We start from the raw sequence: 144,179 nt of genomic DNA on the forward strand, positions 1-144,179 counted from the left end.
GATTTTTAATAAATCGCTGAGCAAAAATTGTAACAATTTATCAAAATGCAATTATAACTTGGAATTGATAATTAAAGTTAGCATTAATAATTTCATTGCATGCTGAATTATAGTACAAAATGTGAATAATTGAGCTTTTATTCGGCCGTTTTTTCCCTTTCTGTACTGTTTCATTTTACTACAATTTACGAATTTGCTAAAAAAGGGAGAGATAGAGATGATATAACTAATGTCTATTGGAAATTAAAGGCATAATTTCTAAGCTGATTATATGGAATCACAATTTAGAAAAATTAATAATAAAACTGGCATCAGTGTTATAAGTATCCCATATATTGTTCGCTTCAAGATCCCAAGACTAGCACTTTTCAACGCTTCTATTTCTCTAAGCTGTGATAGAGTGAAATATGAGAATAGGAGGTTATTACACCTCCTAATTCAAAATAATCAAAAATCACCTTATCGATAAATAGAAATGTCTCCTCCAGTCATCTTTACTCTTTCATTTTTTTAACGAAATAAACGGCTCCTGATGCATGCTCAAAAGCGTGGAGGATTTGAAAATCCAAAAAGGGACATAAACTTTTTTTTTTTTACTTGAACAGTGAAATGCTCTCTCATACGACATGTGAAGACTTTTTTTATGAAGTAGTTCAGTGTTTAACTCAATAGGATCTCTGTTTTCTGCCTGATTTGTTTTGAATACATTGAGAACACCTCATAGAAGATACTGATTAGGAAAAGAAATGCATCTCTTTTGGATTACATACAAAGACAATTGAGGGTTTTTTTTTTTTTGCCTTACTTGTTAAGACAAAAATCGTATTTTTTCTACTCCTCATCCATAAGAAGCGTAGCTGGATTTCAAATATATTTTTAACGATTATGAAAATATGATACGAGAAATGGGAACAAAACAAATGCAATTTATAATTCTCGATTCCCCTTTACCTAAAAATCATTATCTTACATACTTATACAAATATTAGTAAAAATAAATCATGCGCATTTGATTTGTATTCAAATAATCACAACTACAAATTTCTACATTTCTTATTCATGCAATATAGAAGCATAAAAATGCAACCTCCTCCTTTGTGTTTGAGATTTATTTTTGAAATCTTCTGTTTGTAGAGGAGAGAGGGGGGTGGGGTAGAACGAAATCTAGCCTATCTTCTAGTCCGCATAAAAATGCATGTATTCTGCATGCATTTTTAACCCGTTGGGAGCTTTCCATCGACCATAATAGAGGAAAAAAAGAAAAAGGAGAAGAAAAAAAAAAAGAGTTCCTTTTTTACCTTAAAAATGAACTAACGCTAAAATAGGAAGAAAAAAAACCATGGGCAGCATGTATCGGAACAACAAAGGAGGTTATGATTTTTTTCCATAAAATATTTACCATAGAATACAGGGTAAGATCCGAGGAGTAAAAAGTAAAAAAAAAAAAAAAAAAGAGAAGAAACTTGCTTGTACAAGCTTTTATTTCCCATTTTTTTTTCTTTGCATTCGTTGCAAGAACGTTGCAGGAGCGTTGCGTGATCGCACGCCATTCCCATCCACGCTCGTAGGGCCTAAAAGCAGGGATGGGAGGGAGGGGAGAGAGCCTTGCCTAGGACAAGTCCTCTGCCTAATGCAAACACAGGGCTCTCTCTTGCGAATCCTCCTCAATTGGATGCAGGGACGAGCTGCACATTGAAGTACCATAAATAATACAACTCGGTTTGAACATCAGTGTTTAGCAGTTTGTAGTTTTGAAAAAAATCCTTTACAAATGTAAAGCTTATTGATTAAAGTTCATTTAAGCAATACAATATGTAATTCAAAAATATAATGTAGTTTTAACAATGTTTACATTAATTTTCTGAAATTATATTATTTTTTACAGAAACCTTTAAAATTGCGATACTTAGCTATTTTAGTTTAACTAAGTAATGCTATACATAATTCAAAAATATAATGTATTTTTAACAATGTTTACATTAATTTTCTCAAAATGTACCATTTTATTTAATTACTAAACGCTGCAATAAGCTGCAAATAATAGTATTCCTATTTCAATATTAATATGTTTAAATTCAAATTGTATAACATAAAACTGCAGTATCATGTGAAAACTACAGGCCTGGAACAAATGGTTACTCGGCTACATTGCTCTAAAATTCTTTTCCCGAATGCATATCAATTCTGAATGCCTTGATAGGTCTATTTTCCTATCTTCTGTATAGTTGTGGTGAGTATGTCACTTGAGTTCTTGATATAGTTTAAACGAAGAACTTATAAGGTTAATAAAACATAAATCTCTTTCTGAAGTAAAACAATGAGAGAGAAGAATAAAACAATGGTTTAAAAATGCTTATTTATCCAGATAATACCTTCAATTATATGAACTTCAGTTATTCGGATTGCTAATCACCCAGATCACTTCAAAAAAAAAATCCCCCAAAAATTTTTTAACCAAAAAAAAAACAAAAAGAGTAAAAATAGCGAAGCAATTGACTGATATCTGCAGGAAATAATATTGTAATTCAAAATATAAAAACAAAAACAAATATAAATACTATTGTTCCCGCAGTCATTATGAATGCATCAAAAATAACTTTTTTTCCCCTTAAGAAAGATTATTAATCTGAATACTTGGAGTTAAAATTTCAAAATTCATGTCATTTTTATTGATTTATACTTTGAATGAAGCTTTTACAAAACAACATGAAAATAAATATATATAATTTCGTTAAAATTAAATTCTGTCTTCTATTTTTTTTTAATAGCTGAACGATGAGAAACATGTTGATGTTTATAAACTTGCACACGCTGATTCTGTTTCTTCAATTGCACCTGCTGGGGAAACTGGTTTAAAAAGCACATTGAGCTTTGAATTCACATCTCTCTCTGTAAATCTTGTTTTTCCTGCTACATGTTTTTATTGCAGAGAAACAATTTGCCTTTTTTTTTAATCAAAATCTGTTTGTTCCATAAGTTTTTTTTTTTTTTTTTTTTTTTTTTTTTATCATGATCTCTTTTTACACAATCCAGTTTCTATCCTGATCTGTTTGCTCCAGAAAATGCAAAATGAATTTTAGTAGACAAATTTTTTTTAACAGCGTTAATTAAAAAAAATTATAACTTGTTGAAGAAATGCATTTGTTCGAATGCAATCTAAAGAGCAATGTGATTGATCAAAAGGCAAAAAAGAGGAAATCCAAAAAGTGACAATGTGCGAAGAAAATACATGCGAAAAATTTGAATTAAATAGTCAATCGGCCGAAAAATTAGCAAAACTACAGCTCAATTTGCTTTTTTATTCATTTGAAAATATTTATAAAAGTAACAAATCAATATAATTTTCCCGAAGACACCCTAGAAATCATAGAAAAGAAGTACAATGTACAGAATATATAGAATATACAGAATAAATTTAAATGTATATAGTACAACGAATATGAGAGGAAACTCAGTACTTTATCGTGGATCTTTATAATACTATATATAAATGTTCATTAACAAAATTGAGAAATTCAATTACTAGGAAATAAAAATAGGCTGTAAAGAAATTCTGTAAAATTTATAAAACAGAAAAAGTATCTCTATAAATTTTGGTGAAATTTCAATGGTCTTTCGCCATCAAAATTTTAAAAAATTAGAACTATATAAGGCTAAAATATTCTGTAGCCCTTAGATAAATCAATAAAGACCACTTCCACCAAATTTGTTTGCACAAATATGAAAACTATAAATACTGTTTAATATTATTAATTGATTGCAATTGTTGAAATACCTTTTAATCCAATAAAATTGATTCTGACGATTATTTCAGTTACTTGGCAACTATTTTTTACAAGTTTCTTGAATAAATACAGAAGTTCGAAAACAAGTTCTCGCAAAATAGTCAGTAATTTTGTAAGAAACCTCAATTAAATATTTTATAAAAATAGCTTCTATGTTATTTAATTACATTATTATTATTTTTTAATTTATGTTTATCTATCTCTCTATCTATGAATATGGTAACTCAAAAGTGCTCAAGATGTATGGTAGCTCAAGATATATGAAACTTGATTTGAGAACTTCAAATTAAAATTGTGGACCGACATCATTTGTTGAAAACAATCAGTGAACAGTGAACTGGCCAAAATGTATATTAAACTTTATTCGTTGTACTTCGAAGACAAACACAAATTGTGTTGTAATATTAAACTATATGTGTTGTGATAATGTAATGTTATATTTAAATATTAAATCGATTCTGAGAACTTTTTTGGTACCATATTTATTTTCCATATTCGAAAACTTTTATTGATTTATTATTTTAACAAACTTTTTAATAAGAAATAATTTTTTAATGTTTTCTTATTTGATTATTTTCGTTTTATATCGATAAAAGTTCACTGATAGCGAAAAAAATTTATCTATTTTTCGGAATTTTAATCTGACATATTTTATTTTTTTCACTTAGAATAATAATTTTAATTTAAAGAAAAGTTTTAAAAAAACTTAAATGTCAATAATCTTGAATAGATTAAAAGTATGTATCATCACTGATCTAACATCAAAATATGAATGACTTTGTTCATCAAGACGAAAATTAGAAAATTTCGGCTGGTACCCCATCAATCAAATTTTTTAAATTTTATTTTTACTGATATCCTTAATTTTTAAGATGGTATTCCTACCACTGTATTTTTCTAACCATTTCTAAATACGAAAATGTTCCTATTAATAGCAGCAAAGGAGTTGATTGGTTTAAAAGTCAAACAATTTGAATTAACTTAAAGATATTAATGGCATTTATTTTTTAATTTTACCTTTTTTTTCTGTTTTATCAAAAATCTAACGATTTGAAATAGCCTAAATGCATTTGTAAGATTTCTTTTTGGATTTAAGTTTTATTTCTTCTTTTTACAGTAGTATTATCCCAAAATCAAAACAAATGGAAACAGCACTGAAATACTTTAACTTATGATGACAGTTAACAATTGTTATCATGTATGTTTTTAGTTATTAATGATTTCAAAAATAACATTTAAACAGAAACTTTTGAGATTATCCTGGATTACCATAAATGAAATATTGTTCCAATGCCCCATTTTAAAAATAACACTATTTCTATTTTGGAAAGAATCTCGTCATTTTGAAACACGATCAGACGACGAGAATTCGACCTGAACTAGTGCTCACGTCTGTGATTCCTCATTGTGAGGACATTTGACCCCGAAGAATTTATACCAAATTCTTCATTCGAATCTGTTTCGAACCTAGAACATTCTTTTTTCCAAAGCTGAGATCTTATTACTTGGCTTCGCTAAGTGAAAAAATAAATGCAAAAAGAATAGTACCGTCTTAATAAAGCTACGTCTCTTAGAAAATTATAAACAACTTAGCATAATAGTGAGATGTGATTAAACGTGAACGGACCTACTGAAAATCAATCATGAAATAATTCTAAGTATTAATCTATTGCTTCCTTTTATTTATTCTCGAATGGACGTTGGGAGCTACGGTTTTTACTTTCGGTATGGAGTTAGCGAAACAAAATTCAATTATTTATTTTTAATCTCTTATCTTTTATGAATACTTTCATTAATGAGATTAATTTCGCATACACCTAACTGGTTTAATATGTAACTCAGGGAGCGTACCATAAGTTGGAATCTGTGACAACGACAAAGGGGATTCCTTTTACAATATTCTCTTGATTTCTTTTTCTTTTTCTCGAACAGACATTGGGAGTTACGTTTTTGCCTTCTATATGGAGATAGGGTAACAAAATTCTGATATATTTTTTTATTACTTCCATTAGCAAGATTAATTTCGCATACATCTAACTGATCTACTATGTAACCTAAGGGGCGTACCACAGTTAGGTACCTCTGCTTTACAGCAACGACAAAGAGGATTCCTTTTACCAAAATCCAGTTCCCTTTTCACTTTGTATACGTGTCCTCTGCATTCGACGCAACGCCGATGAGGGGGTGGTTCGCATTTTCTGATCCCCGCCGACACAGGACAAAACAGGGAGGGTGGGCGATGCCCTAAAAGCTTTCGTTGGGGCGCCCACGCCCAGAAAACAGGGTGGATTCGGTAGAAAAATCCACACTCGTTCCTTTCCCGCATGTAGGAAACACGGAAGTGCATTTCGGAAAAGATCCTGAGTGGGCGAGACAGCCACCAAAATTTGTCAATAAATGTTACCATCCTTTTTTCGAGGAAAGAATTGGTTCTCCGTTCTCCTGGTAGAGATTGTGGGCGAGGTTGCTGGGAAAAGTTTCCTGCATTCGAGGAAATTATAGATTTTAAGCCTGTTCGAGGAATGTGAGTTTGTTTCATAAAGGAAATTGTTTTTGGAATTCTCGGGACCGTTATTAAGTGATGTCAGTTGTATTTTTGTTAAAATAAATCTTTTTTCCCAAACGAGATGTTCTTTCTATCATTGTATAATACAAAATGGTTAGAAATAAAGTACTCGTATTAAGAATACTGTAAATAAAAGTTAATAGCCGTAAAAGGCATTATAGAATATAAGGTAATTTATATGTTAATTATTTTTGTATGAAAAAAGAGCCTGATTTTGGCTATGTGCGCTAAAAAAAATAGATTATGTGCAAAAAGATAAAAAAAAAAATATTATTAATTCACTAATGCTAATATTTTATTTGAGGAATGAACATCTGTCTGAATACTTATCAGTAATATTAAAAAATTACATTAATTTATTCTTCGATTCCCACAGAAATCAAATTAATAAAGAATAAAATCACTGAATTTGCTTTTTAATTTTTTCATAATATTTAATCGGTTTTTGAGATTGCATAATTGTATAATTTGCGCATTTATTGAATTGTCATGGAATTTTTATTATTGTATAATTCTATAAAAACATTTTTTCCCCTTATTTTAAGGCAGTTAGAGGTCCTTTCCAAGTCAATATGGTATTATTGAAATCGATCACTTTAACCCTTTAAAGGACCATTTTTTTCTAGTCATATTATGTTAAAATATTTTTAGGCTTGAAATTAAAATAAAAAAAAGGTATTCATTTAGCTTATTAGATAAATTTAATTTGATTCATTAATTAATTTGGTTAATTAATAATGAAGTAACAAATCAAGAAGCATCATTTTGTGTGAGATAAAGAACTGAAGCATCTAAGTTTCTGTCTTTCTAAAAAAATGTGTCAGAACTTACGCCAACCTACATAATTTCATACAAATATTGATAAATTTGGTGGGAGGCATACTTCCCACGGCCCTAGAAAGGGTTAAGACTGATAATATTCTTGTGGCAGCTTTTACAGATATAGAAAAGAAGTAGTACTGAAGAATTTGAATAAAATTTCATTTCATACTACACCTGAAATGTTTGCCAGCTTTAAACTATCATAAAAATTTTTATCGTTTAGTAAAAGATTCATATTTATTACCTGCAACGAATCGAATCTGATTTTTTTTTTCTTTAACTTTGCATTTAGTATCAAAGAAGGATCATAGAAGTGTTTTATTTCTCTGTGATATGAGGTTTCTTAAATATAATAATAACATTTGAAAGAAGAGGTCTCAAATTTCTACAGTATTTTACAAGCGAATACATATATTTTTAATGACTCATTCTCCTCATTTTTGGAAGCATCTTCCGATTGGGGGGGGGGGCTCACTTCAAAACTGAGGATGAGAAGCTTCCGGTATGGTATTTGGTTTACTTCCCATTGATGAAGGGACGTACTTCCCTTAGGAAGGGTTGTGCCGTGGTCGGTGATGGTCCTTGGGACTCAAACACAGTTTTCGTGTTGCTCTCACTGTGGTCCGGTTATTCAGTTTTATCCGTGGGCCTGGTTGGAGTAATCATTTAATGGTTATGTTTTGGAAGCAGCTATAATCTGGTAGAAGACTTCTTTTTAGAATTGAAAGTTGCATGTTGATATATGTTTCCGCAGTAGATCGCAGAATGTCCGGATTTGAGATTTGTTAAATTTTTTGAGATAAAATGTCTTTCAGTTAGCATGGTCAATAAATTTGAAAAGGTAATGTCAGCTGAAGTGTGAGCCTCTTTAACTGGTCCTTAACTAGTTAGTCAAATCAAAATCGACTTAGAGTAGCTTGAAAAACGAGAGAATGTCATTAAACAATTGATGTTCTAAATTGTTTTTCTTACTTATATTTATATTCATAAGTTTGACATTTAAGATTTTAAACCATAATCCCAAGTTAATATCTCAAAATGATTTACTAATTAGTTAATGTCTCAAGTATTTTATCTTATATGAATTACATTCATGAATTTTTGCTCAATATTTGAAAATTTAATCCATATTTTCACCGTTCATGCCACAAAATGTCTCACTAAACATTTGGTGTTTCAAAATCTCTCGCCAAATAATTGATGTTTCAAAATATCTTACTAAATAATTGATATTTCAAAATATCCCAGTAAGCAGTTAATATCTCAAATACTTTGTCTTTTAGGAATTATAATCATAAGTTTTAGTTTTATACTTAAGAGTATATTCTAAGTTATTTTTATGCTATTATGCCATTACAGTTTTTAATCTCGTGAAATTTTAATTTCATTTTCTGACCAAAATTATTTAAAAGAATAAACCAGATAATTTAATCATAAGATAACATCATAATTATTCATAAAATGCCTAAAAATTATTAAAAATAATGAGATTAGATAAGAAAAACCACAGCAATATTGAAAAAAAAAAACTAAATAATCATAAGAATCTTTTTTTTCCCCTAAAAGCTATCAGAAAGTTGATGGATTTATCTGGAGATTTTTCCGCCGTATATTAAATAAAAACTAATATTTTAATGGAATTCATCGCGCTGTATTTTAGATTAAGGCTTAAAGAGGAAAGAAAAAAAAACTGGAAGGTTTTATTTTCAATTTTTTTCATAAACATCCACCTCTCGATTCTTCCGTGAAAATGATCCTCGTAATTATGTTCCAGACAATCGATGGCGGTATGACACGCCTGAGTATGTTCCAGGGGAGATAAGTTGCTATCAACAAATCAAGGTCACGAGGTCTGCCAACACACGATACGATAATTACGCTGTGTTGTTGCCATTCCTCGCCCCGAATAATAGCTGATAAATAACAAATTAATTGATCAATAGGCCTTAAATTTCAAACATTTTTTTCCCCCTTTCTTCCTCTTTACTCTTTTAGAAGAAGAGTTAGAGTGGGTGAAAAAATTATGCTATCGCACTTTGTTGAGCATAATTACGCGACTTTTTTTTTTTCTTACAGTACCCCAAATAACGCGAAGTTTCCGCTTGATAAGAAGAGGGTGGTCGTCCTCTTTTGTTTCTGTTTTTAATGTGGAGGGTGGTTTTTATGCTAGCAGAAAGAAATCCAGTTAATCATCTCAGCTGAAGGGAAGGAACTGTCATCTCTCCTGTCTTCGAGGGATATCAATATTTTATTAACGGTGTCTTGTGGATATTAGGAAAGGCGTTTGAAGGTCGTAAGGTGCTCGATGACAAAATATTTTATCATGAGAACCATTTTTAATTTGTCTTTTTAGTTTGACATGATTAGAGAACTATCAATTTTATTCTATCGCTCGATGAAACAGAAAATTCAAAAGTCTGAAAAAAACCTTTAAAAAATTCAGAAAAAATGATGTTTGAATAAAAGAGAGGAAAATTAATTCGATTTTTTTCTTATCACAAAACTTGGATTTATTGTAGAGCTATATACTGGAAGCAAATTTCTACAACACAAATACGCTCAGTCATTGGATTTAATTGAATTACATTGAATGACATTTATTGAATTGAATTACATTGAATGACATTCATTGAACTGAATTGCATTGAATGGCATTCATCGACTTAAATTACATTGAATGGCATTCATTTCATTCGATGACAAAATATATAGGTAAATTACGTAGAATTCATCTCGCTAGACAATATTGAAGTTTACTGGCATAAATGCCTATTCTGGCCCTGGTGTGCAAATAAAGATGAATGCACAATCTCATCAAAGCATATAAAATAATGGCAAAAATTCTTAATTCTTTATCTGCTACTCGTTTTAGCTCTAAAAATGGCTAAAATCAAGTACGCGACAAAATCAATGATATGTATTGTACAAAACCAATTGAGTACAGAAAACAGAAAATATTAGGATAGGAATTTTCATCCTCTACATCTTTTAGAAATAAAATTGTGACTTTAAAACACTGGTAGATATTGAAAATTCAATATTCAATTGTATTATGAATGACTGAATATGACATGAAACACAAATGGGTGCAATTTCACTGTAACGTAAATGTTTATGAAAAAAGTATGCCTTTCCAATACTGATATGAATCAATAGGAGATCCTTTCACCCAACAGAAGCATCAAAACCATCTATTAAGCATGGCTTTTAAGGAATTAAATCTGAGATTTTTCTGCAATACCAAATGTTCTTGTGAAACTTCATAAAATATACCTTTTGATTTCATTAGTCCTTAAATATCTCATAAATGGATTAAATATGTTTAGCGATCACACCATAAAGAAATTTGCGGCTGAATACCAACACCCAATCTAGAAGGCACATGAAACCGTTTCTGCTTACGCAACTTACGCAAAATATTATCTTCCCCACTCAGCAAACTATCGCCCTATGAACGATTTTTATGTACTTTTTACCTTTTCAAAGAATTTAGCTTTAGCAACTGCTCGGGACTTCTCAAGGTCAATAGAATTTCATCATCCAATACGACTTTGAAATGGTCACCAATGAAATGATTCTTCTTTTTTTTTCCCTTCTTTTTTATATTTCTTTTTCTAAACAAATGCACTCATTATCTGTAAGGTTAGCAAGATAATTAGCTGTGATAATGCACATTTGTTATAAAGAGTAATTTGTAATTTAAACCACTAGATGTTATTGGTGAATTGGTGTTATTGGTGCGTTTACATGGGATAAAATATGAAACAATTAATGGCTTATAAATATTTTTATTTTCTGATAATAGTATATGACCAACTGAAACAATACCTAAAACTGATGGAAGTATGATTCATTTTCTACCTGCTGTGCACTCAATTTCAAAAGCTATAATGATACATTGAATACTTTTATTACACAGCTCTGTGTTTTTTCCTATACAACATGCCACTCCAACAAGCCAGAACAATGGAAAATATAAAATCATCTTCTATTTTAAATTGTAAACCATGCTACCAATAAATAATTCTGGTGAAAAGAAAAGATGCGAATTAGTTGGAAAGGAAGAGATCGATGGATGGATAGATAGAGGTGTAGACATAGGAATAGGTATAACTATAGACATAGATATAAGAATAGGTATACGTATGATATAGGTATAAGTGTAGGTACAAAACTGCTAAATCACGTTGCCACATTAGTATAACTATTCAATTTCAAAGCTGGTATTTCTCACAAAACTGCAGAATGCGCCAACAGCAATACAAGCTTCATATCAACGCAATAATCCATATCAAAGCTGCCAGGTATTTCTCAAAAACATAGTCTCAATATTGCATCCACTAACACTAATACAAGCTTGGAAGCGTCAATGAAGCATTTAAATCCGAATACAAAAGCTCAATAACACATAGTATCAAACATCAAATATAAACTCAACTAAATAATACGTTTTCTCAATAATACATAGTCTCATTATTGTGTCCACCAATACTTGGAAGCATCAATGAAGCAATTCAACTTGATTTCAAAAGCTACCATGATTTCTCAAAAACACAGTATCAATATTGCATCCAGAAATACTTGGAAGTATCAATGAAGCAATTCAGCTTGATTTCAAAAACTACCATGATTTCTCAAAAACACAGTAATCAATATTGCATCCACCAATACTAATACAGTCTTGAAAACGTCAATGAAGCAATTCAATTCGATATCAAAAGTTATTAGACATTTCTCACACACTTACAAAATCAACAGTTGGATGACATACTCCACTATGAAATGCCTCTAAACTGAATGCCAAGCACTCTACTGCCGTTTCTATAATTGTATTACTGTTGTTGGACTCAGTTTTAAATCACTATTTTAAGTACAAGCAATAATTATTTTCTAAACAATATTGTAAAATAAAAATTCAGATTTAATTTTGTCTTTTCTTGAATTTATACCACAATACATCACTTTCGACCACGCATACCTATAAAAAGTGCTTATTTTAATAATCTGTACCGCCCCTAAAAGTTTGCCCTATATTAAAAGACTATGAATAACTTCCAATTTAATTTACTATGCTGATATCCCGACCTTGAATTTTCAACAAGTTTCTTTAAAAAGACCTCATGACATCCACACTGCTGATCCAACAGATAATAATTTTTATTATTTACCTGCAGCCGATCTACATTTGCTGACTACAGAACGATAACAACTGAGGTAACAAACAGTAAAATCTCAGCCAGCAAACACCGTACAATCCTGAATATGCGACTTCCTGCAGGCCCCAAAGCCACACGACAACGATCTGCAAATCTAACATTATTTTCCAAATGCTCATGCATTCACCTTTGCACCTGTTTGGGCAGATTAAACAGAGAAATGCAGGAAATGTTATGCGTTGATGAAAATCGATACATTATTTAGTCGCAGTTGGGAGCGAAAGAGACGTTGCAAGTGAGCATTAGGACGGAGATTAGAATGGCGGGGGAAGTGTAATTAGTGTTATCAGGGAGACAGCGCATATCTCGCCTGCATTCCTCGTCCTGCTAATTACAGGTGACGTGTTAATTATGACGAAATTAGAAGGATCAGCTACCGCACGTCTCTTTCAGCGCAAACCCCTTTTGGTACACAGTGTTCTTCAAGCAATTTCTAGGTCTGTATCAACAATACTAGTGGAGCTACAAATAAACTCGGAAATGAACCAAATGCAACAAATCGATATGTAATCGAATGCATTCGATTATTTCAATAGTTAGAATCAAATGAATAATCTATAATAAGAATAAAAATCTTTAAATATTTTTATGCTTTCAAATGTTTGATCATTTCTTTATGAGTTTTGTATACCAGAACATATTTTTAGAATCACAAAGCATACCAGTAGGTACCACATCTTCTAAAGAACAAATCCTCCTGACTGCTGGAATGAGTCATCCAAAGAAGTCTCAACAGCCTAACGGGAAAGCGATGTAGTTTCATGCTTCCTCTATAGTAAACACATCGTTTAATTGTTATAAAATACTGGTTCAATTAAATATATAGCATTTTTATCTTTATAGTATTTTTTTAATTCAAATCAGATTTTTAAAATTTTATTCTAGCAGTCATGTTATGAAATATCTATAAAATGCATCATTTGAAAGTATCTATAAGACTCTAATTTAAAAGTATTCGGAAGAATTAATATATATTATTTCTCGATTTAAAAAAAATGAGCATGCATAAGATAATTTAAACATTTTATTTAAAAACATTTTTGCATGGGATAAGTAAGCTCTCACAAGAAGAAAAACTCAAATTAAAGGATATTCTGGAGTGCAATATCCATATAACTTCTCTCATAAATCTTAAAAGAAATTATCATGAATAAGAAAATTTAAACCATTTTATTTAAAAACATTTTTAAATAAAGTATACAAGCTCTCACAAGAAGAAAAATTCAAATCAAAAGATATTCTGGACTGCAATATCTATATAATTTCTCTCATAAATCTTAAATAGTCACAACAGTTTAATAAATAAAACAGTTTAAACCATTTTATTTAAAAACCTTTTTTAATAAAGTATGAAAGCTCTAACATGATGCAAAACTAATTAAAAGATATTCTGGAATGTATTTATTACAATTTCTTATAAATTTTATAGAAAAGATCCTGAATAAGAGAATTTATTTGAAAAGATTTTTACATGATAAAAGCAAGTCAAGGCTTTCTAAATTTCTGAATGAACTTCAACTGTATCAATAAAATTATTTTATGCAAAGTTAGAAATATATATACAGAAAGGATATAGCAAACACACGTTTTATTACAAGATGCACACAACATCATTAATTAACTTTATTATATATACTTTACAACATACTACATAAAAATACATTATCAGAATACAGCCACTTTCTACGAAAATATTTCGTATTTCTTATAACGTCTTCCTCTCTTAAATGCAGTTCACGGACCTAGGAAGGTATGGAAGATAAATTAGAATTAACTAACGATGAAATTTTAAATAAATATTTTTAATATGTAGATAAATGTCCACAAATTAAAAAATTACTGCATCATAATTTTGTTTTCTTTAACGTATGTTTTCAAAATTTATGAATTTAGATATTGCATTTATCATGTTTATACATATATTTACTTTATGGTTGATTTAATAACTGCAGTTAAAATTATAGGATATTGAGTTAAAGATAAATAAAATTTAAATTCTTATTAAAAAGGATTGAAAGTTTCATTTTAAACATATAAAATTAACTTGCAACGAAATAAAATATTAAAATATAGTTAAAATTATACTTTAGGAATGCATTATATTGTTGCTAAACATGTATGTCTATAGTTATGTGGTGATATTCAAGATTATTATTGAACGAATCTTTCAATTTATTAATAAGTTAAAAACAAATTCTATAAATTTAAACTTAAACAAAGAGAAAATAAAAAAAGCCATTCAAACTGTTATTAATGACATTATTCACTGTTGGAAGCTAAAAATAGAGCGCATTTATACATTCAAATTGAAAATTATGTGAATATTTATGAATATTATCTTTTTAAGAAAATTATTGAATATCTGTTCTTACTCTTGAGCTTTCGCTGGTAGGTACCGCTAAGTACCCTATATTGTATCATTTTCCAGCCCTGTTTAAATATTTTTATGCTTTCAAGTGTTTGATCATTTTTTATGAGTTTTGTACATCAAAAGAATAGAATCAAGAGCTGTAGGTAGCACTAAGAACCCTATGTTGTATCCCTTGCTTGTCCTGTTGTCTAAGATATACAGCGACTAATTGCTGTCAATCGAGTGTTAGAATAGAATAAAAGAATAAAATAAAAATGCATAGTACAAGGAACTAGAGGTCTTTTTCCGCATTCACATAAAAAAAAGGGTCTTCCTTTTTCCTACTTAAAGATTACCGTTATAAAAGGCTGTCAAAAGATTTCGTCAAACCAAAATATAAAGATTTAATACCTGCCGATCAATGAGCCTAATGCATGAAAACTCTATGATATAAACTATAAGAGACTCTGAATATTGTCCGCATTTACAAATATATGTTTGTTGCCCTAAAAATATGTTAAATTAAAAAATCAGTTTAAAGGATTAAGAAATTTAGAATCATAGAGCTTACCAGTAGGTAGCACTAAGTACTTCCTATCTCCCTATTGTATCCCTTGTCTCTCCTGTTGCCTAAGATATGCAACGAGTAAATGTTGTCGGTTGAATGTTCAAAGAATGGAATAAAAATGCATAGTACAAGGAACTAGAAGTCTTTTACCACATTCACTTGAAAGGATTTCCTTTTTTCTAGTTAAAGATTACCATTATAAAAGAAAAACTCGAGATTTCTTCAAGTCAAAATATAAAGATTTAATTCTTGCCGATCAATGAGTCTAGTGTATTAAGTCACAATGAGAAAAACTACGATAGATTGGAAATATTGTCCGCCATCACAAATCTGTTTGTTTCCTCAAAAAATATTAAAATAGAAAATCAGTTCAAAAGATTAAGAAACTGGGTATGATAATGAAGACTGAGGTACCCCGCAAATAAGAAAGTATCAAATTCCATACTGATATGCTTATGCTATTGTAGCTAATTAACAATTCCATCATCGATGAAAGGACGTACGCCATTTATGGAGGAATTCGTGAGTTGTTTATAATGTGGTCTATTCAGCTTGCCACTAGTTCTGTTATCTGTAGTGATTCGGCCATTCGGTTTTTGCGTATGACTTAAGGCTGGATCGAGATATTTCTTTTGATTGCAGGAATTAGACATGTTGTTATGCTGTTGAGAAGTTATTCTTAGATTAGCAGTGTAAAAAATTTAATTATTCAGGAATTTAATTATTCAGGAATATATTTTATTATTTGTATTAGTGAGTATTTATTCTAAATACCTGAACAAAACTTTTCCACTTTATGCATTTATATTGAAGTAATAAATTTATGTTAATTTCTTATCCCCCATAAATATACCAGCTTCCTGGTATCTGCTTCCAAATTAAATAGATGCTTAAGCAGATAACTTAGAGATATATAAATCCTCATTCTTGTGAAATTACTATACAGTTCTGACAATCTTATGTACAAACAGTTTCTGGTATCAATATTGATATCTGTTAAGTTCTAGATTTGTGTTAATAAATGTTCTTTGTAGCAAAGAGTTAGCCATTGGTATTATTGTTAGTTATCTTGTTTATCTAGTGATTGCATCTAGATATTTTTGAAAATGGACTCTTCCGATAGAGAATCGTGCATTATACAGCAAATTGGAATAACTTCAAATTAAAGAATAACTTCGGATGAACAACTCTATGCAAAAAAAAAAAACCAACGTTAAATGCTTTAATCAATCGACAATTAAAAAATGAATATATGAGTTTTAATGTTTGATATTAATGCTATTTTAAAGAACTAAATGGATTGATTTAGTACATTTAAACTAATTATAAGATGATAACATATTTAACTTAATTAACAATCAATGTTCATAACAATAATAACAATGTTCAAACAATAACAATGTTAAAAATCAGTGTTCAATATCCTAAATTTGCTTTTGATTGTATCAGCTTCGATTTGTCTTTGACTATCCTTGGTATAAGCAATTAAAACAGTAAAAATATTCTTCCTGAACTTTGTCATATACAAGTAGTTATCAAAATAATGGAAAAAACCTTAGATATACAAAGAATCCTTTATTGGTATGATCTAGGACCGCCTTTGGCATGTATACAGCTTGGATTCGCCTTGGAATCAATTCATACAAGTGTTGAATAGTGTTTAGAGGAATATTGTACCATTCTTCCTGGAGATATTGTGAAAGTTCTGGGAGAGGTGCCAGTGAAAGATATCGATTCCGTATTGAAGTCTCTAAAATAGTCCATAACAGTTCAATTATATTGAAGTCGGGTGACTGTGTGGATCTAGGAAGATGTTTAACTTCATCCTTGTGTTCATCAAACTATGATTGGACAAGTCCCGTTACATGGATTGAGGTGCATTATCAACCTGGAAAATTCCCTCTCTTGCAGGAAACAAAGTTTGCATCATAGGATGGACCTGGTCAGCTAAATTTTCTCTATTTTTCTTCCTAGAGATCCGTTCTTTCAGGTTACGATTGGTCCAGCAGAAAACCACGACATGGCTGCCCATATCATGACAAATCCACCTCCATGCTTGGCAGTTGGAAAGAGACAATCATGATCGTATGCTTGTGCAGTTGTCCTCCAAACGTGCACCAGTCCTTTTGTAGGGAAAAGTGTTAAACACGATTCGTCAAACCATATTACTTTCTTCCACTTATCAAGCGACCAGATTTTGTGAGTGTGACACCACTGTGGACGACGTTTACCATTAACATCCATGACAAATGGCTTGGGAATTATTGCTCTGCCATGAATGTTCTGTTTATGAAGGTGCCTTCTGTAATTATAGACACTGAAGAATCCAGACGGGTATTGAGCTCTGCAGTCACTTTTACTGCAGTTATTTACTTTTTAGACATTATAATCCGCTTCAATACCCGTCGGTCTCTTTCACTGAGCTTCTCGTTCCACCCACTGTTTTGCTTTGTCGAACTTGTCTTGTCGAGCTGTGTGTTTGCTGTCATGACACCATACCTCTAAAAATTCCTAAAAGTTGGGATGTTCTTTTGTTGATGTTGGGAAAGCTCCTATTATTTGGCCTCTTTGCAAATCTGAGAGGTCCGATCTTTTACGCTTTTGAAAAAATTCCGAGAATTCAGAACTTTAATAAAGCTAACCCATACTACCAAAATATATACATTGCTGTTTAAAAAAAATTGGTGGCTATTATTATATTTTAAGGCTTACAAACCGCATTCAAAAATGTCTATTTTATTCACAGGTGTTCCCATTATTTTGGATAACCACCTGTATTTACACAATATGATATACTTAGCATCCATCTTTGTCATACAGAGAGCAGAATAATATATGTATTGTGGATCTCTGGATATTCAATACATATCTTCAATACATGCTATCATGTCATGACCATATGCAAAATGTAACTGATTTTGCATCTCATGCCCTTGAGCTATCGTTGTTGTCTCATGCTCGTTTCACACTGAAGCGTTGAGTTATCATTGTTCGCTCATGATCGTTGCACACTGAAGCGTTGAATTATTGTAGATGAGGACTTCACACTTCTTGCCTAAGGAATAAAAAATATATATCCACCTACAGTGAACTGTATAAACTGTATATGAACTGCATTAAATAGTGAGCTCTAATAATCAATTATATTCACATACTCACATATAAACAATTAAAAATTTTACACCAAGCATGTAAAGTTCATGACCTACATCGAATCTTACTGAGGCCTAGGAAAGGTAACAGAATAAAATAAATTACTTGATAAAAATTTCGTTAATTAGTTTTTAACTATTCAATATTAATAACGGCCATAATTCTTAATTGGTCGATTACTAATCCTCTTTTTCGAAATAAAATTATGTTTCTAAAAATAAAACTTGTCTTTGCATTTTTTTATTCGGACAAATCCTTGTTGATTTGAATTGTTACGTTATTCATATTATACAGTATCGTATTATCAAAAATTTATTTGAGCCATAAACCACTTTTTTACTTCATTACCTTTGAGTTTGATATGCTTAGTGCTCGACTCACCTGATTTGTCCAAAATTAGATACAAATTTACTATCTTGAAATAAAGAAAGTAAACTATAAATCATCACCCTAGCTTGTAGCGATTTTGAAATAATGCGTTTATTTTCATGCGAAGAGATGGATTAATAAACAGTTCCTTTTGGTGGATTTGATTCAAAACTTAATACTGAGAAATTATCATAAGGTCATTTGAAAAATTTTACCTAATTATGTTTTTGAATTATCATATTCATATGAAGATAAATATAATTATTAAAATGTGTGTGTGTGTGTGTGTGTGTGTGTGTGTGTGTGTGTGTGTGTGTGTGTGTGTGTGTGTGTGTGTGTGTGTGTGTGTGTGTGTGTGTTGACAAAATGAAATTTAAAAATTGATGTTTATCGAAACTTTGCGGTCATACTTTGCCAAAATCAAAAAAATAAAATCTTTCATTACATATTTCATATAAGAAAATAAAAATAAAAGCCTCACTTGGGAAATAACAATAGAAATGTCACCCAGAAAATAATAATAAAAACATCAATCAAGTTGTATAAATGATGTTAGCATAGAATTATTTAACATTGTGATTTTATGCCTGTTTCTTAGATTACAGAACAATTAATTTGTAAAATGTTAAAAAAAAATATATTCAATAACAAGTTTTGAACGCTAGCCTCTACAATCTGTGCTCAGGTTCTTTACTTTCTTCCCCCCCCCTTTCTTTGGCTTTGAAAAGAGGCTGTCACTTTGTGATGGATGCGAGGGATTGTTACATCTGAAGCAAGATGGATAGGATTTGTCTTCCAGAACAGCTGCTTAGTAAGTAGCGCATTGCAGGAAACATAAAGCTAAATGTTTCTGGCAATAAAAAAAAATTATGGTTGTCGACTTTTTCCGACATTTTGCAAGATAAAAATATAGTTTTTCGACCAATTTCAATTATGAAATAAGTTCTATTATCACTTATATCACTATCATCAAGTAAAAAAAAAAGTTACTTGCTTCAACCGTGTTATTAAAACGTTCTAATTAAAAAAAAAAAAAAAACTCAGTGGGAGTATCTACCCAAAATTTTTTCGCATACTCGCTAATAAACCGATAACACCAGAGAATGCCTTGCATGTCATTGGCGCGCAAAAGATACGAAACATTTTTTAGCATGAATTTAGCATTTTTACTGAATCTATCGTGTCATGCTTGTGAGTTATATGGAGATTCATTCCTGGCATACCTTAATAGAACCCAAAAATCAAATTTGCATTGTAAACATGTTTTTCCCAATCGATTGAAATAAAAATTTGACACTAAACTGCCTTTGCAGTAAAAAAACAAAAAAAAAATCCCTTACCAAATTAGTTATTGCTTTTTTGAATTATCGCCTTTACATGTTTCTGAAAACAAAGACCGACAGACAGTCAACCAGTAGTTCAATTTGGTTCAAAATTTGACAGGTGCTTACACTATCAATGTTAAATCTGTGCACCGAATTTTATCTATCTTACTCTTTCCGTTTTGTGATTATTGTGTTAATTTATATTCTAAAAGCCAAACACATGGACACCCTCTGAACAGATTTTATTCAAAATTTGAAAATATTCTGAAATTTTGGTGTAAAGATAGCATAACAAATTTCAACCATCTAGCTCAAAGCGTTTTTGAGTAATTTTTATCACAAGTAGAAAGATGGATATTTTCCAAAATGGTGTTTTTCGAACTCAGATAGGTCAATTGCTTGCATATATATATATATATATATATATATATATATGTTTGAAATTTATACAAATTCACATCCTTTTATGGATACCATCAAAGTTTATTTGGTAAACAAGTCCTCTATAATTTAATCAATTTTATAAAATTAATTTAAACACCTATTATAGTAATGTTTTTTAGTTGAAATATTAAACCTATTTTAAAGTTTAATTACATCTATCACTCGTATGTTTTGTTGCCAATGTTGAAATAATTTCTTCAAACTTTTTACTTTGGCTTTTATCAAGAAATTTCTTTAATTATTTGACCTAATTTTGTTTTATATTTTAGTAATTTTAAAATTTTAATGGGCCTAATTGGCATATAATAAATCTTTTTTTAACTGGCCACTGACCTGAGTATTTAAAAGAATTCTATTTAAAAATAAATAAAAACATTAAAATATTTTCAATATATAGGATTACTTAAAAGTACGATGGCATACTCAAAGCTCATATTGCATCTCATTCCTTGAAAATTAAAATCTCAGGTTTTCAAATTTTTGTAATGGGTGGAATTTTGCCTTAGTAGCGAATAAATTTAAAATACATAATTATTGCAAGTAAAGATTTAATTGTTACAACCTTGCTCTTATAGAAATCATTCTTTTAATTCCATTGTGGCTGAATCTTTAGCAATTCGTCAAGCCACTGATGACCTCACTTCCAGAAGAAAAAAATACTGTTGTAGATAGGCCTCAGTTATTTAAGCCTTGAATAACTGAGAAACTGCTTCGACACAAAGAGAGTAATTCAACAGAATAACTAAAATTATCTAAATTAGATCAAAATTAAACCAAAAAGTCATACTGGATTGAACACTAGGTCATTCAATACTTCTTGGAATGAATCACAAATACTTGCACAAAAATGGTCACAGCTTGGAACACGGACTTTGTAAAGATTGCAGGTGAAGTTATTATCATATATTAGCGGGTCGAAATATATATCAATCTTAACAAAACAACAAGTATCAGAAACTGCAGGAGATTTTTTTTTTCGATTTCCTTATTTAACTTATATAACAAACCTACGGAATAAACTTAATGACAAATTGATATCGTCGGTCGAAATTTCTCTCCAAAAAATAGTTTCTAATAAGAGCCATCTGCAAATTCTTCGATTATTCAAGAATTAAGACGTACAATAATTTTGATTTCTTGTTATTAGAGAATAACGCTTTTTTTTTTTTGCATAAGATTTTAATCAGTACAGCTTAAAAGAAAGAGAGAGAAAGTATTAAGTACTTGAACCAAAACGTCTTGTCACACATCAACTAAAACATCGTGTATAACATCAATCCAAATCTTCATTTTGGAGTAGTCGCTACGTAATTTATTTCATAAAAATGAAATCTTATTTACTTTATTATGATTTTTCATGAAAAATTTACTATGCAACCATTTTTATTGAGTTCGGTTGTATAAGCGTTATTGCTTGATTTTTTTTTTTTAAAGAGGGTCTTGTTGGACTTCAAAAATAAATCTGCAATTCACTTGTTAAGTTGCCTTCTGCGAACATTGTTGATCTTTTAAATTAAAATTTAATCTCTTAAAAACGCTACTATGAGTCAAAAAATTCCATGTTTTCCAATGATTAAATATATGTAACCATATTCTAGAGAAGGGAGTCAAGAAATTTTTATAAATATGCCCCTAACTAAGTTGTTTCTTATCCTAATTCCTTAGAGTAGTAATTAATAAAAGTTGATGTTAAAATGTCTTATGGAACGAGAGATAACTGAAGAGGTATGAACTCTAAGACTTATCAATATATGCGTTTCGCTTTTTCTCATATATGTTACCGTTAAAGTATATAATGCAGTTATTTCATAGAATACCTAGTTATTCCATGAAATAACTGATCGTGTCCGTTAAAGTGTGTAATATGTTATTAATTTGACACTTTAACTAGTTATTCTATGAAATAACTAAGTATTTTATAAATTAACTAATGAGAGACAGTTAAAGTGTAAAATAAACAATTTATCTAAAATGAAATTAAACTAATGATAGACAATTAAAATGAAAAAGAAGCAATTTATCTTATTTATGCAGCGTATAAATGGTATTTATGGAAACGTACCATAAAATCATTTGTTACAACAAGGATTACTAAAATGACACTTGGAATTATAAAGAACATTATTTCTAAAACAAAACATTTTTATTTCTAAAGCAAACAAACAAAAACATAAATGCAGTAGGGGTGGAAGGTAAATGTATTTGTCGTGCGAGATATATGATATAGATTATTTTACACTTTAACGGGCTGCAGATCGTTATTCTATGAAATAACTAGTTAAACATACAAGAGAGTTTTACACTTTAACTGACACGATCAGTTATTTCATGGAATAATTAGGTATTCTATAAAATAACGGATTTCATACTTTAACGGTAACATATACATATAAAACAAATAAACGCCAATGAAAGAACGAGTACGAGTCTTCGATTATAATAACAGCTACTAAATTCATGTAATAATTTTTTTGTGTCCGAAGTTTCTAATAACTGTGAATAAATATTTGTACAATTGTTTTCCCATAAAATTATCAGTGAATTTGAAATTTCTAAACAATGCCATTTGGCTGTCTAGAAATACCTGGACTTGTAGATCATCACATTGAGCAATTAAAATAATGCTCACAATGTCTTTTATTTATTAATCAACATTCAATAATTGTACAATAATCCTGCTTGATTTTTTCACATCCAAGATTTTACCAAATTATTATTATTTTACTTAAAACAGCACCATCCACAATCAACAAGTTAGATTTTACAAGTCAAAACTTTTAATATCCCCAAATTTCTTATATATCAGTACTCTATATTAACGAAGCAATTCATCAACAATGAATATTACTGTTGTGTGCTAAAGATTTGATCCAATATTTAATTTAATGACACTGATATTTGAGGCATATGATCCAGCATTCTTTAGATGTTATACCCACAATGGTTTCAAATAAGATGCCTGCTTTCCTGAAAAGGCAGTGTTTGCGATTTCTCCACATTTCGCATGTCCAATTGCCGTACACCAAACCCGATCATCAATGCGGAAAAGTGTCAGAGCTTGCGTGGAGCAGAAGGTTGGATATCCAGTTCTCCTGATTTCCACCACCCCATTTCCATCCTCTATCTGGAATGGGCACTCAGAGAATGCAAGTGGGACGAAGAGGTTTGGAATGCATGAAGAGAGGGAGGATTGCAGTGTACAGTAATAAAGCATTCACTCAGAAAGACGAAGAGACAATGGCGTGGAATGGCCATCAATATATCTCACAACTAGGTGAGCCAAAAATTGGAATGCCGTAAGATGATCTTGAATGACTGGCTTTACAGAATGACATCACCTGAATTGAGTCTTAGTCGGGACCGTCGTGGATATAGCATCTGAAGAATATGCGATCACACATGCATACACTAAATTTCATGATCAGTACTTGGTTTAGCTCTATTTCAGTAACCAGCATAGAACTCGAACCTTTTTTCCTGTGATATATGATTACATTTAACATAAAGAAAGGATTGGGCTGTAAGAAATTTGAAACAGATGCTGAAGGGTAAGATTTTGATTTTAAGTTTCATTGAAAAAATATTCGAAGATTATAAAAACGCAATTCTTGCCAAATTTTTAGAAGCTATGTTAAAAGTATTTTCCAGTAATTTGAGAACGTGAAAAAAAATCTGATGATACTGGTACAAACAGCGAATAAATATGATAAAACTGCTAACAAAATAAATCTGCATGATGGAATGTGTGCACATTTTCGAATTTCCTACTTTATCATGTGCCTCTCGTCCATTGCTATTAACATATTGAATTACGTATAAGGATATTATCAGGCGGTCAAATGGTGTAACAGACAACTATTAGAAATATTTGGCTGAAATAAAATAGAATATAATAAGTCCCAAAATTACACAAGTCAAATGGTAGGTGTTTAAATTACTTCGCAAGCTGTAGCTGCATTGAGGCTAAAATCGCAATGGGATTATCATTGTATTGTTGCTTCCATTTGCGTGTGAAAACATTTGCTTGCATTTATGTGCTATGCATATAAGCCACTAGCGGCCATATCTCTTCCTAAGAAGAGTGAATTATAATTAAAGGAGGAAGAGAATGTATAACCCTCTGTTAGTTGTAATATCTACTACGGTAAAGAACAATTTTTTTAGCAATAAATAGCCAAAAATCAAAATAGATAAGTCGTCAGAGCAGAAAAAAAAATATTTCAAAGAATGTGCATCATAACTATAGCAAAGTATACTTGTTGAACATCTCTGACTGAAAAAGTAGCCACGTGTCAAAAGCTGAATTGTTTTGAAGATATTTAAGCTTAATTCAGTTATATCAGGACAAGGAATCATCCTTTGAAACATCTTTGGTGTTACAACAAAACAAAAGATTCATCCAAAATAAATGTGGATCTGGAAACAAAATTATAGCAAAATAGAACCTTGCTGATCAGCCTTGATAAGTTTTGGTAAATGTAAGAGATTGAAAAAAAGTCCGAATTAGTTTAATTTATATCAGAAGGACGAAGTATCCAACAACTATTTTGGTACATTATAGCAGAGCTTAAAGCACCCATTTAAAAGAAATGTGCATCAGCTAACTATAGTAAAGTGTATTTGTAATCAGCTTAAACAATATTATCGTAGAGAATTGTAAAAACTAGCTGTAGACAGAATAAAGAATCGTTTTGGAGATATTTATCCGTTCACATGAGGTTGATAAATTATCAATTGGAAGATCATTGGTGTATGGCAGAACACTAGAATTTTACCTGCCTTGACATAGTAATTTATCTATATTAAGAAACCCTATTCTAGTACAATACGGCTGAAATAACAGGTGCGCTACTTAAAGACAGAAAAGTAATACTTTCTCTTGCTCGACATCGTTTTTATTTTTAGTGACAGTGTTGAGGTGACTAACTGTAGTAGTATAATTAACTGTTGCATTATAATTGAGTAACAATGTAGATTATAAGATGATGATAATAATGAAACATATTTGTTGATAAGTTTAGACTAGATTATTAAGAAGAATTGAAAAAGTAATTGTAAGAGGAATGACGAATTATTTCGATGAGTTTCACGTGTTTAAACAGGTTAAAAGACAGTCAAACAAAACTAATGTGCATTTGGGTCAGAAACAAGTAACTTTAGTGAAGTAGATTGCCGATCAGCTTGAACTAGGCATTAAATTAACAAGAGGGATTGAAAAAGTAGCCTCTTAAGAGCATGTTAAAGCATATGAATGAATTCTCTTACAGTAATTATCATAAAAGAATATATTAGGATATGACTGGTAACTTTTACAAAAACGCAAATGCTACACGTAAATTCTACTCATAAGAGGTACCTTCCTGCAAGATTTTCAAGGAAAATCGGTTCATATTTGGACTTTGCTGGGAGGAAAGCCAGAAAAAACTCCAGCAGCCAGCCTTACCACAGCGAGTAAATCGTTCTTAAAACGGACACAAATCTTCTAATTTTTGTAAAAGTTAAAGGCTGATTAAAAGTAAAACTAGGAAACCTTTGAACTTCCTTTTTTTTTCATTTATGTTCATCATGTATATCATTCCTTAACCCACTTGACAGCAAATGGACTGCTTTAAGTATAGCGTAAGGTACCCAATAACATTAAATAATATTGTGTATAAAAAATTAAGTTGAAATTTCCAAAAACAGATACCCAATAAAACTTCATATCAAAATTACTTTTCCATCTTATCCCCAATTTTCTTTTAATCATTAGCTATTATTTTATTAATGACTTTTAATAATAGGTTTTAACATAATACTTATTTCTTAACGATTTCACGAGCAATCCAAGGGACAGTGTTCTAAAATTCATGGAACATTTCAAACATTTGGCTATCAGCGATATTTAAAATAATTTTAAACTGTTGCGCTGCGGAAAAGTTCTCAAAAGCTTTTTTGAGAAGTTTTGGACATGGCTATATTATACTGTGATTTTTTTTTAATATAATTTTAAAATATCAGTTTAGGAATAAAATTATGGAGAGAATGTTATTTCAATTATTTTTTTAAAACATAACACATGAAGATGAAGAAAAAGGACGTTTAAAAAGATTTAGAAAAGATCCAAACGTTTTGTCCGAAGCATAATGATTTATTTTTGACTCAATTATCTTCATAATGTCTTTAGCAATTCATTCTTAATTATAGCGACTGTATAGTGCATGTGCATATATATATATATATATATGCGATTTCAATTCAAATGAGTGTAAGTTAGTTCAGTAACTGAAACAAAAAGAATATTTTTATAAATATTTTTAAAAATTTATTATAATTAGAGAAACCAAAATTGTTCCAAAATAAAATTATTCTTAGTAAAAAAAAAATTATTATTTTGAACTTTAAAGTATTAAATAAATAATCTTTGTGTTATAATAATCTTAATAAACTTTGAAATTGTTGAGTAGAAATGCAAAGCTTTTGTTAATTTTCAAAGACAAATCTCTTTAAAATTTCGAAAAACTCGTTCTAAGTGAGTATTTACTACCTAAGAAGAATTATATGCCAAATTTGACAGCCTGGATTCTATTCTATACAACTTTATGCACGATTTTTAATCATGCTTGCTGTATCACTCATGTACTAATCTGCGGGTAATATGCAATCTTATAAACATCATTCTGCTAAAAAAGAAATTGCGATTTAGCAAGGAATAGTCAATTGGCATTTTGATTATAAGGATTATTCTTTCCTATTTCTGTTTTTGTCCGATTTTAAACTTTTCATCAAGATTTTGTATGCATTTTCAATAAAATATTATTTTCATATTTTCCTAACAGATAGATGAATTCATTGAAAGAAACAAACAGCACATAAAATTAAACATATTTTATTTTTTGAACATAACATATATAAAATACATAGTATAATATTATTTTAAATAACAATAAAAAGTAAAAGGAGCTTACTGAAACACATCTAGAAAATTTAAACCCTTTTTTTAATAAATTTCAAAATTTATGCATGAATATTTTAAATATTTGCAAAATTAATGAGCAAGGGAACAGACATTTGTAGATTGAGAAATTCTCTGATAGTAGTAAGTGAGGATTTTATAACAGATGTCTGCTGACTCTCAGATGATCTTTGATTGACTGATGTCTCTACAAGTACTTTACCAGAAATAATACATTCATTGAAGAATTGAAGCATAATATTGATGCATAGGCATGCTTTATGAGGCATTATTCTTCCAAGAGCAAATTCAGTTCTATTTCAAAATGTTCGAAAGGTTTTTCTTGGCCAGAATTTGAAGAGTTTATCTCTTGGTCAAAGGTCCGACATAAAGGAAGTAGAAGCTTAGTTCTTATGCTATATATGACAGCAATGCCCATTACTTTTTCTTGAGAAACATTCCCAAATCGGGTTAAAATCAGTATAGCCAACATCCTACTCTATAAATTCAAATATACTAGCTCTATAAATTAAAATTCAAGCTGCTCAACATAAGGCAGTAGAAGCTTAGTTCTTATGCTATATATGACAGCAATGCCCATTACATTTTCTTGAGAAACATTCCCAAATCGGGTTAAAATCAGTATAGCCAACATCCTACTCTATAAATTCAAATATACTAGCTCTATAAATTAAAATTCAAGCTGCTCAACATAAGGCAGTAGAAGCTTAGTCCGACATAAAGGAAGTAGAAGCTTAGTTCTTATGCTATATATGACAGCAATGCCCATTACATTTTCTTGAGAAACATTCCCAAATCGGGTTAAAATCAGTATAGCCAACATCCTACTCTATAAATTCAAATATATTAGCTCTATAAATTAAAATTCAAGCTGCTCAACATAAGGCAGTAGAAGCTTAGTCCGACATAAAGGAAGTAGAAGCTTAGTTCTTATGCTATATATGACAGCAATGCCCATTTCTTTTTCTCGTGAAACATTCCCAAATCGGGTTGAAATCAGTATGGCCAACATCCTAGCTCTATAAATTCAAATGCACTAGCTCTATAAATTAAAATTCAAGCTGCTCAATTTCTTCCAGCGTTATAAATTCAAATTCTACCCATTTTAATATGATTTTCATAATTAGATTCTTTTACAAATTTCTATAACATTCAAATTTAAAAAAAGGCAAAAAGAAAAATGATGCGCTAATTTTCGTTGGGATTATTTTCTAACATTTATCATAACTATTTATTTATATAGAAATAAATAAATTTTAATTAAATATGATCTAATTTTTTAAAAAATGCAATAATTGCTGTTCTCTTTAAAAAATTCTATAATTTTTACATTTTACTTTTTTTTATACGGAATGCTGTTTTATACTAAAAATAAATATCATTTTCAGAGCAGATAATAGATTAAATCAGTCTATCAAGAAGAGAATTTAAATCTCACCAAAAAAAATTCATAGTTTAAATTGCTTGATTATGAGCTCCAGTAAGTGGATAGACTGAAAATTTCTTAAAAGAGAGCTACAAAATGCTGCTAAAATATTGAAAGCTTACAGATTCAGAAAATATATTAAACATGTCAGAATATTTTGCAAAATAATCACTTCATTTTTTTAATCTGATTTTTCTAAAAATGATGATTGATTTTCTTAAATTTCTATGGTTAGAATTGTATCTTTTTTAAATAAAGCTTAACAGTAAATTATTTTTCAAAGGTCAATCAAGCCTTCGAATATGATTGCATGTAAAATCACTCTTTAAGAATACAAATTTTTCAAAAGAAAATCTTAGAAGGTGTCCATATTACTGACTACAAATTTGACTTATTGACTATTAAAAAATTCTACCTTAATTCAATAAAACACTTTCTCGACTACCATCATAACCATTTAAAAATTTTGTACAAGCAAAAATAATTTATTAACTCTATATTAGACCGTTTTTCATGAATTTAGCATTTCCTTTTTTACCTTTATTCGTATTAATATTGAAAAATCAACTTAATTATCCAATATTTGTGTGCAAAATTAATTAAACAATTATTTATACGAATTTTTGTTAAAAAATATAAAAAAATTGAGCAGTTTAATGTTAAAGCAAATTTACATTTTAATGGATAATTTGACAGGTTTTTTTTTTAATTTATTTATTTAAGAACAAATTTCAAAACAATTATTTCGGGGCAATACAGAAATAATTTTAAGTTTGCATTTTCGAATTTAAATATTACATTATGATATTCAAAGTAAATGGTGAATTACTGTTATTCAGTTTTACATTCCAAATTACACATGTTTGAATTAAGTTTGCAGTAACGAATCATAGCTTGGTTCCTAATTACGTGATCGCTTTTAATTATTCCTTAATTTATTTGATACCAGAATATGGAGTAATAAAAATGCCTCCTGAAAAAAAAGTCAACAAATCCATTCTTGCTCCGTCCAAGGATCAGGCAGATGGTTCTACAGGCAAACAGGAGGGTGAGCCGCAATCAGCGTCATTCGCAAGATACCTGTAGAGACGAGCTTCTGAATGCTAAGCAGTCTACAAAAGCCCGGATCTACAGGGTAGTTTACGAACGGCTAGAAACAACTCCTTTTCCGAATACCGGGTGGCCAGATACCTGCAACAGAAACAAGATACTAAGCAACACAATCAGCATATCAAGCATCAGTAAATTCGAACCCCCAATCATTAGCATGCCAACCAGACGTGCTACCGTTGGACTAATACCCGACGCCTGTTGATGATTGCAATCAGCACTTAAAAATATGTGTTCTAAGAAGATTGATGATTAAATCAAATCTATGTTAATATTCCGTCATAGTACTTGGTGTTAATAAGTTTTGCCAAGCAATACTCGAAAAGATCAGTGGGATTGGTCTCATCGAAATGTTCTCGCATATTCTCTTATGATGTTATTCCAATCCCCCTGCATAAAATGATAGGACATAGGTAAGACCGCAAATGCCTTGCGTGACACTAGCGAATAATAATTGTAAAATATAGATGTTAGACGTGAATCTAACATTTTTACTGAATTTATCACATAATTTGTATTTTGAACGTAATTTTACCGATCAAATGAAACCAAAATATGACACAAAACTACCATAGCAGTTCACAATAAAATGATATATATAAATATATATACAATATTGTGGTGTTTACATTCATATGAAAATACAGACAATCACCTCTTCGATAGATTTGGTTCAAAATTTTATATTTTAGACGTTAAATCTGAACAATAAATTTTATCTAAGTAGCTTTTTAAGTTAAGGCGTTATCGTGTTCATTTGATATCGACACCAGGCAGACAGATTTAATGTAAATAGATTTTGTTCAAAATTTGATAGAATTCAAGTTTGGTTGTAAGATTTTATACTAAATTTCATCCACCTAGCTAAAATAATTTTTGAGTTATCTTGCTCCTAGACAGACAGACTAACTGACAATCGCAGGGAGATCTGAAATATGGAGACTATTAAAAATTTCGAGTTCAAATTTTTTGTGGATTACAATGCGTCCTATATATCTCAATGCGAAAAAGTAAAAAATTCTATTTAACGTACATGTATTTAAGAAAAATATAAAGGTATTATTTCCGCTTTATCAACAGTTGTTTAAAAGATGCAGTACTAGAATTAATGACAAAAGGAGCAGTGAAAATTTAATTTTATATTAATTTAATGATAGGCAGTTTGAAGACATCTTGTTTTATATGGCATGTTCATCAGTAAATTTTATATTTCATTAAGAGTCTTAATTGCAATAATTTCATATTTAAAGTAGGAAATATTGCTGTACTTTGAGACAGAAATTTAAATGTTGTGGTAGATTGAAATTAATAACTTGAAGTTTAACTAGCACGATAAAGAAATGGCTAATATTTCTTTGCATTGAAATTTCACATTGATAGACATTCTTGAATTTCATTAATAAATTTCCAATTCACATCTCCGCTTTAAATTTTCAAAAGTGTTTAAAGATATTTTTAGATTTACGTGATTTATCTTGTAACATCTAGTTACAATCAAATGACGAGGACTATACCAGCATGAAAACATTTAACACTACAAGAAAAATTAATAAAATCTGACATAAACAGAGTTTCACATAATTACACACTCAAATCCTGAGACCAATTATGACAATAAATCGATGAATATGAGCGGACAAGAGGAACGATAAAAAACGAATAATTTCTAACACTACAAAAACGTTCGCTAAAATATAAATTTTGTAACAACAAAAAGTATTTTGAAAGATCTTACTTTACAGAGAAAAACTCCAAAAATGCCTTCTGAAAATCTTAAGAATACCAAAAACAAACATCATTAGATACTTCATTAAAAACTGCAGGCATGAACTATTTACTGTTTAGGTAATGAATATCTTCTTGAAAAGAGATGAGCGAATTTTCACGCTGCTTTTATAATTTGGTTAAGGAGGAAAATTGACGCATCATCCCAGCAATATCCCGAAACCATTAATTCTAGAAGGTTAGAGGAAGCTGGAAACACCCATCATGCCGGGGAAATGACTGGATTGAAGGAAGCAGATGTGACGGAAAACATTAGAAATACACAAATGAGACAGAAACACCTTTCTTGAAGTAAGTTTCCTTATTTATGCTAACATATTTTTCCTGGGACAATAAATGCATAAACACACTATGTTACACTATGTGTAACATTGATTCCTTATACAATGTGTAACTTACAAAATTATTTACACTAATAGATGATATCATATATCACATCTAGGATCACCCCCTTTTTTTCCCCTAAGATATCTAAGAGTAATTTGTGAGGTTTATTTCTTAACCCTTTCTAAGGCCGTGGGAAGTATGCTTTCCACCAAATTTATCAATCTTTGTATGAATTTATGTAGGTTGGCATAAGTTCTGACAAATTTTTTTAGAAAGACAGAAACTTAGATGCTTCAGTTCTTTATCTCACACAAAATGATGTGTTTTGATATGTTACTTAAATATTAATTAACCAAATTAATTAATTAATCAAATTAAATTTATCTAATAAACTAAATAAATCCCTTTTCTTATTCTAATTTTAAGCCTAAAAATGTTTTAACATAATATGACTAGAAAAAAATGGCCCTTTAAAGGGTTAACTCATTCTATTTGAGATAACAAATAGTATTGATTTTTTGATGCCTTTCCCAAATAATTTGCTATTAGAATTGCGATGAAGAATTAGATGAATACATATCAAACGTAAATACAAAAGGCCATAAAATAACTTTCTCAGTTTGAAGATATCAACAGCTAATGGAAGGAATATAACTTTACACAACTTGTATAAAAAATTTGGTTTCAGCTGTATATAGCAAACGCTAAAGCGTGTGGCATAGAAATCAGTCTTATTGTTGAATGACAACAGTCAAATGTAACCACTTAATTCAATGTTGCTCTTAGTTAATTAATAGAGCATCAAAAATATTATTAGAAATGCTCGGGAGAAGGTTCACTGTGTCATCGAAACACCCTTTCAGTCAGAGGGAAGAAGATATAAATGAAATCAAGATGGTAGAAATAGGTGCAAAAAAGAAAGTTTCAAAGAGCACGAAAATAGGGCTAGATAGTCGCCAGGTAGATAAATCCTATGGCTTAATAGATTTAATTTGATTTAATACACAATCGATATCAATTTTTGCCATGATGAAATTAAACCAAATTTCATCATAATAGATTAGGATCAGTTATTTCAGCAATGTTGATATTCAAGGGGAACAAGCTGATCGCAAACGCTCAATTAAACTTTTTGATTTATATATATATATATATATATATATATATATATATATATATATATATATATATATATAACTGCTTAATTTTCATTCCAAGAGAAGAATTTCTCATAGAGTTGTGCTGTACAGGGTGATCATAGAGTCTTTTCCTGATTACAAAAAATTATTATTACGAAAGAACCATTGGATATAATATTGTAATTTTTTTACAATTGAATAGACATATTTTTAATTTTTTAGTCCATCAGATGGTGCAACTAATGCAGAAATAATGATTTTAAATTCGATTGTAATCAAAATGGCGGCAATAAAGGAAAAAGTTCAATGTGGTCTTTACTTCCATGAATTCTACTCAATGTCAATTTTGGGATTAGTTAAATGCTGTATTTGCAATGTCAGTTGAATATAACGATACGCTGACACTTAAGATCACACCACGTCCAGTATGACAACCGAAATAATGGGCTATGTTTGGCAAGAATCGGGATTTGGCCTAGCAACCTTCGAGCTACCAAGGGAGATCACATTGAAATTCAGGGTAAATGATTTTATTAAAAAAAAAGTTTATAAATGTCTTTGCAATATATAGAAACAATCATGTGTTAAATTATAATAGACTTTTTACAATATTTTTTGCAATTAGGGAAAATTTATGACCATTCAGTATATCTATAGTGGGAAAAAAATCCAGTTTAATAATGATTTTTTTTCAGTGTTTTGCGTTTATTTCATAACTGTTATTTTTCAGCATCCCATTGATTTTACCTCCCAAGAGAAGACAGAAAAGAAGAAAAAAAAAAATTCTTCTTTCCTAGAAGAAAAAGTTAATTTTTTTTTCTCTCCAAATCTAATCACCGGGCTCAGAAATTCGATATTTGCTCAGATAGATGAGGGAATAAACCAAATACTTGGGGAGAGTTATTCAGTTCCGTTATTTCTCTTTTTAGGCGAAAGTGAGGGCCCTTTGGGTAAAAGTTCTCCTATAATTTGATTACGATGCAGCCTGCAGGAGGAATCGATTCGTTGTTCTTATTGATCGAAGGAAGCTTTCTGTTACAGAAAGAACCAAGGGACAAAACTTCTCATGAATGAGGAATGGTGAAAGTCTCTTACTTGGCGATAAATAAAGGGAAATATTTGATGAAAGGTTCTTTCCTTCAATTGCATAACGACATTTAGCTATAAAAGCTGTTTATAAATGAATAATTTTCTATAGTGTATACATTAAGTGAGTAATAATTATGTAATTTTGTATAATTGATTAATTCCACATATAGGTAAAAAATTAATACCTATTATTATTAAACAAACCCCTCTAGATGACAACTCAAGTACGAGGATGAAAAGATCTGGTAACTAAACTGGTGCTCATTTCCTGGGGAATACAGAAATGGTGGTGTGGTTATTTTCGTCGTTTCCCGATAACGGATCATATCTTCTAAGGAAAGAATTGGAGATAGCTATTTTATAATTGACATTAGTACCTATTTTGCTGTTCGCGGCAGCCAGTCATTTAAATGCATTGGGTAGTCAAGTGCCAAGGTTGCATTAACACTATTAAATTAACCGACATAATGTTTCTATGAGGAGATGAACGGTGTCTTCATAACTGAAAGTTAATTTTTGATGTTTTCGTATACTTAAACGTTTGTGTTTAATTTCTTAGTGTAGTAAAGAGAATCAAGTATATATTTTGGACTTTTTTCTATTCGTTAATTCACTTCAAAATTTGATGGGTGCCTTCAGTTTTGGTGATAAGACCTTATATCATTTTTTTTATCATGCTTTCTATGTATATGAGCCATCAGTTTCACGTACACTAAAATTTATAGTCAATGCTATTAAGAATTTAACCAAAATTACTTATAATTTTGTTATAAGAATTATATAAAAAAAGTTACACATCATGCAGTGTTATATTTTTAGGTTATATAATATTAATTGAACAATAATCTAACACTCAACTACAATAAGTATTGCATTTTAGTTTGCTGTTAAGTTTTAAGGAGATAAATATTACATTTTTTTTTCTTTTACGTATCTATTGTGTAATGCAATCGATAAAGAAAATAATCTGATTTTCGAAAAGTTATTTCATAAGTCCTACAGAAAACCAAAGTATTATTATTGAAATGATAAATATGGATGTCGCAAAAAGGACTTTTTATAAATAATTTTTTTAGAGACCATCAGAAAATAAATATATTATTAAACTCCCTGCAAACTACATTTTACTTAAACTGTGAGGAAATGAGAAAAGTAAATTGCATCAACTATCAAAGAAAAAAAATTCAGAAAATAAAAATACTTTTTTTTTATGAAGGAACATTAACAGAGGGGGAAAAAACTATTCAATTCCGATTCAGAGAAAAAAAAAATCTCAGAATTCTGTTTTATCTCTTGTTTGATTGGTTCAAATTCGAAAAATCGAATATCAAATGACTTGGTGATGAGATCCCTTTTGACGAATCGATTTCTAGCGATCCGTGATCGTTGATTCGTTGCAAGGGGAACCCTTCCCCTCCCCAACCACCCTTTTTTCATCTCTTCGAAAAACTACACAGTAATTTCATGAAGAAAAAGAAAAAAAAATCTTTCACTTTTATACAGTTAAGTATAAGGAAAGACAAAATATAGAATTAAAAAAAAAGGAAATGTCGGAGATTTAGACGGAGGAATAAAGGAAAGAAAGAAAAAGAAAGAAATCCGATTGAAGTTTAAAAAAATCCTGACAAGTAAAAAAAAAAAAAGATGTTCAAGTTTCTGCCTCGGCGATTACGATATTCTAGATTGATCCAAATCTAGAGGGAAAAGTAAGAATAAGAACAGAATTTTTTTTATCACTGCTGTTTTTGTTTTTTTTAAGCATGCATGAAAATTACCTTTAAGTATAATATTTAATATAAGGATTATTTACAACGTCTCTTAGTGTTTGTAAATGTATGAAAATATGTATGCTAAATAAATTCATGACAAATTCAACATATGGATGAATAACGATACGAAAATAAATTAAATCATTTAATGCTGTCATGGACATACTATTGCTTGCCAACTAGATGCAGCTATTTAAATTCACTGCCTTATTTATGGCATTTATTTCAAGCTCATACTCTTTCACACCGTACTAATAGAAGGGCATTTGGCCCATGACAATGACCAGACACATGAGGAACAATTAATGGAAAACAATCTAGTATAGTGTACATAATAATAGACGTACCTAGACTGTTTCAATTCTGGCATCCAAAGGCGCCAAAATCGCCAATATTTCTATTAAGCCATCTTGTCCCTAGAGAATTGCAAATGAAATTTACCATTCTCTAATTAAAAAAAAAAAAATGGCTCATTAGGTAGAGTTTTTTTGTTTTTTTTTGCCGTGAATTCTTTCATAATACTACAATGAAATTTATATTTTAGTATTTGGTTTTACTGTGATGTTTTAGCCCAACAATTTGTTATGCAAATAATCTATGGTCATATAAATATAATGGATTATGTTTGCCTTAAATTTCATGTTAAAAAAATTATAGAAAATTTCAAAACAAGTACATGAAAAAAATCTCTATATTTCAGTAACTCAAATCACACCAAACAATTGTTTTCCCATCAAATTCACCCCCATTTTTATCAAAATATTTTTAATAAGCATAATATACTAATGTTAGATGCGAAAATTTGCTTTACTGTAGCTTTCTATCTATCCAATTCATAGAGAAAAAAACATGTCTTTAAATAAAAAAAAAACGAATTTAAATATATTTATAAATATAAATGGATTCTTGAGATGATTCAGATTTTAAATTTCTTTTAATATAAATTTTTAAACTACTCTTAAGAATATTATATATCACCGACTTCAATATTTCGTCTCAATTCCTAAATTTTTTAATCCAAAAAATGGAGTGAGATATTTATTTGTTTCTATTTTTTTTATAACAAACAGAGAATTTTTATTCACTTAATTTTAATATATAAATAAAAAAATTATTGTCTTTTAATAAATAAATAAATATAATATTGTAAAAAAAACGGAAAGGGTTTTTTTTTTTTCAATTTAAGTATTTCTTAACGTTCCAGTACCTTATATTACAGAATTATAACTCAAATATATTTCTTTAAAAAATTTTAATTTTTATAAAAATATTACAGAAATATGCTTAAAAAGCAAACGATCATGTGTTTCTTTTTTTTGAAAAACTAACTCCGACTGGAATTCATGTATAAAAGAATTTCCATTAATTATTTTAATTAATCACAAATAAATCAAATAAAAAATTAAAAGAAAAGAAAATTCTCAAAACTTATCTCACTTAACTGTAAGAGGAAGAAGTTTTTCTACTTCGTTTAAATCGAAGAAATCATCAATTCATTTACATTTATTTTACAACAACACATCGAAAATATTATCATATCTATACAAAATAAAAATTCTCGGTAAATAATTAATATATTATATCTCAATAAAGTATTTCATAATCCTTTAAATCCGATGGGGGAAAAAAAGCCATATAACCTTTCTCAACCGTTATGTTACGTAATACTAAAGTATGATGATTCAGATTCTGTTTTCTTTCCGTTTAAACGGCTGCGAGGAAATAAATCAATTTAACGATTTTCTTTCCTGTAGAACATCTACAGTTTCTAATCTAAATTCTATTTTAATTAAAATCATTTTGAATCATAGTATATTTAATAGAGTATTTTAACATTGTTCGCTAGAAGAATACACTAATAAAAAAATACTTACTTACCTTAGAATTAGCAATATATATTTCTGCATGCAATGTCTACACTAATGTTTGTCGTTGATGGGTGGGGCCGGTGAATTCAAGAAATTTTTGCTCAGGCGTAAAGAAATTCGGAGTCAGAAAATACTCTACAATTTAGAAAACAAATTTCCTTCTTCCCTAAAACGGAGAAAAACATTTTCACATTTTATTTGACCTCACTAATGTCAACAACCTATTAGGTGATGTTTCATTCTGCTGGTGGAGAAGAAGAAAAATAAAAGAAAAGAAAAATGGGGGAAATCGAAATCGTTTTGTATCGTGCTGCCATCTAGTGATCACAGAGAAGTCTAAAACATTATCTTTTGAGAAGTTATTTTCCTTTATGTGTTAGCTAGTTTCTAGATTTGTAACAAGCATCCAATGAAAATCTGTTCTGATTTAAAATCCTTAATTAGAAAATAAGAAAAAAATATGATTATTATTTTGACATTAAACGAAACATGAGAGTGTCAGAAACGAATCGATTACCTTATTTGAAAGTACTGAATTTCAATATATCAGACAATTTACTCTCATTTAAGGTATAACTATGGAATAAGTTTTTCCTCATTAATCAATTTTCAAAAAGTTATAAATTATTAAAACAGATATTTTTTTTAGAAAAAATGGCAAGTTTATATTATCTATTTATTAAAATAAATACAAAAGGTGCAAAAGAAATTTGAAACCGATAAAAATAAATAGAATTTTAAATATTTGGGAATTTTTCCGGTTGTTTTTGAGCTGATGAAATTCAAAATAGATTTATAAGAAATTTTCATGAAATGATTTGGGAGAGTGATCAAACTTTTGGAATGATTATCCCTTTTTTATTATAGATTTTTATTTTATTTTATTTATTTATTTATTTATTTTAGTTGACGAAGAAAAACATATTTAAATGTTTTTAGCATCGCTTTAAAAAACATAATAAGGATAAATTGTATTTATTCGAGATGTTTAAATAGTTAATACATTATATTGCCAATTTTGAATCAGTACTGCCCAAAATGAAAGTAGCATTCACACACTTATAGTAAAAAATTGTAATTTTTTTTTTTTTTAAATTTACAAAAGTAAAAGTGTTTTGTTTTTTTAAGTGGAGGTTTAGCATATGTATTTTAATTTTGTAGTAATTTTTTTTCAAATGAATATAATAAAATTTATACTACTTCTAAGTTTATATCTTATTTTTTCGTTATAATTAATCAGCATTTATTTTTAATTTTTATTTTTTGATTTTTATGGAGAAAAAGCATTAGAAGACGCTTTAAAAATATTCATATGTTTTGCAATACAAGAATTCAATACGAACTTCTCATTAAAACGATGACCTAAATATTCTATCCTTAAATTTGTAAATAACGTATTCTTCGCATTAGTTTTGTTCTTTGAAACAAAATTTAAAGAATTTCATCAAAAATGTAGAACTGGGTCTGTTTCTGTTTTAATTTATTTTGTTCAATTTGATGAGAATGCATTATTAAAATCTAACAAAAAAATTAAATTATTTTCCGTAATTTTGATATCTAGATCATCCTACTTTCATCGTAAAATGTGAAGGAATCTAACAATGAGCATCAATATGTTTTTTTTAAAATGATAATAACCGTTTATTTATTTTATTTTATTTTTTGACTGCTGCAGTTTCAGATAAAATTATGTAAGAAAGCGTTAGGGAAATATGAATCAATATTAATATAGTGGTCAAATTCCAGGAGCCTTTGAAGAAGAAATTCTATAGAAATTTCAATAATTTCATGTTTTTTAAATGAGTGCAACAAAGAGAGTAGTAGAGAATTTTTCAGGGAAATTCACTCTTTTGTGAGAAAAAAAAATCTGGGTTATTCAGATACATGTGAAATATTATATATACTAAATATTTTGCAATTATTTTATTTCACATTTAGGAACAGATAACATAAAATATATTCAAATTCCAGAAATATTTTCTTCGTTTTTAGGTAAGGAAGAAATAATATTTTTTGCTGGGAAGCAATGTTTTATCCTGCTAAAGCACTTTGAAAATTAAAAATATTGTATGTTTCTATTATTCTGAAGAGCAGCCATTGCTTTAAAAAAAAGTAGCAGATATTAATAATCAAATTCAAACAAATGAAAACTGAAAAAACTGCTTGGATGTTCTAAATTTTAATACATATCAAGTTGCCAAAACAATGTATAATCTACAGAATTTTCGAAATCTTCAACAAAAAGAGAGAGAGAAGAAAATTCAGAGATGTTAATTAATTAATTTTTTACGATTGTAAATATTAACATGCCCCAAATGGTAACGACAAAATGATAAACAGTTATTCTTAATTTAAAAATTTCATTATTTATATGAAAATTTTTCTGAGTAAAGTTGGGGTCATTACTTTTTCTTTAATGACCTCTATAACTGACCTTTAGATGGCAAATGAAAAAAATATATATAAAAGAAAGAATCTGTATTTAAATTTGAATTTGCTGATATGTTACAGCATAAAAATATAAATAGGAAAATACATAACCTAACAAACATTGGAAAAAAAATCATTTATTGCAATTCTCTATCCAACCTATTATTCATAATATTTTGACTCTTTTAATACGTTCCTATTCATCATCATATCCATTACGGAATGAATTCTTTTCGATATGGTGAATTATTTTGGAGGAGAGAACACCCCAAAAGATATCATGTAAATACATTTCGAAATATTTATTATTCGCTCTCAAACGTGTAATTTGATGCAACTCGAAAGGTCACTGCCAATTCGTTGCATACACGTTTGCAGACTGATACTTTATTTTTCTTCTATTTTTTTCCTATCTATTGTGTTAGTCATCCAATTGGCTCCGCAATGAGTACTTTCCAGAATGGGCATTAATAATTTTCGCCGATAGAGATGGTAATTGGTCGGTCGTGCCAAATTCAAATCCCATACATCATCTGACAACTCCGCCCTGGGACATTCACTCACTATGATTACTTCTCTCAATTCTCGCACCGAAAAAAAAAAATTTTTTTTAGCCGCAAACTTTCACACACACAGGGGAAACTCTCTCTTATTTTCCTTTTTTTTTTTATCTACCTCTACATGTATTTATTTTCCAGCAATTATCTAAGAGAGAAGTACGGGATACGCGTTTTTTGTAACTGTTGGTTACAATCGAAGGTATGTGCGCGCCACGTCTAATAACATGCGGCGGTTTAACTTGCTACAAAGTAACCTAGAACTGGTCTCTAATGCCAGTGCAGCCAGCCGGCATGATGATTGGTATTGGCAGGCGGTCAGGTGTTTCATTATAATTTCTAGAAATTGGTAGGGAAATCACTCTTTATCTGGGTGGAAAAAAAAGTCATAGGTCTGCAGGAGACTATCTACCTCGTTGTTGCTTAGCAACGATGTTAGAAATAAAATACACAGCATTAAAAAATAAATCCTTACTAAAGCGAATTAAGGTTTATTTCCTTTTAGTTAAAAAAAATAAAGAAAAAAATACTGCTAGATAGGAAATCGTAACTTTTTGCATACATTTAAAATCACGATTTCTTTAATAGCAGGTGCGTGATGTGGAAATTCGGACTTAAAGAAAAAGTAATGAAGTCACGTTTGGGATTTCTATAACAGAAAAGAAAGGGGTAATTCTATCAAATAATAACATTTCGAAACTTTCAGCCTGAAAGGTATGTACTCTAAAAGGCATGCTAGAAAATCGTGAAAGAAAGTATGTAATTTCTGGGAATGTGTTTTGTTGTGTGGTATTTTATCATTCAAGATTTTATTTTCAAGGTTATTTAAAAAGTGTGAATTTCATTTCGTTTTCTTGATAGTAGTTGTGGAACTAAATAAAAATAAATTTTGATAAAGATTGTAGAAAGTCTGTCTGAATGAATAAATGTAGAATTCATGAGAATTCAAGAAGGCTAAAAGTGAACTGGAAGATATAATTTAAAATGTTGCGAAATTTATGAAATAAGATGCTTAGAAATTTGACCTTCAATATTAAGGTCATGTTGAAAAAATAAGAAAAAGAGTCGGGCTAATTTTTAATAACAAAAAAGAAGAAAAAAAAATGGCAAAAAGTTTAACACTCCACACTAGATTAAAATAAAACGACTAGATTTGAATTTTCAAGGATAAATAAAAACATACGAAATTTCAAGGACTGAAATTATACATTGGCTCAATATAAATTAAGTGAAATAGGAAAAAAATTAAAGTCCTTCTTTATGTAATTCAATCAGCCAAAAATATCAGTTTAGATCAATAATTATTAGTCAATTATATTTTACTGCGCAAATCAAATTAATCAATTAATTAAGAACGATAATTAAATTGTATCAGTTACTAATTGAGTTAATGTATTATATTAATTTTTATTTATCAATTTACTTCAAATGAATTTCAATACTTTTTATTATTAATTTTTATTTTTATTGAAAGCATTCAAAAATATAGTTATGTTTTGTTTGAGTTTTAATAAAACAATTTTATTAGTCAAATAACTCATTTATTGTGTTCAGAACAAAAAAAAAAAAAAAAAAAAATCCAACAAAATGTTGACTTTTTTTCAATAAAAATTCTTGTGCAATTCGACTTTAAATCTAAACTGTACATATAACTGTAAGCCTTTTACTCAAAAATCTACATACGTGAGTTAATTAAAGGCTGAAGTGATAAGATATTTCTTAATCTTTTTTTTTTTTAATATCAACAACTTAACAACTGAGCCTTCCTAAATACATGTAGATGAAATTTTAGAATATATTTGAAATTCAGTACAAGAAACCAAAAGATAAAATTCCGGAAGAACTGATTGCATAGGAATATCTATGCAATTATTATAGGAATATCAAAAGCAATTATTGTGCAATCAATAACTGATTGTCTTTGTAGTTTTTATACTAAAAATTAATTTGACTTGATCTGAATCAATTGCTATGCAGCTGACAGAGAACAAACAAAACTGATTGATTTATTTTGACTGTTGAAAAAGAAATTAAAGAATCTCACTAATACAAAATTGATTTTGGATTTTTAGAAAACCATTGCATATTGAAAGAAATGGTTTGTGGAAGCTCATAATTAAAATTAGATTATTTAAATTCATCTTTTACTTATATTTTAGTTTTTGAAAAAAGAGATGATGACAAATACAGGCAATGTATAATTTTAGTACATAAACTCTTGAGGAGAACCCTTGAAACTTTGAAACTTCTTTAAATTTACCTAAATTTTAAATGAAAATTAACTTAATTTTCAATAAAAGGAAGCAATTTTTAATGCTACGAAAAATGCATAGCAAATCGTTTAAATTTGAATTTTTTAATGTATTTATGAAAATTTATAACCGTCCTACAAATACGAAGATCAACAGTATTAATCTAGTGGTTTCTAAAATATCAAACATTGCTACAGAGCTATAATCATAACGACTTTTTCCCGTTCCAGAATCATTGGTCATCATATATTTTTTTTTTTGTTTTGTTTTTTTATTACTTACAGAGATATGGTTTTGAAAAGAAGGGCATTAAAAAACCTAAACTTTCAACGCCGCACTTTTACGGGCCGTCACAAGCAAGTGCGAAGGCTGGCTGGAAGTCCATTTTCGAAACATATCATCAAGGCTATATTACGAGCCGTACAGAAACAATTTAGTGGGCCCAACGGTTTTTTATGACGTCATATCCGCTTATCTAACTGCCATGACGGAAGGGCCCATCGGCATTTGTTTCCGCATTCCAGAAGCAAAAATAGCCTAACGATGTTCTGTTGTTTTTGCGCTACTGACTCATTACACGTGCGGTTTAAAAAGAAGAAGGAAAAAAAAAAAAAAAAATGTGATGCTTCCATAAAGTGAGAAAATGTCCATCTGTTCCCAAGTTATCGAGTCATAAATTTTTATACTTTTCACCAAGGACTTTTATAAGGAACAATTTAGATATCTTACTTCTGAATGGAAGTTGAAAGATGATTTTTATATTATAAAGGCATGTTTTAAAATAGTTTTTTCTTGTAGATGTTTGGAGACAAACTAAGGTTTTGGAATGATTGATAATCTTTCGTTTTAAGGAGAATTTATAATGCTTCATTTAGTTTTTATTTACAAATTTTTCAAGAGTTTAAATTAATTTGAGACAAGGATTTTCAGATTTAGACATTTTGAATAGATATTTATTATTCTTTAGTTAATTTTAAATAAATTTAATTGATCTATTGATTAACAAGTTTTCATGCCAAATCTAGAAAGAGTCAAGAAATAAATGTAATGTGTCAAAGACAGCACATAAATCGCTCTCTATTTTTTTAAAACTTATATAACCTATTGCTTAATTTGAGTTTTTTTATTGGCGTACTGAACCGAACTGCATGACTTCAGATGCCTGCATTTCATCTATTTCTTCAATCTTTTTTCAATCCCCCCCCCTTCACTCTGACTTAATTATTATTTCGAATAAAAAGAAATAAGATGATCACTTTCAATTTTTGATACAAATTTTCCAAATTTCTTTCTTCCTCTTGCTGTCTGTATATGCCAATTATACCTTTATGACATTTTATGTTCATGAATTTTATTCAATTTTAGGCTACCCTATTTCTATTCATTAAAAACAATAATAACTGATTTTTTGAGAGGGGCCTCGTGTTGATAAATTTAATCACTTAAAAATTAAATGACAATTTTAATTACTTTTAAACAAGTTAAAAAGATTTTTCTTTCAAATATGGGCCTTGAAAATTTATTTTATATGTTCTATGTCTGGGCTTCAGATGTATAGTTATCTTAATTAACATTGAAACAAATATTTAATAATAATTTTTTTCATTTATTATTATTATTATTTGATTTACGTTTCGAGCTGGTTTTAAATGCCTAAGTTTTGCAAAAGGTTCTAAATCTTTCGAAAACTGAACATGAACCAGAAAAAAAAAAAAATCATTATTTGGATTCATCCATGTATTACAAGTTATCATGTTACATAACCGCAATTTTATTATATCTCAATAAGTTTTGGAATCAATCGCCATACCGCATCACAGCATTTAAAAGAAACATTTTTTTATCTCACTTATGTACTTCATTAATACATTTCTATTGCGTGTATCCCTTTATTATAACTTCTCCTTTATAGTACTTTTTTTTTTTTTTGGCAAAGCATTCGGGGAGAGAATTAAAAAAAATAAATAACAAGAAAAATGGAATTGCTGTTGCAACAGTTGAAACGCTGCAGCTGTCAATATACATAGCAGCTGCAAAGGACCTCACACTTAAATCCTGTTGTGCAAAAGCAGTTGCTTCTCCTTCCTATTGATATTTTTCTAAAATATACCTCACTCCAGAAGGTAGCTATAATGGGGGCCATATAAAATTTCCTCTGCTAAATTTATGATACAGTTACAGACAAGCAGATAGTTAAATACCCACATGTAAATACATCTGTTGCAATTTATGATGCAAAACAAATGGATTTTGGATTTTGAATCTTGTTTATCGATAGAATATTTTAATAACTAACCAGACATTACATTTAGTTATTTTCTTTTTAAAATCGGATTTTTTGTAGGTGCATTATTTCTTCTAATATGATTAATTTTCACTACAACAGTTGTCTATGAAACAGTCTTTCTTTTTGCGTGTCAACTACTACTAATGCTATCTTTCATCAATTAAAAAAAATTAAATTTTTATGATCTGCAAAAAATTGCTTTAATTGTATTATAAAATTCATATATTTAATATAGTTTGTGCAAGTAAAAAAAATAATATAACCTTACTTATTATATATTTTAACATTTGCAAGGAATATTAAATATAACTAATCATTATTTGAAAGGCCATTTATTTATCTAACTTGAAATCAGGAATATATCTCATTTCAGCTTTTTCGATTATTTACAAATAGTATTTGTAATAATCGAATAGTATATTTCGATTATTTACAAATGGAATTTAGAATTAATTTTTAACTTAAAGAGATTAGTAAAAATAATTTTTTAAAATCCAGATTAAAAATTGAAATGAGAATATTACAGTTTTTTTTAATCTTCTAAAAATACAATAAAATTACAATCAAAATAATTATTTTTGTTATTTTTTTATAAGAACAAAACACTATTATCTTGAAATTCTAAAAATTAGCATAAATTGCAGAAATATCGATTTTAAATTAGTAATAAACAAATATAACTTAAATATTTTAATATATTGTACTTGCAAGCTAGAGAATTTCTACTTCTTCAATAATCAATCAAATTTGTGGAGATTTATTAGTCAAAACCTTTAGATGGAACATTTTTCAGTCTTTTAAATTTATTTATTTGCATGATGTTACTGAATTTTTTTATTATATTAATTACTTCAATCCAAATGAAAATATTTATTGTTTGTTAATCTTCCATTACAATTATTATTCCGAATTTTCCTTTAACTTTTATACGCAACAACGTTGCCATTCTTAAATTATTATTTTATATTTTCCCTGATCACTTTATTCTATTGTTTCTAAAATAATAATGTAAAATTTATTTTCTCTTGCTTAGAATCGAAATATATTACCCTATACTTAGATAACAGCCCCGGAAAAAAAATGCATAAAAATATCAAAATTCAGTCTCCGCAAGTTTACAAAAGAATGGAGAGGGGGAGGGGGGCTCTCGTTGGAGGGTTGTAACCGGGGTACGACCTCAGCCAATCCATCATCGCGTGTCAAGCCTCGCCCGCATGAGTGTCTGTTCCTCCACCCGCCCTCTCCAACAAAAAGATATTCCCCAACCTTCGAACCATCCCCTCAACACAAAGCCAAGGACAGCGGTTAAAGAATATAGGTTAAAAAAATTGGGAAATCCTCAAATGAATACCTGGACTAGGGACATGGAATTGGCGGAACCGTTCTGGAACCATCACTTCCAACTCCCTCGCTTCCAGAATGGGATGGTCTTGAAAAAAGAAAAATATAGATTTAAAATATACTGCGTGCGTAAATGTAAGAGAGAAAGGGGGGGGGGGGGTGTTGCCATGGTTGGAATGTTATGCAAACAAAAGAAGTAAATATAGCTTAGGGAGTAGAATGGATTTCATTCTTTCCCATTTATTTTGAAACAAGTTTTAGAAATCAAATCGTGAAGAATTTTTTTTTTCTCAATACTCATTTTCATTATCGAGGAATAAAGACATTCACCAACTCACATACCCTTGATGTGATGAGTATTTTTAAGCAATCACAATGATGAGCATTATTTCATGGTAATTGATAACTGTATGAGAAAAATAATTTATCTTTTGATCAAATTATTTCTATTGTTGCATTTAACTACTTGGAAGCCTAGTTACCTTCTTCGTGAAATAATAAAATACAGAAAAGAATAAAGATTGTTTCTTCTTACAATAAAATGTATAATTGCAACTAAATTTAATATTCTAGAAAAATAATTCATAATTTGATAGATATTTTAAGATTTACTTCAATTTTTCTGTTTGAACATGATACATCTTTACATATCTAAACTTACTTTTTTTTTAATTATTATTTTCTGAAATCAATTTGATGAAGTTAGAATGCTTTATTAATTTTAAAAATGCGAAGGAACTCTACTGTAAATTTATATAAGCTTATTTCTCGCAACTTTTTAAGGCACATTTTTACTGTTGTTTTTGTTGTGAAAATAATGACATTAAAAAAAAAATCGAAAGATCCTGTAATCTTTGAAATACATAGTTCGAAATGCCAAAGTATAATAGCATTTTTATTCAGGAATATTTTAGTTTTGGCTTTAGAATTCAAAATTTCTAGAAATTAATTTTTATCAGCTTTAATTTCTAGTTTCATTATTAAATGAAAAAAGTATCATATTCTGTATTAGTACAAAAGATGCAAAAACATATTATTTTAAAAACGATTTTTTTCCCCCTTTCACATTATTTTTGGAAATAAAAAAAGAAAGAAGCTCAGTTAACCAGACAAAAACTCATAAAGTTTTAAAAAAGAAATTCCCCTTCTACGAAAAAATACTTGAAATGATACATTTTTTTTTTTTTTTTACTCGAACTTTAAGAAAAAAAAATTAATAACAGTTGAAATTTTTTGCAATATTCAAAATTATTGTTAAGAAGTACGCATAATTTTAACTTCTAATTCGGAGTCATTCTTAATTATCCCGTTAATCATCGCCATTAATTATTTATTACATTTAATTATTTATTACATTTCCATTTATTTATTTTGTCGCCTGAACTTTAAGGAAGTATTATTCAATTTAAAACTGGGTATATTGCTAAAGTCCTCAGTAAAATTCAAATTCCTTAATACAAAATTTTGTCAAAATGCATGGATTCTTCATGCTCTTTTACATTCATATCACAAACTGTCCCATGATTCTCGCACCAAATAATTGAATATAATACATATACAGTTACTAAGGTCATCCAACTTTAAGAGCATCATCAAAAAGAACAATGCACGTTTTTATTGACGCATTGTTTGCTCAAACTGAGAAATAAATGCTATGTGAAGGACATGTTAAATTGCATGAATGGTGTATGCTTTACAAAAAGCTACGAAATGGCCACATTCTTCAAGAGAAATACTTAGACAAAGAAGCAGTTAAACATAGGCTTTCCTTTTTTCCTCCACTTTGTATGTGCTTTTCTTTTTTTTATTTTAAACGCTTTACATGGAAACAATAAAATGGGTCAAGTCTCATTGTTTTAAAACCTATTATGCACAAGTTTCCATTATCCATTGTACTCATCCATTGTATTAAAATTCTTCCATTTAACCTTTATTCTGGAAATTACAAACCCTGATTTTGTCAACTAAACTTTTTATATATAGTCAAACACTTCTAAAATAAATTATAAAAGTTCCTAGAAATTCATTTTTTAGTATAATTGCTTTACAAATTTAGAGAAATTTCAAAATATTTTTCTCTGAATGGAAATTGATTTATTGTTTAATACTTTTTAAGTTCAGAAATAATTACAAATTGCTTTTTGTTTTTCTTAAATTCCTTATGCAACAAATCTGTATTTGAAATGAAGAGGTCATAGACCAATTTCTAGATTTTCTTTTCCTTCTTTCTGAAGAATATTAACGTAAGCAACCGAAAATTTTTCAGATTGTTGAAAAAGAATTCATTTTTCAATTTTCATTTAAATTATTTCAAGAACAGTAATCTTAAATGACTTTAAATCTGATCTGTTTGGAATATATATGCTTTGTTAGCAGATATTTTTTTCCTTTGTTTCTTAAACGGAGCAGTTATTGCCTAAAAGTATTAGTTAAAAATTAAAAGTTCGAAAATAAAGCAAGATTTTTAAATTAAGGAATATTTTTATTTTCCTGAATTTGCGATGATTATAAATAAAAGCAATTTTTGTGTTGTTAAATCAAATTTAAGTAAATTTTCTTTTATTTTTTTAAAGAAAGAATTTAACAAATATATATTTATTATGAAATAATCGTCAGAGTCACTCTTTTAAAGTATATATTTATATATGCACTGATATTTCTTAATTTAATTTTTTTCTAATTAATTTAAATCTTAATTAATTAAGTTAACTCATTTTACTTTATTTTAAAATTTATTCTTATTTCCTAATCCTAATCCACTTTTATATTTAATTATTTCTAACACATGCTCTAAATGTGTAGGACCATTACACTTTCTCACTACAATAATCTTGCAAGCGAAGGGATAAGAATCCCTAACACCCAGGCACTCTGTTCAAAGATGCCTAAGATTCCTTTTCCTAAATCGATCAATATCTGAATCTCTTAGTAAAACCCTAAAGGAAAATTTTCAAACACTTTGCTCTTTTGTCTCGATTTAAACAGACGCGTCTTTCTATCATCCCCATGTGCAAGTTATGCCCTCCCGTGCCAAAATAAATTGATGTTTATTTCAAAAGTATCTTCTTTTAGGCTATACTTAAGTATATAAATTTGCTGTCGTAATTGAAAAAGATTTTCAATAAAATACAAGCGAAAATAATGCAAGCTTCTTTGAGGATGACAATTTTTCTTCCTATTTTCAGAGTCTAAGTGAATCTGAAAAATTATCATACAGCAGACAGAAAATTAAAATTTGTTCAATTTCTAATAATGATCTAATAGATTTTAGGCATATGTTCAATATCGTATCAAAAAAATCAACTTCTCACAATATAAGGCCTAATATCATATGAAAGATCAAAAGTCAATCTTCCCTAAGACAATCAAAATTCTCTAAGGCAAGTCATCTGGCAGCATATATGCTTAATTTTTTTTTTTTTTTTTAAGTTTTATTGGCGTGAGAGCCAAGGTTGGCAACATTGCGCCAAACTAATCAAATAAATAAATCAGACAACTAACTTAAACTGCACCAGCCAATAAGCCAAAGTGAACAATATGCAAGTAATATTTTTGGACGCTATTAACTCTATGCGTGATCCTTAACTGCTTTTTTGGCTCCTGATAATATTAATAATTCATCTATACCTCTCAAAATCTACATTAACTGTTGCTCCCATTTTTACAGTATATTGGCTATGTTTGCATCAAGTTACAGATCACGGTTCTAATTTTAATTTATTAAAATTTTAAATTACAGCTTAATATTAAATTGAATTTTAACACATAATTCCGACTCTAAACTCTTGAACCTAAAATGTATGCCTATAATAGGGACAACTCAAGTTGACAATACTTAGCAGCAACTGCATCAGAGGCGAATGACGTAATACGTGCATAATAGCTATATCGAAAAAAATCACATAAATTAAACAGTATACATTCAATACACAGTATACATTCAATACACAGTATATATACGCTAAATGTTAAAAATTGAAGGTATTGTATTTTTTGAAGCTTTAAAGCAAAACTAAATAAATTTAATTAACCTTGTAACAAAAACGTATTTTTGTTATGGTATAATTCTCATTAAAATTTTTAAAATTACATAATTTCTTATTATAATTTTTAAAAATTTAGATCGTATTTCAATTATTGGAAACCAAGCAGGTTATTAGAAACTGCGTCTCAGTTCTAACCATAAGCCATAATTCAAATATTAAAAGCTTTTATTAAGAAAATAATATAAATTAATTTATAACTGTCCTTTTATCCAAAAATTTTTAACTATAATGATTTTATATAAAAGTCAATGAATTATTAACTTGGAAGAAAAGTCTTTTTCATTGTGTTGTAAACCCTTTCAAAAAAAAAAAAAACAGCAAAGAAAAGAGGAGTAAAGCATTTAATTAAAAATATATTTGAAATATAAGATATGTTCATTTAAGAACAGGAGAGCTAATCATTAAATATCTTTATGATCTTTTAAAACTCTTTAAAAAATGATTCAATGCACTCTCCTATTATTCTTTTAAAAAATCTGTTCGCAAAACAGTTTATTTTACAAAAAAAAAAAAAAAAAAAAAAGCCAATTAATAAGTTTTTTTAACTATATTAATTTTATATAAAAGTCAATCAGTTATTAATTTTAAAGGGGAAAAAAACTTTTTTTTTCATCCTATTTTAGTCTTTAAAAAAAATTTTAAAAAAAGAGAAGGGGAAAAGGGGGGGGGGAAGAGGAGCAACACATTTAATAATAAATATATTTAACAATATAAGATAATTTCATTTGAGAACAGGAGGGCTAATCAATAAATATATTTATGATTTTTAACACTATTTTTTAAAATAATCTAATGTACTCTCACATTTTTCTTTTTAAAAATTTCTCTGTAGAGACTATTTATTTTACAAAAAAATTTATAATATTTTTTAACTTTATTAATTTTATATAAATGTCAATGAATTATTTATTTCAAACATAATATATTTAATCTGTTATAATTTTTATTATATATAAATAATCTGTTATATGTTTTTTAATCTGTTATATATGTTATAAAATTTTTTTAATCTGTTATATGTTTTTTAACTATATTATTTTTGTTCCTTTGCGAGCACGAAAGCTAATCATTAAATATCTTTATGACCTTTTAAAATTATTTTTAAAAATAATCTTCTCTTTCATTTCTATCTTTCTTCAAGCTCTTTCATTCTTCTTTTAAAAATTTCTTTGCAAAAACAGCTTTTTTATTAATAAAAAAGCTGTTCATTGGGTCTTTGGGTCTTTTGGTCTTGGGGTCTTTTGCAAATTAAATTAAATTATATTATTATTATCAATATACTTAAGCGTTTTATTTTGAAATTTAATTTTTAACATAAATATTATTAAAATAAAACAAAAAAAAATAATTTTAAATAAAATTAGGCTCTAGATAATCTGTACCTATGCATTATATGTTAAAATTCAAACAAGTGATGCGAAAAATATTGGGAAAAAAATGCATCTTAATTTTTAAAAAAAATGGAGTTAAGAAGATATCTAATTTAACAGCTGCATCGATTAATCAAAAACTTTCTTTTTACAGCTGCTTTTTAGCTTTCAATTAGACATGCCTAACTCAGCATATCCATTATGAACACATGCTGAAAGTAATAAAATAATCTACGGATACTTGATATCCTCATTATGCTGCTGATTATGCAATTCATCAAAGGCCATTGAGCAGTAAGTGACAGGATGGTTAGCGTCTTAATCTTCAAATGTCAGCACCCTGTCAAGTATGGCGACATCTCCACTGCCATTCGTGTTTATTTTTATAATTTCCATGATTGACACGATAACAGGGCGGGTCGCTGATAGTGGAAGGGGGGACATTGGATAAACTCTTCTAGTAGGCTACGCAACTGTCAATCACAAAGTGCAGGGGAAGTGACTATGATGAATAGGTTCGCGATGATTGGTTACTGGTATCAAAAGAGCCGCTGACGTAATGCTCTTATGTTGGATGTCAAGAAACGATCGATGAAGAATTTGCATTTTATCATGAGAGAGAATTTTGAATAGGAGGATTTCATTCTGGAAACTTCTTTTTTGTGGAAATTGAAAAGCTGATTTTACAAATAAAAGATGAATTTAAAGGAATTCGATTCATTTTTTTTAAAACTTGCTCAGCAGTTTCTATCTTGTTATTCTGATCGTTGTGATACTTTATATTATTTTATATAATTTCAAAATATTTTTGGAAATAGCGGAAGATTTTTTTTTTTTAAATTTAGTAACGCTTAAAAAAAAATCAGAAATACATACAGATTTTTTTTTTTTTTTTACTCTAAGTTTTATACATTTTAAAGTTATATTCCAAGAAAACAAATTATACTTTTAAAATCTAGTGAATAAATATCTTCTAGAATTTAAAATAACGTAAAAAGCAATCCACATTTAAAACACAAAAATAATTTGAAACTGTAAACGATAAAAATTACATCACGGAAACAAAATTAATAAAATTCTCAATTAGAAATTAGAAATAAAAATTAAACTTAACAATTCAAGATTTATAGATTCTCGTTACAATACTACAGAGTAAATCTTCATGAAACATATTTTTCACATCTTTTAACTCATTAATCCTTTCCATAAAGTATAAATATTTCAAAACGAAAACATTATATTTAAGAAAAACAATAAAATAAAAGTACCTTATTAAATGGTGATAAAAAAAACCAGCGTCCAAAAGTGAGCGTCTGCCAGCAGCACCTAAATTACTTTCGGGTCGTAAAGTTATGGCTACGGGGATCACAACAGTAATGCAGTCGTCAAAGTATCATAAAATCAATATTACGCATTGGTAACAGAGAGCGTCTTCTGCCCAACTCCACCTACCAAGACCACCTTCATCGGAATTTTCCACCCTTGAATTTCATACTTACCTTCATCGAATATAAAGTAGACAGACGATAAAGAACAGAGAAGAAGTAGGTGAAGACGCGCAAAAATAGTTTGATTTCTCACCATCGAAAAACTTGAATTTCTGCCATCTACCCGTTTTGCCGCATAAATCGTGCGCGCGCTATGCTTCCCGCTCCGTTATCGTTTGATGGCCGGGGAGGCCGTCGCCATTTTTGTTGCCGAACAACCCCACGAAGTGCTTCAGCCAAACGATTTCGTCGGTTCAGGTAAGAGAGGGGTTAGTCTTCTATCGGTTGTGATTAAAAGTGTGTGAAGATGCATCAACTTACCATGAATGAAGAGGCCTATTTGAGGGATGGTCACAGGGTGGACGGTCCGGCAGAAGATGTTCCGAAGGGATGTATTTATGGAGGGGTGGTGATGAGTCGTTTGCTCCTTTCTGTCAGGATAGATGCTCTGGCCGTTCGGTGGAAGACGCCGGCGTTCTGCGCATGGTGGGAGCCACAGCTAACGGGCGCCTGTGCTGGTGTATGCTGAATTCAATCTATATTCATAAGCGCCAACAACGGAAAAGCATTTTTCGTTCTCTCCCCTTGCTTTCTCTCACTCTCCCTCTCCTTCTTTTCCACCCTCCCCTCTCTTCTGGCAGCAGCAGTAATGGCGTTCGCTTAATTATCATACTAATATGCTGATGACCCAAGTAGGGGAGTTCTGGGATTGGGAAATTTCTGAGAAAAGAACGCTTTTGGGAAAAAGTATTTTTATCTTAATTTTTCCAGGGTCCTTCATGCGTTGTCGGGAAGAAGTTTACTGTCAGGAGAATTGTGAGAGGTGAAAACAGGAAAATATTAGAATGGGGGGAAGAAGGCAGGGCGCTCTTTGGGAAGTAATTTATGGCGCCCGGAGAAGTGAGGAAGGTAATCGATTCAGCCATCGGCTGCCTTTACTAATTACGGAGGCCTCGCTTTTAGTTGAGAGACGCATTATCTGTGTAGGAATTTCGAATTTTTCTTTTAGAGAAAAGTTTGAGAACTTTGGAGTGGAAAGAATGGTATAATTAAGTCAGAATTCAGAATAATAGATTGGTTTACTAAGTAAATATTACTAGTTTATGCTTATTTAATTTCGTTCTATGAAACACAAGTCCAAATTTCATTCGGATGTTCTTTTTGAGTGAGTTTTATTCGTTAATAGAAAATAGCACCATTTTAAATATTCGACAAAATCACAGTAATTAATTCTTAGATTTCATTGATTTCTTTTTAAAAATAATCACTTTTAAAATTTCAAAGGAATGACTGCTTGGTTTGAACTACATCACTGGTTTATTTTGTACTGATTAACTGAATTTTTACTAGGAAATAAGTTGTTTATTTAAGATAAACAATTAAAATGCCAAATAAAAAAGAGAAATATACTGAGTTTAAAGTTATTTAACAGATTAATCTGGTTAGCTGTTTTATATTTTATATTGATCATTCTTCGGAAATTTCAAAGCAAAACTTGTAACAGAAATCTATAAGCAGAATTTAGTCGAAATTGAATTAGAAAGAGTCTTTATTTAATAAAGGTACGTTTTCACTTTGTCGTTGAGTTGGATTTTTAGCTTCATTGCATTTTTAGTTTATACTATTTTATGTTTCATACTGCTCTGCTCATTGTTTCAAAATTTCAATGTAAAATTTTAGTACAAATATATAAGCAGAATTTAGTTGAAATTTAACAGAAAGCTTCTTTAATTAATAAGGGTACGTTTTCACTTTGTCGTTGAGTTTTAGTTTCTTTGCCTTTTTAGTTTAATAAAATACGCTCCACCTGAAATTTGAAAATTTATACAAAAAATTTAACTTTTTGCCGTGGAATTTCAATATAGCCAATAAATTAATAGTTATTTTAATGACATGTCAGCTTACCTTTTAATTTACTCTTCCTCCAATTTCGTTAATTACCATTTATAAAGGATCACGCTTCTTTCTTTTAAACAATCACAACATAACCAATTTAAAGATAAAAATTCGAGAAGTAAACAGAGTTTTTTAAAATTGAATAAATATCTCAGTAATAGGGTATAATTTATGGTTCTATTAAGATTACTTGAACAATTTAAGACTTTTATTTTATAAGAATTCAAATCTTTTTAGAGATTAAAAAAAAACATCTGCTAGCAAATGAACATATTTTTTCCATTTTCCTTTTAAATTGGGCACCAAACCTATTCTTATAAAATTTCCTTTAACTTTTAAATTTTCGCAAAATTTCGAAATCTTTTCTAGAAAACAAATTTGTGCGCTAAAAATAATTCATAGAATAGAACAATGATTAATACAACTTTAAAATATTAGTTCTGTACACAAATCCCTTTCTTCACACACCGAAAAATATTAATTTTCGAAACTTACCTTTATTATACACAAGAAAAAAAAAACACATTTATATCTGAGAGTAATATTTAATTTTTCTGTTGCCTCGTTTTTAGCTAACAATATCTAAATGGAAATCTTTGCGTCCATCGAAATTAAAACAAATACATTCTTACGCATTAAAACAGTTTTACCTGAAAAGAATTTGAGTCGATAGTTTTATCTGCTGGAAAAAAACAAAAGGACGCACTTTATTTGGTTTATTTATTTTTTAAATAATTAAATGTATAGAAGCAAAATGTGATATGAAATGATTTTGAAAAAAATGTTTCTAAATACGAATGAATATAACTTCAAAATATGTCGACTACTGTCTGCTTTTACAGAATGAAAATAACTATTGTCTATTTACTGAAGGAAACAACCGATAATTTGAGAATATCTTTAAAAATCTTACATTTTTTAAAAAAATTATATTTCAGAGATTTGTTAATCGGCCAAATTAAAAGCTAATTTTATTAATTTAGTTGGTTATCCTTATCTTTTTCTAACATTTTCTCTCCTTTTTCTCAAAAATATATTTCAAGGACATTAATTTAATTTTGAAACTAAAGTAACGATTGCAAATTTGATATATCTTAAAATCATTTATAAAGTATTTAGATTTTTGCCTTATTGTTATTTTTCCGCTAAAAGATATGACTTTTAATATCTTAAAATTCTTTGATTATGTATGCAATTTTTGTAAACTTTTCCTTCAAATTAGTTCCAAATGAGATATTTGTAACTGTAAGATTTGCTTAGATCCATCCGATTCCTCATTATGCTGCTCTTTAAAATGCATTGAATCTCGAAATTTCAAAATTTCAGTGTGTATTGTCTACATTAATCTTATTTCGATGCGTTTTTAATTTTAACCATTTTTTTTTTTTTTTTTTTTTTTTTTTTGGTGAAAAACGATATTTTGTTAAGAAGATTTCGAAAGTTAGATTTTATTTTTAAGTTTCGATAATTATTAATGCTGCGGGTTATTTTGTAAGTTTTAAAATTTTTTATGTTTTTTTTATGGGGGTTTTACTACTATTAACTATTTTCTTTTCCTAAATTCTACACCGCAGTGGTTCAGTATCATATATTTCCAGAATCACAAGCTCGAAACATTAGAGCATATTTCATTCCATTTTCGTAAATTTTATCTATATTCAATTGGGCTTTCCCGATTCTGCTACTATTCTGAATAGAGATAATTCTCCACACTGCAGAGAAATTATACGAAATTTCATCGTAAACATGAATTTAGATTGAAAAACGAATGATTACTCGGTAAAAATTGTTTTTAAAGAGGTTTGTTTCGACACAGAAACTTCCAACTCATCAAAAATATTTTCCTGTTATAAATTTGGGTTCTATAAACATTTACTTTTATCATCTCCCGAAGCGAATTATACTTATTTGAAAACCCTTCAGAAATGTACTTTTCGAAAATGAAACCCAGGACGAATACAAAAATTCCGCTACCTTTTCCTAAAATTTGACATTCATGTTTCAGATTCTAAATTTTTTGCTATTTTAATTATAGATCTTATTACAAGCGATTATAAATTCTATGTTATTTAAATCATAGGTTTTATTACGAGAGATTTAAAAATTGTTGGAAACCTTCCAGAGATGTACTTTTCGAAAATGAAACCCAGGACGAATACAAAAATTCCGCTACCTTTTCCTAAAATTTGACATTCATGTTTCAGATTCTAAATTTTTTGCTATTTTAATTATAGATCTTATTACAAGCGATTATAAATTCTATGTTATTTAAATCATAGGTTTTATTACGAGAGATTTAAAAATTGTTGGAAACCTTCCAGAGATGTACTTTTCGAAAATGAAACCCAGGACGAATACAAAAATTCCGCTACCTTTTCCTAAAATTTGACATTTATGTTTCAGATTTTAAATTTTTTGCTATTTTAATTATAGATCTTATTACAAGCGATTATAAATTCTATGTTATTTAAATCATAGGTTTTATTACGAGAGATTTAAAAATTGTTGGAAACCTTCCAGAGATGTACTTTTCGAAAATGAAACCCAGGACGAATACAAAAATTCCGCTACCTTTTCCTAAAATTTGACATTCATGTTTCAGATTATTAATTCTATGCTATTTAAATTATTGCGAGCGATTTAAAAGTTATTAGAAACCCTTCAGAAATATACTTTTAGAAAATGAAATTGATGACGAAATCAAAAATGGATCTGCCTTTACCAGAAATTTGGCATTCTTCTTTCAGATTATATATTCTGTGCTATTTAAATTGTTGGTCTTATTAAAAGAAATTTAAAAGTTTTTGGGGTAAGTGTAAGATTTATACATATCCTAAAAATTACGTATCACTCAAAAAATTACATATATTTGTTTAGATAGTTTTAGATTTTTATGGTTTTGAACAAAATATGTATGTTTAAAAATACAAATGATTTATTTCTTCATTAACCGGTTGCTTTAATAATCAATGCATACTCATAAAATCTTCCTAATATTGAAAAATATTTTACTTTAAATATGATGTCTTCCGAATTTTTAAAAAAAGATAAATAATCGTCAGTTTTATAAAACAAAACCAATTTTTCTTATAGAATATTTACTGGACATAAAAGGAAGTTTGATTAGATTAAAATCTAGTTTTGAAAATTTGAACTGAATCTATTCTGCCTTGTTCTGATTCTGATTTGCCCATCGGCATAAATTTTATAATTTTAATAGAGTTTAAAAAAATGTCTGAAATATATTTTTTTCTCTATGCTAAAGTAATGTGCAGCTGTGGCTCAGATAATAAGGATTCATATGTGTAATTTATGTTACTAGATTCCTTAAACAAGGAATAAAAGAACATAACATATATTCTCTAAGCAGAGCTGTAAAATCTTCATTACCATCGAAGGATAAAAAGAATAAACAAACTACTTGAAATAAAAACTCATATCTAGTATTAGATTTTTTTTTATCCTTTAAGAATAAAAAGCTACAATATCAATTGTTTAAAAGTCTAATTACAATAACATAAATGTATGTAATAATTTCTTTTTGCCCGTGTTAATAAAATTATTCCCAATCAACTTATATTAAAACTTTAAAAATGTTAACCTCTCAGACGTTCAAATTTCCTGAGTCTATTGGTATGCAATAAAAGTAAATTTAACTGTCTCAAAACAGTTCTGTAGTTTCAGTTTCAACGGGAAACGGGGATGTTAGAATGTTAAACCTGTTTTAGAATGTTAAAAGCCGCAATCTTGCCTTTTCCCCTCTTTTTGTTTTATATTCTTAGCAGAGAAGCTATACCGCATTTCTCTCCAATGATTATGGTTCGGGCACGTTGAAATAATATCGAAAACCGCATTCAAATTATATCTTTCATTACATAAGTTATCAATAAATAGAGTTATTGATGGTAACTTATTAAATTATCAATAAATAGAAGCTATTTTTAAAGGACTGTAAATTCTCCCAAGATTTTGCAATACAAAAAACATTTACTTAACGGTATATGTACAAAAATTCTAAAAATATCAAAATGGCTTTAACTTTTCTGTTTGAATCTCTATGTCGGCAAAGACAATCTTAAGTATATAATAAAAACGCATTTTCTTTAATCTCTTTCTCCCTAAAAGAGATTATGTCTCTTGTGCTACAAAAACTTACCTAACGCTATATGTGCAGAAATTCTAAAAATACCAAATGGCAAATAGTCTTTTTTTTTAAAGAAAAATGTATCCTTGAAGTACCAAATTCATATTTGGGTATAATTTCATGAAGGAATAATACACCCCTCTTCTCCCGGGAATGTTTAGCTAGCTCTACTACCTGAACTTTAATATATCTTATAAAAGGAACATTTTAATTTTTGTGTTTGAATCTCTATCTGTCAGAGACAATCTTAAGTGTATAACATTAATACACACTGTCTTTGTTCTGTTCCTTCTCTAAAAGAGATTATGTCCCTTGTGTCACAAAAACTTACCTAATGCTATATGTATAGAAATTCAAATACCAAATTGACAAATTATTTTTTTAAGGTCAAATACAGTTTTTTAGAAAAATATATCCGCGAAGTGCCGAATTCCTAATTGCTTATGATTTCATGAAAAAATAATACACCCCTCCTCTCCGGAACGTTTAACTCTGCTACCTTAAATTTAATATATCTTTAGGAACGCTTTAACTTTTATGTTTGAATCTCTATCTCTGTCGGAGACAATCTTAAGAGTATAACATTAACACATTCTCTCTTTGTTCTCTTTCTCCTCAAAAAGAGATTATGTTCCTTGCCCCACAAAAACTTACCTACGCTATATGTACAGCTAAAAATACCAATATTAGAAATTAATTTTTTATAAGAAAAATGCAACTGCGTAGTACCAAATTTATATTTGTTTATCATTTCTTGAAAGAATAATGCACGCTTCCCCCCACCGGGAACGCTTAACTCTGCTACCTCGACTTTAATACATCTTATAAAAGGGACGCTTTAACTTTTGTGTTTGAATCTCTATCTCTGTCGGAGACAATCTTAAGAGTATAACATTAACACATTCTCTCTTTGTTCACTTTCTCCTCTAAAAGAGATTATGTTCCTTGCCCCACAAAAACTTACCTACTCTATATGTACAGCTAAAAATACCAATATTAGAAATTAATTTTTTATAAGAAAAATGCAACTGCGTAGTACCAAATTTATATTTGTTTATCATTTCTTGAAAGAATAACGCACGCTTCCCCCCACCGGGAACGCTTAACTCTGCTACCTCGACTTTAATACATCTTATAAAAGGGAAGCTTTAACTTTTGTGTTTGAATCTCTATCTCTGTCGGAGACAATCTTAAGTGTACAACAATAACACACTCTCTCTCTTTGTTCTCTTCCTCCCTAAAAGAGATTATGTCCCTTGTGCCACAAAAACTCTTTTAGCGAAGATTAGAGGCGGCTGAAAGCCCTACTTAGTTAGAAAGCGAAAAGCGGGTAGGGTGAGGTTCGGCAAAACTGCATGCCTCACCTTCTGTCCCCTTAAATATTTGATGGTGGAGAAAATGGGGTCCAGCAATTGGAGCCTGCATGGGCGTTGTTTCCTATCGGCGCAAATCGAAGCCGATGAATACAGAGAGGGACACCTTCTTCGGTCATCGATTGGAAGATTGCGTGCACGAACAGGGTGGACCGTTTTCCAGGGTCTTTTGGTCAGCCGAGGGAAAAATTGAATACATTATAACGGAAAGCAGACGACCGGCGCTATTTTTGGTAACGGTACGCGGGGTTTCAAGGGTGGGGAAGACCAGGGGTTGGAATGAAAATGGCGGGTGACCATGGCAACTGGAGGGTACCAACCAGACAAAAGACCGCTGTTCTGTTTAATTAAATTAAAGAGAAGTTAGTCACTCGTTACGTCATCTTTTTAAACATCAAAGAATATATCACTGTGTACCGAAAAGGAATAAAATTCCTGACTATAATTGGTTCACAAAGCATCTAACAGTAAAAATGTCATCGAAAACCTCAAAAAAAAAACAAAATTCTGAAACAGTACCGACAAATTTGTTAATATTAAACTCAAAGCGGCAAATTATTGTCGTTGTCGATTCAGTACCAACTCTAACCCAGGACTTTTTCAAAGAAAAATTAAAAGAAAAAATTCTATTATGAAAGTATGAAAACCTTCGTGTTACTATATTTAGTGTTAATTAACAAATACAAAAACCACATTACCGAATTTAGTGTTATTTATCAAATACAAAAATCTTCGCATTCCTGAATTTAGTGTTATTTTACAAATACAAAAATCTTCATATCACTGAATTTGTATGTTATTTATCAAATACAAAAACCTTCACTTCACCGAATGTATTGTTATTTATCAAATACAAAGCCTTCATGACATTGAATTTAGTATTTTTTATAAAACTGCTGCAAAGGAATGAAAATTGAAAAGGTAATTACGAATCTGCAAATTATGAATCATTGCCAAACTAGAAACAGATATTTCTTTTAATTATGAATTCAATATTTTCATCATTATTGACTACATCACATTATGAAACAAAATTAATTATAAAAAGTCTCAATTTTCCATGATTTAAATAATCAAGATTGTGGTTGTAATTAAAGAATCTAAGAAGAAGAAAAAAATCTGAAAAATCATAGAGAAAATGAAGAATATCAAATAAAATTTTCGGAATTCAAATTCAAGTCATAAAATTACAGCTAAAATTATGGTTGTAAACAGGAAAAAATTTCAAAGTGGGAGGAATACAGAAATGGAATCAAAGGAAAGTTTTGAGTTAAATAAAATTGTTTAGTTGCCATTTTCTGTTTGAGAAAATTACCGGCTCTAACCGATTTTATGTTATTTGATATTTAAAGCTAATTTTAGGAAAAGTGTGTCCGAGAAAAATGATTACCGTGGCAAAACAGTTTTTTCTCTCGTTTACGAAATAATGCAAACAAAAGGAAAAGAAAAACAAACCCATCTTTATAGAAGTATTGATAAAAATTGCGAGAAGGGAATAGATAAAGCAACTACAACCATATTTTTAAAATGATTTTTTTCCTATTAGATTAATGCATTTTTATTGTATGTAAGGGATAAGATTTAAAGTTAAAGACCTCAAATCTGTTCCATTTACACAAAAAGATAAACCAATTTTTTTTTCAATAAATGCATTGTATTGAGTTTAATTTAAATTCCCCATGCATGTCATTATTAGTATATTTTTTAAAAAATTATTGGATTTTAGAATTATACTTTAAAATTGGTAACAAACAGAACATTCTTTGAATTCTTTATCAAGAACTGGCAACAAAATCTAAGTGGTAACTTATTGCTTAGTTTAAACAGACTTAAGTTGTATGCAACTACATATCATCGTTTTGTTTTTAAAATTCAGTTTATATATTCATATCGAATTTGAAAGGGAATTGTTTTCGATTGAACGTCTGAATATTGATTTTAGATTTGTATATAATTAATTAGTAATTTTTTTTATTACATGGTTTAAGTTTAGCTGTTGCACATTGTGAATGTGGATCACAAAGCCACGGTTTTGCATTATTTCTTAAAATATTTTTATTTCCTAAAAAAAAAAACTTGCAGTAAAAGTGTCTTTCTAATTTTTAAGAGTGAAATTTGAGAGTCGATATTCAAAAACATCCGGTCTAAGTGGGGCATCGTTATTTTTTCCAAAGGATGAAATTTTTAAGTAAATTAAGAACTTATAAAAACTTGTAAGAATCTAATTGAAATCATTCAGTGATAATTTCTAAGTTAATTCTAAGCCTATTAAAAATTTATATTACAAGAATTGAAAATAGGAAAATTCAGTTCAATATAAAGAACTTTAGCAGAATATCGATCAAATTTTTTTTTAATTTGTTGAGAAAGATTTATAAGAAAATAATCATTGAAAACATTGTTTTTCCTAGCCTGAAAGGGGTAGAAAGAATATAATAGAACTTTGAGTAAGCTCTTCCTGGAATTAAAGATAGATATATTCCATAAATTCATACATAATTAAAGATTTTAAATTAAATGACATTTATAATATTGACAAGAAAGGCGCGGCTTTATATCCCTTATACTACGGCACAATATTACACAAAAGCAGACATCTGGGTTAAATTTGCGAATTATCAATAACTTTGACGAAATAATTCAAGTATGTAATTGAAAAAGATTACAAATTGCTATAATAAGATTGAAACAAATGTTCGTCAACGATTGAGACAAATTAATTGATAAGGGAAAAAGATTACAGGTGTTTAACATATCTCTTAATCCTCTCAGTCATCAATCAAATTAGGGAAAGAACAAATTGCGCTCTATCGGGTAAAAGATGAATGAGAATTTGCTACAGCTCCTACTAAACAAATGAATTGCTAATGAAAAAAAAAAAAATCGAAAATTGCTATTTAACTCTTTGTTTTTCTAATATCCCTTAAAAGAAAGTTTTTTTATTATTATTTTTTTTTAGCAACACATTAAAAAAATGTATGCTTATTTAAAACTTGCAACACGCAACAATAAAAGCAATCCTCTTATTTATTTAATCGTGTTATATATATTTTATATAAGTTATATACATTTTAAACTCTTTTTTCTCTCTCTTTGTCTTAAAATAATATTAGAATTGTTGAAACGTATAGCTTATTGTAGACTTTTGAATTTTACTAGTTATTGTATAATTTGCTAATTATTATCATTTTTAATGCATGGGGCTATCATTTCAATGCTGGGCGATATTTTTTCTCCTTGGGGATTGAAACTAATTTTGGTTAATGTAGAAATTTAATTGGGGTATTTGGCTACTTTTGAACGCGTTCCGCATCTAATGTTAGCTGCAGATGGGAAATTATTTTAATGTTGAGGTTAGAGTTTGGAGTAATTTAGTAATTTCTTACTGGCTGTGGAGCGCCGAAAAGCTGATATTTTTGAAAGAGGCAATTCCACCGGGACCTGACTCTGTTTGAACAATCATTTTATTGATCAGCTGCTTCCAGTTACTCCATATGCTTCAGCAGGGCGGGGCAATTTTTTTTTTTTTTTCTTTTTTTGAATACAAATAAATTTCAATCGAGTCAGTTCACCTGATAACAAGATTTACTGCGTATGTCACTCGATATCTAACTGTCAATTATTTTTTATGCAATTCTTTGAAGTCGCATCCAAATTAAATTGATTCGGCTCGCTTGATCAGTGTGACTTGAACATGAAATGGTACCAAAATCTTTCAGATTTCAGAAATCAGAATATGAATAAATGAAAAATAAAGACCTAAATTTTGAATAAATTATAGAATGTTTCTTGCGTTTTCTTAGACATTTTTTTTTTCATCAATCACTATCATGTTAGCTTTTAGGAATTACAACTCATTTCATATATACAAGCGCATTATAATGCGCAAAAGCATGGAGTTCAGGATTAAGATCAGAGAGCATAGATGCCCAGGACGTCAGTCTTAGATGGCACTATGGAGACCTTTGTGCTTATGTAATTATTTTTAAAAATTCTAATATGATAAAGAGGCAAACAAAATAGATTCATGCCCTGGTCGCCATTTACTCTTGCTCAATCACTGTTGATGACTCGGAACATAAAAATTATATTTTACTCTGGGAGCCACTAATACAAATTACACCACTGCTAATATGTTCATTTGATTTAATAGAGAGGAAAAATTACTGATGAAAGATCAAATTCTCGGTATTTCTATTGCCAAAATTAAGACAAATTATGAAGGTAAAATTTATTTCAATAGGAGCTCCAGCATATTTTATATTTACAGAGTGATTGTTCTCTCAGATTATTATTATTATTATTATTACTACTACCACTGTTTGCTCAATTCGTTTGAATCTCTAATAAATAATTTGATATTCTCTTTTTTAACAAAGTAATTTTATTCACATTTTGATGGGCATTTGATCTGAGGTTTTTTATTAACTTAGTTTTTTATTATCTGAGTTTTTTGTTCTTACTTAATAAAAATCTCTAATAACATTTAAAAAGTGCGATACATTTTATATCCTGTAACATAATAGCTAAATTAAGACATAGGAATATGAAGAATTAAAGATTATCAATCATTATTTTTGAACCGGATATTTTTCATAATATGCTTACTAGTTTAGAGAACTGTGTTTAAAAATTTCATGGAGAAATTTTTGAAATACAAGAAAAAATAATAAAAAATCTTAAAAAGACATTATAGAGATTTGCAATTGTTGAGAATATTTTTGATTTTTTTTATTGCAACAATAAAATGTAAATTCTGCACAAAATGCTTTTAGAAATTTACAAAAGTTAGAACAAAGATGGACGACCACTAAACATGCATCCTTAAAAACATTTTTAATTTTACAATTGTATACAAATTACTTTTGTGAGATTATACTTCTGGAGTTTATGAGAGAAAAGCAATAGAATTTAATTTAATTTTCAACTAATTAAAAAATTTTAAAATGTTTTTTAACTGTACATCAAAATATATTCAAAACCAGATTTAGTAGTCTAACGGTTAACATCTGTAGAATTCTAACAGATGCACACACAGAAGGATATATACTTTTGCTTTTATTATTAATAGAGACTGATTATCCCCAATTAAAATAAATTTCATACATATATCTCAAAGATAAATAAACATTTATTTATTTAGCAGTTTAACATATTTCTTTTCAGGACTGCATGGCAAAGGCATCGGTTTCCAGTAAATTCAAACAATCTACTAAAAGAATCAATCAGCTAATTCTTTTCACTAGGCTTATTTCTAAAGTAATTTATTGGCCGCAATTCATCGAGATAAATAGCGATTATATTAAATGTGTCTTTTAATAAAATTTCTAAAGACTTAATCATGTTGCTGATAAGGAATGTAAAATTTAATTGGTAAATGATACTATGAACTGCTTTGCTTGCGAAAAAATTAACAAACAATCCAACAATCTTTTTTTTCTCCCGAACAAATTATACGATTGCTTTTTTTTCCATTTTGATAGTGTTATCCATTATTATCTTTCAGAGATGCAATAATTTATTTTGCTTCATTTCAGACGAGATTTCTTTCAGCCATTATTATCATTGCATGCGCGCGACTTTATTTAAACCAATAATCCTCTTTTTATTACTCTCCGCCATCAAGAACTTATAAAATGTCACAAATAATGTATCGTCGGTTTTATTAAAGACAATTACCGAAATTAAATATAAATGAAACAACATTTTTTTTCTCGGATAAATTGCGAACATCTCATAATCAAAACGATACTGAGTAAACGCAACATGAATTAAGTAAGACGCATTTAAAATTTATGCAAAATATGCGTCTTAAATTGCTTCAACTTCATTTTCTAGTTCCTTGGTTAATTTTAATGAGAAGAAGTATGAGAAGTCTTCAGTTCCAATTAATCTGAGAGAAACCATTAAGAAATATTGGATTCTTCATCTACTTTGAAAATTTAATTGGGTAAATTGTTTCTTTAATGCAGAAACGAGGAATTACAAAAATAAGAATGTTTCAAAAATGCGAAATTAGTTGTGGCACAGCGAAAAAGATTTCCATTAAATTATTTAGTAACTTAGTTTTGGAAATTTAATTGTTTCGGATTTTTAAATTACTAAAGCCAGCGCTAATTATCAGACTTTGCGTGAGATACGTTTTGAAATAAATCTATAAAAGCTTCCAGAATAATGTTATCTTTTCAGATGCATCTCAAATGATGTTATATGCTAAAGAATGAGAAATTATTCAGTAAAATGAGCTTCCTGGAGTAAGTTGTGCTATTAATAATCTTATAAGCACAATTTCTCATTTTTATGGAAACAGCAAATTCATTTTGAGACGTAAATAATGATACAAGCTCCAAACATGAAGTTTGGTAAAGCTTTAAAGCGATTATAAAGGCATTTACGAGTTGTTTCCAAACAAGAAAATAAAATATGCTTAATGATTTTTTTTTTTTTTACTTCAAGTTTCTTATTTTTATATATTCATTCAAAAAACGTCTTCCTTTCCACAAATTTATTTATTTTATGCATTAAACTCTAAATATTTATTTCAGATAATGTTTAGTTTAGTACAACAAGATTTAAATTTCAGGGAACTTTAATAATTTCAGGGAATATATATTCATTCCCACAATGCGATTTCAAGAGGGTTGATTCTAATGCTCTTTTTTATTCGTTATTTATATTTATTTATTTTATATATTAAAAAATGAACAGAAGTTGAAATCTTTGAAATAATTTAATGAAAATGTCAGATGTCTTTTAATTTTGTATAATAAGATTTAGATATCAGGAATTTCATTAGAGAATATATACTGCTTCCTATAATGCGATGAAAGAAAGTTGATTCTTCATTTTTATTGGTGTTTATTTAACTAAGTATTAAAGAAAAACTGAATTTTTTTAAATTTTGAAAATCTTTTAGTATAATAAGATTTGTATTTTAAGAAATTGTAGTAATTGTAGCAAAAAGGCATTCATTCCCATAATTCGAACTTCCCAGAAGATTTTAAGGTTCCCAGAAGAAAAGGTATATTCCTACGGTTTTTTTTATTCGTATTTTATTTTACGTATTAAAGGCTAATCATAGTTTGAAGTATTTAAAATAAATTAATTATTACTTTAAATATATTTTAAATTTTTATAGATATTCAATAATGTACTTATATTTATAATTCGATTACACAAGGTGCATTCAACCCACTAGAGAGCTTCACGACTCTATTGAAAACTGTTTCTTCCTATTCATAAATAAAATTCAGTTGCCATTCCATCCAATTCATGCAATATATGAGATGACCCTATCTTACCTTTCTGGATTTTTACTGGAAATTCATTGAGCAGAGAAGACGCAGAAAACAGCCATCTAAAATAGTGAATCATTGCTGCAATTGAAACTGTAACTCTAGAAGTACTTCGCTACATATGGAGAAAAATAGATTCTAGTTTCGAAATCTGTTGATTGGCTATTGCTGTATATATCAAAACATACAAATAGATATAAAACCTTATGGTTTTCTTAATATTTGATATATATATATATATATATATATATATATATATATATATATATATATATATATATATATATATATATATATATATATATATATATATATATATATATATATATATATATATATATATATATATATATATATATATATATATATATATATATATATATATGCACCACACACAAATATATACATATAAAAGAAAACCATGAATTTTCTATCAAAAGAATTCAAAAAATGTTTTTTTTTTTTTCCATATCTAAAAATATTTATTAAGTAGTTAAGTTTTTAATTTATTATTGCAGCTTCTACTAACTCTCCATTCAGCTTCAAAATCGTTTTCCATACAAGAAACATAATTTTAATTTTGAATACTAAATAAGTGATTTTTCTTTGTTATTAATCTGAAAAACGAAATCAAAGAAAAATTTTATCCTGAAGAAAATTGAATCTTCTTTCTTGAGGAAGAAATTTTTCATTTTTTAAAACTACTCATAAATTAGTTTTATAAGCTGAAAAAAAAAGTCATTACCTTTACCTGCATACCTTTACCTTTACCTATATATGGAAATGTATCTTTTTGAAAATAAAACTTATGTTATAATTTGGCATATTAAAATGTATAACATGCTTCACATATTTTAAATCTGAAAAAAAAAATTCTATATAAAGAGAACATAAAACTTTCTAATGAAAATATTTCTCTCCTTGAGTGATTTTCTATAAATTTGATATGTATATTTTAAATTTGATATGTATATTTTAAATAAATATGAATATTAAAATCTTAAATATGTGAATTATTAAAAATTGTTTCAAGTGCCATATTCCTTTAAGATAAACAAAAAAATGATAAATTAAAAGTATATATAACTTTTCATCTTATTTTGAAATCCAAAAATTTTAAAATGCTAAAGTCTAATGAATTAAAGTAAAATTAAAACAAGTTAAGTTTTTAATGAAATAACAGACAGAAAAGAAAATTAAAAATGTATATATGTATATAAGCTTTCAATCTTATTTTTAAAGCCAAAGCTTTAAAAACATTAAATTAAAACAAATGAAATGATTAATGAAATAACATAATAAACTGAAGAAAAATTTGTAGATTTTTCAAAGCAAATTTTTTTTCTGTGTCAAACTTAAAGTCCCTTTTGACTTAAAAACCCTTAAATATGAGTAAAATATTTTATTCATTTTACTAAACATCCTTTAATTAAAAAAAAAAAAGATGAAGTAGTATAATTTGATAAATTTTTACTTTTTTCAGCACCATCGAAGATCTAATCCTCCATCTCATCTGAAAGAGGACAGCTCTTACCTTTTCTGACACCAGCCGGGGTCGCGTGATGCGGGGCAACTTGATAAATAGTCGCTCATCGCCTTACAAATGGCGCAATGATGGACCTCGAAGTGTTCCAATCCTTCATCCGCTGTCATTCCGACGACAACAAAATAAAAAGCGGAGACCGCTTTCACCCACTGACCTGCTCCTCTGATCTTTTTTGATTCTTAAAGACACTGTCATCATTTTGTAGCTCTTTAGCAGATGAAAGGTTTATGGTTACAGTGGAGCAAGTTTATAACATTTTCTTTTCTTTCTTTTAAAATATGTGTAGTAATCGGAAGCTGTGAAAGATTTAATAGTTCTTGAGAAAAGAATTATTAAATCTTGTTGCTAGATTCACATCGCGTTAATTAAATGATTGATTTAATTATAGAGAAATTTTCATGTTTATTTACATAGATTTAGATTTTTAACTTTCATGAAATATGGATATTTAATAGTTCTTGAAAGAAGAACATTGCTGATAGGTTAACATAACATTAACTAGATTATTTTAATTGAAAAGAAACTTTCATATTTATTTATGCAAAATATCTCGATTTTTAACTTCTGTGAAATAGGAATATTTAATAGTTCTTGGAAAAATAGCATTGCTGTTAGATTAACATGGTATTACCTAGATAAATGTTTTAATTGCAATAATTTATTATATATTTATAATAATAATTGCATTATTTTATGTAAATAATTATTCGATGTTCTTAGCAGAATAATAGTGCTGATAAATACACATTGCAATCACTATTGCTATAAATACAATGAAATTTCCATATTTGTCTATGCGTGGTACCTTAAATTTTAATTTCGTGGAATATGAATATTATCAGCGCAATTTTTGAATTTCACTGTTTGTAATTTTTCCTGGTAAAAAATGGCTATCTATGTTTTAAATATAGCAAATCTATGTGCAGTTTTGAATTGCTGAAAACTGACACGATGACTATTCAATTTTAGATATTTTCTTTGACATTTATTCATTTATTTCTTCTTCTTCTTCTTTTTTTTCACATCCGTCCTATACAATTTTTACAAAATGATGACAAAACACTGAAAATTATTGGCTCGAAAATTTACTTAATGATAATAATAATAAATAAATCTCCCTTTAAAAAATATTTCATATTTTGAATTATTTGAATTAAAAAGACAAGCTAATATAAGTGGAACTGCTACTATCAATATTTGTGATTCAGTATTTTCTAATCAATTTTCTGTTATGAAATGAATGCATTAATACTTTTTATTTACAGACGTATACTCGAATTAAATATCAGAAATAGTACATTCGCTCTCGTTACCTTGTTGAAAATTAAAAATTGATGCATTTTAAGTGTTTAAATTTAAAATACAGGGACAAAACTATTGCTAACAATATTTTATAAATTTTATTTTTAATATAAAAAATATTTCAAAATACAGAAGAAAATGCTATGTTGCTTAGTTACAATATAAGAAAAGCAGCTTTCACAATTAAAGACATTTGATATTAAACTATGAAATGTTCTTTTTGGCTTTTATATGTTTTAAGATTTGTATCTGAATAGCACTTATTTTCTGACAAAATTAGGATAGTAATTTTTTTAATAACTGCATTTGATTATTCTTGTGTGTGTGTCTATTCGTGCGTGTGCGTGCATGTGTGCGTATGTTGGCTTCTTTAACACTTCTACATCGCAATCCAAATACATTTTTTTAATATTCAAAAGGAAATAAATTCCCATTGATAGTGTAATTCTAAACTAACCAAATTTATATTTACTAATTAAAGAAAAATAATTTAAAATTTATTCTTTTCTGATCTCTTCAATCAAGTGAAAATAGATTTCGGTCAGAGCAGAATTGAACTTCTACTTTAAAATATTATTTTGTCAAGAATATTTTCCAAATGCAAAATAATAGAACCGGGCTTCTGTTTAGAAATTCAGCCTTCATAATCTGTCCAATATTGCATTTACAATTTTTGATTCCGACACAAAATGTAATACATTCGATCTTTAAAAGCTAATTTGCAACAGAAAGTGTATATCTATATTAAATGGTTTAAAAATTTGTTACAAGGCTATGATTAGAGTGAAAGGCTCTCACATGTATTTAAAGAGAAAAAGGGAGGGCTCACTTGATTCTTTGATATAAAATTCCTTTAATGTGTATTGTTTAAAAATAACTTACTAAAACTCTCAATATCGGATTTTTTTATTCTATGTCTGGAAAGGAAATCCCCTTTTGCCTGATCTCAAAAGTAATTGGCCTATTACATTAAAGAAAATTACTTCTGAAACTTTATTGCCATTTTTATTTTTTAAATCTTTTTTATTTATGTTTTTGGCAAAAATCCAGAAACTATTTTAAATCTGAGTTATGACCTAATTCATATCTTTTGAAATTTTTTGTTACGGTTTATATTCTATACATTTTCACGATTTGGAACATAATATTTAGATATTTAAAGTTATTTTTCCCATAAAATAACTTAGAACTTGAAGATTTTTAACAAACAGTGACAATTGATTTACTTTTTATTTTATCATAAGAAGTATAAATTAAACTATCTAAACGTTTTGAAAAAAGTTTTTCTCTTTAAGTTGCATTCAACTTATTAATTGTTTTTAATGCAAATATTAATGCACAAATTAATTTAGATATATTAAAAAGTTTAATAATTTAATACGTGAAAAGATGATTGAAAGTATCCCTTAAAAAATGAATGAATATAAATATAATAATTATAACCAAGAGAAGCTTTAGTTTTTAAAGCTAGAATAGCTTTTTTTATAATTGCATAACTGAATTTTCATTTAAGTTGGGAGTTAAAAATTAAATATGCGATTGAAGACTTCAAAATGAGGACCAAAGAGAGAGAGACAGAGCATAAATTAATTTTTAAAAATTAACTTCATATTGTTTAGACATTTATTCACTTGCCATATCAGAATTTAAAGTTAAAATGCAATTTTTATTTTTAATTGAATGGTGGATTCCCCCCCCCCATTTAGTTTGAATTCTATAAATTGCAAATTATAGGTAATGTTACTGAATTTTAATTGCAATATGATTTTATTAAAAGCTTGACTCTAGAACAGTATGGTGTCTATGTTTTTAAAAGTATAATTATCATACTAATTATAGTTTTAGTATAATTAATAGGCTGCGGTTTTTATTAACATTTATCATATACTAATAAAAACTACAATTTTTGATTATTCATTTTAAAAATGAACGGCATTTAATTAGGACATTCAACAAATGTTAAGAGTCCAAATATTGCCCTTAATAGGCAACCCCTCCTATCTTATCTTTCCTAATTTCGGATTTTTTTTTTTTTTAACTTGCAATGAAACGAAATTATAGACAATTTCATGTTCATAGCAGATATAAAAAACTAAAATTTTTCCTATTTTTTTTTATCTACAATGAATTATTGAATTTTTGCTTTCTCTTATAAAAATTGGAAAAGTGAACTAGTTGGCGCATTCTTTAAAAAACAAAATCAGTTATTAAATGTTCATAACTGATTTTGTGTGAGAATCTGTGACGTATTTTAAATTAAAGTTTTTATTTAAATGATCAAAATTGTAATTTAAAATTTTATAGCAAAATAAATAAATAAAATTTAAAAAAAACTTCACCGTGGAGATTCGTAATTAATTCTATTATTTGAGATTTTTAAATATTTTAATTTGCTTCTAAAGTATATTAGAATTATTTAAACTTTTCGAAATCAAGAATTCTCAGATTTTTTTTCGGTATTCTTTCTTAATTTTATTTTGTTCCACAAAACTTGATTGTGATCCGTCTTTTTTAAAGTGTAGGTGTATCGAAAATCAAAATTAAATAATAAAAAATAATGCAACATTTTTTTTTCATTTAGTTTCTAATTATTTACCATGTCACTCATTTAAAATTTAAAAATAAAGCCAAAAATTCAAATTGAATATGAAAAATAATCAATATCTTATGCAGAGCTTGATTTTTCAATAATCCCTAAATATTTTTATAGCAAATAATTAGGATTTTCAGCTACTTTAATGAATGATGTTAAAATTAAACATTCAGAAATTTGAAATATAAAAGTTCACTGCTGAATCTAAATCTTTTATTTGAGATTCTTTACATAATTGTGTTGCTATTACGCTGCCATCAGCAATTAACCAAGCAAAGCAAAATTAATAATTTCATCTACTTTTGCAGCTTTATAAGATCTAAAAAATAGAAAAAACAAATGATACCACAATATAGCGTCTTTTCAGAAAATAACGCTATATCACAATATAGCGTTACTTTTACAAAGAGGAGGACATTTTTCAGGTAGAAAACATGTTTGTAAAACTGATTTGATTTTTTGTAAATATTTCAGCTTATAAGTTTCATGAAGACTTTGAATAAGAAATTTTAAATGACAAACAAAATATCTTTCTGGAATTGTTTTTTCATCATCCGATGGCCCCAGGTTCTGCGTTTTCATTTGGGTGGGAACTCAAAATTTAGGAAGATCTGATCTAATTCATCAGATATTTTGTGGGAAATTTCAATGCAGTGATAAAAAGAAATTGACTAAAGTGGCATTAATTTAAAAAATCAAATCATATTTAAGATAAGATCTAATTTTAATGATTTATTAAGATCTAAAGCTAGAAACACCATCTGGTGCTACATTGTAGGGATGACTCTTTACTCTCTTCAGAAAGGCAATATTTTTCCAACAGCAAACAAATATATTTATAAAACTGATTTGATTTTTTAAGTATTTCAAATAAATGAAATTATAAAAACTGGAATTAGGAAATCTTAATTGATAATATTAATATGAAAAAGTGTAATAAATTACATTTGCATCATCCTTTAGCCTCACATTCTAATGTGAGTGTTCGTTTAAGAAACAACTTAAAGACCTAGAAAATCTTGGTCTAATTTGTTCAGACGTCTTTTGTGCGAAAATTAACCAAACTTTACGAAAATAACTAATCTTTCTACACAACTGGATTCTGTTTAAAAATAGTTTTTAAGAATTTTTTTAATAATATTAATTATTATATTAAAAAAAACTGAAATATTTTTTAAATTAAAAAGCACTTTATTGTCTTATATCTTTGTCTTTTCTTATAATTAAAATTTGCAAGAAAGCATGTTATAATTAAAAAAATATCACGAATGTCATGAAGACTCCAAAAAAGAAATTTATATGTATATATATATATATATATATATATATATATATATATATATATATATATATATATATATATATATATATATATATATATATATAATTCATCAAATATTTTAATTTTTTTTTTCCATTTCGATATATGCCTTTCATGACTTGCTGTATTTCATTACAGAAATTTTCAAAGTTTATATTAACATACATAGAACAAAGCATTAAGTAAGTAATATAATTAAACAGGTTCCATTGTTTTTTTTTTTGTTTTTTTTTACTTGGATATTATTGCCTGAAAATAATACAAAGAGAAAACTGTAACACATACAACATAAAAATAAATGAAAATATGTCTTCAGTTCTTCTCAATTTTTATTCACAAATTCTTGACGGCAGAAAAAATACTTTTGTGATAGAACTTGCAGCATAAAATTATTACATTACAAAATTTTGAAACGTATTCGACTGATAAATACTTGAAAAATGTGAAAGTTCAATGAATTTGGGAAGTTGTGTAATGAAATAAAAATATTTTCTTCAAAGGATGGAGAAAATATTTTTATAACAAAAGAAAAATAATTTTAGAAAAACAGTATTGATTTAAATTGTTTAAGAAAATAATTAATTTAAGGTGAATGTAAAAATTAAAAGCATACTTTATATTGATTTAAATAAATACTTACTAAATTGTTATTGTTAAATGATTCATTATATTAGTTTTATGTGAAACTACTTGTAAATATTCTTATTTTTATAAAATTAAAAATATCAAATACATTATTTTTCTTGAAGAAAATTGCCAGTTTGCAGATATAAATATTTTTTTACTATTGTCAACTTTTATACATTTATTATACACAAATTACTTTCGTTATTAAATTATCTTATTACCAAATTGCCTTCTTTATTAAATTACCTTATTATAAAATTGCCTGCCTCGTTCAATTATCGTGTTTCTTCTAAATATTTTTCTTTTCATATCGCAAGCTTCATATTTTATATAAGAGTCATCACTTCAATCATTTGAAGTGATGGCTCTTATATAAAATATTTTACAAAAGTCGCTTTTTCACAAGAGAAATGTTATTACGGACTTGGAAGACAATGAAATTTGTAATGCTAAAATATAAATTTTATTAAATTTTAGCAATTGTTTATTAACAATAGTATATTAATAATGTTGCTAAATAGTTCCAAATAAAAAAAATTCTAAAATTAATAGATATTTTGATCATAGACATCTTCATATATATCTTACATTTCAAATTCTATTAAAATTAAATGGCTATAAGATTTACTTTGTAATAGGATCAATATGATGAGATTCAGATTTAAATTATTAATATATAAAATAAGCTTTATTAATATATAAAATATGCAAAATGGCAATTATTATTCTTTTTCAGATTTATTTTACTTAAACATTTTCTTAGCTTTCTAATTTTACAACGATATTATATTCAACTTTGTGTGGCAATTAATACTCATACAATACATTATTTTATTTTCATTTTCACTTTCAAGAGCTTTTTAAAAAATGAAAACATATTACAGAAACTATGAGTGAAAACAAATTCTGTACCATAAAATATTGTAAATCTTAATTTTTTAAAAATAACTTTAATCTTAATTTTTTTTAAATAACTTGAATTATTTTTACAATATTTAATTAATTTATTGAATTGAATTGAAATTAACACAAATGCTTTCTTTAAAAAAAAAACAAAGGAGAAAAAAAAAACTAGGAAAAAATCTTCTTTATTAATTCTATATTTCATTATTTCTTAAATGAATTTTGAAAAATACTAATTAAAATTTAATAAAACTAAATGTAAATAATTCAATATCAAAATTTTCTTAGAGAATTTCAAACCAAACAGTAATGCAAAAATCAATATTAATAAGTTTTAAAATTAAAGATTAAAAACTTTAAAATTAAAAAGATTTTTAAATATATATTTAGACTTATTTTTTAAATATTAATATTTGTTTCATATTAATGACAGTAAGATCCTTACCTTCCAAAAGTTTTCATCTGTTTAGAGACAAAAGAGCCACTATTTGCTATATATTTGTTAATTTCATCAGATGGCATCTTCCCCTAAAATAAAGGCAAGTTTTATTATAGTTTTTCTTTTAAAATATTATGATGACCATAATTTTATTACGATTCTTATAGTTTAAAATCAACTTATTGATTAAATATTCAACATTTGAATTTATAAAAGTAATATTAATAGATAAATTATAATAATTTTTTTAAAAAAGATTTGCAGTTTAAATTAATAATTAATTTAAATACAACTTTCTTATTGAAAGAAACAATCGAAAACAACTAACATTCATAACTCATATTCAATCCTACATAAAAACCAACCCCACCATAAAACGCACTAGAAGGCATATTTCATACTCGAGAGCAAATAGCCAGAGGATAAAGCAAAACAAAAGCTGGCTCTCCACTAAGAAGGCCATAAAAATCAAGAAGCCTCTTCAGGAAAAACGAAGACAAAAAGAGACTCATCCGTTCAAGAAGAAGATGTAAAACAAAGCGACACATACCTTTAGTGGGCTTGACCCAATGAACGACCGGCCATGTTGGAAAATGGCAAAGCGAATCTGCTCTCCCCCAAAAACTTGCAAATTCATCTACTTTCTTCATTGATACCTTCAGGTAAAGGGTTGAAAAGGGGGAAGGCAATGAAACAGAGGGGAGGGGGCTATTAAGGACCCTTAACAGGTAGGGGGGTGGAGGTGACTTGGAAAAGGTGTCGCTTGTAAAATCGGGAGGACTGTAAAAGAAGATGGGGAGTAGCTGAGCTGCTGCGAAGGAATGGCGTACCCAATCAATAGGAAGGCCTCCACGCTGACAGCAATGCGGTAAGTCCCCTGTGTGTGCGGGCGCATCGTACCCCCCGGTCCGCCACCCCCCATATTAATAATGCCCGGATTTGGAATGGAGGACGAAAGGGAAATGAATAAAGCCCCTTTTCTGCAATGAAGGAAAAGCGAAAGTTGGATTTTCATGGAAAATGAAAGTAAAAGAGCAGTTTACTTTTCTTATTAGTTGTCAACAGCTCTGATTGGGGAAAAAATCCTTCAAAGACGCGCAGCACCCCTTAAATTTGAATAAATTGGAATAAAACTGAAAATTTTTTACTCCAGAATAAATTAGGCGAAAATGACTAATAAAAAGAGTTCAATTTGACATACTTTATTGTAAATCATAACTGTAATTGCTACTATGAGAGTATATATAGTTTACAGCATTTTTAGTCATCTGAATTATAAAGTTTCATCACTAAAGCTGTATGGCAGAAAACGTCTTATTCTAGAAAAAATAAATTTAATAAATTTATATTTATCTTGCAGCAATATACTATTTGTCTGTCTTTTCGATAAGGTTAACATATATATTTATGTCTAAATACAAGAATATTTCACTTCATCTACTTTACTAGTGATTGGGAGAGGGTGAATCTCAAGATAAAAGTATAAATTTAATGAATCACTCCTAAAAAGTCCTTGAAATTCGTTTATGTCACTGCGTTCGGAATAAATTTTTTGAAAAACATTCGGAAATTGTTACATTTTTGAATGTTTATTTAAAAAAAAGGAAATTATTTAAAAGCTATGAAACCAAAATATACCAGTTAAGTACCAAAAGATTTTAAAAATCGGATTTTTTTTTTTTTTTTTTTTTTTTTTTTTTTTTTTTTTGCTAAAAGTAGGTATAAAGGAAAAATTCTCTAATTTAAAGGTTTATCAAATGATATGCTTAAAATTGTGCAGATAGAATATATTATCTAGTTCTTAAAATATAAGCTGTATTTCTACCTATTCTTTAAATATTGGCGTTTGACTGATAGACAACTAGAAATTTTCAGTTTTTTTTTTCTTTTGAAATTGTGAAGCATTAAACAACTATAAAACATTTCTTAATAAATAGATCACTTATTCTCTAGTTTAGGAACTGAAAAACATGGTGAGAAATCGTTATACTAAATTTGAGCAAAAAATATGCATTTGATTTTAATTTATGAAGTTATTCGTAGGAAAATTCTATCATATTCTATAATTGAGAAAACAGCATCTAAAGATATAAAATAGCATTAAAACGTATATTACTACAAATAGAAAAATCAATGTAGTTTTCCAAAAAATAGATTTAGAAAGGAAATTCTAACGGTTTTATAAAAAAGAAGCCTGTTTAAACAATTAGAATATTAAATTTAAAAAATTCATAGTTTCGCAAAAAGTCGACTTTTCAACGTAGGCACCTACTTTAAATGGAAATATAAATATTGAAAGAAAAATAAAAAAACGTTCTCTTCTTGATTTTAAAAGGAAGTTTTTCTCGAGAATTATGGTCATTTGAAATTGATCATTTCGAACTCAAACAATAAATGACTCAACTTAAGTAAACACCTTGAGTTTAAAATTCGTTTCTCGCCCTACAACTGAACAGAGCGAAACCTCTATTTAACTATATTCTTCTTGTTTGCTCATCATTATGCTGTTGTGAACAATACAAATAATAGCTACAATCTTATGTGACAAAAGCGTTTAATTGTGATCAAGTTTCTACAAATATAATCTTCTATTAAAAATATAAAATACTTTTATTGTTATAAGACTGACAAATCATGCATTTATTATCTGAATGTTACAAGAAAATAGGGAAAAAATCGATTATATGAATTAATTTTGAAATTAATTAAAGAAGAACGAATTAAATGCGGCTAAAGTCTATAATTGTCTCATAAATCGTAATATACATTACGACATTAGCAATTTACATTACGACATTAGCATATATATTACGACATTAACTTTTTGACATTAGCAATCTAGAAAACATTGCCTACTTATTAAATTTTTTTTAATTAGAGGTGGAATTAAAATTTGTTACATCAAGAAAAATGAGAAAATCTTTGTAAACTTTTGTTTCTTTTATTTAAATTTATAAATGACCAATCAAGCTTTTGATAGGAGATAGAATCAAAACCTTTTTTGTGTGTATCAATAAGCATATTATGTATACCATTTTATAACTGTACCTTGTTTTATTCTCTAATATTCTATGTATATTTTTATGCTTTCAATTATATTACAACAATGGGAAAACATATTTAAAAATGGGATCACTTTAACAATTTTTCACCATGATTTTGCAGTTAAACCTCAATTTTAAGTTAAACAAAACTTTTAAAATTTTTATTAACAGCATACCTTATATTGAAAGCTACTGAACAAGAAAAAATAGGCCTAATTTTCACATTCGGATAATCAATAATGTGAAAAAAAAAAGGATGAAATATTAAAAGCAACAAAGAAAACAATGGAGAAAAATTGGTCCCATTCATAAGAAAAATGTTTAAAATTTTAAATAGATTTAAAAATGACTTTTGAGCTGCAATGTTTTGGGAAGTTATTGTATGTAAAAGCCGAATTCTGCTTAGTTTCGAATAAATCAAAATTTCGAAAGAAATTCTCTTTGATATTTCTCTTTTCCATTATATATATATATGTGTGTGTGTGTGTGTGTGTGTCTTATTAGTAGTTTTGAATCAAATGTCTGATTTGTGGAGCACTAGCAAACAGCAATGCAATTTATTGTTGGAAATAAGACAAATATATATACAGCGTGTCCCAAAAAAATGTATACACACTTTAAATAATTGAAAATTTGGGGTTTATTATAATTCGAATAATTTTCAACATGTAAAAGATTCTACAAATATCATTCTATTGTCTTGTTATCGCATGTTCTCAAACTGATGTCCGTTCTGCGCCAGACACTGCTGACAACGCGAAGCGATGGAATAGCACACATGATGGAGCAATTCCCTTGGGATATTCGTACATTCATGTTCAATGTTTTCCCTCAATTGAACAACTGTTGCAGGTTTATGGACGTCCTGAACAGTTCCATCAGCTTCAAACTTATCTCTAATTCGAGTGATGGTAACTCGTGTAGGCGGTTCTTTGTTAAACTCCCTCTTAAATTGTCTTTGCACTTCTACTGCATTTTCATACTTCCAGTAACATTTTAGAATAAATTTCCTTTCTTCAAATTTAAGTCTGTCTGCCACCACTCGGTTCAATGGGTTCAGTATGTAAAGAAAGAAGAAATAACTTAGTTATCAGCTGCTAAAATATATATATATATATATATATATATATATATATATATATATATATATATATATATATATATATATATATACATACATTGCAAAATACGCACACGCTCTTTCCCTCTCACACACAAACCCACACACACGCACATTTTTATTAGTAGTACATATTATTTTGCTGATACATAATAAAAAAGGATAAAGAAGCTTAATTTTTCAAAATAATTAATGAAAATGATTTCGTTTAAATCTCAAAAGCCGTGTGAAATCGGTGAATTTGAAACGAGAAGAATTCTGGATTTCTTAAAGGCTACCATTTGAATTAATTATTACACAGAAATCCTTTGCTTTAAAAGAAATCGCCTTACAAAGAAGTCATATGAAACAAGAATATCTAGTATTTTAAAATTGAGATAGAAGAAATCTTCATTTGAATAAATGTATTTATGTAACAAAAAAGTCTGATTCTAAAGATTATCTTAGTTAGAGCATTTTTAAGATTTTTATTATGATATCTAAATTTTTCAAAATTTGATTTAGTTTAGAAATTGAAACCATGTTGAGCTACAATAATTCCATTAGCGAAGTGAGGGAAGAGAAAGTAATATATACATCGGTACCAGGGGCACCTGTCTAAGATTATATTGCAAAAGCAGAATTTTTGTGTATTTTTGGTTGTCTTCTTAGAGGCTAAAGTTGGTAATGGTAGTAAGTGGTGCCCAATGCATAATATTTATCCTTTCACTCATTTTGTTTTTCGGTTTCCGATAAATTAAAGAAATAATGAAATTTTACATAAAATATAAATTAATAATCAAAATGTGCCATTCGAAATTTATTCTCATCAAAAGTGGAGAGAGCTTCATTTATCCACCCTTACTCATCCCACACTCTCTTGCTCACTAACTGAAAAATCGACAAATGAAACCAAATGAAGGGGGGCGGGGAGTAATATTCCCTGTGTGCAATTTTTCTAGCTAGATTGTAGTGAGATTTATTCGAATAAGAACATTTCTATGAACTATTTTATTATATTCATTAAATCAATATGCTCATGGGTCCTCAATTTAAAAAGCAAGGAAAACTAATGGGAATCTTATTGCCACCTACTTATGCAAGACACATAAATATTTTGCCTCTGTTGCCACTTCAATTCACTATCCAGATTCATTGCCAGATCAATTCACTATCCTTCAATATCTTTACAATTAAGAAGTTCCCAACTTTTCAACTCTAATTTTACAAATTACAATTTAGATTTAATTGTTTTTAACAATTTTTAAACAAATATTATGATTATCTCAATAAAGTAATGCCTTTTCAAACAATATATATCATTGAAAGATGCATTTGCCTGAATATATACTTTCAATATACAATATCTTAATTACAAATTACAATTTCGATTTAATTGTTCTTAACAATTTTTATTCAAATATTATGATTATCTCAATAAAGTAATGCCTTTTCAAACAATATATATCATTGAAAGATGCATTTGCCTGAATATATACTTTCAATATACAATATCTTAATTACAAATTACAATTTCGATTTAATTGTTCTTAACAATTTTTATTCAAATATTATGATTATCTCAATAAAGTAATGCCTTTTCAAACAATATATATCATTGAAAGATGCATTTGCCTGAATATATACTTTCACTATACAATATCTTAATTACAAATTACAATTTCGATTTAATTGTTCTTAACAATTTTTATTCAAATATTATGATTATCTCAATAAAGTAATGCCTTTTCAAACAATATATATCATTGAAAGATGCATTTGCCTGAATATATACTTTCAATATACAATATCTTAATTACAAATTACAATTTCGATTTAATTGTTCTTAACAATTTTTATTCAAATATTATGATTATCTCAATAAAGTAATGCCTTTTCAAACAATATATATCATTGTAAGATGCATTTGCCTGAATATATACTTTCAATATACAATATCTTAATTACAAATTACAATTTCGATTTAATTGTTCTTAACAATTTTTATTCAAATATTATGATTATCTCAATAAAGTAATGCCTTTTCAAACAATATATATCATTGAAAGATGCATTAGCTTAAATATATTCTTTCAATGTACGATATTTTAAGCTTCTTGCAAATTTGAAAAGTGATCGTTCAATGACAGATAAATCCTATTCAATTATAACATGAACAGATCAGCACTGAAGATAAGTTTTAACTAAATATTTTTAGAAAGAAACTTATTTAAAAATGGAACAAAATTCATTATGTCCATAAAACAGCTTTTCTTGTACGAAGGCTTAAAAAGCAGAATGGAATGAAAACAAATTTTAGTTTGTGAAACCATAAGTCATAGCTGAAAAAGCCATAAGCAGTCGGTGGAAGGTACGGGGAGATGAAATTCGAGAGGAGTGTGTGTGTGTGGGGTGGAAGGATCAAGGTTGCTTGTGTAATATCTTACAGACAAAAGTGAAAGCAGCATATGAAAAATGAATAATATTGATATGCCGATTAAAATCAAATTAATGGATTGATTGATTTTAAATGAATGAATAATATTAATTGTTATGAAATAATATATAATATTGATGATGAAAAGAGTCTTTTCAGTGAATTTCATACTGCATACCATTCATTTCTGTATGTGATTTTTTTTTTATCACTCAGATGATATTTTGCATAATCTTTTTTTTTTCCTTGCGTTAATATTATTAATTTCAGTGTTTTCATTCCAACAACAGCAAAATTTTTCTTATTAATGATTTTTGTTAATACATTGTTATTTTTTTTTCAGAATTCATCTTCTCATACCATTGATAATCTAATTTAGTTTCATGCCGATTATCAATTTTAGCTACAAATGCTCTCAAGTTACTTTAAAGTCAGTCTTTTTATTTTTTTAATATATAGCGCCAATTTATATTCCTCTCCCTTTTTTTTAAGTGTAAAAAATTCAAACGCTATTTCCTCAAGTCATCAAATATTCGCCGATTCTTATAAAAATTGAACTTCTCAGAAAGACATGAGCAAAAATGATAGAGATAATAATAATAAAATAAAAAAACAACCTTAAAAATTCAAAAAAAAAAAAAACATAGTAAAAATGAAAATTCTAAATGAAAGGAAGACAAATACAGATAGTAATAAGAAAATAATAGATTCAATTGACAGCAACTATCTTGAAACTATTCAAAGGATACTTTTACATATCCAGATTTCCTTTCTTTTGTTATCTTTGTCCAATTATTAACAAAAGAATGTGTATACTGTAGACCTCTTCACTTTTACCATCTGAATGCTAAATTTGATACTGACCAATTAGTTTAAATATAAATACTAAATTTCATTTTAAAAATTTACGTTTAAAATTTTTTATTTTAATATAAACTTGAGTAGACAAACGAACAGTTGTATTATTCATCAATGTTTTGATCCGAAATTTAGAGGGTCTATGTTTTTGACGCAAAAATCGCATTATAAAATCAGTTGTCTACCATGTTTTTGTAATAACAGTATAAATATAAACAGTATAAGGACGGACAGTCAACCATCTACCTTACTAGGTCCAATATTTGACACTAATCTATAATCATAGAAACAAAACTGTAAGCCAAGTTTCACATAGTTTGCTAAGTTTTTCTGTTATAATGTTAGGTGCACAAAGACTAGTAAAATTCTCGTTGATGAAGTTTGATAAAAATTTAATAGCAATGAAGCAATAACAATAATTAATAGCTAAGACTACATGCCAAATTTCATGACTCCATTTTGATACTTTTTCGAATTTTCATGTTCTTGGAGAGACAGGGAGACAAATATAGTTCCAAAAGTTGTTTCTTTCGAACCCAAGAAGATGTGGAGATGATACAAATCCAGAGGATAGATTTTTTTTTTTTTTTTTTTTTTTTTTTTTACGATTACAAAGATCTATGGAATTACCAGCATTCGAATACTCCTCATAGCTTTAAAAAAATTCGTGCGACATTTTGTCACGAATTTTCGTATCATCTGAAGGTAACGATGCTAGCATTGCTAACATGGTAGGTTGGTTCGTTAGCTGCGATTCAGTGATGAAAGAGCCAGGAATGTCCTGACTGCGCCAGACAAATGGTTAAAAGAAAAACTCGTTTTCTGTAGGAGGATCACCTTTCACAAGGTAAGAAACGTCAATTAATTTTTTTAAATAGGAAATAATAAATAAAAAAGGAAATTTTCTTTTCTAATATTGTATCTCTAAAATATATTTGTGAATTGTAATGAAACAAGAATTTTTATACAAAACGAATAATTTATAGACTCCAAAAATAATTGGAATCAGATTTTCTTGAAAATATGCTTTTTGAGATTTAATGTTTCTAATTTTTATTCTTACTTTTTAGGAAAATTGAATAATATACATAGTTAGGCACTAAAATAAATCTGAATATACATTTTACATTTAGAAAAACACACACACAAAAAAAATCTTATGAAACTTTAATATTTTAATATTTTTAATGGTTTAACTTTCAGATGACATTACAAAGAGACAGCCTGTATAGATCCAGACGCTTTTTATACGATACAATAACACTGAAAAATTGTAAAAAAAAAAAAAAAAATCGAAATTAGTATGCTTTCAACATTTAAAAATTTTGAAAATTGGAAATTTCTTATTTCTCTTGAAATTGTATATTTAATTTAGAATTCTTTTAATGTTGTTTAATATATTAATATTCACATATAAATGTATAAAAAATTGCATAAATTTAAGTCATTAAAATATAAAATTGTCTAATAGAGTTCCTTATGTCTTTAAACAACTTTATAACAGTTGATATAAAAAAAGGTACAAAGATGAATTTGTTAAAAGAGAAAGAACCTAAAATACAAAGTAGAAGCAATATAAAAGCTAAAAATTGAAAATAATATAAATATTTACTCATAGCATTCTTTTCTTTAAAGTTAGCATGCAGTTTTAAAAATTTTCTTGCACTATTTTCCAAAAGATTTTTCTTAAAAATTCTAAGTCGGTTTGATGCATCATCGCTTAAATAATCATAAAATCAATAATAAAGCCCTTCTAAACATTTATAATTGTCCTAAACTAACGGAATTAAATTATTTATGTTACAAATTTGATACATTATATCTCATCATTCAGTGTAATTTAAATTGTTTCAAAAATAGGAGCAAAAACAGACTATTAAAGTAAAACATAATCCCAACAGGATTTTTCATTAAGCTATTCAGAAATTTAAGTGCACCTAATTCTTTATTATCAGAGAAGAACTTAATGAGGCTTGGCATCATTTTATAAAAATACGCTTTGCTGCATGCATTATTAAGCTTACTGCTGGTATACATTCTTATTATATCTTCTTCATATAGAAAAAAAAAATTTTAGATTTTTTTTCCCGCTTTTAAGCATAGCTTTCTTTAAATTATGAAAGAATCGATACCATTATTAATACAGCCACATTGTTAAGAAAAATTTTTAAATGTGGAAAAATATGATGCAAAATTTGTTGGTTTGAGTTGATTCTCCAAAACAGGCTTTTAAGTTTGCATTTGGATATTTTAATGGATAAAGAGTTTAAAGGAAAGCTAAGTTTAAACAACGACTTTTCACATTAACATAAAACACCATGAATCCGACAAGACAAATTTAAATACTAAAGTATCTAAAAAGTGAGCTGTGAAACATTATAATAGCTTAATCAAGAGAAAATTTTAAAAAATTCAAATTTCTAAAATATTTTTCAATTTTTTATTTTTATTTGAAAGCATTTTTTGGAATTACACTTAAGTAGTGTCACATAAAATGATATAACTGGTACGAATCTCAGATCAAAGTCTACTTTATATTTTAAAACATTTGACATCGTTAAAAGAAAAAAAAAAGAAAGAAAGAAAGAAAGAAAAGTAAAAGAAACAGGGTTGTCGAAAAATGCCGAAAAATACTCGCACTTTAATTAGAATTTTCAAATATAAAAAATATTTATATTATAAAATTGGATTCTATGATTTAAAATGGTATCAAAATGACCGCCTTACAAAGAAAAACAGGAGAATATTAGATATAAAAAAAATGCTACTTTGCGGCCACTAATCCTGGAAACACATTAAATAATAGTGTTTATGATCGTAAGTCTGTCGAAAATGCGACAAAGTTTAATAAGCGTGACAAAATATTAACTTCAATTTTAATTTTCAATCCTTTTTCCTGAAAATAAATCATTATACAGTTTTTTTTTTAATTAACATAATGCTCGACAGTTCATTATATGGCTCTTTTAATTAACTACGGCTTTTTAACAATTTTTTTCTACCAGATTAGCAGTTTTTTTAAAAATTTAAACGTTGAAAAACTGGTGTTGAAACTTCTACCCCTTTCCCTTCATATCTGGCACGTGAACTGGAACAAACTTAGAGTAATTTTTTAGATAATCCATTCAAACTAATATAATTGCAATTAAGCATTTTTTTTTCATATCAAAGTACAATTCGATGGGACTATGGGACATCGTATCGAATGTAACATTAATAAAATATTAACATGCAATCATAGGGAAAGCATTGGTCCTTTATTAAATTTTTAATTTCTTTGTAATTTATTACGCTAATGCGCAGTTATTTTTTTATCCCAAAATAAAAAAAAAAGTAATTCATAATTGATGAGGAAACTATTTTAGAGTTGAAGTACAAACTAGGATATTTTAGAAGTGTGAAAATGTGCATTATTTTCGGTTTCTAAAATCATTGCAAGTAAAAATTCCTGATTTCCTCTGAGTAACCTCTTTAGCCGAAAGAACCGGAAATCCGATTTGTTGCTCAGTCTGATATAATGACCTCGCATGCACGAACTGAAGATTTGTCCCGTCAATATATTTTTAAAGATTGCGCGTTGCTACATGTGTTGAAAAAGATAGAATATTTTCCAAAATTCGGCAAAATGACTTGATGAAAGCTTATCAGAAGATTATCAAATTACAATTCGCAATTCCCCACATACTATTACCATCAATAAATGGACTTGACAGATTTATTACACTTATAAAGTTTAATGAAGTAATTGCTCGTAAAATGATCATATCATAAGCTACTTGCGCTAATTCAACAACAAACTCTTGTGTATCAGTTGCAATGAAATCAACATTTTGTTAAAATGCTTCAAATATGCTGCTGTAGATACGCGCTTTGGGAAACGCTCCAAATCATTCGATCCAACATTTATTACTTTCTCGTAAACGAAATATAAAAAAAAAGTATTTTAATCGTTATAAAATTAGAACTCGAAATTTGACTAATCTCTACGTTTTAGACCTCTCTGAGTTCGAAAAACAGATTTTTGGAAAATGTCTGTCTTTCTGTCTGTGACAAAGATAAATCAAAAACGCTTTGAGCTAGACAGTTAAAATTTGGTGTATGATTTTTACAGTACATTTGTAGATTTCTATCAAATTTTGAGCAACATATGGTCAGAGGAAGTTTGTCTGATCGCCTGTTGGAATATAAATTAACGCGACAACTACAAAACAGAAAGAGTTAGATGGGTAAAATTCGGCATGCACGCATTTAACATATGTATGCAAGTCCAACTCTGAGACAATTTAGTAGTTAATCCGTTATTGAAAGTTAGTTTTTCTGAGTTGGTTTTCTAGTCTGAATTAGTTTTCTAGTTCTAAGTTAGTAAGTTCTGAGTTTTTTTTTTTTTTTTTTTTTTTTTTTGCTTTGGCATACGCGCATTTAACATATGTATGCAATTGCAGCTCTGAGTCAAATTTTTGTTTTAATCGGTTGAGAAAAACATGTCTAAAGCATAGATTCTATTTTCGGATACTGTTAACCGACTGCCATGGATTAATCGCCAAATAACTCGCCAAGGATCACACAATAGATTCAGTAAAAATGCTACATTCACACCAAAGGTTAATACTTCGTAACTATGTACTCTAGTGTAATTCAGGGCGTTCTCTGAGATGCCACCTTTATTAGAAATTATATGAGAAACTATTGGAGAGACTACTCCGAATGGTTTTTTTCTCTCTTTTGTTTCAAGCTCTTGTTAACAAAAATCATCTAATTCTCCTCATTCAAACTACCAAATACTTTAACATTGTAATCTTTTGACATTTTAGGGATAACAGTTTTTATTGCTATTATTCCTTTCTGTTCACATTCAAGTTAAGATATAAATTCATGAAATATTGAATTTACTATTTAAGTTTTATTTGGATATGTTATGTTACTGATTATTTTAATTTTGAATCTAAACTTATCAATGAAAAAAAATATATAACTAAAACTTCAATGGCAATGAAATTGTTACGCAGAAATTAAAATTATGGTTTTAATGGGTTTTACTAGCACCTGAAAAATATTTATCAGAGAAGTCGAAAGACGAGAAATATTAGCCAGAAATATATTCAAAAATTTCGAGTATGATTTCAGGATGTTATTGTAACTGAGCATGGTATAGGATAATTTTCAAAAATACAAATTTGCGTAAATCATATCAGAAACTCTACATTTACACTAGTTATCGGAGATAAATATTTCAGCTTCTATCATTAAAAAGACAGCGAGCATTTAAATTTCAGTCTGTTTTCTGATCACTCATTTGATATGAGGCAATAGCAAGAGAAATTCCGTATTGAAAATAATAATAAAAAATATATATGCTGAAATGATCTATAAATAATTTTTTTTTACCTGTTCATCAGTAAAATAAGTAGAATACATATACTTAAAGAGCATTATGTATTTATTTCGGCATTTCTTTACAAAGAAATGCAGGGTAATCATAAAATAATTTTTCTTCCTTGGACACATCTAGAGTTAAACCAAATTAAACTAAATTTCGTATACATTTTGTGGGTGACATAAGGAGTTAAATTCCACCCGCAAAAAAAAAAAAAAAAAAAAAAAAAAATTTACCAATAGAAAGAGGTTTTTGATGCTTTTGGAACAGAAGATAAGACGCAAATGAATGCATAAAAATTAAATGATGTAATATTCCAATAATATTCAAATGATAACAATTGAACAACATGCAGTATGAAATTCAAAAAAAATAATATTTTGTTAATCAACATTTAGAGTTTCCTGGTCCACAGCAATTGACCACTTACAATATCTGTGTGCAAGATATTGTAAGACAATTTAAATTAACTTTTAAATTAAAAAAAAAATATTTATGTTATCTGAGCAGGAAGAACTATTTTATAACTCTTTGAACATTTTAGTCTGAAACTAATAAATTTAATAATAATAACTTGCTTAATAATAATTTGTTTTAATGTTTAGACTTATTTTATTTTTTCTTTGAAAAAGGAAAAAAGGAATTCATGCTACTGCTTGAATTCTGGTTATTAGGTACATGAACTCACCCTCCCCAATAAAAGTATAATAATTTAATGGCATAGCACTAGTAAAAATATAACTGTCATAATCTAATGTCTTCTAATTTCCTGCTTTCTTATTATCCAGATTTCATTCTTATTCTATACAGAGTATTTTTCTTTGGTTTTAACAGCAGGAAAAATTATATGATCAGATATTTGGTGAAACACTGAAAATAGTTTGAATTTTATGGCAACTTTGAAAGCATTGTTGAAAATTATTCAAAAAGGAATTTTTTTAAAAAAATTCATCAAAATTTAGAATAAGAGATTATGCAACAACTAGATTGGTTTCAATAAATAGAACATTTATGGAATTTAAAAAATGATGTACAAATTATTTGTGTGCAAGAACATGAGGAAAACAGCAAACATTGAGGTCTAAAATATGCCATATAACTTCAGATTGCATATTTTTTACATTTCAAGCTACATTTGTGCCATATTTGATGGTTCTAGATCAAAAGACATGGTCTAGAGTACAGAAAAACGCACACAAAGAGAAACACGCACGTTCTCTTTTATTATTAGTAGAGATAGAGATTTCTTCCGGAAAGGATCTAGATTACTTTACTAGATGATTTTATTGAACATACCATCTAAAATAATATTCTGTAGCTACCAATGATTATTTTTTTTCATATTGTATACTATGAAATATATATGTTGTAATTTCTCTTCTGGTTTATATGCTTTTTGTAAAAAGCATATTTACAGCATGTCTGTTAAAATGCAAATGAAATATTCGATACTGCATGCATGAAGGTATTTAAATATGAAGAAAAAGTCTAGGTGAAATGTTAAAGAGTAAGAAATCTTTTATTCAATTTTAGAGTGGCCTAATTCAGCTTAATTCATAAGACTGATGTTATGTTTTGAAACTACAAGAGAACCATTTTGCGATGAATTGCTTGATTAAGAATCATTTCTATAAGACATTAAATAGTGCTTTTGCGAGTTAACATGTTAAATATATTTTTGATATAAAAATTAAATATAAATTTTAAAAAAATTTAAAAATTAAGGTTTGTTTACTTTTTCTGGTAATTAATCTTATGGCGGAATTTATTTCTGTGATTGAAATAGATAACATCAATCGTTTACAAAAGTTTTTCTAAATAAGTTTAAAATTTTTTAACAATTATTTTCATTGTCTTCGTCTTTAAAATTATTTTAATGTCCTCTTCACATTGCCAAGGCTGTCAACAATGCCAAATTGCCGAAATACAGGTGTATAAGACGATAAAATAAAAATAAAAAAAAAAATTAGGAAACAAATCAGCACTAAGGTTACTAGAAAAAAAAGTCCGTTTGCTTGCTTTGGTTACCATACCGATGACAAATTCAAGGGGTGCATTAAACTAGATTTACATAGACTTCGTATGACAGATAATCATCCATGAAAAATATTACTGCCTATAGGTATATGTTTATAAAACAAGAAGTTTTTCTTTTTTCATGACAATCAATGGCATAAATTATGGTTTTTAGGATGAAATCTCAGCTTCTAATTTTTTTAAAACTTAAACTCATTTAGAAAATACGTGTCTAATTGTGAGCTTGACTAAGGTGGGTTAACTAAGTAACATGTTAGGATATTAGGCAAAGCCTCAGTATTTCACAATTTTGAGAAGTATTGAATTTAAATCAGGATAATATAGTTTTATGCCTGCACCTGATTTACAAAAATCATGGTAACATAATTTTTCATATTAAAATTAAATATCGTTTAAATTTCAGAATATTTTGCTCAGAATTTTTTTTTATTTGTTTCCATGCTTTCAAATAAATTGACTTTTTTTAAACAATTTATTGTTTGACTAACAAATCAATAGCATTATGTAAAGTTGTACCAAGGTTTTTCTGTAGTTTTATTTAGATATACATTAGATATTGTAATGCAATTTTTTTTTTGTCCTTTTATTCAAAAATACATTTTTTTTTTGTATGCCAATATTGAAATCAGCGCTGTATAAGTGGATCATTATTAAATGTTTTATTATTTCAATTTACCAGAATATTAATTTACTTAAAAACTGCAAACTTTAAATTAAGAAAAAATCAATAAAAAAGTGTTTGGTTTTGAAAATTAGAAATGGAAAAGTAGGGTTACTGAAATTTGAATTGATTAAATGTCGCTTCCTGGAGTTAATTGGATCTTTCTGGGTTTATTATTCATTCTCAATGTTTTCTTTTCATTGAGCATATATTTTGGAATATTTCGAATGAAAAATGAACTTTTAAATGTGAAAAGAGGAAAATGAGAGAAAATGAAATACATTTATTAACGTGAAAAATAAATGTGAATGAAATGGATTTGTTAATGTGAAAAATGAATGTGAATGAAATTAATGTGAATTAAATGAATTGAATAGTGTGGAAAATGAATGTGAACGAAAGGAATTGAACAATGTGGAAAATGAATGTGAATGAAATGAACTGAATAATGTAGCAAATTAAGGAAATAAATTAAAAATGATTGAATGGTAATTCGTTAATTTTTCTAAACCTAAGTTCATCTTCAATGTAGGATTGAAGTCAGACATTCCTAAACTAAGTGATGCAAAAAAAAAAAAAAAAAAAAAAAAAAACTCAATAACATGAATAAATGAATATCTGGAAGCCCCATAAGTATCAGCGTCGACTTATGAAATAGATAATTGACCTGGAATCAGCAACTTTTTTATATAAGAGTACGAGATATTTTTGGGAAGTATAATTGATCTAACATTTAGTTACAAATCATGTTGTTCAAATGTTTATCAAATAAATCCTTGTTTTAATGTTATGTTAATTAAATAATGTTTTATTTGATTTACAAGCTTTACTCAACTTTATTCAAATTAAAATCAAGAATTGTAAAATTCCGGATTAAATTTAATTTTTTTTTCAAATCTATACAAATCACTTTTTTTCAGTTAGGTAGCTAAGACCAATTCAACAACTATGATAGTTTTTTTTATTATAAAATCTAGATTGAGTCACAAGAAGTTTCATGTTTTCGTTACCATTTGGCTTAAAACTTTTTTTTTTAATTTAAGGATCAATTTTCTTCATATTTCAGATGTTTAAACAACTCTCTTAAGGATTATTTACAACTTAAAGTTTTGCTATTTCAAATAATTCGAATATAATATTTATTATTTGAAACAGCTTATTTAGAATTGAAATAAAGATCAATAAAGAAGCTCGATTTCTGAAGTTATGAGAAAGATTAGAGGTGCGGAAAATTTGTATTGTTTAACCTGTTAACTGCGTAATTTATTTTTTAAAATCCCTCAAATCCCATTTTTTAAAATCAAGCGATGATATCGTCGATCGAATGATACGTTGAATTCAATACAAATGGTTGCGTAGTAAATTTTGCGACAAAATATCGTAATAAGATTTTATTCTATATTCATTTTATTAAGAATAAAATTTTATTCTTATTTGATAAAAAATTGCACATCGACCACATCAAAATGAAGATTTGAATTGATGTGTAACATGTAGAATGTACTTAAGTCATTGAAGAGCTTTTTAAGACTGCATCTGGATCTGATAATTGAATAATGACTAGATAGGATTAAAATTAACATTAAAAATTTGCTACTTCTTTTTTAAAAAAATCTTATAAAAAGTTAAGAACAAATTTATATTCATAACTAAACAAATCTTATATTCTTACATATACAATTATCTGTTATATTTTCAATTTCTGGAAAAGATTTGCTCATGTAATTTTCGGTAGTATTTATATATCTAAAATAAAACGGTTTATCATAGAAATTATTATTTTTCATCCGTACAAATGCGATAAAAGGCTCTAAAATAGTTTAGGACGATAAACTGTTTCTATGATTCAAAATTTGATTTAAGTTTTAATCAACTAATTCACAAATTTTGAATTCATATTTTTACATATGGTGAAAATAAGAAACTGTTTGTAATTCACTGAATTTCGTAGACATTATTCAACAATTTATCTTGTAACTTTTAAGAAATTTTCTGATTTATTAAAATAAAAAAGAACACTGAAATAATCAAGAATAACAGTTAAGTTGTGTTCTATTTTGTGATTTTTTAAGTTGTTTAAATATCCCCCCAATTTTAAAAAAGAATAAATTTATGATTATTTCCTCATTTTTCTTACAAGCAGTATCTTCTATATTATTTCATTCAATTTTAATGCAATTTTTACTTTTTCGTATACGTAATATAGATAAAAAAAATTCGAATTCAAGATTATTTTGACGAATCTTCACCTTTTAGACCCCCCACCCCCACACATGAGTTCAAAAAATACATTTTTGGAAAATGTCCGTCTGTCTGTAACAAAGATAACTCAAAAACAATTTGAGCTAGACGGTTGAAATTTAGTAAACGGTCTTTACACCAAATTTGGATATTTTTATCAAATTCTGAGTAAAATCTCTTCAGAGGAAGTCCGTCTGTCCGACTGTTTGAATATAAGTTAACATGATAACTACAAAATAAAAAGAGCTAGATAGATAAAATTCGGTACACAGATTTAACATTTATAGACACCTATTAAATTCTGAATCCAATCACTCTATGTGTTGATTGTCTGTCTGTCTGCCCTTTCAGAATCATGTAAATGCGATAATTCAAAAACTTAATGACTTAAATATATCAAATTCGATATGGGATTGGGGTTCTACAAGTGCAGATTCTACAAGTGTAGATTCTACAAGTGCACACTACAAGAGCAGATTGTTGATTTCAATCAGTTGAGAAAAATGTGTCTAAAAGACAAATTCGAATTTTGGATATTATTAATGCAAATCATGGATTATTCGCCAAATAGCTCTCCAAGGATCACACGATAGATTCAGTAAAAATGCTAAAATCAAGCCAACTATTGTACGTATTACTATTTGTAACTATTGTACGCCAATGCCATGTAAGGCGATCTCTGGCATGGCAAGTTTATTAGAGAGGATGCGAGAAAGTTTTGGGGCGACCACTTCCATTGGTTTCATAAACAATTAGCTTAACAATGTAGCTAACACTTATGGATACTATATTTATTAGATTTATCTCTTCGTTGGTGAAATTTTCATATTCTTTTAAAATTATTTTCTTTTACTTAGTTCTCAAGGAATATAAGATTCCTTGGGGAATTAATCATGTCCGAAACTCATTAAAATTGTCATGTGAATAATCAGAACAGCAATATATACCACAATACTTTATATCTCTGACATATAATATCCAGCAATGCTTCTAAGTTTCAAAATAAGTATTGTAATCTAAGCTGTCTTCAAAGCATGAAATATCTTATGTATATAAGATTTGACATTTCTTATAGGCTCCTATTATATTAAAAAATAGTTATCTCGCCAAATATAATGCCAAGGAACATTATTTTAAACGGGATAATTTTTCTTGGAGAATTCATTAATGTGTCAAAAATAAAATGCGAATCCTTCGCTGTTTAAAATTAAATTTCTCTCTTCGTATGAAAAAAAAAAAAATGTACCTTTCTGATCTCAACTAATTTCTACTCCCAAACTTTTCCGGCTTTACGGCGACAACAGACAAAACAAACGACGGAGCTACGAAATGGCTGGGAAAAGGGAACTAAACGCTTTCGAAATTAATTTGTGAAGGATCTTTTGAGGAAAAGAGCAAGAGGATGAGGGGCGAGGGTGTAGTGATGGGGTGGGAGGAATAAAGAACGAAGAAGGGGAAGTCGGGAGAAATTTTCCTTTCGACCGAACACTTTCTCTGGCATGGAACTTCACAATAACGACGAGAGAAATTCCTTCCTTTCGCTTTCTCCCACCCCCGCGGAAAAGTGACGGGTTAACAACATATGTGCTGCCTAGCAACGTGCTCGTCCCCATGGCAACCACCAAGGGCGTATCCATAGGAACGAGACGCTCATTTCCCAGAGAGCAGCTCCGCTTTTGAGTAAGCTGCATGTGATAATCCTCGCCTTAAAAAAATGAAAACAGAAAAAAATTTATTCAATTTTGCTGTTGAATGTTTTCGTGTGTTAGGAGTTCTTTTAATACTTCATATATATGAACCATAAAATATGACTTCACGTTAGCGCTTTTAGTGCTCTATGTCGGTGCCATTACAAAGAAAAAGGAGTTTAGCCAATGCTTTTATCGAAATTTATATTCGGCCATTACAGTTCAGAATGATGAATTGAATGGGTTTTTCTTCAATATGTTATAACATTCACACATCTGAAATAAAACCATTCGCCACAGAAATTAGTCTATTTTTGTCCACCCAAACATGCTATAACGATCTAAAATATTTTAAAATGATGAAATATTTTTGCGACTCAAAAATGCGCTCAAATTTTAATCGAACAAATCGCGACTTTTGGGCATTTAAGAAAAGGTCAAAATGTGAAGGTCATTCATAATTCGTTGTAATGAATTCTTGAATTCAGCAAACACTTTTAAACATTTTTTTCTAGAAATTTTTAATTTTCTGATATATTTTATAGAGAAGAGTCTTTAAGGGGGATGGGAAAATAAAAACGAGAGCAACAATTCAGTTGTGTTCTATGTCTTTCTAAGCTGCATGAATACATCTAATTAAAAAACGAGCAAAATTATGTTTGTTTCCCCATTGCTCTTATGAGCAATATCTTTCTACACAACAATTAAATGGGTTATCTTATCCTTTCTAATTGAACAAATATCGCAAATTCGAACAAGGTTAGATAAAGAGGACAACACCTAAGTCAATATCCAGGTTTCTGCACCATACCTGTGAGAAGCCATTTGACAAAGAATTAAAGGAAAAACATACTCATTTAAACGACAATTTTTCTGTAGAATGTGGTCTTGAACTCATGACTCCCTTATCATAAAACTAAAATTTTATTACTTCAGCAGAGTTTCATGTTCTGAAAGATGAAATAAATGAAGGAATAAGAAAGGCTTCTTAGCAAAATAATGTGAAATAAGTCATGAATATTATTAGATAATTTTATAGATCTGAATTTAAAAAATTCAATCTCAGAAACTGCTGTATTCCACAGCTACATATCTAGGAGATAATTCATAAGCAAAAATTTATTCATATACTTTGAATATAAAATTTAAAAAAATATTTAAAAATGCAAAAAAAGTGGTGAACATGGTTATCTCATTTTTTGTAGTCTAATTCTAGTATTTAATTCATTTATAACTAGAAGTCCGGCACAATGAAAATTCCCTGCCGCTATTATTAGTTTCATTGTATATATATTCCACTCAGTTATTTTATTTCCTTTTTTTCACTTGTGCAATATTTACAGCTGGTGGAAATAAACCTGATTAGTTATTTAAATCCCTTTATACCTGGCGTTTTAATCATTTTTCATTATTTTGTATTAATTATTCACTGTTTCAAACTGGAATTGTAAATTAAATAAGAATCTCTTACTATTTCGGAGATTCATTAATCTATCGTTATCCTAGTTAGTATTTCTGTACCCTCTACTCACTTCTGCAATTCTATCATTGATTGAGGAAGGCTAGCTGATTTGAAAGTTATTTAAAATTCAGTTATATCCTGAGGATTTTGAGAGAAAATGCAACAGATTGGTAAATTAAAATACTGGATTTTTCCTGCAAAGAGAGTGTATATCGTATGATATTTATATACCTTTTTTTATTATAACTTCATGTAGATTCAGCGAATCATACGAAATTGAAGTACAAAAAAATGTGAGAAAGAATGTTTTAAAATTTTTCGAAACTAGTAAATGGAATAAAAATTATACTTTTGTAAAAATAATGACCACATTATTAAAACGATAAACTTTTATTTCAGAGCGAAGTAAATAACTAAAAAATAAATAATTGTAATTTAACAAGCGATCAAGTAATAATTTTATCACTTTTTTCACGTTTTACAAGAGTTAGTAAAAATTAATTTTTTTTGCAACAAGAGAGTCAAAAGTATCTGTTGAGTGATACTTTCGGCTCTCTTTCACGTTTGGTATGTACCAAATGTTAAAAAAATTATGTTTTATTTGGTAGGAGCTACATAACCAGCTCGCACTCCTAAGAATCTCGCTGGGATTCATTTGGAACAAAAAAATTTTGGCCCTTATGCCAAGTTAAAAAGGAGACTAGTGCTCACAATTTTTTTTTCAGAGTACCATATTTGAGAGCTGTGTGCTTCGGAGTACAGTATTAAAAAAAAGTATCTGCATATAAAATATGTAGCACTGACGAATAATATTACGAAGCATCGTTCAATGGCGTGAATCCAACAATTTTACTGAATCCTGTTAATACACTGATTTAATCATAATCAGTTTACGACCAGAAATTTGATTATGTATTTTGTACGTTTTTTTTCGGCACATTGAAACAAATTTGACATAGGGTTTCAATGGTTACAAAGATTAAATACCAAATTTCATTTAAGTCATTATGTTTTAAAGTTATTCCATTCACAACCATGCGAACTGTAAGGTGATAAATTTTCTATTGAACTTGGTTTAAAATTTAACCAAAATCAGCCCTTTAGATGCTAAACTTGCGTACCGAATTTTATCTGTTTAGCTCTGTACGATTGGAAGCTATATAGTTCATTTGTACTCGGATAATCAGATAGACTTACTCTGAATGGATTTCTTTCAATGGGTTTGATAAAAATCTACAAATTTCGTCCAAAGTACTTACAATACATTTTAACATTAACATTAACATTAATACATAATACATTAACTCAAAACACACGTAGAAACGTAGAGATGCCTCAGAATGTCGAATTCGAATTTTTTAACGAGTGCAATACTTCCTCTTTGTATGCAAGAAAAAAATTAACTTCACATCACTTTAAAAACTCAAAGCATTAACTTTCCAGTTATGTCAATTTTTATGTCCATCCCAATTTTTTTCCTCCAATTTCAAAAAATTATTATTATTTTTTTTTTTTGAATATGGAATAATATTTCTGGAATTAGTTTCTTTTAATCGCTTTAGCTATTTTATTTATGCACATTTTTGTTGTGATATTATTAAATGCTTATTTTTGTGTGCAATTTAATACTGTGATATTGTTATAAAATATAAAATAAAATATGAATCAAACCAAAAACATTATCATGCTTCGGTATTCTTTTTCAAGTTTGAAATTTTCTTAAAATATTGCAATCGTTTTTTATCTCTGTATTAACGACTCACAAGATAACAGAGAATTAAAAGCATAGCATCTATGCGGTATGTTATACTTATAAATACGACTAGGCAATGAATATTAAGCAATATACAATACAAAACAAACAACATCGCATATTAAATATTAGAAATTTCGCTTCCAGCTGTGAAGAAATAACAACATAGCTTTAAAGTGCCAAAATATATTTTCCTCTATTTCGGCGTTAAATTCGTATGTTTATTCATATGAAAATAACTTTTTTTTTTCAAAACTAATAATTTCAAATCCAAATTTAAATGATCTAAGTTGAAGTAATTGTTACCTTGCTCTCAAATAAATGATTGTTTTCGCATATAAAAGAGTTAAAACTGGTTTTTAAGGGTGGATGGAATATCTGAAATCTAGTTTTTCCATTTTCAAAATGGTATGTTTCTGTTTGTATCGCTGTAATTTTCATAGATAATTATGATCTTTCTTCTCTTTGGTGTAGTTTCAAAATGGGACGTTAAATATAATGAATCGAACAAATGCTTTTTTTTAACGTTTCAATAAAAGAGTTTCTATCTAACTTTTGAAAATTCTTTTAATATAGAGGTACATTTATTGAATACCTTATTCAATAATAGTTACAGAAATGCCATATTACTAAAAATAATTTATTTGATTATAGTTTATATGAGTTTTATAGTACAATATGTTATGAAGAATTAATTTGAACAACGTATAAATTTTGTACATTCAATCTATGGCTGTGACATTAGCAATCACACATATACAGCATTTTTAGATGTCAGTGAAAATGTATATTGGAACAGCAATGAAGTGTTCTCGAGTTCAAACCAACGAGAATGCCCCCTCCACCCCAAGAATTTCTCGCATGATCTCTAATAAACTTTTCATGCCAGAGAACGCCTTACACGGCTCTGACGTACAATAGTATAGTGTGAATCTTACTGAATCTATCATGTAATCCTTGGCAAGTTATTTGGAGATAAATCCCTGGTTAATAATATCTAAAAATCGAATTTATATTTTAGACACGTTTTTCTGAACCAAAAATCAAAATTTGTTTTTAAAAAATGCACTTGTAGTGCCAAAATCCCATACCGAATTTGATACGTTTAAGTCATTGCGTTTTTGAATTCTCGCGTTTACACGTTTCTGAAAGTACAGACCGACAGACGGCAAACCCATTGTTGGATTCGGCTTAAAATTTGATAGGTCTCTACATTGTAGATATTAAATATGTGTTATTTATCTAGGTATCTTCATTTTGTAATTATCGTGTTAACTTACATTCGAAAAGCCGGGCAGGCGGACTTCCTCTGAAAAGATTTTATACAAAATTTGTAAGAAATCAGAATATTTGGTATAAAGACCGTATACATAATTTCATCCATCTAGCTCAAAGAGTTCTTCAGTTATCTTTATCACAAATAAACAGACATTTTCCAAAAATGTCCCCCCCCCCCGAATTCAGGGAGGTCGTGGAAATCCGTCAAACTCTCGAGTTCGAATTTTTTGATGATTACTACGAGAAAGGAAAAAAATATGTAGCTGTTCTGTTCCAGCACGCTTATCTTTACTCCTCATTTTCCTTCCAAAGTTTTCGAAATCAATATGATATCGTTTTGAGATATGAAAAACCTTAATGCTTTTACTCATGCGCCTGTCGAAACTGATTTCATCAAAATAGTTTGTAAAATGAAATTTAAAAAAAAAAAAATACTTACTTTATATCAGGCAATAAAGACTTAAAATTAGAAACAAGATAAAATATTGAAATTAAACAAAGACGATGAATATTTGGAAAGAATATCAGAGATAAACGCGTCTAGCAGAGAATTCTATAAAAGTCCCCTTGCCCATAACGTATCATCCGTCAGAGGAATAAAACCGTTCAAAAGCATTTTTCTTCAAAGGACAGAAGCCGTGGAAAATACATTACTATCGGAAATTGTGAATCTTATGAACAACTTAGAGATATGTCACATGAAATGAATGGGTCAACAGTTGGGTGTTGTGACAGATAAAAAGAGGAGTCACATGGAAAGTTTCATTCTACGATTCACGATAGATTCTGGAAGTTTCATATTCCGGTTATTTCTTTCTCTAATTGTTATTATCAAGTGCATCATTATCAAGTGCAAGCATGATTATCCCTCAGAAGTATTTTGCACCAACAAATAAAAAGTTTGAAACTGAAGCAAATGAGATAATATCTAACAGTAAGATTATAGCTGATTTAAAAAATATACTTGCAACATGAAAATTGATTTAGCAGAAAAATCGGATATGTATTATTTTTAATTAATAATGATCAAGGTATTTTTTACATTAAATAAAAGAATTCTCATATTTTAGGTTTAATCTTTTAAAAAAGAACATATTTTTTATTCAGCATTCTGTATTTAGAATTTAAACATCCATGAGATGTAAAATAATATAAATATGATAGATTTCATAACTCTTCGAGGCGAGCATCCAACCTTCAAAACGGTCTGTTTCACCACAATGAAGCTATTGCGAGAATTATGAATATGAAAACTGAGCTTCCATGTTCTAAACATTTCTTTTAAATTATGCTAATAACAACGATTGCAAAAGGTACAATCGGAGTGCACATGAATTTTTCCTTTGGCTCGTCACATGCTTATGTAAATATGGAAGCATTAAAAAATAACGCTTGTTGATACTTGGAGTAGTGTTCGGTTATTTCATATTTCGATTTCACAGTTACTGATAAATTAAAGATGAAAATGCTCCAGAATCGTGATTGATCTGGAATTTTGTGTTATCAAATGTAGTTTTGTTTCAATTGGTGGTAAAAACATATCTAACACACGATTTAACATTTTAACCGCATTTTTTACCGCATTCCAGAGATTATTCGTCTAAATTCTCGCCAAGGATGACATGATAGATTTAGTAAAAAAGAACAGTAAATTCACGCCAAAGATTAATATTTCGTGAATAATGGACGCCAATGCCATGCAATTGTGTGGGGCAAACATTTTTATTAGAAAGAATGCTAGAAAGTTTTTGCGAGATTACTCCTTCTGGTTTAATTTGTGTTCACTATAAATATAAACAGTGATATTATAACAGAACCTCGATTATACATAACTTTCTCGAATCACTACTAAGAAATCAAACGTCGGCATTGAAAATCGAATTGTTCCTTTTTTAACTAAAGTGAACGCATTTTTTACAAAAGCATGTCAAAGTAGGCATTGAAGCAGATTCTCAGATGGCAAATATTTGTAAAAGAACATGAAATGAGATGTGCAATTTCTTATATCTCAAGAATTCATTTAGACATAAATATAAAAGATGTCTTCCATTCTTAAGCTCTTCAGTAGTGATGTGAGTAAATTCCATATGCCTGTTCCTAAAATATTGACTCTGTAAATGTGACAAAGAATTTCGCGCTATTGAATGAAGAGAATAAATACTCTTTCGAAAACACTCTTAAAAATTGTAGATAAATTGCAAAGAAAATAACGAGAATTAATAACATAGCCAAATCCTTTTATAAAAAGTTTGATTACTAATAAAGGAGATTACTGTTAAAATGTGAATGCTTGGTAATACTTGTAAACTTGCACTTGTAATTTCAAACAAGCAATTTCCAAAAACTTGTTCTAGAGAAAATAAATCATGATTTACAATTTAGCCTTTATTAACCGAATTTTCGATTATCCAAGATTTTTATTTAAGTACGTATACATTGAGAGACGCAAGTGATAAACAAAAATAATACTAAGAAAAAAATCTTAGGAATGCAATTTGGCAAAGAAAGATAGAGCAAAAATAGGACGATGATATGACGAAAAGATTATGAATACAGTGACAAAAATAAGTTTGGGAGAGAAATTGAGTTGAGAATAGAACAGTTTCATGAAAAAGATTCTGAAAGAAAGAGGGTCTCTTTAGAATAAGGAATCTTTAATGAACGATTTGTAATTTTTGAATTAATTTTTCATATCAAAGACTAAGAACTTTTTCCCAAACGGCGTTGGAAACTTAAAGATAATAGTGATGGCAGTATTCGAACCTAGAAAAATAATTTTAAAAAGTAACAGAATAATTTTTATGAAATTTATAATTCTATTTCATAAAAAATTATTTAAATTCCTGAACAAGTATAGTACAAAAGATTCAATTTATTTCAAAGAATGTTCTTGTTACTTTATCTTACTTTCTTGGTATAAAAGTAACACTCTATTCTTTTGAATGCATAATACATATAATATTCCTCCGCATAAAGGCAGCAATATATTTCTTTGAATACGTTATAAGACGCATATTCCTTCATATAAAAGTAACGATATATTTTCAAGAATGTTGAATATTACAGAGACAAATGCAAAAATAGTTTTCCATAGTATATTATGGCATATTAATCTAAGATGTGCAGCATACAAAACATAAGAGAGATACAGAATTTTTTATAAACCTGAAATAAAGTCTCAAATGTTAATATGCATTTAAAAAAAAAGCGAGAGGCACATTTATATATTTGTCGCAAATGTAATTCTTTTGAAAAATCGTAATGAATTTTACTTTCTTCTTTTATGTCACCAAATTTTTAGTGAAATTTTTAAACAAAACTCTCTAAGTTATTAGGATATCGAGTATGTTGAACAATTATTGTTGCTCTTGTTTTTGAAAAGAGAAATAAGAAAATGAAATTACCACATTGCACAATTAGCACTATTTGCACTATTAGCAAATTACCACATTGCACTATTAAAATCTCCCATCAATGCTCCCATTTCATGGCGACATTTCATTTAAGTTCAGTATGAAAGATCATGTAAACAATTAACAGAATACGAGTAAGCTACAAAAATAATATGACTTAAAAGTCTATTAATATTTGATGTATAAAAACACTTCGCTTTTGGAACCTTGATTATCAAGCTAGAGACAGTAGTCCCTGCTAACCATAGACCGCTAGTATATAATATTATGGGATTATTCATATAAATAACTAGAAAGAGAAGCATAAAGTTACAAATTTTTAGCGGAATAATCAGCTTCCATTTTTAATTATTCCAATCAACTTTAAATCACTTTTTCTGATAAATAAAATGGAAATCCTGATTCAAACTTTAATCATTTGTCGGTAGTTTCTATCAGTAAAAGTTCGCAGCAAATGAATAAATGCAATAAAATAGCAATTTCAGATTTTGGATGTAAATCATACATTTACATAATTTATTTGATGGGATGGTGAATAATTAATTATTATTACAGATATATATATCCTGAAAGTTCAGCTCAAAATAGTAAAAACATATTTACACTTTTTCTTAAACGTCGAATCTTTTAAACAACGTAAAAGCGAAGGATTGCTTTTACGTTGTTTTTTTTTTGTTGTTGTTGTTTGTTTGTTTCTTAAAATCAGTTAAATATTGCTTATAACTACTCTATTAGAAATTGTTGACTATGATAAAATTAAGAACAAATATGAAATTAAATTCAAAGTTAAATTCTTTAAAACTAAAATATTACGATACTTAAAAAATAATAATAATATCTTTTAGCAATCAAAGATAAAACTCATCAAATTTTGTGTTCATATTTCTTACGTGTGGTTTTGAAGTATTTGAGAGCAATTATGCATTGCGCAAAAAATTTCTTTTAGATTTCTGTATGAACAATATGTTATCGTAATTTCGAAAACACGATATTTCGAGACATTTACTAGACCATTTTCCTGTTTAATTTTTTAACTTCACTGTCAAGATATTAATTTTATTATGGTTTTTTTAAAGTTATCACAATAATAGGAAACCAGCTTCATCTACTTTTCTATATATAAACATTAAAAATGGAAATTAGACTTACCTTTGGTGCTTCGTACTTTATAACTTTCCAGAACTTTCAAACAGAAAGAAAAGAGGCCTAGTTTGATTTCAGGTTTGTAAAATCGATCTTTCCATTTAAGTTGCCGCCATGTGAGTATCGTCTGTTCTCCCCTAAAGCACTGAAAGGAAGCTACCGCGCAGACGATTTTTAAGGACCACGATCACCATCTGCCTCACACCAGCGACAGGAAGCAACAAAATATTTGTATCGCTTGCACACCTTTTTTTTTCGCGTGACCCCTGAGTTTTATTACCGGTTTAATTGGTCCAGGTAATTTCGAATAGAAAGGGGAGGAGGGAAGAGGGTCTGCTCCAGAAGAATACGGAAAGGCAGCAGCGGTTGGCAAGGGGCCCGGCAACAAAAGCTTCGTTTCAATTCGCGTCACCGAAAATTTATGGCTCGAAGTCACGTAGCAGTATTTATCTTTCCATTTTACGAGCAGGAGTTTGGGGAAGCGAGGTGGAAAGTATAAAGACATGAATGGAACTTTCTGGCCTGCCTTTCATCTTCTGTTAAAGTGAAGCCAAACGCAACTGTTTGCTCATTCTTCTTCGGTTGGAAAGAGTGTGGCAACAACTGGAATCGAACGCGGGAGAATTTAAATTTAGAACATGTCCTGGAACATTGAGACTCCAGGATATGACCCTGTTCGGTAAATATCATATTCTAAATCTGTTAATAGACATTTAGCAGATGATTCCTTTTCAGACATTTTATAACTGCTACTATTTTTATTTTGTTAAAATATTATTAAAAAGCAAAAGATTTTTTCTTTGATAAACATATTTTGTTAATATTATTTCGTTTATTTTTATATAACAGCTGATGATCAATTGTAAACCTTCTGAAATCTGGAAATATTTGTAGATACGTTGTTATGTTGAAGGAATAAACAAGCAAATGGAATTCTAAATTACTTGGAGTATTATTTTAGTTTTAAGAATTTAAGATGCTCTGCAAGCTATATTTTGAAGCTTAAGAAAACGGGTAGTTTTCTAGGAAGCATGCAAAAGACCCTTTTTGAGGATTTTAAATGTAAATTGACAGGAAAGTTTGATACTGTAGAAGTGATGTTGCCTTTACTATAGAATCAATAAAATTAGATAGATAGAAAAATGAAACACAGAATAAATTTATTGTTTGGATAGGATGTCATAAACTTCTTGTGAGGGAGAAAAAATTCACCGCATTGTAATTATCATTATAAATACATATTTTACAAGAAAAATATAAAAAAATTAACAAGAAATATGCGGTATTCATTTATAGCAATTAAAAGGAACTTCAATCCAATAAAGTCGATTACCAATTTTTTCTGTTTTAACTATTTTCTTAAATACATTCGTGTTTTTCTTTTTTTAACAAAGCATTATTCGTAAATTTAGCAAAGTTGATGTTGACAGGGAATTCACAATCAGTCGTAGAGAATAATGATACATTTTTTTTTTTAGAAGATTCGGTTCTAAGAACATTTTGGGTACCGACTAGGAAGTAATGAAGAAGAAAATGATATGCACACACACCGTTTCACAAAGAGGTGGTAATGATTTTGCAAGGTTTTACTTGCTTACATGTATTCTCTCTCCTGCAGCATTTCTATACAACACGCTTGTTTCGACCGCGTTTTAACTTCATGATTATAAAAACGCAGATTTATGTAACAGTGTCCTTCCTCTATAATTGTGGCAATAATCTGCGATATATTTCTTAGCCTTTTACATCCTCCGATTCGTAAAAGAGGATGTTTACTCATTTTTCGTTCGGCTCAAAATTTTAGTGGCTAATTTAATGGCCCTGATCTATCAGCAACAAAAAGTAAAAAAATAGTAGAATTAGGATTAAACTTTCATAGCATAATTCCAATAATATATCAGTAAAATAAACAAGAATAGAAGTCAATGTGTACAATGCTAAGTATACATACATAATTTTTAACTTACCTCTGTGTTCGCACTTCTAAGTGATGAATTAGAAGAAAAAGACATTGGGAGTGATTCACAGTTTAAAAAGCCCTGATTTACATATAAATTGTATGCGGGAGTTCTAAACTTTTAAATCTTGAGTGTATTTTTCAATATGAAGCGTTTCGTCTTGAGATTCTTGAAGTAAAGAGAATCTAGTATAAATTTAGTGTCTAGTTGGTTGGTTAGTTGGGTTTTATTGGTACAAGAGCCATGTTTGGGCTAAACCGCGCCAGACATATGATTAAAATAATTTCAATAGAAATTTAAAAGCGATATAAAAATTAAGTTGATTTTTCCAATGTTTTTAAATTCAACGTGTAAAATTAATAAGTAAAACAAGAAACTGGAGCAGAGGCGATTTAAAAGGCAATAAAATCTAAATAGAATTATAAAAACCAATGGTTTTTAAGAAGCGAAAAATATTTTTGTGGGGATATTCACCCAATAAGTCTAGAAGTGTTAATGATGATGGCGAAGAAAACAAATGATTGCGATGATGATTAAAGGAAGAACATTGTATTAAAATGTGTAAAACGGTAAAGTCTACATGGCATGTCCGACATTTCGGTGCTTCATCTCCAAACAACAAATGTTTATGTGTAAAACGGGTGTGGCCTATGCGAAGACGAGTCAATTTAGTGTCTGGAATTTAATACTAATCAAGAAATTTTAAGGTAAATATCATTTCATCACATAATCACATTAAATGCTACTGATTTCGAGTTACAACTCCTTCATACAAGCAAATAAATACACTTACAGGCAGTCAAACTTGGGATGGATTTAGTTAAAAATTTAATGTACGTATTGAATGTTAAGAATTTCTATTCTATTCCTACAAAATTTCTCTGAAAACTGTAAATAAAACCTCCAGGATGATCATTAGTAATTAATAATTTATTAAGCTCAAAAATTATAATCTCTGCACTTTAATTCTCTTTATTGGTTTGTTCCAATTCAGCCTACACGCCAGTAAATACAAAATATGCCACACCATTTCTATTCTACTCCAACAAAATTTCTCTGAAAACTGTGAATAAAACCTCCAGGATGGTTATTAGTAATTTAAAATATATTAAGCTAAAAAATTACTCTCTGAAAACTGTGAATAAAACCTCCAGGATGGTTATTAGTAATTTAAAATCTATTAAGCTAAAAAATTACAAACTCTACACTTTAATTCTCTGTATTGGTTTGTTTCAATTCAGCCTACACACCAGTAAATACAAAATGTGCCACACCATTTCTATTCTATTCCTACAAAATTTCTCTGAAAACTGTAAATAAAACCTCCAGGATGGTTATTAGTAATTTAAAATCTATTAAGCTCAAAAATTACAATCTCTGCACTTTAATTCTTTTTATTGGTTTGTTTCAGATCAGCCTACACGCCAGTAAATACAAAATGGGCCATAACATTTGAATGTTATGTCTCCATCAGAATAGTTCCAGAAATAAATGAACAGAAAATTTACAAAACTACTTAAAAATTACACGAGTTGAATATCTATTATCAGTTTTAAAAAATTTAAAATTAAGGGTACCAAGTTTATAATCTTGGTACATTATATATAAAAAAAAATTATTTAAAAAAGAACAAAATCAGTGTTAATCAGAATGTTACTTTTGTTATGGACTTTGAATGTTAATGGGTAATCAGTGTTACTGGTCTCCAAAAACCACTAATTTCTATCAATTATAAAGAAGAATATAAGTGGGTGTGTTTGTACTTGCGCATGTGTAAGAGAGAGAATACGCGAAAATGAGACTGGCGTTGTTTTACAGATCAGACCTTTTGATCTTGGTTTGGTTTTGCACATTTTTTTCCCTAGAAGGTAGGAATGTCCATTTCAGAACGATTTCCCAAAAAATTTAATAAGAATTTTATTTAATTGAAAATTAAGCATAATTTTGGTGCGTTTCCACGATAAGTCCCAAAATATGAATGCATAAGAAGAATATTTAGATCCTGACTATAAAATACAAAACATTGCCTTTTTAATGATATTAATTTAACTATCAAACAATTTGAATATTGATGATTTTTAAAATATTTTTCCTGCAGTGTATCGTTTTTTATTTGTATCGCATTTTATCGCTGCAATAAGATGCAAATTGCTTTCGTTGTTTCATTAAATATTAAATCAAGTAAATTCTCCCATTGTTATAACTGCTGTTATTATAAGAAAAATTCTGCTTATTCTAATCAGTTTGCATGAAAAAAAGAGAAGATGATGACGAAAGACGGAATTTTGGATGCATCGTCCAACATTTATATATTTTTCTTTAGTGCCAGGTAACGTGATTTTAACTGGTAAAACAATTTTAGGTAATCATAAAAGGATTAGAGAATTGTCTATTTATATTACAATTACTTCAAGGAGAAGGAGAAAATATGAAAAAAAAAAAAAAAAAACACAAATAATTAGTCTTTATTGATATGCACCGTATTTACCCAGCTGGGAATGAACTCAAGGTACATAATTCGCTTCATTCAGAACCAGAAAATAAGCCCTTTTATAGAGAAACGCTTTTTTTTTTTAATTAGAAGATACATAACCTGGATAGTTGCGTTTATGATGGTATTATGTCATAATAGACTCTTCTCCATTAGAATAATTCGTGTACACATCAAACGGAACGTATGTAACAGTAATAAAATGAAAAAAGCTTTAAAGTTAAAATGCATAGCGATGTGGATGTTTAAAACTTCTTATCACTTTATGTAGTACCCTTTGCATAGTGCTTTTTTTTAAATTTTACTAACAAATTTTTATTGTTTCCGAACTTAACTAAAATCTTCTCTTTATTTTCTCAATTTATTTCTCTCTCTATGACAATTTTCTTAGCTGGGTACAATTTCATTTCGGCGGGGGTTGTGAATTACGATTATTTATATAAAAAGCAACAAAAACATAAAAGAAAAATTTTAGATAGAAACATGGTAAGAGTAACGAATAATATTTACATTTTTACATATACTGATAAATTTAGGCAAGAAAAATGTATTTTTTTGTGTGATGTAAAAATACATCAATATGCAAAGTCGGTTCTACATAATCTTACTAAATTAAAGGGGCATCTTCTCTCTTACCTCCATAGATGCACGAAAAAGCGGCATTGGTCATTGGCCTATATTTTCAAACAGATTGAGATGCTAAATTCCACACAGTGGTCGCATACTAATGCAATGTTCCTTTATATTAAATGCAGAAAAAAAAAAAGTTGTTTCACGGATTTTCGTGCTATGTAATGATAGGTATTATTTATGTGTGAAATATTATATTATCGTACGCAGTATATTTGTTAAACTCACGGTGTGATTGTTCATGGTGATGAAGAAATATATCGATATGTATTTTAAAAATTAAAAAAAAAATCCTATGTTGGTTTTTTTCTCATACACACATTACACCCATATCCAGGTTGCTTCCAAATTTTATTTATTAAATATAAAAATTAATAATATTTAAAAATAATATAAATTAATACTTTTATAATATAATTATAAAAATAATAATAATTAATTTAAGGGTTAAGTTACTTCAATGCTTAGAAATATTTCATTGAGAGAATAATGAAAATGTCTTGATGAAAGCTGCTACTTATGAAAAAATAATTACTAATTTCAAATTTTGGCAATCTTTTTTTTCCCGATGTAAAGAATGTTCTTGAAAATCATTCCATTTTAAAAAACAAATCGCAAAATCATCGTCTTCCTTTTGATGCAATAAAGACATGATTCCATTATAATGTAAAATAAGATATATTTGATTTTAATTGGATATGTATGGTAAAATATCTACTTTGGCCCCAAAAAAACCCAACTTTTCCCATTTGAACATCATGAAAGCTTTTTAAACGTTCCAAGAAAGAAAATTCGGAGTCATTTCATTAATGGTTTGATCGAAGCAACACAGGATCTATGTTTTCATATCGTATTTTCTACCTTTTCCCTGCTTGTGATTTATATAATTGCGAAATGATTAAGTAAATAGGAACTCTCTGCGCCATCATTAACTCTAAAAGTACTTCTTACTCCTAAACATATCTGTGAGCATTTTTTTCTCTTTAAATTACCTCAGAAAATGTTACACTTTCAGTTCGTCATTTTCTTTTATTAGTCTGGATTTTATAAATTGGTCTTTACGGCAAATAGCAACAGTTTATTCAAAGTTTTTCTTGTTTCCAGTTTTGAGAAATCACGTAATTGTCTGAATTGCCTTGCTTTTATCCAGAATGCCTTTTAAAGTTCCATTTATCAATGCAGGGAGTTATGCGAGAGAAGAATTTTTCGCAGTTGAGGCGGGATTATGACTTTTTTATCTATCCGTTCTCAACATAAAAGAGATGCTTTAATGGTGTTTTGTGGTTTAACTTGTAAACTGCTTTTAATGTTCGGTCATAATTCTCTTACATTAAAAGTTGAAATTGTTATCTTTTGAAACATTTTAAAGACAATAAAGTTTTCGTACAAAAGAAAAATTGAGAATATTCCCCTCAAAACTTTCTCGCACATTTTCTGTTTATGTTTTGTTAAGTACTTGTCATTGAAGAAGAATAATTATTGAAGAAACCGATGGTGTGAAATCTTTAACGGTTTTCTTTTAACTATTAATCACTGGAAATTGGTCAATACCTAAGTACTAGAAAATTGATTGTGGATTTTGAACGCTTCTTTTTCGACCGATTGAAATCAAAATTTGACATTAATTGCAGTTTTAAAAGCACATATGAAATTGTTTATATTTAAAACACCTTGTTTTTGAGTTTTCAAGTTTATATACTTATGAAAGTACAGACCAAAAAAAATAGTCAATTCTGACGAATTCAGTTAAAAATTTGATACATACCTACATTTTACAGATTAAATCAATGTACCAAATTTTATCTCTCCTCCTTTATAGCTCTCCTCCTTTTATAGATATCTTTTTAACTTATATTTGAATAGCCGGACATTTCCTTGAAAGGATTTCGTTTGACTTTTTAAAAAATAGTTGTTGTAAAGGCCACATACCAAATTTAATGCACCAACTCAAAACTCTTATGAATTATCGTGTTCACAGACATTCATAATTCAAAAATGTTCTTTTCGAACCCGAAAAAAACTTAAATTAAACTGTGCTTAAGCTAAAAGTATGCTTTAAATGTTAGAAAGGGAAAAGAAAAGAAAGACGAGAGAAAAGTTCAGATAAAATGCAGATAATTTAACGCTAACAGAATTTTAGGAGGGCTGCTTTAAGTTTATTAAATTCTTTATGTCATTCTTCAACCGTGGATAAAAGTTCTAGTATTGAAATAGTTTTAATAGTTATGATATGAAGATCCGAAATTAATAATCAGAAAATTCTTCCAAGGTTAGTAATGACAAAAGAGGACCCACATAAATTGATTTGTTAGTTTTATGGCCTGTATTTTGGTATTTTAGAGATTGTTTCAGTCAGTTTTGTTTGTTTTTTTTGTGCCTTTCAAAGTTTCCCCCCCCCCTTCTATCCTAGTGGTCAAACGTATAAACTACTTTAAATGTCCAAGTGTAATTCTCTTAAATTGAAAGTTGAAACTGATATATTTTAAAACATGAAATAGAAAATGAAGAAAGGAAAAATTATTGCATAAAAATGTGTGCGAATAGTTTAAAGCTACTGCAGATTTGCGATACTAACTTACTCGTGCTAAATTAAATTACGTCACATTAAACTACAGTTAGAAGTTTCTATAGAAAGAATGGTTTTAAAAGTTATGTAATGAGAATCCAAAGTGTACCTATGAGAATCTGTAAGAATCATTTAGAATTAGTGATGACTAAAGAGAAACTTTATAAACTAATTTGTTAGTCTTGACGACAACATTTTGAGATTTTAGAAACATCATAATTTTTAATTTTTATGGCTCTATATGATTACGACCTTTTTAGCATTCGTTCTCAACATAAATTAGATCTTTTGATGAACTTTTGTTGCAATTTCTTAATATTCAATTCAAATAATTTTAAATTGGTATATTCTGAAACGTTTTAAAGAAATTGAAAAAAGAAGAAAGATTTAGTCCGATAAAACGTGTACGAATAATTTGTTGCTAGCATAGATTTTTCAAATGTTTACTTCTATTGTTAGAGATTTCTGCCCTCTATAATAATGTTAGAAGCTTCTATCTTTGGAATAATTTAAATAATTATACTAGAAGAACTCAAAATGTACTTATGAGCAAATAGAAATATCATCCTGGATTAGTAAAGACAAATAAGAACTTACATAAACTGATTTATTAATTCTGAGGTCTATTCCTTGGAACTGTAGAAATGGTAATGCGGCTGTGGTGGTAAGGTCTCGGTTTGTGAGACGTAGGGTTTCAGGTTCGAGACCCCATTCCATTGAAGAACCACCGTGTAAGGGGGTTTGTTGTACGATAAATCCGTCAGGGCCGAACGTCCTCCCCTTGATGTTGTGTGGTGTGAAGAGGGGGGTGCCAGCTCAGGTGTCGTCCTCGTCATTTGACCGCGGTTCAAAATTATGAGGTCCGTCCCAAAATAGCCCTAGTGTTGCTTTAAACGGGACGTTAAAATAACTAAACTTAGAATTGTTAATCATGATTTTGACTTTATCACATATGAAGTATAGAGAAAGCAGCATAGTAATCGTCTAAACATTCAAATTCAAGATTTTGATGAATATACACATTTTAGACCGTCCTGAGTTCGAAAAATACAATTTGGAAAATGTCCGTCTGTCTATCTATTTGTGACAAAGATAATTCAATAACACTTTGAGCTAAATTGATGAAATTTAGCATACAGGCTTAAAACTAAATTTGTCGATTTCTATCAAATTTTGAGCAAATTCCGTTCAGAAGACTGTCGGTCCGGCTGTTCAAATATAATTTAACTCGTTAATTACAAATTGAGGATAATTAGATAGATATAATTCGATATTTGTTAACATCTGTTAACAAATATCGAGTTAACATCTATCGTCCAAACACTTGTCAGAATTTGAGCCAAATCCCACAAAGGTTTGACTGTTTGTTGTTTTGAATTTTCAGAAACATGTAAACGAAACGACTGAAATATATCAAATTTGGTACTCGATTTTGCAACTACAAGAGTCAAATTTTGTTTCAATCAGTTGTGAGGAATGAATCTGAAAACCAAATTTGAATATTTGGATACTTTTGATAGCATGCCAGTGATTAATCTCCAAAAACTCGCTCGATAAATTCAGCAAAAATGCTATATTCACGCCGAAGGTAAATATTTCGTATCTATTGTACGCCAATACCATTCAAGGCGTTCACTCAGATAACATTTTTATTATCAGAGAAAGTATCCGAGAAAGTTTCAGAGATATCACTCTCACTGGTTAGTTTTACAAGCCATATCATGATGAAAAGGTTGTTAATTTTACTCAATTCAATAGCATTTCCAATTAGTGCAAGCATTTTTTAATGGATATCAGCATTAATTAAATGTAATTCCTATTAGTAATGGAGAATTACTAATTAGCTGATTGTATGATTAAAAGAGTAATTTATCCGAAGATATATTGAAAAGTGTTAAAAATATAACTTATTAAAAAAAATATTCTTGTTGATATTATTCATACAATACATAAACTTGGTAATTATGCAATTATTACTTAGTACAATTTTAATATTGAAGGTCATATAAATATGTTGAGGCCATAGATATTTTATGATTAAAGATTTAAAAACGTGTTTGAATTTAAAAGTATTTCTAAATCAAAACAAAATTGTCAAAAGTATTTAGATTTAACAAAGGATATTAAGAAACAAATACAAATATTCTTATTTTAGAAATTCTATATCTGTATGCAGGAAAGCAGGATTTGATATTATCAGTTTTTGAAAGCAAATATATTTTATCTAATACTGAAAATATGTCTCTATTCCATTAGTAAGTTTGCCTGCGTCGTAGTGGGAAAAAAAAATTCCTAAATAAAATATAATTTAGTTCTTTAAAAGCAGATCTTATCTGTCCATTGATGGAATCGGTTCTCGAGCTTAGGACCCATCAGTTCCGAAGTCGTGATCTTAAAACCAGGCCATTGCGGCCTTCGAAAAAGCGATAAATAACAATAATTAGAAATTTTAAATTTAATTAAAATGGGATATTTCAAATTCACTTCTGAGCAATTATTTTCTAATTTAGTTTTAGTTAAGTTAGAAATCTGTGGCACTTTTTTCCCTGTTGCATTATATCATTTGAGAATATTTGAATTTAAAAATGGAGGATAAAAATAATCTCAAACACAGTATGATTCGCATTAAATCGTATAAAGCATAAAAAGTTGCATTCAGTCCAACGGTAAAAATTCATAAATAAGGTGAAAGAAAACGATTTAAACTTTATCAAAATAGAAAAGTTAAAAATTCTATTGGCTTTCAAAAGAAAGAAATAATAGTGAGAAATTTTGAATTTGAGTCCAATGGGGGACTTGTGAATTTGAGCATAATGGAAAATTTTGAATTTTATTCAGTTTTTTTAAACCTGTGGTTTGATTCATTTCTTGCTCTTTTGAGTTCTTCCACTTAACACCCCAAGGAGAAATTGTATTAAAAAAAAGGGTGGGGGGGACTCTAGTCATAATATGATTCCCATGCACTATATAAAGAATAAAGAGTTGCATTCAGTCCAACGGTAGAAATTCATGAAAGAAAAGAGGATGAATAAAAAAATCGATTGCAACTTTAGCAAGTTAGAAAAAGTACAAATTTCCTTGGCTTCCGAAGGCGAGGAAAAAAGGTCCCCCGATAAAATTATAAGTCTCGATTGAAGGCGAGAGTGCTTTGTAGATAGTTGGTAAAAGGGACGTTATATTCGGGAGTCCCATCATTTATCTTCATCCCCGACAAGCGCTTGGCAGCCATTGTTCGTCGCACTGACACGAACCACGTTCGGCTTTCAACCGACCCGCCAACAGCTCTCCGCTCATCCAAGCCGGTGAAAAAAACTTGCCGAGAAAAAAAAAAAAAGAATTCATGTTGTATCATATCGAGGACGTTTCTAGCAGCAAAAGTGACAGAGAAAGTTTGCGGTTATTATTTTTTTATTTTTATTTTTATTTATTTATTTTATTTTTTGCAAAATTTCCAAAAATATATTTTATTTGGTGAAATATATTTCAATAAGTCAAATAATAAATTAAAAATTAGTTATTTCTTTAAAAAAATTTTTCAATATGTGATTTTTCAACTTTATTTATACACTAAGGTAGGTTTCTTTTGCTTTGCAGGAAATGAAACAATTAACTAAAACAATTTTGTAAAACCGAAATTTGAAGAGTTTTTCTAGCAAGCAAAATAATTGAATGCTTGTGACTATAATTTTTTTCGCTAACTCTTTATAAAAAAAAATAACTAAATTTTCTTTTGATAAAAAAAAAAATTCTAATTCTAATATTGTTTAAAATGTTTAAATGGTGCTAGATTTTATAATATTTAAACATTTAAAGTGCTATAATGCAGTTAAAGGCATAATAGTACTAATAATACTCCTGATTGTTGCTAATACTACCATGTATAAACAATTTAAATGATGTAAATTTACTTTAAAACTTATTGATTAATTTTAAGAGATTCTTTTAGAAAACGACACTAATACATACATATCAATTTACCTTTTAGTTAAAATTACAGTAAAAGTACAGTACAGTTAAAATTACAGCATTACTCTTTCTTCATATTTATTATTTCACTAGTTTATAAATCTGATTTTTCTTGTGATTAAAATTCTTTGATATATAATATTTTTACAGCAAAAACTACTTTTGTATAAATATTATAGCATACAAAACTCTTTTATTGTCAAAAATCTTTTTTTTTATTTAAAATCTTTAATATTTATATCATCTGCTTTTAGTTAAAATGAATATCAATTAAACCAGACGATTTTTAAAAAAATTTACTATCTCACATTCACAAATACCGAAGTATAAGAAAGCTTGTTTTCGTTGGAGTGAATGATTTAAATTTAGTTTTAAAATTTTTTAAGTCACTTCCTTAGGATAAATGAGCACTGCCAAAAGACGAATTAAAATATGAGAAAAATTAAAAAAAAAAAAAAAATGGTGATATGAGCTGCTCTAAATGTAAAAAAGACAAAATTTAGTAATTTCTAATTAAATGAATATTTAATTAATTTTCCAAATTTTAAAAGTTGCCAGTATTTTTCTCATATATCATAAGTATGCTAAACTTGGTTGAGTTCAGGCCCATTTGTTAGGAGAAGAGGGGAAATATAAATACATACATACATACATGCATATACACATAAGCACATAAATACAAAAATCGCCACGATGAATTTTGTTTATATTAAGATTGATAGCTATTATCAATTTTTCCTAATTTATTTGAAACCAGTCACCTTTGGCGACCAATGCTCATTAAAATTTTAATAATTAAATATTTTATGTAGCTCCTATTTTAATAGCTGCTTCATCAAAATATTTTAAAGCTTCAAATTTTGATAGTCATATAATTCACTCATAATATTATAAAGGCCTTCAGGTATTTCGTAATATATATATCTCTAATTTTCTGTTAGCTCCCGTAGAATTTATGCTTTAAATTAAAGTGGAAATGATTAAACAGCAATTAATTAAGAAATTTTTTTTCTGAAACAAAGCATTTTTCTTAATATGAATGCTGAAAACAAAGTCTCTGAGCATTTAAACCTTATGGGCACTAAAGAATATCTATCTTAATTTATGTAAAATCTCAATAATTGTTCAACAAAATTTTCTCAGATTCATCATGAACAGATCTATTAATTAACAATGTTTAATTTTAAATGTATTAAACTCTAAAAAATAAACAAAATCGTTTCAAATAATCGGTCGAAAACATGTTAAACCTAACCTCGTTAGCGTGGGGAAAACACTGAAGTCTTAATCATTTGGCGGTGAGGAAATGTAAAGATTTTTCTTGGCTGGAAAGTTTGTTTTTAATTAATAAAAGATTAGGCTCTCAATTAAACGTGATAAATAGTAGCCTATGTCTTATTCCAGACTATAATCTCTGTGCTAAATTTCACCCAATTCCTTTCGGCCGTTTTAGCGTGATTGAATGACAGACATCCATCCATCCATCAATCCAAACTTTCATATTTATAATAGTAGTATAGATTTTTTTTAAAATTAAATTAAATTTTTAAAAAAATTTAAAAATAAAAAGATTATTTTTTGATCTTCAACATGATGTAAAGATCAATTTTGTGCTGTAATATTTTCGGAAGTTATAGCGAAAAAACACCTAAATTTTGCTTAATTTTTAATTAATTAAAATTCTAATTAAAAGTTTTAAAAAAGGGCTGAGAGGTGCACATTCCCGACCTCCAAGGTATACATGTACCAAATTTGATAGCTGTAGGTCAAACGTTCTGGCCTGTAGAACGCCAACACATGCAAACACACACATTGAGCTTCATTATAAGTATAGATAATCCCGATTAAAACATGATGTATTATATTTGCAAATCCCTAGAATTAATAGCACTGATAAATAAATTTAATTTAGCAATAGAGGAAACTAAGAGTACATACAGGGATGTACCTACATGTGTATGTATATCCATGTATGTACTCTTAGTATATAATAATCTTAGTATCTTATTAGTATTAATAATCTTATTATCTTATCTATCTTAGTATCTTAGTAAATCTATAGAATTAATGACATTTATTAATAAATTTATTTTAGCAATACAGATAACCAAGAGTTTAATTTAATATGGACAGACCGAAAAGTATTGCTAATATAGCTATTTTAATTCACCAATTAAAAGAATATTTTGTAATTTTTTTTGTTCTATTTATTAGTATTAAAAATTTTAATATCATTATTTAAAAGAATGATGGAGGCATTTTTATCATTCTTTCAAGAATTTACCGTTGTAAAGATCGCATAAATTCTATAGATCTTTATCAGAATCATGTTTACCAGATAAAGTTTATCAGAATTCAGGTTTAGAGAAAACTGTTGTTAATTACTTTTTTTTTAATTTGAAGATTTATGTTCTCTAAATAATTTAATTATTGTCTTTTAATGTCGATTTCTGGCGTTTTTTGAGTAAACAATTGTTCAGATTTTTTATGTAATTAACAATCATTCCTGCTTTGGATGATGCTAATATTTTTTAATGGTATATAAATCCTATTAATGGGAATATCTTTCTTCTCTTACGGTATTATACCTTTCTTTTAGGGCAAGTATAAAGTCTGAAGAAATAGCAGGAAGAATATAAGGATTGGCTGGAAAAGTATGGTTCTCTCTCTTTCTCTAACTTATTGGAAAGATTTACATGTTGTAGTTTAGCAATGCAATTTTAGTATTTTGTTAGAGATATTAATAATTGCGATGTAGTTATGGCTGAAGCATTTTTAACATTAAATGTTATTTAGATTTTATTAAAAATTCGAGCAAAAATAGGTTTTACTCAATAATTGTAAAGTATTGCACTGTAAATTCATTGAATTCTGTGATGTACCAAAAGGTAAAGTGTATCTTGTATAAAATTTTTCTTTCTATCAAACTTTGATAATTTATGCTTTATGTTTGTGAAAAGGACATTATACGAAAATTAATTTTTAGATTATTCTATTGTGCATGTCTTTTTTAGATTTGACATGTACACTCAAGAGCCAAAACATTATGACCACCCCTACATTTTGCAATGAACTCGCCTGGATGACTTGGATGGCACGTGGTCAGGTGGAAGTGGTATTTAACTGCTGCTGGAGAGTCTGAAGAATAATTCTTTCACTTACTTCTGTGTGTGATGGGAAAGGCTGCGGATCTAAGCGACTTTGATAAAGGGCAGATTGTAATGGCTCGAAGGCTCGGAACAAGTATTTCCGAAACTGCACGACTCGTGGGTTGTGCGCGATCTACAGTTGTTAGTACTTATGCAAAGTGGATGAATGACGGTGAAAGCAGGAGTAGACGACATGGTGTTGGACGTCCACACGCTATCAAAGAAAAAGGTCGTCGGAGACTGCCTCGCATGGTGAAGCAAAACCGGAGCTAGACAGTGGCTCAGCTGACAGCCCAATACAATGCAGGGCCAAGTAGAATAGTATCGGAGCACACTGTTCAGCGGACACTGTTGGATATGGGGCTACGCTACAAACGTCACACTCATGTACCTTTACTGACCAAGCGTCATCGCCAACTGAGCCTGCGCTGGGCCCGGGAACATCGCGACTGGTCCATGGATCAGTGGGAGAGAGTTGCCTGGTCAGATGAATCACGGTTTGTCATGCATCACGCCGATGGCCGTGTCAGGATACGCCGTCTTCCAGGCGAACAGTTGCTTAATCAATGTACAGTAGGTCATACACAGGCCGGTGGTGGCGGTATTATGCTTTGGGGGACGTTCTCTTGGGCGTCTCTGGGACCCGTGGTTGTGGTAGAGCATACCATGAATGCTACAGGGTATCTGAACATCATTGTGGACCAGTTGCACCCTTACATGGCCTCTGCTTTTCAAGTTGGAAATGGAATGTTCCAACAGGACAAAGCCCCGTGTCACAAGGCTAAAATTGTGTTGGTGTGGTTCCAGGAACATGATGCTGAATTCCAGTTAATGTCCTGACCGCCTAACTCACCGGATATCCATCCGATAGAACACCTTTGGGATGACATGAGACGGCAGCTCAGAGTTCAAAGACCACCAATTCGCAACATCTCGGATTTGCGTGAAAGTTGCTTAAACATTTGGTACAATCTGTCTCCGGCCATCTACCAAGGACTTGTGGCATCCATGCCAAGGCGGGTTGAAGCTGTGTTGCGCGCTAAAGGTGGGACAACTCGTTATTGACAGGTGGTCATAAGGTTTTGGCTCTTGAGTGTATCTCGATGTCCAGGTATCCTAATCAGCTTGCCTTTTTTCTGATTTACTATCTACTCATCTTTTACTTTTTGTATTCTTTCTTCTTCTCTTGATGGTAAGCCAAATGCTTTATATAAGTTGTTGCCTTGCGTTAATTAGTTAACTTATTTCTTTATTTTACTTTTGTCGTATGCGAAGTTGTACAAAGAGAAAATATTGCAATTGTCAAAAAAATTTGAACTCAAGATTTTGTCGAATCTCCATGTTTTAGACCTCCTTGAGTCCAAGAAACACTTTTTTTCAGAATTGCGTCTCTCTCGCTGTGAGTACGATGATTCTAAAAATGGTTTGAACTAGACGGATGTCATTACATCAGATTTATAGATTTCTATCAGAGGAAATTCATCTATCCGGCTCTTGCTCTCCGGCTCCGGCTCTTGCTCCGGCTAATAATTACAAAACACAAAGAGCTAGATAGATGGAAGTTTAGCATCTAAAATACAGCATTGTATGAAATTTGAAGTCGAATCCATCTAGGGGCTGACGTGCATGATGGCATGCTGAGCAGGTGGTTCCTTATGGCCTCAAGTGAGTAATGTTCGACTAGTAATCTACCAATGATGCAAATATTCTGCTACTGATCAAGAGAAAGTTCAGTTTCTTTGAAATTGGTAAGAGGATGTGATTATTCTTCCACGCGCTTCAGTTTTATTTGGTAATATTAAAATCACGTTTTGAAATGTTGTTTCATTTTTGAGTGTTGTTTTGAAATGTGCCAAATAATTTTGAACAGAAAACATATATAAAAAATATATTGATGACAATAATTAAATTATTAATCGTTCACCAAACTTCCGCACCACATGAATGGATTGAAATTTGTCCCTCGAAGGATTTAATATGCACTTAGGCTGTTACTTACGGTGGTTTGCTATCGAAAGGAGCTTAGAACTCATGAGATTCCAATCTGCAATGAAATTACTACGAATTTTTCTTAGAGGAGGTGCACAAGTATTGATTGTCAACAAGGTGAATGCCAAAACTATAGTCTGTGTATTTTCTTTAGGCAGTGCTAGGTCACATTTTCTACCGCGTAAGCGGTTGTCTGTCTCATAACGCTGAGGCAGATAACAGTGTCACTTTTTTTTTAACACAGCTCTTAAGGTATTCCGAAGGTAAGGTATTTCCGAAACGTACAAGCTTGGGAAAAAAATAAGCTTTGTCGAAACCATGGCAACGGAGAAGGAGAAAGAATGAAGAGTAGGGAAAACGAGTGTCCTTGAAACGCCTACAAAAATTACACAGACTATAGAAATATCTAGAGACAGTAACTGCCTTAATTGTCTATAACCTGTAGTAGTAACATCGTGAGTTTTGGTTTAATTTACATGTTTAAGAAAAAGAGGATCTTAAATGGTGATTGTATGATTGAAATTTTCCGGATTCTGTATTTTTTATCTCCAATAAAGTAAAAACTTTAACTATACCTGATTATTCTGTATACTTTATAATAGATTGTTAACTTAACCTGATTTTTCTATATATTAATCAGGCTATTTATTAATTTAATCTGATAATTCTAGAACTAAATTTTTTTCATTGTTTATCATTTTTTTCCAATACATAAAAAAATTGTCACAGTTTTTAGCCAAAAAAAAGTTTATTACAATAATTTGACGAGTCTCAATATGCATAAAAAATATTCTCTTTGCAGATTTATAAGTTTAAATTACTTCTCACAAACAGTGAAATTAAATTATGAAAACTGCACACCTTTAACCGCTAGAAAATCAAATTCCACAAAAATTGTAGTTTCTTATAGTGAAATTTAAATTTTCTCATAAAAAAAACAAACTAAAAAAACTTTCTAGTTATTAGAAAAGAGTTGCACTAAAACAGGAGGTAAGACGATAAATGCTAAATACGTTAATTGATTTCAAATTCCACAGACCTACTGTAAATTGTAAATGTTAATAATTTTTTTAACTATTGGATTACACATTAGTTGCTTTCAGTGCTTTAATAGAATGTCCACAATTTAATAATCAACGCAGTTGCAGCTTTCATTCTTCCCACATCAAATTAAAAGGCATTCTTCATAAAATTCCCATTCCCATCTTTTTTGCTTTTCTAAATTTGATTGGTTTTGATCTGATTCTTAAATAACTTTTCGATTGTATTTCACTATGTGACTACTTTTAGCAGATTTTACAAGTTGTCAGGTCCTGGCAAATGACGCAATTTAGAAACAAACATTTAAAATAAGATTAACTCTCATTATATGTTAGGTGCAGTGTAATCATATATTGTTCTTCCGCTAATAAACTACAACAAACCATCAAATCAAACCAGTGCCAACTTCATGAACATTTAAAGCTACCTGATTATTAAAAAACAAATAATCATTGCAGAAACTTGATGGTTTTGTTTGCTTTCCTCTGCCGAGTCAATTTTCAAACGCAAATTAATGATTAGCAATTGATTTCATTTCTCGGCCACACGCTAACTTTGGAACTTCTTTAGGAATATTAAGAAAAATTAGTAATTTAGAAAACCTTTTTTAACTTCTTTTTCGGTAAAAAACGTTGGATTTGCATGAAAATCATTTAATAAATCATTATAATATATCACAAATGTGTTATAACAATGTATGAAAATACCAAAAGAAATCATAAAAATATGTAAATGATAATAATGCATTACAGACAGGAATATTCCGATACAATATATATAAGAATAATACATGACTTAATATAAAACATCATAACAATGCATAACAGGCAGGAATATTCCGTTACAATATATAAGAATAATACATGACTTGATATAACATCATAACAATACATGATAGGCAGGAATATCCCGATACAATATATAATACATGACTTAATAAAACATCATAATAACACATGGCAAATATTATCAAAACATAACTGACTAATTACTACATTAGATATTAAAATTTTTTTTAGATATTAAGTAAAACTGCAAATTCATAAAAAAGTTCTTAGATTTCATAAAGAAAATATGTAATTTTATAATATTTATGTCTGAAAACTTTAGCATAAAAAAATATCTGACGGATTTTCGGAATTCTTTACATGTAAACATATTGCAAAAAAACATTCCCATTCTTTTCTTTGATAATCTTATTTATTTATCCATGATCTTTAATTTGCTCTTTGCTAAGATCGTAACAAAACTATTTTATATATATTATTTACGAAAAAAATTACTCAAAGTGGTGAGTTTGCTCTTGGATAATTAATTTATAAATTAAATTAAATATAATTATTATGATAGTAACAAATAAAAATAATTAATTTCGAAATGAACTACTAAGACATTTATTATTTCATATGTGTATTATAATTTCAAGAAAAAGAAAAATTTATAATCAGCATAAGACATTTATTTATTTTTATTAGTAATCAAGTTAAATTATCAATAATAAGAAAGAAAAGGGCATTGGAAATTTGACAACAATTCACACGTAATATTTTTAACACTCTTCATCTGAATTTGATGAGTTAGGAAGAAAAATCACAAAGATGAATAAATTAACACCAAAAGTTAATAAAATTTCAATAACAGTAAGAAATCAAATTAAAAAAGCTAGGAAAAGCCATAAATTTCATTACAATTTTTCCTTAACTGGGCTTTTAGGGAGGCCTAAATGAAGAAGGCGTGTTACAAAGTAACATGAAAAAGAAGGAATGAAAGGGAAAAAACGCATTCCCCTTCCTTTAGTCACGTATAATGAGATAATCGGCGTTTTTCATGCTGCCTCCCCTTCCAAATTAGCCCTAGAAGATGAATGGGGAGCAACGGGGAGTGTTGAAACTTTTGGACATTGTTTTTAATTATAGTGATCGAGATACTTTAAAGGCCACAGCTCCCCTGCAATTATCGCTCCATTTTCCTGTTGATACGAAATTGGAGCTCCACAATTAACTGGATTAGGGACAAGAATTAGGAGGAGAAAATAATAATAAAAAAAAAATGAGTCTGGGATTCGTCTTTTTCAATGTGAAATGTTTTCTTGTTGTGAGATGGCTGAATACGACGAAATAAATGGAGTCTAGAAAATAATCGAATTTTGAACTTCTGAAGTGTTTTAGTTATGATATCGTGAAAGTTGATTTGTAAATTATAAAGAGACGGAATTAAAAAAAAATCCTCTTGGCAAGATGGAAGGCAAAGGTAGATTCCTTTACGTCCGAGATTTTTACGTTTCTAACAACATATTCCAAACCAGTTAAAATTCAAACAAAATTACTCTAGATATCCTGGTCACAAGATATACAAGCTTTAGAACGAAAGGTGGCTTTGGATTCTAGGCCCATGATCGGTGAAGAACTGAAGAAATTTTTCCCGAAGTCTTTTCATAAGAACCGTTGCAATAGGTTATCTTCCTATAGGAATTTACCTAAAGCAGACATTTTGGATCTGCAAAACCTTTTTTTGCATATTCTTTTATGAAGGTGTAATTTAACTGCTCCACCCCGCCTCCTCTCGAATAAAATTGTGAACCTTGAGAAAATATTGAATGCCATAAATACACAGATTTTTACTTTCAGTGTTCAGCTCATGCGATATGTGTGCTTTCTAGTATAGTAAACAGTATACATAAAAGTATGCAAATCTGTAAGAAAATCATATATGATGTCCACGTTATAAATTTTACAAAAGAAATCCAATTATCTAATAGAATAGGATAGAATTGATGTCCTCGTTATCTAAATATTGTTCAAAATTAAATTGTCAATTTTTCAGCCTCCCTCGTACAGCTTTTAAACGGACGAAATAAAACAATAATTTCTCAAATGATTTTTTTTTTTTTTCAGATTCATAGTGATCATTTGATTTCCGGCCACACCTGTATGAGGTACATAAAATTTTCTTGGTACAACTATTTTGAAATATAGTGCAAAAGCAAATTCGTAAATGCTCGTATTTTTATTGGAAATTTACCTGTCCTTATGGGCAAAATGAATTTTTTGTTCATTATACACCATTGATTGTGGAACACCATTTTTGAATTCCTCTTAGTATATTCAACTGTTAAAATTTTTTTAACAGTAGCAATTAACTGTCCAATTTAAACTGGACTCTATCAGTGCCCGAGTATTATAGAGAAAGTTCAGTATTGTTAAAAATGAACAGTATATTATGAGTATAAGGGGAAAAAATGTAAAATGGAACTTTTTCCCTAGCCTTTTGTTCCTGAGCATGAACTCTATCTAATAATGAGCCAATGTGTACATTTATTCTTATTTATTTTCTTTCGCTTATTTATTTATGTTTTCCTCTTTCTAAAAAAAAAATCTTCTTTTTTCTTTTCATTATTTTTTTCTGTTTATTTTTCTGTTTTCTAAGTTTAAATTGCCTAACTTTAGTAAATTTTATTCTTCACTAATTATGCTTTAATGTTATTGTTACTGTGTAATATTATTATACAGACTCTACTGCTTGATTCATTCAGAACTCCTCCGCATTTTCTTTTTATGTCTTCCTTTATTTATTTATAAATAAAGGAAAAAAATTTCATTATTATTATTATTTTTTTTTTTTTTTGGCTATACCTTTAGCCTTCTTTGTAACCAACACATATGCATATGAAGTTGAATGGTTAGTCCTATGATAGTTATTTAAATTCTTTTTTTAATTTTAATTATGAGCTAATTACCGGTATAACGCCAATTTCGGCACACACCTATTCATCATCAGAATACGATTTTAAAGAGTTACTGCAAAATAATCTTCAACATTTTGTGTTTTTCTTAGACTGGATACTGGATAAAATTCATGAATAGTAAACTATGGAAACATAAGATGTCTCAATTTATCCATCACATAATGTTTCTACAGTTTGTCCATCTGGAAGTGATAATATTAAAGATTTTCTGCATGTAATAATTTGCCATTGAATAAATAATGGTTTATAAGTCGGTGAACTATATGAAATCAGATTCAGAATGTAAGATACAGTTTTCAACGACGCGTTTATAATGCTTTTAAAGCTGTCTGTATAGCAATACTATTAAAAGTGACAGTGATGCCAAAATGGGACATTTTTTTTTTAAATCGCATCAACATTTTTGGAAATTAAAATTATTTTTATAAGACTAAAAGTGTTTTCATTCTGTGATTTCAAAATTTATATTATAAAGCGAATGTAATTCAAAATGTTGATTTATGAAAAAATATATATATATTTTCATTTTTACAAAATCCTAGCAAATAAAAACAAAAATTTTAATTATTTTTCTAGTAGAGGAAATATTTAATTTTTTTAATAATGTATAATGTATTTTATAAAATAAACAAACTAAGAACAATTTTCTTTATTACTTATTATAGATACAAGTATTGCTTTTCATTTTTATTTAAAAAATTAAGAAAAGAATAATTAGTGAAAATGATTTTAGGAAAGAATACAAAGAAGATAAAATTTATTCGAAGAAAGCGTGCAAAAGTATAGAGGTTTACTTGGAATAAATTAGGAAAACATGAAAAAAAAATTAAATTATTTCTTTTACTATAGTGCAATGTATCCTTAATGTCAAGTTAGGATTAATGTCAAAGTTACATATCTAAACATTTGATTTCAAAATCCCATTTTGTACTTGAGCATTTATCCTGTTTTAAGTTCCTTATATCACGATAAAGTAGTTCCTACTTATTGATTGAGAAGTATCTTGATCAGTGTCAAAGTTACATATCTAAACATTTGATTTCAAAATCCCATTTTGTACTTGAGCATTTATCCTGTTTTAAGTTCCTTATATCACGATAAAGTAGTTCCTACTTATTGATTGAGAAGTATCTTGATCAGTGTGTCGCTTGAAGCCAAATGTTATTAAATTTATTATAGGTATGTGAAATTAAATTCTACAAAATATTTTAAAAGCACTGAAAATTAGCTTGACAGCACACTTAATTTTTTTAAAGACAGTCATTGGATAAGAAATATAAAAAAAATATTTTTTGAAGTAGGAGTAATTTTTGTTAATAGGAATATGAAAAAATATCATTATTTATTTTTATTTATTATTATTCTTTCAATATTGAGTCTATTAAAACATTTTTATCAATCTTTGAGAGGAGAAAGATGGACGCTGTTAACATTTCTCATTTAAATCAAAATAATTCTCAGTTAATTAGTTGCAAATCAATTTTTACTTCCTTTTTATTCATCATGCTTTGTGATTAAACGATTTAAAAATATTATGATCATGAATGAATTAAAAAATGAATTAAATGAATGAATTAAAGTCATACACGCACGTTAAGTTAAGAAATAAATATAACAATTGATTGTTCGTTTAAAATTAAGCACAAATATGTCAATAAAATTTTTGAATGTCTTCTTGTCAAAACAGAATATATTTCTTATCCGTTCTTGAATCTTACAGATAATCACTAGAATAATTTATGATATATAAACATAGAAAACAAGAATTAGAATTTCCAGCTCCAGTTTTGTCTCTAAAAGTTTTCAATAGATGGCGCAGTTTGCACATGGTGAAATATTCATTTCTTTAAAATTGTGCTGAAATTTCGAATGCAGTTTCGACACTCAATGAATAAATGCCACAAAAGCTGATTTATCTGTAAAAGTTATTGATAAAAAAAGTAAATATTAGAAATTTTATTTCTATAATGTCTTACTTAATCACACTTTTTATTTTTTTACTGTCCATCTATGATTGTTAGAAACGTGCAGATTTTCCAAATAGATGATTGATTCTAAAAAAATGAATTATGCTGCTGTATTTCAAAACATATTATTAAATGCTAATTAAAATACTTTAAAAGTAATAAAATATAAAAAGGAATCATAAAATTTTCCAATGGAGAACATATTATTAATAACAATTATGTAATGTGGAATCAACTCGAAAATATCATCACTCGAGAGCAAACAATTGTTTATCAATTATTGTGAAATAAGTATTTATGCACTTTGAGCAATGAAACGCATTCTGAAATAAGACATTTCTTTTAAATTAAAAAAAATAAAAATAAAATAAAATAACGTTGCTTCTCAAATTTGATTATTGCGATAGAAGTATTCTACCATGCAACAGATTGAAATATATGTTCAATTATATTTTAAAAAATTCAGACACATTTTACAGAAATGATCCCAATAAATATAATATAGTGCTTATATCTGTCTATATCCTTTGAATATAATTGATTTTAAACTAAAATGGTCAATTCTTCTAGAAGTTTTGAGAATTTAATTATTTTTTTTTTTTCCTGCCCTCTACAGTATCTTAACTTTAATGAAAAGATTGAAGATCAGTGATAGTTAAAAGCTATAATGATTTCGATGCATTTAATTAAATTTAGTAAAAAAAATGTAGGTTATTACTTGAGAAATAAAAAAAAAATATGTAGAATAAATTACTGCAAACAATAATTGATATATTTAATATTTGTTTATTATTGTTTGAAGCCAAAGATTATAATTATTTTTAACTTCTCGAAACTGAATTTTTGACTAAAGTAAATAATGAAATATATAAATAACTTTAAAAAGTGACCAATATTTTAAATAACAATAACTGAATTAATAAATTTATTTAATTTATTAATTCAGTTATAATAAATTTATATGCAGATATCTGAAATTTCCTTGCCGTTTGAAGTCGATCAATCATAACAGCTCCTTGAGATTCAATTTTTCCTAATTCTTCCATTTAGGAAATTCATTCACGATCATTTCTCGCCATTCCCTTTCTTAGTCCATCCATTTTGGCCGTTCGTTCACGACCATTTCACGCCATTTCATTTTTTTAGACTATCCATTCAGGTCTGTCATTCGCGGTGATTTCACACCAGTTTCTCCTCAACTCCCTCCCGCAATCAACGTTTTTCCAGAATATATCGTAATCTGCAGTAATCTTCACACATCTCAAACCATACATATCCATCGATTTCTGTTTACTAATGCAAATGGAAGGATAAAAATTCAGACTGCTTGTATATTCAAAATCCCGCTCCAAGCCGTGCCAATTCTCACCTGTTTTTCGATGATAGAAGATGAATTTTAGAAAAGATACCATTATATTGCTGTGGCGTGGATAGATCGACAATGTCCAGCTTCAAGAGATGAAGCATTTCTTCAAATGTTTCTTCTATAACTATAAAAACTCTGAATAAGAAATTCAAATTCGCTGAAACAAATTTTAGATTATCATCCACCAAAATGTTATTTTTGTGTATCTATTTAAATTATGCTTGATTATTTATAGAGTCTACTTTTACTTGATTACTTATATTTTGTCTGATAATTAAAAAAAAAATTTTAAAACCCTCGCCATTGCGAAACGTCTTCGATCAATTCTAGTCAATCCAAACATTGAGGTTAAACTAAACCAAATATCTGTCTTAAGAAAGTACAATACCTTTTAAAATGTTACACAATGTTACGCTGTGTTCTTAAACATTGCATCTTCTTTTAAATTTTTTAAAAGAAGTTATACTCAATCTTATTTTTTATATATATCTTTCGGCGGTGGACAAGGACAGCATAATAAAATGCAAAAAAAAAAAAAAAAATGTCCAGAAATATGGGGTCGAATTACCGCATGTCCATGAAATATCGTGCCTCCTATGGCAGGGATTGCACCATAGTCAGTGATGATCATTACAATTCAATCATAGTTTTCACTTATTGCTGTCCTGATCATTTCATTTAACTGTGTGCCTTCAGGTAGGTCGGTGTGGGTCAGATATATTTCCTAAATTTTAAAGTGGCGTTAATGTTTTTTCTTGTAAAGATATGCTCTTAAATGACTGAGGGAAAAGTGAAAATTTGAATTAACTTTTAATTAAGTTAAGACTTTATTAGAATTTTGAAAAAGCCTTTCTTAGTAAACACCTACAACATCAGTAATAACTATGTGCGAATAATGATGACTTTAAATTCAACTTATCACTCAACAGAGAATTGTGCTTTGTGTGGTGTGTATCTCGTTGCATTCTGTTTGGATAATTTATGCAACGCACAATTTGCTACAAAAAGTGATCAAACCGAAAAAACATTATCATTGGTAAAGTGGCCCATAATTAAATTCATATAAAATTTTTCTAAAAATATTGAGTTTTCTTTGGAACTAAATTAGACTCTGGTGTCATTATATTTTTTTAAAAAGGGAATATTTGGGAAAAAAATGTCAAAACTCTAAGTTTAGAAGCTCTTTGCCTATAGAATTAAATTTTGAATAAATTCCTGAGTTTCGGATGCAAACCTTCACATTAAGATTCTTTGGACATTACTCGCCAGGGTACTCTTAGTTAGTGAATTCAAAGCATAGGAAAAGTTGAGTGGGTTCTCTTTGAAACATTCCCCCGATCGATGGCGCCCCCTTTCAAAGAAGGGGGAGAAAACAGAAGAACACAAAAGAAGAGGAGGGGGGGGGGAGAAAAAGAAGAAGTGAAAAAAAAAGGCAGCGATTTGCATTCACTTTCGCTGATTTGTTTTATTCAACAGTCGCAGAAAAGAAAGAAAGGATGCCTCTCCAGGGAATTGGAAAGGACAAAATTCTAAAAGCATTCAGCCCCGGATAATTATCGGGGCGGAGGTGTTTGGGCTTAATTGAAAAAAGGACGCAAACCTTGCGGAAGGTATCAAAGAATAGGATTGGGACTAATTTAAGAGAAAAATAGGATCCAGTTGTATCATAGTTGTAAAGGGTGTTTTAGGGTATATTTTTATCATTAATTTTGATTCAGTTGAAAAATTATTGCTGTGAATGTGTTAATAGAATAACATAAGGTAGAGTAATGATATTTTTATTTATTGAAATTATTATTACAGTGAAAGTTGTTCAATGGTATATTCATGGAGACATTATAAAAATTCAATTTATTCAGACATCCAAATAAGGGAAAACATGATCTAAAAATAAATGTAGCAACAGAAAATAAAAATCTTTTTGACTAAAAAAGACATCAAAGGTTTATATTTAATGTTTTTACAAATGTATAATACGTATTAAAAGAATAAAACGTTAATACAAAAATAATACATACCTAATAAGTAGACAGATAGCTGGTTTCGTAAATATATAAACTAATAATACCTATACTTTAAAAATTAATAATTTAAAAGTGTAGTTTTAATAAAGAAACTATACGCTGTTTTTAAATGTATCAAAAGAAAATCTTGTAAAATGAGTCATATAATTAGCATCTAGCGCCTTCATTGATTTTTTTTAAGTAAGAATTTTTCATTGATGATTTTTTTAATTAGAAACCTTGCCAAAAAATATTAAAAAAAAGGGATACGTTTGGTACGAGAGAGGAGTTATTAACCAACAAAAATAATTTAGAAAGTCATGCATTATAACTTTTATATTTTTAGTTTTAACTTCAAATTAACTAAAATAACTCCGAATAATCGATAGCAATTTAACATGGTGTTACTAGGATATTTAGAAAACTAATATTTAAATAAATAAAAACTGCTGTATTTAACGGAGGGGAACCGAACTAATTGTATAAAAATATAAATAACAGAATATTTTCTAAAAATTTCAAAATATAAACGTAATACATAAGTAGAATATAGACACCTCACATTGCACAAGACGCTCATTTGATACCAAAATATAAGTTTCACGTGACCATGAATTGATTCTCTTGGCAGTGAAATTGAAATATTTTTTTTTAAATTCACATTTGTATGCTTAGAAGTATCAGTATGCTCTCGTATTTGATGATTTCTTTTCATATTTATTTCTTTTCATTTTTTAAAGACGATTTATTTGATGAATGATATTAATTTTTTCTTCTTCTCTACTTCATTGTGTTATTAATTTCATTTTTTCCTCTTATATTCGTCAATCGATTCGTAATAATAAACCACCGGAAATATTTCGTCTGCTCGTTGCCTTGGAAACAAAACAAATATAAGAGATAATTATACAGTTGATGACGACTGTCTCACACTTGTTAATCTTGATAAATACCTGTCTCTAAATATAACCTTATTTCTTCATTGTTGTTTTCATCTACAATACGCATTGTCTTTAACCCAAATTTTCCTTTTTATCGCCAATTTTGAAATAAAAAGAAAAAAATTAATTTCATAAAGAAGGTTAAAAAAGTAGAATTTTAAGAAAAAGAAATAAAGTTTAAAGGATATTGGAATCCCTAGTTCTAGATACCTTATGACAATAATGTTTCAGTTGAAATTCGTCTGCTAATGGATCTTCTTCAAAATTTACTCTTAATTTTAACAATGGTACTTGCTATCGAAAACAATATCACTGTATTGCTTATGTGCATAAATATAATAACTGAAATTTGGAAAATTTTACTCTAAAACATGCTTAGGAACATATTTAAAGTTTAATTAAAGGAAGAAACAGCGCTTGAGATATAATTGATATCATTGCAAAGCTAATATTATGAGTTTTATATTGTTTAAAAATAATTTTCATGCAATATATGTTCCGAACGAATTGAGAGAAAAAATTTAACATGTCAATGAATTTCGAAACAAAAAATTTTTTTTAAATTCTTGATTGACCTTGTAGAGTATTTGGAACAATTTTTCCTTGTCGATTTTTCGTAAGTGGCAATTTGTGCATAGTATTCTGCCTATCAATGATAACATCTTCATGCGCAAAAACATATAAAAAGCCTCATTTATCCTTTAAGACTGAGTTTTTAATATATAAACTAAAAATCTAATATATAATTATATAAACTACATAGTTTATATAATATGTTTAGCTTACATTTCAGTCTCGAAAGTAAAAGAAAATGTATCTCTGTCTGTTGGCACACTACGGTTGATTGTTTCATCTAGAGCTACCAAACGTAGCATATATGTGCTTTGGAGGTTAAGGATGGTGCACCTAGGAAAGATTTCTTTTTGAAATTTTAATTGATTAAAATTAAGCTTGAATATAAGATTTTGCCGCTACCGAAAATATTATTCTGTGAAATGTTTTTACACTGTTTCAAAATTATAAACATTGCCTTTCTAATGAGAGTAATTTAAAAGTTGTACACATTTTTTTTTTTTTTTTTGCTGCATTTTGGGAATTAACTCTTCTTTTTTTTATTTGCTTTATTTAGAACAATTGATTGCATTGCTCTCCTGAAATTTAAAGCCGTATAGTTTACAAGAGACATAAAAATATGCAGTAATGGAAGACTTAAAAATGGACCAACTGGACAAATTTTAATAACTCTATATCATGAGACTAGTCTCCGTTAGGAAAGATCACTAATACAATGCACAAAGCAAGTATAAGACTATTAAAATAACACGAATTTTATATTTGATAGTTTGATGCTAAAAAACAGTTTGTTGCCGGAATCATGGGTATAGGTTATGTCTAAGAGATTTAATTGAAATTAAATAAAATTAATAATTTGTAGACGGAATCATGAGCTTAAAGTTACGTGTAAGAGATTTAATTAAAATGAAATACAACTATTAGTTTATTGATGGAATCTTGAACATAAAGTTATATCTAAGAGATTTAATTGAAATGAAATACAGCTATTAGTTTATTGATGGAATCTTGAACATAAAGTTATATCTAAGAGATTTAATTGAAATGAAATGCAACTACTTGTCAATTGATAGAATCGTGAACATAAAGTTATATCAAAGATATTTAATTGAAATGAAATACAACTATTAGTTTATTGATGGAATCTTGAACATAAAGTTATATCTAAGAGATTTAATTGAAATGAAATACAACTGTTTGTTTATTGGTGGAATCGTGAACATAAAGTTATATCAAAGATATTTAATTGAAATGAAATACAACTATTAGTTTATTGATGGAGTCGTGAACATAAAGTTATATCTAAGAGATTTAATTGAAATGAAATACAGCTATTTGTTTATTGATGGAATTGTGAAGATAAAGTTATATCTGAGAGATTTAATTGAAATGAAATACAACTATTAGTTTATTGACGGAATCATGAACATAAAGTTATGTCTAAGAAATTTAATTGTAATTAGATACTAATAATATCGCTGCAAAACTTGAGGGTCCCCAAAGGAGATAAGTAAGGAGTAAGGAAATGAAGCCACAGCACCACAAAAGTTCACTATTATTAGTTACTGTTTTTCTGTCATTTACATTTTTATTAGCATTTTGACGCTATTAGATTGACACCATTAGGATGATTCATATTAACAATGGATAGAAAGGAAAAGGAAAAATAATGCAGATTTGATATCTTTCATAATTTGAAGCTCAAAAAATATTTTCTTATAGGCATCATCAGCATTAAGCTCTGTTCCATGTACAAGAGTTTTAATTGAAATTAAACACAACCAATATTCTCCATGAACCAGTTGGTCGCCAAATGCGGCTGATTCTTAATAAAGAAAAAGATATGAAATAAAAACTATTTCTGGATATAATTTATTTTTTTTAGTCACTAACAATTAATAACTATTCTCACGCTCTAATTACAGCTGATCTAAAATTTCTTAACAGAAAAAAAAAAAAAAAAAACACACTCTTTAGCGTCACTTAAAATTTCTTTTCTAACGTCACAAACTAAAGCTCATGCTGAATCTTAGATTCAAAAATCCTCTGAAGCAGACTTACACTGATCAATCCGTTCGATTTCCTCTTCAGAGTATATTCGTATTCAGCTCAGTCTGGGGATGAGTAAATACTTGCTATGTCGGAGGCCAGAGACAAGAGAGCTCCCGCCATAACCCCATCAATCATCGGTAGTAGGGAGAAAGTGAGGGGGGAGACGTAATTCAGAAGTGGGAGGGAGGGAACCGAAAAAAAATCATAACCATAACACATGTCATGATTGTCGGAAGTGGAGCGAAGTTGTTACATCTCTTCTGTGTGTCATGGTCATCACTTTGTTAACAATTTATTTACACTAGTTTCAGACACGAAGTTTTTGAAGAAAGTCTGGCAAAGAGAAAAGTGGAGCTATCATTCAGTAATTTGGAAAGTTAAAGCTTCTCATTTATCAATATGTTATTTAAAAAGTCATTCGTCATTTTTTGTAATGAGCTGAATGGGTTTCAGACAGAAAATTTCATAATAGAAATCTCAAGTCTGGACTTTGGAGAAAAACAGCCTCGCTCAGTTGTAAACAATTTTAGTCAGAGTTTTACGAATTTGATAATTTATCACTAAGAAATAAACAATAGAAATGTTCTCACCTATTGAATTTCTTGTATGTTAGCATAGTTTGTAGCACAGCTGTATGTTGTGTTCCATAGAAGAAACGTAGATGCATTTCTGACGAAATCTATTCTTTCAATTTTAATTGAAATTTTATGCATACTATAATTTTTGTGTCAAGACGACAAACCAAATTTTAATTATTTAGCTTGTTGCGTAATTCAGTTCCCATATCTACGAATGGGCAGATAGTCAGTATGTAGAGCTTTTAAACATCTGCTCATTTTACAACCTTTATTTTTATTTTTAAAATTACCTCTTAATTAGACAGCACAAACCAGTGGTCTCCCCAAAATTTTCTCGCATACTCTCTAGCAAAATTTTATGCCAGAGAACACTTTGCATGGCAATGGCGTACAGTAGCTGCGGAATATTAACTTTTGACATGGATTTAGCATTTTTACTGAATCTATCTGGTCATCCTTGGCTAGCTTTTTTTTGGCGATTAATCCCTGGCATGGGGTTAAAAGTACCAGAAATCGAATTTGGGCTTTAGACACTTTTTCTCAATAAATTGAAACAAAAATTGGATACAAGACTGCACTTGTAGTCACAAAATCCCAAATCTAATTTGACATATTTAAATCTTTGTATTTTTGAATGATGGCGTTTATATGTTTATGAAAGTACAAATCGACAGACGATCTACAAAGAAGACAAAATATCCAAATATGGCTTAACGATCGTATACTAAATTTCAACCCTTTAGCTCAAAGCGTTTTTGAATTATTTTTGTCAAAGCACAGACATACATTTCCCAAAAATGTGTTTTTCGAACTGAAGGAGGTTTAAAATGTGGAGATTCGTCAAAATCTCGAGTTCGATTTTTTTGACGATTATACTTTCTCTACACTATGCATACAAGAAGGTAAAAATGCATTTAATATCGTAGCAATAATGTGTATAAATCCAATTAAATAAATTCGAGTATAAATCCAAAAGCTAAAAGAACGAAAATTATTGTAAAATATTCTTGAAAATATCTTAAGAAATTTATATTTTGAGAAGAAAATAGCATAGATATAAAATTGGTACTCCTAAAAATTTACTTTTTTAAATTTTCAAAATGTTGTAAAAATAATTTTATATAATAGTATGAGCTGAAGGTTATTGAATTGAATGAGGTTATTGAATGAAGCATGTTAACATTTCGCTTAATTTTTAATTAAAAACGTAATTAAAATTATGAAATTGTTTCTAAGAAAGTACAAACTACCTAAAAATTTATTGTATTCTATATTTTGTAATTCTAAGTCCAATATTTTGTCCTATAAAGCAATTTCAAAGAATTTTTTACAAACATATTATAATTATATCATAATTAAATAATTATAATTAATTAATTCTCTCTATATATATGCATTTAAGTATTTATTTCATGCAGTCTAATTATACTCTTACACAAGCATTAAAGGAACGCCATAAAATGGAAAAGGGTATTTAGAAAACCCAAACAGGACTGATTAAAGAATAAAACAGTTAAAAAGAAATGCATATTTTTGTTAGAACATAGTTAGCACATACATATTTTTTTCATCATGCATCTTAGAATTTTCAAATGGTGTGCTTGTTTATAAACCAGTTTACCATATGCCAAATTTTAATATAATAATTCTCTACATAATTTCTTTAATTAGTTATATTATGCGATGCAATTATTCTTTTATGAGGACATCAAAGCAAAACCAAAAAAAGAAATTTTGAAAACATATATAGGAATGATTAAAGGATAGAACAATTAAATGTATAAAATAAAAATTAATTGTGTATTAACTAATTAAAACATGTTTTGGTTAGTATATGCATATAATTTGCATCATTCATGTTGCGATTTACTCAGAATAATTTCCTAAGTAATTTCAATGCCATGACAATACTTTTATCATCTATTCTTCATCCGGAGGTTAAGAATTTTGAGTTCAAGAACTCCGTGATCCATCCTTCTAATTGACAGAGAATACGGCAATTTATAATCCTATAAAATAATCTAATGCAACAATATTTATATTTATTATTATAATTTACCTCTCTCTCTCTCTCTCTCTCTATACATATATATATATATATATATATATATATATATATATATATATATATATATATATATATATATATATATATATATATATGTATATATATATATATATATATATATATATATATATATATATATATATATATATATATATATATATATATATATATATATAATTCCATTTTTTCTATTTAATTAATTCAACACGAGTTCTAAAATTGCTGAATCGGCTAAGAGCAGACAAATTTCCAAACTCCGAGTGAAGGGATAAAAAAAAAAAAAAACTGTCTAACAAACACATTCTTTTAAAGGATCCCTGTGTTTCCCTTGTCTAAATCTGCGCGTATAGAGAAATCCCTACCAAAATTTCATTATATATAAGCAATGTGAACATTATTTTCCCTCTCTTTTATCTTCTGCTTTTGTGTCGCGCTGTGAACGGACGTTCCTTGTCCGTGCCTCCTGAGATGAAAATAAAGCGAACTTAAAAATTCTAATGTGTCTTTCTGTCTTCGAAACTGCCTTCTGTTTTCAAAAAATTGTGTTTTTTACATGTATTTACTAGTCGTCTTTGGTGATTTTGGTGATCAGCTAGTTGGTTCTCTATAGATATTGCTCATTTTTAGTTCCACTTAAATCATTTAAACACATTTCCATATTTAAATATATTTCCATTCCTTGTCCATTCCACCAAATTGTCAAGTATTAAAGTCATGTTACTTTAATTGCGCTGTATATGTTCTCTTCATTGTGTAGATGAACCTTTCTGATGGAGACCAGTCCCATGATATCACAATGCTATTAAAAATGTAAATGTGCGATTCACCTATCTTCTGAATTTTTCGGTATTTTAACTTCTTACTTAAAAATCTGTTTTGTAAATTGCACAGATATTGAACAGAAAGCTTCTTCTTTTGGTTTCAACAATGGAAAATAATCATGCGAAAGCATATGTCATGAAACAATGAAAACGGTTTGAATTTCAGGGTCTATTGTTAAAATTTAGACAAAAAAAAATTTTAATGGCCAAAATTTGAAAAGTTTTGCATGAATATTATATAAAATCATTAAAAGGACATTTTTTTTAAAAAAAATTTTTAACGATGCAAAATTAATTTTTAAATAATTTGAAAAATGTGTATGCGCATATAAATGTACCAATGTTCATAATCCCACTCTCCAAGATATATATAGGCTAAATTTGGTAGGTTTTTCAAACGATCTGGCCTGTAGAGCATCAATGCCCACATATTCACTTTATTATTAGTAAAGATTTTTTTCTTTAAAAGTTTTTGATTTAAGGCAATCTAATTATTATATAAACGAAATTTAAAGAAAAACTTAAAGATAATAAACGTGGAGAGGGTATTTGAAAAACAGGAATGACTAAAGGACAAAACACTTTAGAGGACGTATACCTAAACACATGCCTTCAGTTGTTATTCCGTTAAAAAAGAAATATATCTAAACATATGCCTTCAGATGTTTTTCCGTCCAGACGACTTGGCAAAAAGTTGAAAATCCAAAAGGGAGATCCCACCAGCATGTCTCATACCCTGGCAGCCGCTCAACGCATCTGCAGAAGCATGTGAACTCAATTAACTGTTTCAGGCCTGATAGTTAAAGTGCAAATCTTGACTGCGTGGCAGGACAGGAGGGAAGGGAGATCGGGCAAGGGTCGGGGTCTCTTATCGGGGGTGTCGAGAAAATGATTGATCGAATTCGGCGGGGATGAAAGGCAAAGGGGTGCAGCGCTTCAGGCTTTTCCTTATACCTACGCTATCTCTTTTGGGAGGAGATTTTGCTTTTTTTGTTTCATTGCACGGAAACCACTGGTAAACCATGTAACTGACCTTGTAGAGGAATAAATAAGAATAGAGGGGGTTTCATTCAATGTTCACCCGTGTTTCGCCTGACTTACCGAGAAGGACTTTTACGTTGCAAATTTTGGTAGAATATTGCTAGCTAACTATTCCATGCAGAATTTGAGTTGTGAAGAAAGGTTATTGATAGTTTATGTTTCCTTTGCTTTTTAAAGTAAAAAATTTCATTACTATTGCTTCGTTTTTTTTTGTACTTTATTAAGTAATGAATGTAACAATGCGAGAATTTGAAATATTTCGGCATACATTATATTTGAAAGTTCCTACGCAAACAAGGAATTCTTATTGAAAAAAATAAATTCATTTCATCACTATCCATTTTTATCTACCAAGTAGTTTGCTGTGAAACTTGGTTGTTTTATTTCAATTAAATCTTTTATGCATAATTTGATGTCAATTATTCTCTGAACAAAATATTTTTAAGTATTAAATTGTAATGGACATTAAGGCCGTGTTATTTTAATAACTTTATATCCGTTCTATTATGTATGTGAACCGTCTTAATGGAGTCAAGTCCCATGACATCATAGTGCAATTAAAACGTTAAGTCTCCCTTTTGTCCATCATCTAAATGTCAGGGTAATGTAACTTCACCTTCTTATTAACATGTAAAGATACAGATATTAAATGGAAATTTTCTTTTATTTCCCACTAAATTTTTTTCCAGAATAGAAGGAAATTATACTATTAAATGTTTGAAGAAACAACGAAAAAGATTTGAATTTCAGTGCAATATTGGAATGTATTATAGATGATTACAAATAAAAATATTTTTAAATAATTAGCAAAATTCAAGAGAAAAAAATGTTCAACAGTTAAATTGCTATCATTAAAAAAAATTTTAATTTGAAAATGGTGTAAAATTCTTTTTATGCATTTATTTTTTGAAGTTATCATGGGGAAAATCGAAATTTCGTTTAATATTTAATTGACTAAAATTCTAAATTAAAATTTTAAAAAATAGTTTGCTTCGAAATACACATTCCCGTCCTTCAAAGTATATTTATACGAAATTTAATAGATATGGATCAAGCAAAGAGTACCAATTACACACGTATATTCGCAATCATACACACACACACACGCACAGATTTCTTTTATTATTAGTATAGTTTGTGGTTCAATTTTAACCCTTCTATTTAGAATTTTTTTAAATTGCTATTAAGATGTAACCTTAGTTTTACCTGGACCTTACTTAATCTTACTTTGCTACTGGAATTTTTATTTGTTTGCAGTTGCAATATTATTATTTTTTTTAATATATTGATTGGTAAAAATGATGTGCAGCATGAATCAGAGTAAATTCTGTTCCTTGTAAATCTCAGGATATGCAGCTGAAGAGTTAATAAGCTCAGAAATATTGATCTTTTAATAAGTATATGTGCATTAATTTTTTACGAATGAACAGGTTCAATTTCAGTTTAAATATTATAGAATTCCTCTTAACAAAAGTATTAATCGATAAAAAAAAATCTATTTTATTCTACAAAAAAAGAACTTAACATTTGCAAATTCGTTGTTACTTTCGATTTATAATTATATAAAACACGCTGAAATATTGAATTTCAAACAATTTTAGAGAAAAAAAAAAAAACATCAGCAAAATGTTATTCTTTACTATATGAATTTAGTGTTTCTAAGAGATAAATTCCAATAATTATCTGAATAATCCTCCCGTTTAAAATTTTAAATATTATATTTTCTATAATTAAACTGATTGTTTTAATCATAGCCATGATTATGTTCGCACAAATGAATAGGTTTATTAATTTAATAGGGAAGTATTAATGCATGCCCGAATAAATATTATGTAAGTATAATTTCATACTATTTTCAGTATATTAATATTCATTCACATAAATGCTTTATAATATTAAAAATAAATAAATCCTTAAAACCCCCCCCCCCCAAAAAAAAAGGATCATATGTGCAGAAATTAAAATAAGGTCAGTGTAAAACGTTTCAGAAAGAAATGTAACAAATTTAACTTTACAATGCATAGATAAAATTCTCTTTAGATAAAATAATATAATGTTTTAAATTCTATTAAATTTTCTTTTTTAAAAATGCTGTTAATTATTCTAATGTCCTTTAAAACTTTTAAACACTTCACGATGAATTTTAGAAATATGAATTTTTTTTTAATTATGAAGAGGAAGTTTATGACTAAAAAACTCATAGAAAAATCTTTTTTAATTCGAAAATGAGTTAATATTTTAGTACTAATTAGTCATTTTTTATAATTTTTTTGAAATTATTCTTAATTATAGCATATAAAAATCATTATAACATATATGCATAAAAATAATAACATGCATATAAAAAATGTTTTCAATAACATTGCAATATGTATGCGTTTAAATACAATTTCTAAATCAATGAAAATTATTTTTGTAGAACTTAATAATAGAAAAACTGTGCAGAAATATATTTTTAAAAGCTATTTTTTTAAGCTAAGATGATTTAAAAATAGTTTCCGTACGGTAATACGTTGTTACGTTAAAAAAGAAATTAATTTTTAGTTAAAGATATATTTAAATTTGGAAACAACTTTACAGAGGAAGAAATTATCTACACAGTTTGGGTAACTTTAACTTCAACGGTTCGTCAGGTAGAGCATTTCTGACAATTTTTTAAAATTAATTCTCCCATCATGCATGACTCAGTTAAAAAAATACCAACCTATATGCATTATTATGCTGAAAAGAATCAGGACTTGTGTTCGCTTTCTTTGTAATATCAAAGCATAAATTTCAAAAATTGTCATTCATTCATCGAGGAGGGAAACAACTAAACTCTTAACTGATTGGGCTACATTTGTAGAATTGAATTCTCAAAGAATATATTAAATCGAACAAAATTGATACAACAAATTCTTTAGGCAATCATAAAGAAATACTATATTTCCAGAGAAAACTACTCCGATTTTAAAGGAAAACCAGAAGCGTTTCCAGTTCTGAATTAAACTGAGGGAAGGGGGGGGGGGGCTTGCAACCGCAAACACAGTAAGGGGTAGACCGTGAAGCAAGCCAGTGGTTATGGATGGCTCCTTCAGGAAATCACCACAGGAAGTAGTCGATAAGATATTCGAGATCTCCAGTTTGTGAAGTTTCAGATATCCGCCACTTCAACCTTTCCCAGTGGGGTTTTCTCTTCTTCCCAAACATTTATCCACTAAGTAAGACAGTAGAATGGCTTCATCAAAAGCTTGACGGGGGGTAGAAAGATTGTTGGTTAACATTTATTATGCAAGATTTTTATGAGTGGTCGTAAAATTTTCTTTAAAAACTTTAAATTTATTACAGACTATCTAAAAATTTATGACTTCTCCTAATTTTTTTTTTGTTTTGTTTTGGTTTAAAAAGTAAATAGAAAGAGTCTTAGTCTAGTTTACTCTCTTTGCGAAATCGATAAAAAAAAATTAAAAAGAATAGATTATTCCATTAGCT

The sequence above is a fragment of the Argiope bruennichi genome, chromosome 8, assembly GCF_947563725.1.
Source record: "Argiope bruennichi chromosome 8, qqArgBrue1.1, whole genome shotgun sequence".
Classification (NCBI taxonomy): domain Eukaryota; kingdom Metazoa; phylum Arthropoda; class Arachnida; order Araneae; family Araneidae; genus Argiope; species Argiope bruennichi.